Below are 144,179 nucleotides of genomic sequence, written 5' to 3'. Positions count from 1 at the left end.
TTCAAATTAAAAGTTCTGTTAACATTTGCCTGAGCTGGTTAACAAAGATGAATAAAAATGGTAACAAACGTACGGTGACGCATTGCTGCCACACACATATTTTTTCCACTCAATTATGTCGTAATAACGAGATCTTATGTCGTTAAAACGACATCTTTTCTCATTTTAACGACATCTTTTCTCGTAATAACGAGATGTTTTCTCGTTAAAACGACATCTTTTCTCGTAAAAACGAGATATGTCGTTAAAACGACATAATTATCTCGTTAAAACGACATCTTTTCTCGTAATAACGAGATGTTTTCTCGTTAAAACGACATCTTTTCTCGTTAAAACGACATCTTTTCTCGTAATAACGAGATGTTTTCTCGTAATAACGAGATGTTTTCTCGTTAAAACGACATCTTTTCTCGTAAAAACGAGATATGTCGTTAAAACGACATAATTATCTTGTTAAAACGACATCTTTTCTCATAATAACGAGATGTTTTCTCGTTAAAACGACATCTTTTCTCGTAATAACGAGATGTTTTCTCGTAAAAACGACATCTTTTCTCGTAATAACGAGATGTTTTCTCGTTAAAACGACATCTTTTCTCATAATAACGAGATGTTTTCTCATTAAAACGACATAATTATCTCGTTAAAATGAAATCTTTTCTCGTAATAACGAGATGTTTTCTCGTTAAAACGACATCTTTTCTCGTTAAAACAACATATTTCTTTCTCATAATAACGACATATGTCATAAATATTTTCCCGTTATAATAGATGGTAGCCTGCATTATGTGAGCAAGCTGATTGTCCGTGCTACTGTCCTGACATAATCTGCACGCTGCTGAAGTTATGAAATACACTGTTTTAAATGTATTTTAATGTAATGGTTTTAATTTGTAGCGGCATGTTTATTAGGATTAATCTCCAATCTGTCTACAATATAGTGCTATTAACTGCACTCAGACCCATGTCTAACGTGGCTGACGAGACGTGAGACGTGCGGATCCATGTGCAAGCTTTTATTTAAAGGCATGGTCATAAATACAGGCAGGGTCGAAACAATGGCAAACAGGTATGGCAGGGACAAGACAGAGTAATCCTAAGGCAAGCGAAGGTCGACGATCGGCAAACAGTATCCAGAGGGGCTAGGCAGAGAGATAATCCAGGTAAAACGGGCTAGAGTCCAGTAGGGGTGCAAACAATATCCAAACGGCAAGGCAAGGGTTAATCCAGGGAACACAGGCTAGAGACAAACACGGGCGAACAGGCAAGACTAAGACACTAACAAGGGCTCTGAAAGTTGCTACAGCTAGGGGAGCGGTAAACACAAACAATACTCCGCAGAGAGGCAGAGAAAGTCCAAGGCTTATAAAGAGTGTGTGATCAGTATGTGCGTGGGATCAGGTGTGCCTGTGATTAGTGCAATGAGTGATTGGTGACAGCTGTGATCAGTGTTGGATGATGGGAAATGGAGTCCATGTGGTGTGTGGTGAGAAAGTCCATGTGGTGAGCGAGTGACCTCTGGTGGTGAATGGACGGAAGTGCAGACCAGATTCGTGACACCATGACTCATTTAGGCTATATGATCAGATCAAAACAGCCATTTTTGAATATCCACTCTGGGCTTGGAATATTTCTTTATTTGAATGACTGAAGTTTGATTTAACAACAAATCGAAATACGAACAAAAAGAAATAAAGGCATTTTCTAATAGGCTAATAATAATAATAATAATAATAATAATTATTATTATTATTTCGTTCTGTTTGGCAAACGGGAAAACGAAAATGAACGGTCTTGATACTTTACTCTGATTATATATGTCTTAATTATATTATTAAATTATATCTTTAGCTGAATCAAGCCGCACATCGCATCGCGTTCCTCTTCTGGGTTAAATTCCATGCTTCGCTTTAGGCCGCGTGTGCACCAAAGCGTTTTTTTGCCAGCTGAAAACGCTCGGCTGTGAGCGCTTGACAGCGCAGCGTTTTTTTCCGTATACTATACCCAGACAGCAAAGAGTGTCGGCTCAGATCCGGCCCACAACTGGCCCGCATGGATTTCACACGGGCCAGAATGTTGCTGTCTGGGCAGACTGTACTTTTTGGTTGCTATGATACGGAATCCGCTGAAGTAATGGCAGACACATCGCGAATGAAATGTTTCTCCAAACATTATATTTCATAACAGATTAACTCTTCTGTGTGATGGGATAGACAAGACTGAGTTGAAAAGTGGCGTTTTAGGCTGGCCCATGCACAAATAGCCTATAGTTCTTTTTAACCCACGAACAAAAATACGAAAAGCTTTCCCGTTTGCCAAACAGAACGAATAATAATAATAATAATAATAATTATTATTATTATTATTATTATTAGCCTATTAGAAAATGCCTTTATTTCTTTTTGTTCAGATTTCGATTTGTTGTTAAATCAAACTTCAGTCATTAAAATAAAGAAATATTCCAAGCCCAAAGTGGATATTCAAAAATAGCTGTTTTGATCTGATCATATAGCCTAAATGAGTCATGGGTCTGAGTGCAGTTAATAGCACTATATTGTAGACAGATTGGAGATTAATCCTAATAAACATGCCGCTACAAATTAAAACCATTACATTAAAATACATTTAAAACAGTGTATTTCATAACTTCAGCAGCGTGCAGATTATATGTCAGGACAGTAGCACGGACAATCAGCTTGCTCACATAATGTAGGCTACCATCTATTATAACGGGAAAATATTTATGACATAATATGTCGTTATTATGAGAAAAAAAGATGTTGTTTTAACGAGAAAACATCTCGTTATTACGAGAAAAGATGTCGTTTTAACGAGATAATTATGTCGTTTTAAAGACATAACATCTCGTTTTTACGAGAAAAGATGTCGTTAAAACGAGAAAAGATGTCGTTAAAACGACATAAGATCTCGTTATTACGACATAATTGAGTGGAAAAAATAATATGTGTGCGGCAGCAATGCGTCACCGTACAAACTGCTAATGTTAGTTAATGCATTAACTAACGTTAACTAAAGGAAGTTCATTAAAAAGCATTACCTCAGTCTGAAACAACGGGGCTTCGCTGATGATTTCATAATCAAACGTCAGTTCAGGCACATCGAGGACCGCAGAAATGTGCGCAGCTGCAAATTATGCAGTTTGTTGTGGCGACCAGGATCTAGCACAATCTTTATGTGTTTCTTTCCACAAAAGACGCATCTGTTTAGTGGATCAAACACTGTACCTATGCTAATATGATGTTTAAAACACACTTGGTTCAGAGGTTTCCGATCGATAAATCCAGCACCCTCAGGTGGTCTGTCGGGTTTCATTTGTAGATGGTTCGGATTTATTGCTAAGACTTTTACTTTTTAAAAGGATCTGATTTATGTTTGCTTCACTAGGCTATTTTCAAATTAACTTCACAAACGTGCACATTTTACTATTATATCCGTACGTCGTAAACATAGGTCGTAAACATAACATTGTGGTTGGGACTAACAGGAACAGACGAATCATAATTTTGACAAGCATATCATGCACCTATAGGAAGAGGGAAAACGACCTAATTGACCATGAAACAAGCGTTTAATATTGTTCATAAATAAAGTTGCAGTGAAATAAGACGTTTATTAGTAACGTTTAATAAATTACATCCATTTGGAAAATTACAAACTTCTTATTGGGTGGGTCACAGATGAAAGTGCCCGGGCCCACCCCTAGCTACGCGACTGCCTTTCAGCTCACGAACGTTGCTCGACGTGACAACATGAGAGTGAGTTAACAGACACAGAATTAAAAGTTTTGGATGAGCTGACTTTATAGTCATTTTGTCACGCTTTGTGATTACTATGGTAACGTCAGCCTCGAGTCCATGACACGAGCACCACCTTGACTGTATGCATCCAAAATGAGAGAAAGCGATAGCCGCACTGTGTTTTCACCGCTTGCCGTGTTGTGTAAAAGGCCTTTAGAACTGGGATTGATTGCGTTGCTTATCTGAAGCGCGTGAGCGGCTGCGAGCTGGAGCGGCAAAGTAAAGTGCAAACATCATTTAAATCACCATGTCGCATTTATTTTTGAGTAGTATGAGGTTTCAAAGCATTTTAGATTGTTTGTTTGTTTGTTTGTTTGTTTCTTCTTATTGTGTACGTTCATAGAGGGAGACGGGACATACAGTAGTGTGCACGGTGGCTCGTATGTGCAAAAAATCCAACAAATCAATGCATTGAAAACACAGATGGACAAAAATAAAGTTTACAGAGTTTCAATGACGATTGCAAAGAACATGCCTGCGTCCCAATGTGCACACTGTCCATGCTAAATTCTATGTGATATTAGTCATTTTCAATAGGCTACTATTTATGGCAGATAGGGTGGATAGTATGCACATTGGGACTCAGGCATGTTTCCTCAAATCCAGCACTGGAGGGCCATTGTCATGCAGAATTTAGCTCCAACCCTGATACAAACTCAACTGTGATGCTGTCTAGTAACTCTGAAAACCTTGATTAGCTTGTTGTTCATAAACTATTGCCATATTTTAACAAGATTACATCTTTAATATGAATGAATATGATCATGAACATGAACATGAATGAATAAATTGTATACATATAAGTTGCATATTTTTGGTTTTTGTTGAATTGTAAATAATTATTTTATTTTCATTATTAAGAGGTTTGCACAAGAGTTTGTAAACTGCAAACATTCAACTTTGCTAAACTTAAATGTCTTGGTTTGGTCTACACGGTTCCATTAACTCTGTTAAACTATAATAATTATATAATAAAAAATATATAAAAACTAAATAGAAATGTGTTCACAAAATAAAAACTAAACTAAAACTAACAAAACCATTAATGAAACTAACTAAAACTAAACTGAAATTATAGGAAATTTGAAAACGATATTAAAATAAAAACTAATTTAAAAATTCAAAACTATAATATCCTTGCCGCCCAGACCCGGAACTTAAATATATCACTCTTTCCAAACCTCTTTCCAGAGACTGTTGGCATTTGTGTGTATTTTGTGTCCAACTCAGTCATTTGCATTTATTAATCTTTTGCACTTTATCCATTCATTGTATCCATTTAGTAGTTGCTAGTTACTCTTGTCTTACTCTTGTAAAACCCCTTTTATTACACTTGTGTCTTCCTTGTGTTGATAATACATTAAGAAAGCTCTACAAGTTAACAATATCTCACAAATCCTTCAGATTGGTCAGACTACAAGTAAGAGATAATGCATGGCTAGCTGTGCATTAACAATTTTAATGCACGATGTGGAGGCCAAGAACATAATTTAATGCACAATGCACAGTTAGCCATGCACTTATACCATGGTCATTTGCCAGCATTGGCAAGTTAAAGCTGTTAATGATATTTGCAGCACAATATTTGACTGGAAGGGTGAAAATGATGGTTATATTCGTCAGTTACGGCTCGTTAGTGAGTGAGTGTTAGTGAGTGTCAAATCAGACACAGATCTGAAATAGTGCGGTAAGATCACATTTATTTGAAAGAATTATAGCATTTATTTATCAATCTATCAAGAGAGAGAGCTTATCTTTTGATATCTCAAAATCTCAAAATATTCTTAAATCAAGATATTTTTACTAGATAAGCAAAATGACAAGATATTTAGTCTTGTTTCCAGGGGGAAAAAACTAAATTAAGTGCATTTTGCTTAAAACAAGTACAATTATCTGCCAGTGGGATAAGTAAAATATTCTTAAAACAAAAGTATTTTAACTCACCACACTGGCAGATTTTTTTCACGTGAATAAAAGTCACGGGGAAGCGTTGACAACATGTTTGTGTGCGAATGCGATCTCTGACCCCTCTCTCTCTCTCTCTCTCTCTCTCTCAATGCAATTCAGTTCAATTCAATTCAATTCAATTCAATGCAATATGTGCTTTATTGGCATGACAATTGTTACAATGTATTGCCAAAGCATAGTGTTTACATTGAATCTAGAACAGATATACACTATATTGTCCTTTCTAATGAACAGGTTTGACTACTTTAGTAATTTCCATGAGTACAAATCTTAATGTTTAAGCATATAATGATAGTCTAGGGAATTGTGTGCTTCTAATTTTAAAGCAACAGTTTGGACAGGATTCTTTTCTATTCTAACATGACAATGCCTCTGTGTAAGGAAACCCAAGTGGAAAATACATAGTATTAAATGTATTAAAAATATACTTGAAATTCAAGTAGTATGTTTATAGTACATTTGTATTCCCAACATGCTTATTTATAATCTATAAATACTAAATACTAATTATAATCATCGATTGCTTCAGTCTGTTCCTGTCTGTTGTGCTGCTGAGAGGTTTGCGATTGCGTGTAGCTTCGCTTTTTATTGAGTCTCTACTTTTCACTCCCTGTTGTTTAAAGTGATAATATATAACTTAATTCCCACCATATTTCTGGTGTTATCTTTAAGACTAATCGAACTAATTTGATCGTTCCGCGAGTGCAGCGCGTTAGCATTCGTTAGCCAGTTAGTTTGTCACTCGCGGTTCCATTCGCGTTTCTATTCGCGCCTATTATTGTTTTCTTTTCTTTTTCTCTCGCTCCATTTTCATTTCTCTCTCGCTCCGACAGTGGTAAGTGGTAAGTTAAGTTGGTATCATTCATCAACCACGGTGAGTAATGGCTTCTTCTCCTGCTATTGTTGTTTGCCACATGTACAGTTTATCTGTTTCTGTCAGCAGCGAGGAATTCACATGTGATAAATGCAGGGAAATAGTTAGGCTGACAGAGAAGGTTTTAGAACTAGTGACACGCATCCAAACTTTAGTTGAGGACAGTAAGAATGTGAGGGCTGTAGATACTGCTTTGGATGCGACTAGCTCAGGGAGTTTTGTATATTGTTTGGTTCCGGTTGAGCCCCTGCAGCAGGGCAACTGGGTGACTTTGAGGCGGCCTAGTTACGGTTCAAAACACCACTCTTCCATTCCGATCAAAACATCAAACAGGTTCTCCCCACTTGGTGACGCACCCACTGAGAAACCTGATGAAAGTGCTCTAGTTATTGGCGATTCTATTGTACGGAACGTGAAAATAGAGACACCAGCCACCATAGTCCATTGTTTACCGGGAGCCAGAGCGCCTGACATCTTGGCAAATTTAAAAGTGCTGGCTAATGCTAAATGTAAATTCAGTAAAATTGTTATCCACGTCGGCGCTAATGATGTTCTACTTCGCCAGTCGGAGATCACTGAACTTGCAAGTACGATGTCAGACACGGTAAGCAGGGAGTGGACCAGAGCATATTACAGTGGCGATGAGATTCATAGTAGACTGTCGTCACTCAATGGCTGGATGTCTAAGTAGTGCCCACAAAATAACATAGGCTTTATAGACAATTGGAACAATTTTTGGGGCAGACCTGACCTGTTGAAAAGAGATGGTGTTCATCCCTCCTGGGGTGGTGCCGCTCTTCTCTCTAGAAATATGGCACATAGTCTTAGAGTTCATATTTGACTAACTGGGGCCCAGGTCAGGAAGCAGACAGATATCACACTATAGAGACAGTGTCTGTTCCCCAAACTAGAAAATACAGTAAACATCCAAACCAAAGTAATAGTAACAATTGAATTGATGTTCAACAAATAAAAAACAGATATAATACAGATAGACACATGATAAAGTTTGGCTTATTGAATATTAGATCCCTTTCTACAAAATCACTTTTTGTAAATGATATGATCACTGACCATAAACTAGATGTGCTTTGTTTGACAGAAACCTGGCTAAAACCAGATGATTACATTACTTTAAACAAGTCTACACCCCAAGATTACTGTTACGAACATGAACTGCGTCCAAAAGGTAAAGGGGGAGGTGTTGCTACAATTTATAACAATATTTTCAGTATTTCTCAGAGATCGAGTTTCAAATATAATTCGTTAGTAGTAATGGTGCTTCATATAATGTTATCCAAAGAAACACTGGCTACTGTATACAGGCCACCAGGGCACCATACAGACTTTATTAAAAATTTGCTGAATTTCTATCGGAGTTAGTGCTGGCTAATCAGCATTTATAGACATTCTTAACTCTATTGGTGTTAAACAACACGTGTCAGGACCTACTCATTGTCGAAATCATACTCTAGATTTAATACCGTCACATGGAATTGATGTCAGTGGCGTTGAAATTTTGCAGCAGAGCGATGATATCTCAGATCACTATCTAGTCTCCTGTATATTCCATATAGCTAAAGCTGTAAAGCCAACTCTGTCACGGCGCAGTAAGGGAACACACCGTGGAAACAGGGATCTGGGTCCAAATGCAGGTCTTTATTAACTAAAAGGCAGACAAAGTAGAAATCAAAAACGGAAACAAACACAGATATCAGAATCTGAAAACAGGCTCAAAACAGAAATATGCCACAAATACGGCAACGTAGTGCTTGCATCCGTCCACATATAAACAACTAATAATCCAGCCCAGAGAGGCGTGGGGAAGGAGTATAAATAGTCATCAGGATGGGCAACAGCTGTGTATGTGTGAGTAGGAGAACAGGTGTGTGGAGTTAAGGTAAAGGAGTCCGGGAGGATGGGAGATGGCGACCTCTGGTGGTGAGAAGGAGAAAGAAACACATTGCCCGGACCCTTGACAGGACCCCTCCTCTAAGGAACGGCTTCCAGACGTTCCCGAGCGCCCAACCAGGGGGACGGCAGAGCGGGGGCGGAGTAGGGGGAGGGATGGGAGGCCCACGTCCATGTGCTAGAGGGGACCTGAGGCAGCGCCGGCGGGATGGGGACCCAGGGCAGAACCAGCGGCCACAACAGCGGTGTGTGTGGGGCTGCCACCTGGGACCGGGCAACGGCAGGCTCCACCGTTTCGGGAGACTTTTGAGCAGACACCTCTGCCTCGGGAGAACCGCGAGGGGAACCTGCCGCCTCGGGCGATTCGTGAGCAGACGCTGCCGCCTCGAGAACCTTGTGAGCGGCCGACGCCGCTTCAGGAGGATCTTGAGCGGACGTCGCCGTCTCGGGCAATTCGTGAGCGGGTAATGCCGCCTCGGGAGCTCTGTGAGCGGGAACTGCCACCTCGGGAGCTCCGTGAGCGGGAACTGCCGCCTCGGGAGCTCCGTGAGCGGGAACTGCCGCCTCGGGAGCTCCGAGAGCGGATCCCGCCGCCTCGGGAGCTCTGTGAGCGGATCCCGCCGCCTCGGGAGCTCTGTGAGCGGGAACTGCCGCCTCGGGAGCTCTGTGAGCGGACCCCGCCACCTTGGAAGCTTTGTGAGCGGGAACTGCCGCCTCGGGAGCCTTGTGAGCGGCCACCGCCGCTTCAGGAGGATCGTGAGCGGACACCGCCGCTTCGGGAACCTTGTGAGCGGCCGGCGCCGCTTCAGGAGCTCTGTGAGCGGGAAATGCTGCCTCGGGAGCTCGGAGAGCGGGAACTGCCGCCTTGGGAGCGGCCACTGCCGCTTCGGGAGCTTTGTGAGCGGCCACTGCCGCTTCGGGAGGATTGTGAGCGGCCACCGCCGCCTCAGGAGGGTCGTGAGCGGCACCGCCGCTTCGAGAACCTCGTGAACGGCCACCGCCGCCTCGGGAGGGTCGTGAGCGGACACCGCCGCCTCGGAAGAAGTCTCAGCGGACGCCGCCAACTCAGGAGCTTTGTGAGCGGACATCGCCGCCTTGGGAGGACCACGAGCAGACCACGCCGCTCACAATGACATCAGCGGGGCTTCATGCACGCTGCGTATCAGCCCGGGATGGCCCAGGAATGGGCATGATGTTCTGGGAACGGCTGATGAGACCTGTGAAGTCTCCTTGATCGCCGCTCCGAGAGAACGGTGAACGGGCTCCACAGCAAACTCCACCCTGGAGGATGAGCCTCTCAAGTACAGAGCCCGATTGATATATTCCTCCAGTGACTCCTCAGGGTGCCAATAAGGCATAAGGGACTCGAAGGGCTCGGCTAGGCCTCCCCAGAAGAAGATCATGAGGCAGGTTTTCTCTGTTGCCGACTGGCGAGCCACTCCCACAAAGTCCCTGGCGTAATCCTCAATGCTGCGGTCTCCCTGGCGGACGTTGAGGAACTTCCCTGCTGGACCCATGTTTAGGCTGGATTATTTTGTCACGGCGCAGTAAGGGAACACACCGTGGAAACAGGGATCTGGGTCCAAATGCAGGTCTTTATTAACTTAAAGGCAGACAAAGTAGAAATCAAAAACGGAAACAAACACAGATATCAGAATCTGAAAACAGGCTCAAAACAGAAATATGCCTCAAATACGGCAACGTAGTGCTTGCATCCTTCCACATATAAACAACTAATAATCCAGCCCAGAGAGGCGTGGGGAAGGAGTATAAATAGTCATCAGGATGGGCAACAGCTGTGTATGTGTGAGTAGGAGAACAGGTGTGTGGAGTTAAGGTAAAGGAGTCCGGGAGGATGGGAGATGGCGACCTCTGGTGGTGAGAAGGAGAAAGAAACACATTGCCCGGACCCCTGACAAACTCCTTGTTACAAATATGGTAGAACCATCACTTCTACCACAAAAGACTGCTTTATAAATAATCTTCCAGACTTATCTCAGTTCCTCAGCATATCCAATAGCTCAGAACAACTTTATGATGTAACTGAAACTGAGGACTTTCTCTTCTCTAGCACTTTAGATACGGTTGCTCCTTTACGCTTAAGGAAGATCAAGGATAAGAGTCCAACACTGTGGTATAATGAGCACACTTGCGCCCTGAAGAGAGCAGCCCGGAAAATGGAGCGCAGCTGGAGGAAAACAAAACTAGAGGTATTTCGTAAAGCTTCGCAGGAAAGTACCTTATCCTACAGAAAAGCATTAAAAACTGCTAGATCTCATTAACATAACATAACATAACATAACATAACATAACTGTATTGTATTTATACAATAAAATTTATGAAAAATGTATGAAAATGACTAAATTAATGAAAAATAAAGCATCAACAGGTGTTGGCATTTCCCAACAGCACAGCAGTAATGACTTTATGAACTACTTTACTTCCAAGAGCGATACTATCAGAGATAAAATTGGAACCATGCAGCCGTCAGCTACAGTATCGCATCAGATCCCCTGAGGAACTATTCCACTCATTCTCTACTGTAGGAGAGGAAGAATTGTATAAACTTGTTAAATCATCTAAACCAATATGTATGTTAGACCCTATTCCATCTAAACTACTAAAAGAGCTGCTTCCAGAAGTCATAGATCCTCTTTTGGCTATTATTAATTCATCATTGTCATTAGGATATGTCCCCAAAACCTTCAAATTGGCTGTTATTAAGCCTCTCATTAAAAAAAACACAACTTGACCCCAAAGATCTAATTAATTACAGACCGATCTCGAATCTCCCTTTTCTGTCAAAGATACTAGAAAAGGTAGTATCCTCACAATTATATTTCTTCTAAGATAAAAATGGTATCTGTGAGGAATTCCAGTCAGGATTTAGACCGTATCATAGTACTGAGACTGATCTCATTAGAGTTACAAATTACCTGCTTCTATCATCTGATCGTAATTTTATCTCTTTATTAGTTCTACTGGATCTTAGCGCTGCGTTCGACACTATCGACCACAACATTCTTTTGAATAGACTAGAAAACTTTGTTGGCATTAGTGGAAGTGCATTAGCATGGTTCAAATCATACTTATCTGACCGCCATCAGTTCGTAGCAGTGAATGAAGAGGTATCATATCGATCACAAGTGCAGTATGGAGTACCTCAAGGCCCAGTACTAGGGCCGTTACTTTTCACGCTTTACATGTTACCCTTGGGAGATATTATCAGGAGACATGGTGTTAGCTTTCACTGTTATGCTGATGATCCTCAGCTCTATATTTCTTTGCGGCCCGGTGAAACACACCAAATTGAGAAACTAACGGAAGTAATTTCTTACTGCTAAATTCTGAAAAAACAGAGGTGTTAATTATCAGACCTAAAAACCCCACATGTAATAACCTAGAACATTATCTAACACTTAATGGCTGCTCTGTCAATTCTTCTTCATCAGTTAGGAACCTAGGTGTGCTGTTTGATAGCAATCTTTAATTTGAAAGCCATGTTTCTAGCATCTGTAAAACTGCTTTTTTCCATCTCAAAAACATATCTAAATTGCGACCTATGCTCTCAACGTCAAATGCAGAAATACTAATTCATGCGTTTATATGCATATGCGTTTATATGCGCTTGGTCAACAAACTACAGTTGGCCCAAAATGCAGCAGCTAGAGTCCTTACTAGAACCAGGAAGTATGACCATATTAGCCCGGTTCTGTCAACACTGCACTGGCTCCCTATCAAACATCGGATAGATTTTAAATTCTTGTTAATTACTTATAAAGCCCTGAACGGCTTAGTTCCTCAGTACTTGAGCGAATTCTTATCACATTATAGTCGTCCATGTCCGCTGCGTTCTCAAAATTCTGGCCGTTCGATAATACCTAGAATATCAAAATTGACTGCGGTCAGCAGATCCTTTTCCTATTTAGCACCCAAACTCTGGAACAATCTACCTAACACTGTTCGGGAGGCAGACACACTCTGTCAGTTTAAATCTAGATTAAAGACACATCTCTTTATCCTGGCGTACACATTACACTAATACGCTTCTATTATTCAAATCCGTTAAAGGATTGTTAGGCTGCATTAATTAGATCAACCGGAACCGGGAACACTCCCCATAACACACGATGTACTCGTTACATCGTAAGAAGAATGGCATCTACGCTAATATTTGTCTGTTTCTTTCTTACTCTGTTTCTCAGTCCGTATCCGATCAGATGGTGGATCAGCACCAAGAGATGATGTCTGCAGCCCTGATCGTCAGTGGAGAGCCCATGAGACATAAACTTAAATTATAATAAACAAACAAATATATATTATAAAAATACACCGAGAAACAATAAATGCATTAAACTATACATTACAATTATAGCAAATGAATAAATCATATAAATGAAAAACTTTAAATAATGAATAAAACACAAATATAACAAATACATTAAATTATAAATTAAAATGCTCCATCAGGACAAGACGACGGGAATCAGTTAAGCCCTTTACACAATCTGACTTGGCTGCGTTTGGAATTGAACTGCGGGTTTCATCTGGTCAGAGGAGAACTGGCCCCCCGACTGAGCCTGGTTTCTCCCAAGGTTTTTTTTTCTCTATTCTGTCACAGAGGGAGTTTTGGTTCCTTGCCGCTGTCGCCTCTGGCTTGCTCAGTTGGGGACACTTAATTTCTAGCGATTATCGTCGATTTGGTTGCGCAGATACTATTTAAACTAAACTGAGCTAGACAATGACATCTCTGAATTCAATAATGAAATGCCTTTAACTGAAAACTGAGAAAATTGAGTGTTTAATCTTATCATTATTCATTACTGACACTCTATCCTCCAATTTGATACTGTTAAGTTCTTTGACACAATCTGTATTGTTAAAAGCGCTATATAAATAAAGATGACTTGACTTGACTATTTGAAGTGCATTAAAATATACTGAATTGCATTTTAATATATTTTTAAAAAGTATACTAGAAGTACTTTTGTATTAAATATATGCTTAGTTATACTTAGTTATACTAAGAAATATGCTAAACACAATCATACTTTTAATATATTCCTAAAAAGTATAGTAGAAACACTATGTTAATAAATATATCCTTAGTTTCACTTTTAAGGAATACACTAAACTTAAGCATACTTTTAGTGACATTTTGTGTATTTACAGAAAACACACTTATGTTACTCTTACTTAAAGTATATTTTATGTCTACTTTAAGAATCTAAAATGATTACAATTTTAGTGGGTTTTTAATGTACTTTATAACCATGTGTAGGCCTACTGCAATATATTTTAATTATTTATGTATTTATAATTTTAATATTTGGAAAAGTACGATATTTACAAAAAAAAACTGTTTTAACATTTACAATGTACATTATGTACAACTATTATTAAGCATCGCAATACTTAAAATATGTTGTTTAATATGTTGTTCAGTTTTACTTAAAACGTTATACTTTGGTTGATTAGGCTGTTGTCCATTACATGATACATTAATTGTAATAAGCTACTACTGAAATTCCCACAAGGATTTCAACATCATATCTGAAATGCTTTAAAAAACAAAAACAAAAAAAAAAAAACTTGTGTTTAAATTCAAACAACACACTGACTAAACCTGATTGGTTCCAGAGCCATTGAACGGCTCTGATTGGTTCCTATGATAATGAGTTTGCACAGGCAAGCTTCGTAAATGAAATATGTGCGTGCAAATGTCGCTTGAATGTGAATATGTCTAAATTTAAACAGTTATATTATATAGAGCGATCGTGTATCTTTAGAGCACTTGAAGGAAACCACGCAATTCATATGGATTACTTTGGCAATGTTTATTTTTTTAATTTTTTTTGCGATGAACTTTTTGAAACGTGAACATCTAGTGAATCGTCTTTCATCAGAACTTCCGATTGTAGTCAGATTCGGAAGGACATGCATCTCTCAGATTTCATTAAAATATCTCCACTTTTCTGGTGGTTTGGAGCATCTTAAGGGTGAGTGATGACAGAATTCAAATTGTTTTGGGGGAACTATGAAATTAATTAGAAAATATAGCTGCAAGCAGCGATTACCGGGGTTCGAGCCTTAAGGCGGTACAATTGCAGGGTCTAGGTCAACCTGGACGCATAGCCGACAGTTAAACACATTGAAAATGGACAATAGGCTCACAGACACAGACATACACACACACACACACACACACACACACATAGAAATTAAACTGTTAAACTATCATATGAATAATAAATAAGCATTCTTACACACACTCACACACACAAGGACATACATGCACACACATTTTGTTGCAGACATAGATATTTGCAATATATGATAGCTGACAAAACACATTGCAAGTCTTCTCTTTTTAAGAGTTTGTCATTTTCAGGTTTCATTATAATCATAATCTAAAACATTTTGTTGCAGATATAGATATTTAAAATAAATGATAGGTCTATGTTTGATGATAGGTATATATTGGTTTATAAATGAAGAGTCTATATTTCACACATACAAAGACATGCATGCACACACATTTTGTTGCAGATATAGATATCTGAAATAAATGATAGATGACAACAGTTTGTGCAAGTCTTCTTTTTTAAGAGTCTATATTTCTCTGATCATAATATGGCAAAATTGTAAAAACTGACATGACAAAATGGTAAACTTGAATTAAATTTGATTTTAAATGTTATAACAGTGATTTTATGATAACTCCGTGAGAAAAGCTTTAAACAGTTCTGTTTGAGAGCTTAATAAGCCCATTAGTGGTCTTCCGCTGCCATCTAGTGGTTATAAATAGCAATTTCTCATACAACACTGTGTTTTCGGGTATTCTGGGTATATTTGACTACACCCTTTTATTAATGACCCCGTTACAGCTAACCAAATGACAAAATTCAATTTTTTCGATAATTATTGATCTAGAGACTCCAGAGAACATTACTATAGTGGTTTGATCGAGATCGAGCGAGAAACCAGGGACTAGTTCACAAAAGTAGGTTTCTAACATAATTGTGAATAATTAATGAACGATTTAATTTACAGCATTAGTCCAAGAGGCAAAGTTGTTCAGAATGAGGAGATCTATCATATTATATGAATATCTAGTGTTTCTGTGAAAATATGAAATATGTTCTACAGTTTGAGTTCATTTTCCATAGAAATATTGTGTTTTTGAGGCCTTTTTAACTGTTATAGCGCTACCTATGGTCCAATCTCCATGAAACTTTGCATGGTTGTTAAGAGTCATGTGCCACATGTTTTCAACAAGTTTCGTAAAGTTTTGAGTTTTCGTTTAGGTTTTATAGGCTTTGGGGTATAGTTGGCCAGGCCCCTTTACTAAATGTCCTCGTTAAAGCTAACCGAAGGACAAAATTCAACATTTTTTCGATAATTATTGATCTAGAGAGTCCAGAGAATATTACAGCAGTGGTTTGGTTCCGATCGGGCGAAAAACCAGGGACTAGTTCGCAAAAGTAGGTTTTTAACATATTTCTGAATAATTAATGAACAATTTGATTGACAGCAATGGTTCTTGAGGCAAAGTTGCTCATCATGAGGAGATCTATCAAATGATATGCATATTGTGTGGATATATTAAACGCCACGTGATTACAGAGCCAAAAAACTCGTTAGCGCCAACTAGTGGCCAATTTCTTTCAAAATTCTTACAGACCTTTAGGGCCTTGAGTCGAACATGCCCAATGAGTTTTCTTCCGATCGACCTCCGTTAACCTTGTCAAATAGGTGCTTAAATTTGTTTGGCCAATGGCGGCCATGTTTTTTTAGATACGCGAATGACCTCATATGCACGCGTGCCCCTTCGGACCAAGAGGCTGCATACCAAATTTCAAGTCGATCGGACTAACGGTCGCTTAGTTATAACTGTTTTTATGTTTTTTCAGTCTTACAGCGCCACCAAGTGGCAGAGCTTCGCAATTTTTTTAATTTAACCAAAGATTGAGCTCATAAACATGTGTACCGAGTTTGGTGCAGATATCTCATTCCGTTCCAGAGTTATGCTTCAAATAACATTTGGCTAACGTTAGCATAGACACTAATCGACGTACTGTTTCGCAAGAAAATCAAAATTTCAACTTTTTTTTGATAACTTTTGATATTCAGTGTCCCTAGAATATTTCTGCAGTGGTTTGGTTCCGATCGGGTGAAAAACCTAGGACTAGTTCGCAAAAGTAGGTTTGGGATGTCACTCAAGTTTGCGGAAAAACGGTGCGTCGTAGAGAAAATCCGTCGCAATCCAGATTTTTCCGGGCAAAGCCAAGGATCGCAACGAAGTTAAAATTTTTAGTTTACGACAAACTATGTACGAGCTAGTACCAGAAATGTGTCAAAATTTTGGATTTTGCGCTGCGGCGCCACCTATGGGCCGATTGGGCTGCGAATTTGATACGTTCTTCACAGACTGAGCTCTACAATCTGACCAAGTTTCAAGTTTCTACGACTTACGGTTTGGGCTGCACGATTCGTTTTAGGGCAGAATAATAATAATAATAAAAATTCTAACAATTACAATAGGGTTTCTAGCACTTCGTGCTCGAACCCCTAAATATAGCGGTATGTTATTATTTTTACCAGCTTCTGCAAGCTTGTATGGCGTCTGGCTTTGGAACCTCACTGTGACTGACTTCAGGTAAGTTTTGTATTTAATTAACGTTATTTGTCTGTGCCAGTCGTGTTTTTGACGCATTGGCAAAAAAAAAGGAAAAAAAGAAAAGAAACAAGAATTAGTCTTTATATCATGTACAACATTAACATTCTTTTATTTGCAAAACGAAGTTGTGTACTTATTTCTGATTTCCTGAACAATTTGGTTTCATTGTAATGAGGTTAATGATCTTTGAAAAACCATGATTATGAACATATGATTACTTTGTCTTGAGCTGATCAGCCAATTGTCGTAGTGTTCGTTGATGTTTATATTTGTTCAAGCTTGACAACCTTATCGCCTTAATTTCTAATATATATTTCTCATTACAGATAAGAACAAAGATCAAATTGTAAGAAGGGTTGCTTATAAGAGAGCATATACAGTACATCTGAAACCTCTGAGGCTGGGAAGGTTTTTGACTATATTACCGACCAGGTACATTGTTCTCAGCTTACTGTCATTCTTAAAAAGAAAACAAAATCATCATTCATCATTTGCTTTTGTGTGTGTGTGTGTGTGGAATATTAACATTTGTTGTTTTTCAGAACAGCTGCTATAGAAGACAAACTGAAATCTGAGTGCAGAGACAAGCAAAGGAATAGTAGGTATATTTTAATATCGTATCACTTCTGTTATAGAGATATTTGAATCAGGCCTAATTTGGAGGGTGATTCGGTCAATCTTGGAAGAAAAACCTTAGCAATGTGTACATTGCAGGTGGCTAATTTGTGCTTCCTTTCAGTCATTCATGTAAAAATCGGTTATTTAATTTTGTTGTTGTTTGTTTTTTGGACAACTAGGACAACTTGTGTATATATATATATATATATTTGTATTTTTTTTTTTAACCATTGCAACAGAGGTGAAGAGAGTGTATGTTAGCATTACCACAACAGACATATTCATGCAAAATACCCTAGGTTACAATAAACCACAATTATCAACATACCCTGTAATACTCACAGGTTGCTTTATTGAAATAATTTATCATAGAAGAAATGAGTTCAAGTACAAACTCACTGATATTATGTGTGTTCAATGTAGTGCTGTACAGTGACGACAGACAAGAGGATAAGAATAGACACTCATATGTCAAGCTTGATGAGAATATTGTCAAAAGGTAAACTGAGATGTCAACAAAATTCTAATGAACATAAATGCAAATTATAATACATATTCAATAATGGATGCAAAACTTTTATTGGCTAATTTTATATCAATTACTTTTCCCTTTCACAGATCCTGTGATAAAGCAGTCTTCAAATACTACAGTGTCTGAATTGCAAGCCCTTAGTTGCAGAAAATGGGAGTCGTACTCAAAGAATTGACCTCGTCCCACTGGTTCCCCCTTGGTCAGTCGTCACTCTACTTCTGCAGGCTGTCTGCTGAGCTCCAACCCTCCACCTCTTTGGCTGTAGGGGGTTTTTCCCATCGGGTACACCGTGGTCCTCGGTCACACTGGCGTCACTCCAGTCCTCGGGTGCTCTGGCTTCACCAACGATGCTCGTCGCTGTGGCTGTGCACAGGTCTCCGGAACCTGCGATGACACTCAGCTCTATTGGCCCTCCGTCTGTGCCTTCAGGTCCACCAGCCCTGTCTCCATCGGTCAGCCCCCAGATGTCGGCAGCCACACCATCTACATCTTGGCTCCTCGCTCCCTCGACTGCCGTGTTGTCAGCACTGGGATGCTTTGGGTCTGTGCCATGTGCTAAACACCATCTAAGCCGCCAGGGCATCATCGTCATCATCGTCATCCTCTCATCACCATCCCTTCGCCACATCCTGTCATCATCCCGCACTTTTGCCTCTCACCATCACTACGGCATCTCCTCGTCCACCTCCAAAAACCCCTCCATCCCTCCCTATTTTGTTGCTTGAATTTTATCATCTTCATCTTCAGTCTTTGCACACACACAGCTATGCACTTCTGTACTTTGTTTTTCAGTAAAAAATTTTTTCATTTTTTCTTCTGAAAATTGCATTGTAATTTTTATTTGTTCATTAATGTAAAATTCTGTACTTTTCAGTAATACACGTATAACTGAAATGTTCTACAAATTGATAAGATAGCTCTGCCATAGCATTTCAGTCTTCATGTATTATGTTTTTTGTGTAATGTATTAAAATGTACTTGAGTATGATTGTAGTAATACAAATATACTATAAACATACTTGTATTTCAAGTGCATTTTTAATACATTTAATAGTATGTTTTTTGTTTTTCACCAAGGTATGTATGCTGCTGTACTTTTTTAAATGTACTTTATGAATATTTGTAATGTAAACAACAATATATAATACATTAAAGTTTTCTAGATATCAAAGTGTCTGTGTATTTACTGAAAAAGCAGCTTTATAATATACTAGTATAATGCTAATGCATTTCTAATGAGCTGAAATACAATTGAAATGTGCTTGAAGTACATTAAAATAATGTTTCAAATAAACTAACTGTAGTTCATGAAGTATTGAAAGTACATTTTAAATGTATTTTAAGAAATACACTTAAATTGCACTAAATATACTTAAAGTGGTTCCATTTGAACACAATTTCAATATATTAAACACATTGCAAATAGAACTTAAACATATCTTGAAATATAAAGTAGTTTCAAAATAATACATTTAATATGCAATTAGTATAGTTTAAATATATTAAGTGTGTATGTAAAAGCACAATTTAAATATATTTATTTTTCACCTGGGAAGGTTCAAAAAGAAATGATTGATTTAGTCAGTGTGGAACAACTTGACTGGTCTGCAAAAAGCCGAGTCCTAATCCAAACTGAACACCTCTGGTGTGACTTTAAATGCAGATCTTGAGCCAAAAACTCTTTACCAAACACCAATGACTTGTACGGAGCTGTTTGGCGCAATACCGTTTTTGTCCACAAGGAGGAGTAAAAGAACACGTTTCACTGCTGAGAGGAACAAAGTTCTGGTATACTCACAACCGGCGCAACGTCATAGAATGTCTCTGAACAGGTTCACGCCCACTTTTGGGGGAAAACAAACCGCCATACAGCATCGGATCGAGGAAGTGGACTAACCTTACAACATGCCAAAGAGTTGTTGTGTGGTTGGGTGCACCAATAATGTTTGTAAAAACCCAAATTTAGCCCAGGCTACCTGCCATCATCATCCATATCTTGCTGTTATGGAAATATCATGAATTACGGATGATGCTATCGAAAGCTAAGCCAGGCTAACGTTAGTTGTATGGCTGGACAGAAAAGTGCACTCAGTACTCTAAATATAAGGACATAATATATACATTTAAAGATGTTTACTTTCAAATACGAAGTAAAATCATTCACTGGCTTACCTGGTGATTAGATTAGGTACGAGTAAATGTCCGGTAAGACACCTCTGGCCACTGGGTGGGGTTGTTACACCAATTTGACGCTGGGATAATGAGTTTTTAAATTGACCAAATTAAGTTTGTGGATGTATCTTTCACGCTCTATGGCAGGCAGGGTGGACATATAATTACTTGACATGTTTAATCTGAGTGATTTCTTAAGTTATTCACGCCTGCCGGCTGTGTACGGACGTTGCTTTTTGCCGCTATTTTGTATTGAAGTCTATGGGAAGTCTAGTTTATTTTCCCCCAAAAAGGGGCGGTGACGAAATTGACAGTTACGTTCCCGGATGTGCCGGTAGTACGTATAGTGGTATCCATTTGAAAGCAACATTGGCTTATTTAACAATAATAGCCGTTTAACTTTGAAGGATTTTTTTTGTGTGAACTGAACTAAGAAAGAAAAAAAGAGGAGAAGTTTTTTTTTTTTTTGAGTAAACAATAAACATTGAGTTTATTGAAAAGTATTATTGGAGAGACTGAAAATAAGCAACTTAATTTTTTTTCTGGACTTTGAACACGGAAATGAGTATATATTTTGAGAATTAATTATTTTTTTCTTTTCTGAAAGTGCTTTTCTGAAGTTTTGATACAACAGTTACATATTTCAAGGTTTATTATTTTATTATTTTATTTTTTTGCTTATTCCTACTGTCAATATAAGACATGGATCCAGACAACAGCTTTGGAAGAGGTAGAGGTCTATTCATGTTTTCTCCTGTGCCATCAGTTGGTAGAGGCAGATGTGATTATACTCCTGTCACTTCTACTCCAATGTCTGTCTTAGGGGCTGTACAAGAGATACATGATAATTCCAGTCCTCCACCACCACAGTTCGGTGAAAGTGGACTGAAACAACCCAGTTTGAGAGGGGATGAGTCGATGGAATTAATAGTGGGGATGGTAGAACGAATGGGACGCTCTATTGGGGAGAGCATTGCTTCCTGTTTAGAGTCTAAAGTGTGCAGTTCAAGTAGTGCAGAATCATCCGTTTTGAGCAGAGTTCTAAAATCTGAAATCAAGGAACCTGTTTGTTTCAGGGGTGATCGGGCTGAGCCATACACTATACATGAGTGGAAAGCCATAGTGCTGTCATATCTGCGCAAAATAGGGACGCCAATCAAAGAACAAGCTGATGAAGTCATAAGCAGGCTTTTGGGGCGGGCTTGAGAAGTTGTGAGGGTGGGCTTGCGAAGTAACCCTTCCATTGATTTGTGCAAAGGCCCGACCCCTATTTTTGATTTGTTGAAACAACATTTCAGTGACACAGCTTTTTCTAGCATGCCATTAGCAGATTTTTATGGTACACTTCCGCGTGCTGGTGAAGATCCCTTTGACTATTGGCTGAGGCTGAATAGGGCCATGGATATGGCTGAGGATTGTCTAAAGAGACAGGACAAGAAGATTGACAATCTATCCCATGAGCTCACTGTAATGTTTATCAGACATTGTCCTGACCCTGAGCTTTGCCTTATATTTAAATGCAGGCCTGTGGAGCAATGGACAGCAGCAGATGTTCATGCACGTTTGGAGGAGTATGGTAGAGAGAGACGATGTGGCTCTGTTTCTAGAGCGCTCCCAGCCATTACTCTTTTGCAACAAGAAGTTGCTGTTCAGCCTCCTGAAAAAAAGGTTAATAAAAATGTTAAACCTGAATCTGACTCATGTCAAACTCAGCCTAAAGAACCCGTTGAACCCATGGAACGAATATTGGCAATGTTGGAACGTGTCTTGGAGCATGGACAATCAAGTCGTCAGGCTGGTACAGAGCGGCATGCGTACAAGTCACAGAGAAACCGAGTGAGGCCTACCCTACCATGTGAGGTCTGTGGTGAGGTTGGCCACACAACCCATTTTCACTGCAGAGCAAATCATCTGTGTTTTCTTTGTTACAAAGCAGGTCATGCACGTACAGAGTGTCCTAAAGCCCAAGCCTGCACTGCTAATGTGATGCCTGAGACAGATGTTGTTCCACGTTCGGGAAACGACTAGGCCTGCATGTGGAGGGGGTGAGTGCATGGCCGAATGATGACCCCCCATCATTGTTAGATTACGATCTGGAATCTGTATATAAAAGCGTATGTGCAGAGTATAGTTCTCAATGTACAGTTGTCTTGCAAAATACTCAGAAACTTCAGCCATATGATGATCTCTTCTACACCTCCGTGATTATTGGTGGAAAAGTAGAGGCAAGAGCAATGCTTGACACTGGGTCAATGGCTTGCACCATGAGCTCCAAGATCTTACCTAAATTGCTGAGTACTGGTGTGTTAGGTGTTAGGTTAGGGTTAGTGAAGTGAGTAGATGGCGCCGCAGATGGCAGCCATGGTTTGTCGGTGCTTGGTACTTGTTCTTTTTTTGTTTGTTTGTCCTGTCTTAAGCAACTTTTTCCCGATCAGCTTTACTAGAAACGAACTCCTGGACATCAGAAACGGCACACCAAATAACTTTCTGCCTACATTTGAGCATTCAGACCTTTTACTGGACATTTTAATCGGAGGAGCTGCGTTCCTATACAAGCGCTCCAGGCGAATCAGGCGAGGGAAGCGCGCCGGCGCGCTCGTGAAACTCCGACAGCGGGGGTTTAGGACTCCGCTGCCGAGCATTCATCTGGCGAATCTCCGCTCCTGGCAAATAAATCAGACGAACTACAACTCCTCACCCGCACAAACAAGGACTTTTTAAACTCCGCTGCGCTTTGCTTCACGGAAACCTGGCTGAACGGAGCCATCCCGGACAGCGCGCTTCATCTAACGGGCTTCCAGCTGTTCAGAGCAGACCGCGTCACGAGTCCTCGGGAAAACGAGGCGGTGGATTATGTTTTATATCAACGAAGGCTGGTGTACAGACGTGACAGTTTTAAAGAAGATGTGCTGCCCAAATTTGGAAGCTCTCTTTATTAACTGCAAGCCTTTTATTCACCGCGGGAGTTTTCCTCGTTTATTCTGGTGAGTGTGTACATTGCTCCTGACGCGCGCGTGAGCGCTGCGCTAGAACTGCTGGTCGATCAAATCACACACACAGAGCAGCGTTATCCGGACTCTTTCATTATCATTCTCGGTGATTTTAATAAAGCTAATCTCACCCGTGAACTGCCTAAATATAGACAGCACATCACATGCCCCACCAGAGACAGAAATATACTGGACCACTGCTACACTGTCTTAAAGGATGCATATCACTCTGTTCCCCGTGCAGCGCTGGGACTCTCTGATCACTGTTTGGTTCATCTCCTACCAGCCTACAGGCAGAAACTCAAATCTGCTAAGCCTGTAGTAAAAACTGTAAAGAGATGGACTTCTGAAGCAGAGCAGGTTTTACAGGCCTGCTTCGAACTTACTGATTGGAGTGTTTTTGAGGCTGCAGCTACTGATCTGGACGAGCTTACTGACACCTTGACGTCCTACATCAGTTTCTGTGAGGACATGTGTGTACCCACCAGGACTTATTTAACATTTAACAATGACAAACCTTGGTTCAGTGCAAAACTCAAACAGCTTCGCCAGGCCAAAGAGGACGCCTACAGGAGTGGGGACAAAGCCTTGTACAAACAGGCAAAATACACACTGAATAGGGAGATAAGAGTGGCAAAATTAAACTACTCTGGAAAGCTAAAAAAACAGCTTTCAAGCAATGACTCTACATCAGTGTGGAAAGGCCTGAAAGCCATCACCAGCTACAAGAGCCCATCCCCCAGCACTGAGGCCAATCAACAACTGGCTGAAGACCTGAATGAGTTTTACTGCAGGTTTGAAAAGACTGGTCTGACACCCCACACCCGCTCCGACCGTCTCACAGCACAGCCATTCACACCCTCACCCTCCCTCCCCCCTACTGTTTCTCAGCCTGTACTCAAGATCTGTGAAGATGATGTATGCAAAGTCTTCAGAAAGCAGAAGATAAGGAAAGCCAAAGGCCCAGACGGTGTCTCTCCAGCCTGCCTCAAAGCCTGTGCTGTCCAGCTATCATCCATCTTCACATTGATCTTCAACAGATCACTAGAGCTGTGTGAAGTCCCTCCTGCTTCAAATGTTCCACCATCATCCCTGTACCCAACAAACCAAAAATCACAGGACTTAATGACTACAGACCTGTTGCCTTAACGTCTGTGGTCATGAAGTCATTTGAGAGACTGGTGTTGGCCCACCTGAAGGACATTACTGGACCCTTGCTGGACCCCCTACAGTTTGCTTACCGAGCAAACAGATCTGTGGATGATGCAGTTAATATGGGACTGCACTACATCCTGCAACATCTGGACAAACCAGGGACTTATGCAAGGATCTTGTTTGTGGACTTCAGCTCCGCTTTCAACACCATCATCCCAGACACCCTTCAGAACAAACTGACTCAGCTCTCTGTACCCACCTCCATCTGTCAGTGGATTACCAGCTTCCTGACAGACAGGCAGCAGCTAGTGAGGCTGGGAAAACTCACATCCAGCACCCGCACCATCAGCACTGGAGCTCCTCAGGGCTGCGTTCTCTCCCCACTGCTCTTCTCCCTCTACACAAATGACTGCACCTCTAAAGACCCCTCTGTCAAACTCCTGAAGTTTGCAGACGACACCACAGTCATCGGCCTCATCCACGACGGCGACGAGTCTGCTTTCAGACAAGAGGTTGAGCAGCTGGCTGTCTGGTGCAGTCACAACAACCTGGAGCTGAACACGCTCAAAACTGTGGAGATGATAGTGGACTTCAGGAGAAACCCCCCTCCTCTCCCCCCACTCACCATCATGAACAGCACTGTGGCTGCAGTGGAGTCATTCAGGTTCCTGGGCACCACCATCTCTCAGGACCTGAAGTGGGACAATCACATTGACTCCATCGTGAAAAAGGCCCAGCAGAGGTTGTACTTCCTTCGTCAGCTGAAAAAGTTCAACCTGCCACAGGAGTTGCTGAAACAGTTTTATTCAGCTGTTTTTGAGTCGGTTCTGTGCTCCTCCATAACTGTCTGGTTTGGGTCAGCCAGCAAATCAGATTTAAGAAGACTTCAACGGACTGTTAGGACAGCAGAAAAGATCATTGTATTAACCCAGCCTTCAGGACTTGTACAATTCCAGAGTGAAGAAACGGGCAGGTAACATCATCAAAGACCCCTCTCACCCCGGACACAACTTGTTTGCACTTCTCCCTTCAGGCAGACGCTATAGATCTCTGTGCACTAGAACATCTAGGCATAAAAACAGTTTTTTCCCCCATGCCATCTCCAGCTTAAATAGCTAACACGTGTATCATTACCTGTGTTCTGTAATTCATTCTGTAATTCATTCTCCATCTTTAATTATTGCCTCTTTCTCAAGTATTATGTAAATACATATACATATGTTTTTCTATACAGCTGTATATAGAGTAAATAATGCACAAATCTGTACATAAATCTACTCTTCCAGATTCATACTTATTATTATTAGGATTATTATCCATTGTTAAGTCTTACTATTTAAATGTTTTTTTCTGTTCTCATGTCACATGTGTATTTATGTATGTATGTATGTATGTACCAGGATCACCTTAAAACCACAACAAATTGTTCAATGAGAAAAACAAGTTACTTGATCTACTAGCCAATGTTGAACAGTAAAGATCAAAAAGGCAGTGTCACTCGAACACATGACTGAAAACTTAGTTTGGGGCAAACTGCAAAGCACTCATGACCTCTCAGCTGGCAGCGCTGTCATTTTGGAGCCCAGTAGAGTAAAATCAAGGTCAAGGACAGTGCTGGTTGGAAAAACGGTAGCTTTGATTCGTGAAGATGGATGGGTTCCGCTTAAAGTGATAAATCCTTCAGAGAAAGCAGTGACTTTAAAAAGGAATTCTACGCTTGCTGATGCTTTTCCTTGCATGGCCTTGCAGGATTTTGACTGCTCTGAGTTTTCTGATGGTTCCTCATTTGATTTAGATCAAAACGTTCAGAGAACAGCTGATGTTTTAACTGACCGACAGGATGAGATGAGTGTAACAGATGTTCTGAGTTTACCAGTCAAATCTGGATCTAACAACTCCTGTTCTGCTGATGACACCGCAGTCTTACACGGCTTGGGCTTAGCTGACTTGGATGTGGAGTCTTGTGATGTGTCTGCAGAATGCAAAGCCAAACTGGTGCAGCTTGTCTCTCAGTATCATTCTATCTTTTCCAGACACAAGTTGGACTGTGGAAAGGCTACAGGCTTTGTTCATCGTATCCGCCTGAGTGACGACAAGCCCTTTCGGTTGCCGTATCGACGCCTTGCTCCGACTCAATATGACAAACTTCGGCAAGCTTTGAATGAGATGGAAGAACGTGAGATCATAAGAAAGTCTAGCAGCGAGTTTGCATCACCTCTTGTTCTAGTCTGGAAAAAGTCAGGAGATTTGAGAATATGCACAGACTTTCGTTGGATTAATGCTCGCACGATCAAAGACGCACATCCACTTCCCCATCAAGCAGACGCTCTTGCTGCGTTGGGTGGAAATGCCTATTTTTCAACCATGGACCTCACATCTGGCTACTATAATGTGGAAGTTCATGAAGATAACCGGAAATACACAGCATTTACATCACCTTTTGGGTTATACGAATATAATCGTTTACCGCAGGGCCTGTGTAACAGTCCGGCCACTTTCATGCGGATGATGTTGACTATATTCGGGGATCAGAATTTCAACAGCCTATTATGTTATCTGGATGATGTCCTGGTATTTGCACCCACCGAAGAGCTGGCGTTAGAGCGCCTGGAAATGGTGTTTAAGCGTTTGAAGACTCACAATCTCAAGCTTGCTCCAAAGAAATGTCACCTCTTGCGGAGTTCAGTAAAATTTTTAGGCCACATCATCAGTGCGGACGGTATTGCTACCGATCCAGAAAAAGTCACCGCCATTGCTTCTGTCACTGAGGATGATCTCATGGTTGAAGGTACCAATGTTCCCTGCCAGCAGAAAATAAGGTCTTTTCTGGGTATGGTAGTATTTTACCAGCAGTTTATCGAAGACTGTTTGGCCATAGCCAAACCATTGTTCAGTCTAACAGCTGGAAGAAAGGCTCCTCGTGGAAAAGGGAAGCGTCGAATGTGTCAGAGAGAGTTGTCTGCTTCGGATTGGACTGAGGAATGCAGTCAAGCGTTTCACAAATTAAGGCAGGCTTTGCTTGATCAAGTCTTGTTGGCTCATCCAAATTTCAATGAGCCCTTTCTAGTCTCAGTGGATGCTTCTTGTAATGGGCTTGGAGCTGTATTGTCACAGGTTCCTAGCAATGGGACGACGGCCAGGCCAATTGCCTTTGCGAGCAAGTCGCTTACCTATGCACAGTCGAGATATCCTGCCCATAGGTTAGAATTTTATGCCATGAAATGGGCCATTTGTGACAAATTCCATCACTGGCTCAGGGGTCAGAAATTTACTGTTTGGACAGACAACAACCCATTAACGTATATTCTGTCCAAAGCAAAATTGGATGCTTGTGAACACAGATGGGTTGCTAAATTAGCACCATACCAGTTTGATATTAAGTACATTCCTGGTCCAAAAAACATAGTTGCTGACGCCCTGAGCCGAGAGCCCTTTGTGCACCCAAGTGTACTTCATCGTCTGACGAGAGTTCCTTATGATAAATTGCTGGCAGAAGCTGCAGCTGTGCGCACAGGCTGTGTCCAGGATGTCTTTCGTTGGACTACTCACCCCCTTGACAGTCCTACCGGTACTGGAGGAGTGGCTGTTGCCTGTCATACAGCTAAAGTTTCCTTACCTGGTACAATGTCAAAGCAAGAAGTGGAAGCTGTTCTGCACTCATGTAGGCATAGTAATACCTCCAAGTCACACGCCTTGTTGCTGCCTCACCTTCCACAAGCAATAATGCCATCAGAATCACAAGACGTTGATGTGCTGTCCCATGAATATCTAATGAAGAGACAACAGGAGGATAATGTTGTAAAAAGGGTGATTTACTTTGTCGAGAGAGGACAGAGGCCAAATAGGAGGGAACGAATGAACGAACCAACACCTGTCTTGAAACTCATGAAACACTGGGGAAAACTGATGATGAAGAATGGTCTGTTGTACAGGGTGTCAAAGAATAGTGTCACCAAGAGAAAAACCTACCTGTATGTCATACCGGATGCAGTGAAAACCATGGTGTTGAAAGGCATTCAGGATCATTGCTCGACAAAGGTTCTTTTGGCTTGGCCTAGAGAAGGATGTGAGGGAGTATGTGAAGTGCTGTCGTCGATGTGTGATCAGCAAGACACCAGAACCAGAGGGTCGTGCACCGTTAGAGAACATCATTACGACAGAGCCCCTTGAACTCGTCTGCATAGACTTTTGGTCAGCGGAGGATTCTGCCAACCGGTCGCTGGATGTTCTTGTTGTAACAGATCACTTCACCAAAATGGCCAATGCCTTTTTGTGTCCAAATCAGTCTGCCAAAGCAGTGGCGCATCAACTGTGGCATAACTACTTCTGTGTTTATGGCTTCCCAGGCCGTATCCACTCTGATAGAGGAGCCAACTTTGAGAGTGCTCTGATCGCTGAGCTGTTGAATATCTCTGGAGTCCAAAAATCGAGGACAACTCCATATCATCCAATGGGGAATGGAGCTTGTGAGAGGATGAACAGGACACTGGGCAATATGATACGTGCTCTGCCGGCAAAGACCAAGCACAAATGGCCGCAAGTACTCAAATCTCTGACTTTTGCGTATAATTGCACCATCCAAGAAACCACGGGGTATGCTCCTTTTCTGTTGATGTTTGGGAGGATTCCACGACTGCCCATTGACCTGGTCTTTGGAACTGTTCTAGACGATCCTGATGTTGTGAACTATGACAATTATGTCCAGGCTCTTCGGAGAGATATGAAGGAGGCAATGTGCGTCGCACAAGCATCTGCCAAGAAACAGCTTAAGAGACATGCTGACTTGTACAATAGGAGAGTCAAGGGAGGACCAATTGATGTTGGTGATAGAGTTTTGCTTGCCAACAAGGGAGCACGTGGAAAACAAAAGCTTGCTGACCTTTGGGAGGATACAGTGTACACTGTCGTCAGACTTAACACAGACAGTCATACCTACAGAATTCAGCACAGTGGTACTGGTGTTGTGAAGACTGTACATCGTAACCTTATAATGCCAGTTAACTTTCTTCCACTTCCTGATGATTACTTGGAGGGAGAGCTACCCGAAAACCACCTGAGTGGCTCAGAGAGTGTTGATTCTGTGGCTGCTGCTGTGTCTGTGGATGCTACCAATTACAGGACACGAGAGTGGGTGTCACAGCTACCTTCTGATGATGCAGACTTGGACGATGTGGAGGAAGCTATGGATGTTCTTGAACCAACACAGGCTGTGGATGCGACTCAGGCTAATGAATCAGACCATAATGTGATTGACAGCTCTAACACTACCCAGCTGGGACCAGAGGATTGTGAGGATGTTAAGAGTATGGACAGGAGTGTACCTGAATCCGCTGAAGAGCAAATTGATGAATCTGCTCCTGTTTCTCTGAGTGTCTCAACGCCTATTGGTGGTCGTTTTGAGGAAAACAATTCAGTGTCAAATATCAGTGTTCATAACTTCCCTGCTGGAAGTTCACTAAGTCGTGTGAGATCCAGGGCTGGTAGATTGTTTAAACCAGTGACGAGATTCATTGAGATAATGAACCAGCAAAGAGTTCTGGGGTAAACATGAGTATGTTGCTTGAGTTTTGTACAGTATGTTAACTCATCTTTTTCTTTTCTTCTCTTCTTTCTGGTATACATTTTGCGGTATTAGTTAATGCAAATGTTACTGTGATGTTTATATTGATGTATTTTGGTTATTTTAAGACATTGTGATCTATTAATTTGAGACTGGAGTGACGTCTCGCTACTGAGCAACTTGTGTGTCCAAATGTCTGAATTGTCATTGTTTATCAAACATGTAACAGGCATGTTTGTCTAAGAGTGTCTAGGGGATTGGCCACCCCTCTTTTCACTTTAATTCCTGTGGGGAATAGTGTCTACACTGAATTGAACTGACAATGTCATGAAATTTTGAACACTTGCTACACCTTTTTTATTTTTTTTTCTCTCTCTCTTAATGTATATGGTTCTTGAGGTTATGTACCTGATGAAAATTTGGTCATTATTTTGGTGCTATTTTGTGCAGAAGCAAGTGGAATTCAGCAGGGGGGAGTGTAACGGGACAAATATGTGCTTCCACTTGCTACATTTATTTTCATGTATGGCCCCTTTAATTGCACTCTCCGCCCAGATCTGGTAGTGTGATGAACTGGTTCCGGTAGGGTCATTTAGACTCGCGCCAGTCAAGAGTGAGAATGGCCGCGAATATGCACGAGGGTGATTCCTGAATCTGATCACCGCTGTTCTATATTGTCAACAGAATAAACATCTTGAGTGCGATTTGGTGTCCATCTGATTACAACACAACACAACGCAGAGACAACACTGTTACACCTGCATGCATTGTTTGGTGTGTTCCTCTGTACTCCTGCATTAATATGGAACGGTGATTAAACTGACTTGGAACTACCTGTGCATTAAACGGTTTTACTGCATACCTACCAGCCAATCAGAATCCAGTATTCAGACAGACCATGGTATAACTTCCTATAATTGATGTAATTCTGATTTATTTAAAGGGGCGGTTTACTGTTTTTTTTTTTAGGCTTGATTGTGTTTATGAGGTGCAGTCTAACATGTGTTCATGCTTCGTTTTATTTTAAAAACGCATTATTTTTCATATAATTTACCTTTATTCCACACCGCTCTGTCCCTTCTCTGACAAAGGCCTCGATTATTTCCTGTTTTTATGAAGCCCCTCCCTCAGAAATACGTGATGGGCTCTGATTGGTTAGCTGGCTCGGTGTGTTGTGATTCACTAAACCGCCGAGCGTGTTTTGAAGATGAACTTCGTAAAAAAAAGATGTTACGGGTTTGGAATGACATGAGGGTGCGTAATTAATCACATAATTTTCATTTTGGGTGGAATATCCCTTTAATTTTATTATTATATTGTTATTTATAATTTATTATCCCTTTTCATTATAATTTAATGTTTTATTACCTTAAAGGTAGGGTAGGTGATTTCTGAAAGACTAGCGATAGCAAGATAGCTTTGAGACAAGATCCCCACCCTCCCTGTAAACACTGTAAAAAATGCTTTTCTTACTTAGATTTTTGTCTTGTTTCCAGCCAAAATGTCAAAAAATTCTTAAATCGAGAAAGAATTTCTAAACAAGTAAAAATGACTGTCTTGTTTTCAGAAAAAAAAACAAGTCAAAATTAAGTGAGTTTTGACTTGAAATAAGTAAAATAATCTGCCAATGGGGTAAGAAAAATGATCTTGTATTCAATTTGAAATAAGATAATTTTGCTTACCCCATTGGCAGATTATTTTGCTTGTTCTAAGCAAAAACTCACTTAATTTTGACTATTTTTTTTTCTGAAAACAAGACAATCATTTTTACTTGTTTAGAAATTCTTTCTCGATTTAAGAATTTTTTGATATTTTGGCTGGAAACAAGACAAAAAAATCTAAGTAAGAAAAGCATTTATTTGCAGCGTAATCACTCTGCAAATCCATGCCTCCCTCAAAATAAACACACACACTCAGGCAGACCAGAGACTAGCCTACAACGTAATGAGAGACACCGTTGTTAGAGGATTGAATTCAACGCTGTCAGATTATCTCATTGTCTCATTATCTCATGAGAAAACATCCCAGGTGAAAAAGTACACATAAATGTATTAAAAATGTACTTGAAATTCAGATAGTATATTTATAGTACAGTTGTACTCTTAACTTGCTTACTTGAAGTGCATTACAAATGTATTGAATTGCATTTTAATATATTTTTTAAAAAGTATACTAACAGTACTTTGGTGATAAGTATATGCTTAGTTGCACTTTTAAGAAATATGCTAAAACACAAGCATATTTTTGTGACATTTTAGTGTATTTACAGAAATCATACTTATTTTACTCTTACTTAAAGTATATTTTATGTTTACTTTGTGTAAGAACATACTAAAATTATACAGCTTTTAGTGGGTTTAAAGTCTTATTTTATAAACCATATGTAGACCTACTGCAATATATTTTAAATATATATGTAATGAATATGTGCATCAGTCTGCTTTTGAAAAGGAAGATGTCTTAAAACATTTTTCAACATGAAAATCATTTGAATTTTGTGTCAGTACATCATAAATAGAATGCAGCATCAGTTTACTGTCAGATATTTATCGTGTCGCGCCATGCCACATCCAGTATAGACAGCATCACTGATAATAATAAGTTCTATTGCTGTGCCGCACTGCTCGCGTCCAGTGTAGACATGGTGTTAGGCAATCCAGTTATTTGGGCACTTTGAGAATAGAGAATAATTGCCATGTCTCGGGCATTCCAGCCTGCGTCTCCTTCAGACAAAGAAGTGGACTCCACAGGTGCTCTTTTTTATACCCGCAGTCGCTCCATTATTTACGTCATAGGCTGCCGCCTCCCAATGTCAAGTTCATTGTCGCTTTTTCATTCATGCTTCAGACACCGGTCATGCTGGAGGCATTCCCTATAGTGCCCTCTAGGGGATGCAGTGTCTCGTTCCCAATTCTCAGGGAACCATGGTTACATGCGTAACCTGAGACGTTCCATAGGAACTACCAGTGACGTAAGTGTACGCTGATTGGCCAAACACATACGAAACCCCAGCTACCCGACATTTTTAAAAAGCCATGTAAAAAATATTTACTCCATGAACATGGAAAACAGCAATAACGGCATTTACCTGTTGTCTGCAGCGTTTTAGTCAGATTTTCATGCTCTTTCAATCACGTAAATTATGCGTTTACATAACATCTCCGCTATCAACAAACCCACGACAAAAACAGCTCCAATCACAGTGTTCTCCATACACAGGTTGTTGATATTTGTAAATGCTGTGAATAAAGGCTGTCGGCCGCTTCAGAGTTCCTGCTGCTGGTGCGAACGCAACCCGGAAAACGGCCTGAGGGAGAAATTGGTTCTCTTGGAACGTCCCTGCTGGCTAGTTCCTAGAACTAAGTTCCTAGAACTACGCAGTGCAAATGTGCCTTTTGAGGAACCTGTGCTAGAGTAGGAGAATCCTTCCTAATATATCTTAGACCAATTTCAATGTCTCTGATAGGTTTTGTGGCAGTTGCCCTCCTCCTTTACACAATAATACAATTGTTACATTTTTCCAAACCAAGCACAATCATTTTTGATATACCAAGCTTGAATGTTACTCACCATTTTTTTCTGGATTCTTTTTTATAGATTGTTATTTCTTTTCTTGAACTCACAAATACATTTTCATACTTTTTCATAACTTCTACTGTGCGCCTGACAGCAAGCTTTCCTGAACTGATTTGTTATTTTTCTTTTTCTTTATCTCCTGTCAGGCTTTTGTGCAAATAAGTGACTGATGAATTATATCGACTTTGGAGAGTAGTTTGGTTTATGTTTTTCTTTTATTATTATTTTGTTTTCTGTGATGCTGGTATTCTCCATAACTGAAATACCCTGTATATTATTACAACTGTGGTTGTAGCATAGGTTAAGTTTGTGGCTTGTTATGTTCTGTGTATTGTGAGATGTAGTAACTATAGCAACCATGAGGCCCATTGCCACATGTTGCCAGAAGCTACCATGAAACGCTTATGCCGAGTTCACACTGCACGATTTTCAAACTCGTCGGATCGCTGTTGTTTTCACACTGTGTGACTATCTGGGGAAGCATTCAGTCGCTGCTGTGTTCACATTGCACGATGGATCGGCGACAGGGGCTTTCACATTGCACGATTTCACAATAGAAAGAATCGCCGACAACTCTGTCTGATCCGCAAACTACGTTTCACAACAAAACACACGCGAGAAGTGATAAGGAAATAACGCGAGAACCTGCCCCCAGCCCGTTGTTCTCCAGCGAGACTGGAAGTATTAAAAAAATATAGCCCGCAAATGGTCTGTGCGCTGATTTCCAGCTACAAAAACAAAAACAGATTATGCAGGAGGGAGATGCAGGGAACAGGGATTGTGTTCTGCAAAGAGTGGTAAATAATAATTTTGCAGTAACTGTTATGCTGATGTTGCGGCTGGTCAAGCGTTTGTGCTTGTTTCTGTATGATATAATTGTACATATTAAAATACTGATATGGTCTATAACTCCTCACCGAACTTCCCTCTGCCCTCTATCTTTGTCTCTCATTGGCTGAAGGTCATCGTGATGTAGTTTTCAGTCAGAAATCATTGCACACAGCGTGATTGTGAATCGCCGACAGCTCCAGATATTTAGCATGCCAAATATTTCACAGGCGTCGGCGACGTGTCGGCGATTCTCTCTGATCGCCTCTTTGGTAATTCACACTGCGCGATTGTCACTCGCGTGAACGAGCTCCGATTTGCCTCCGATGTCGGGCATTTGTCGGCGATTTATCAAAACCTGTCGGCGAGTGAAAAATCGGGCTAAAATCGTGCAGTGTGAACTCGGCATTAGTTTAAACACTTAGTTAAGGGTGACAGTTAAGATGTTTGTTGCAGTGCTCTTAAAGATATCCCTTGCTTTTTTCCTCTCAGGGATACCCCCAAGTCAAATCACCTAAGGGCTTTCATGTAACTGGGCACAGGTGCATTTTCGCTTCAATGAGGCCACCGTGGGAGAATAAAACACTCCAAACATGGCATCAGAATAAAGGCAGAATAAAACTGAGCCTTGTGTAACAACATAGTGTCTCTTCAAGCAAGACATTTTTCTTTCTACTACTTAAATGACGTCACATCCCCACAAAGAATACTAGCACATTATTTAAAGGGGAAACCCCTTTTTATTAGTGGAGTTCCTCCCATGAAATTTGCTACACCATGAGATGTATGTTGTTTGATAAGCAAAACACATCTTGTCTTGCCCTTTAAGGAATTTAACTTTCAAATATCTGCTTTAAATATTTTTTTGGTAAATATTCTCATGTAAAAATTTTAAGTTCGTAATTACTTTTCCTTTATCTACCTAGTTTGTAAAAAAAAAAAAAAAATTATTATTTGTGGGAAGATCACATGACAGCGATGTCCTAGTAGTCCTTCGCTCTGCTCACTCTGTCAAATATTATATAATACTGTCAGTAAATTTCAAACCACTCTATATTTAACCCATCATGAATACTTCAACAGTCAAAGACAATTGGAAGAGAGAGATTGAGCAATCGTCAATAAAAAAAACATTCAAAGATTCCACCATCTCCAGAGAGGATCTCGACGGTGCTATCGCTAACGGTATCAAGCTAGCACTTAAAAAGCAGCAAAGTACTTTGGATTCGGTTGTGGCCTCGACAGTAAGATATGCGGTAGACTCTGTACTGACCCCAGCATTGCGTGACCTGCGTGCGAACATACAAGCGACCAACAATTCTGTTAGGGACATATGAGATACGGACTATTTTAGAATAAAGTTTTAAAGTTATAAAGAATAAAGTTGATCTCTTTCTTTTACACTGGCTATTTTTAGTGGAAAAAAGGCCTATATTTATTGCAGTGTAAATACAATTGTCTGACTCGGCGAGTCACTGACGTATTTTAAAAATGAAACGTGCAAATCTTACCGTTTGCTTCCAGTTGTATCCTTCAAATACAGTGGTATTTTTCATAATGTTGTGGAGATGTCTTCACACGATATTAACACCTCTGTGCAGCTGCAGTTGTACAGTAAGTTATTATCATTGGACCTATTCAAACCGGACAATGGACCGTTTGACCACCGAGTATCCAGCAGTGTCGAAGTAAGTGCGCATCATTGATCATTGATCTCGCTAAAAATATTTTCTCATAACATGAGATCTGCAGTTTAAAGATGAATTATTGTGCACCTATAGCACTCCTCGCTGTCATTAAAACATAGCATGCCTCAGGAAAAGTGATCAAGTGCATCCATTATGTCTAAATTCATATAGCCTAATTTTTTTTTTACTTCTGCATAATGACTTTATGTAATTTCAGTACTTATTTACATTATGAGAGGGGAATATTTAATGCAAATGTGTATATCGACATGAAAACAGAGTTTAAAATCGTTGTTTACTTCATTAATTTTCTCACTCCTGGAAAAAGAGTCCATACGCATAGGTCAGAGTTTGCGTGCAGGTGCGCAAATTTTCCCGTCAAGTTTGTTTTTATAAATCCCACCTTTTGCGTAGAAAGTGGGGTACGCCTCTTTCAGGGCAGGTTTTGTGCGTACGCAACGATTATAAATGAGGCCCCTGTTCTGCAGCTGATATTAGCATCATGCTTCATAAGACAATTTATGAGATTAATAGTACACTTTTACTCAGAACTCACTTCAAACCACCATCGAGTGTTTGTAATAACTTCCTTTTGCGACAGCATGTGGAATTTGGTTGTTTACTGTTGTTAAAATATGCTATTTATAGCCTTTTATATCACTGCACAAATTAGCATTTCAGATGTACACATTCAGCTAAAAAAATCACATACAAATATCCTATCGTAATCGTGTGTTTATTATCTTATATAATCTATAGCGGCTGTTGTCATGTTTATTTCTGCTGCTCTGCTGAAACTCACGTTGTTTGTGATGTTACCCTTGTCAAAAAATCCTATTGGAATTTCAGTTTATCCTTTAGGATCTTATTGGATACTTAGAATCCTATTGGACATTTAATGGAATTTCACTTTGTCCTATAGGATCTTATTGGATTCTTAGAATCCTATTGGACATTTAATGGAATTTCACTTTGTCCTATAGGATCTTATTGGATTCTTAGAATCCTATTGGACATTCCTATTGATTTTAATGGAATATTAAAAATAAAAAACTTAAATGATTCCATTGCATAAGTACTCATACCCTTATCTGGGACAGTTGAAATATAGCTCAGGAGCATTCATATTGCTTGTAGATGTTACTAGACTTTGAGTGAAGGTAACCTGTGTCAAATTCAATTGAATGGGTATGATTTGGAAAGGCACACACGTATTAATAAAAGGTCCAACAGCTGATAATGCATATTAGAGCAAAAACCAAGCCCTGGGGTTAAAAGAGCAGTCTGTAGAGCTCAGAAACAGGTTTGTGCCAAGCCACACATCTGGGGAAGAGTTCAGAAAAAAACTCTGCTTCATTGAAGGTTCACAAAAGCATGTAGTCTCTGTTACCCTTAATGGAATAAGTTTGAAACAACCAGGATTCTTCCTAGAGCTGGCCTCCTGGCCAAACTGAGCAACTGATGGAGAAGGGCTTTGGTTAGAGTGGTGACGAAAAACCTGATGGTCACTCTATTTGAGCTCCATGATCATATGTGGAGACAGGAGAAATCTACAGAGGGACAAACATCACTGCAACACTCCACCGATCTGGGCTTTATGGCGGTGTGGCCAAACTCAGTCCTCTCCTCAGTGAAGACAAAAGAAAAAAAAAAGCACCTAAAGGACCCTCAGACTGTGAAAAATAATATTATCTGGTCTGATGAACCTCAATTCTAAGCATCATGTTTGAAGGAAACCATGCTCTGCTCATCACCTGCAGAGTACCGTCCCAAAAGTAAAGTGTGGTGGTAGCAGTCTCATGCTGTGGGTCTGTTTTTCAGCAGCAGGGACTGAGGGACTTGTCAGAATAGAAGAAAAGCTCAATGCACCAAAATATAGAGAAAACCCAGTCCAGAGCATTCAGAACCTCAGACGGGCAGAAGGTTCACCTTCCAACAGGACAGTGACCCTAAGCACACAGCAAGAGTCACTTATAGACAGCTCTGTGAATGTCCTTGAGTGGCCCAACATGGTGAAAATGTGCGTCTGCTCCCATCCAACCTGACAGAGCTTGAGACATGAAGAGGTGAGGAGACAAATGGCAGGGTAATTTAAAGCAGTTTAGCACAAGGCAGCAACATAAAAAAGGGGTATTAATACATTCTCAAGGCACTGTATTTGATTCTGTTAATTAATTACTTTTTAAAAATAACACTGCATGTGTGTACTTGTAACCCTCAATAAAAATGCAGCCTATCTGAATACACACAAATATAACTGAAATTCATAATATTACAGTAAGGCAAAGATAATAAGTATGACATTTCATAATGTCTGAATAAGATAAAATGCATTACATGTTAGTAGGAATTCATAGAAACACAAACATCTATATATGGTATTGTCCTGACGCTTCCCCTTTAAGAAATCTGAGTGTAGTGCGCGTGCAACTGTAGCTCGCATACTTTGAACAGTAACGGTTAAAGAGGAGAAGAAGCTGAGAAATCGAGTGATTAACGTTGTTTAACTTGTTAAAATGTATTTAAAGATGCTAAAAAGGAAGAAATAGTAATACTTATCTGATCTGCATCCTAAACGAACAGTTTTGGGTTAACAATATCTGTTGGTGAGTTGAGCTGGTTTTATTGAATGTGATTAGCAAGGAGTCCGCCCTTACATAGCAAAAGATATTGTTAAACAACTGATATTAATTAAATATTAATGTATGCTGTTTATAATAAAATGTCATTATATAAAACACTGGAGTAGTGAGTACAAAATGTATGTTCAGCCACCATTTTGAGCTGTTTTGAATAAAGTTGTGCTTTAAGGTTTTGTATAGCGCTATTTTAATTATTTGCATTGATGGATTAATAAGATGTTCTTATGGCCTGTTGTCCAGGTCAGGTTTTATGTTCCAGTTAAAAGTTTGACATTGGACAACGATTCTCCCGGGATATGTGTGCGTACATGGAGAAGACGTGCATGAGCTGTTGTCAGTGAGAGGACCTGCTGTGTTGCCTGGTAACCAATTGACCATATGCACAGAGCGCTCTTTTGAACTTCCGCATAGTTTTAGTTTAGTTTATTCTTGCACAAGAGTAAAATAGATACAAATATATATATATATATATATATATATATATATATATATATATATATATATATGTATATGTGTATATATATTATATGTGTATATATATATATATATATATATATATATATATATATATATATACACACACATATATATATATACACACAATCCATATACTGTGCAGGAGAGGCAGAAAACCCAAAGGGCTTATTTAGAGCCTCCACCTAAACAATGAAGAAACGAAACAAAAACAGACTTATAAAACTAAAAGAAAAACTTTGGTTACAGTAATTAATTTATGTTGTAATTAATTACAACATATGTCGAAAAAATAAATAATAAAACCCATAAATAATATACTCAAAAAAACAACCCATATGGTACATAAAATAAATTAAAAAAAGACAAGATAGATTATTGCATTTAAAATGATTCTTTATACATCTTTTATAACAAGCCAGCTCGTAAACTTCCGGTAAAGTGGATTTAATGTTGTGGTTTATATAGGTAGAGACTCTTGAGACCCTTATAAACCTCTCCTGTCTCGTGCTTGTCAGAAATCGAGAAAAAAATTATAATAATTGCAACATGGTAAATAATGATAGCATAACAACAATGATAGATGATGCCTTTAACTTTAGGTAGCCAGAGATGCAATCTCCCAAATGACATCATAATGGTATTATTGATAATCAATAACTTACCTTCATAGTCATGAACACATTTTAAAAACTTATAATATTTGCCTTCTCAACTCTGGCTGTGAAGTAAAATTCACTTTATAGATATACTTTTCATTCATGAAGATGACATGAAAGAAACGTGTCTCCTAGCGAAAAACAAACACTTTTAAGATGAAAATTTTATTAAATTATCATTATAACTAGTAGATGGCAGCAGAGGATCACTCATTAGCTCAGCTGCCATTTCAACTCCAAATTTGTGTGCTTTTATTGTACTGAAGTATAAAGTATAGCAAGTGCAGGAATCACAAAGTCTCATGTCATTTTATAAATAAATAAATATGCCTCGACACCAACAGCATATAAGGAGAATTATTTAAACTAGTTAACTACAAATGAAATAAGTTCATTATTAATGGTATAACAATTAAATAATGCATTAAATATTTTAAATATTTTTAGATTTAATTTAGTAACTACATTTATTAAGTTTTATCTTTAACTGTAAAAGCTGCTAAATATATTCAGTCAACACAGACTTGTTACTGTTGTGGTTTTGCTACTCTAAATTTAGTCTGAATCACTTAATGCACAGCGATATTTTGACATTGGCTTGTCTTCCATTATCAATGTCAATCATAGCAACGAGTCCCTGAACAATTTAGCAGATTTACCCGCGTAATATTTAACACCCGCGTTTGTCATTCCTGAAATGGTATACGTGGACGTTTGGTCCTCTTGGATAAACAAAATTTTCTTCAAATTGTGAATGGATTTTGTACAGAAACTAAGCAAAGGGTGCGCCTCTTAAAGCACAGTACAATTGACTGGAAATGACTGAGCTGGCTTATCTAAAACCAGGAAGTAATTGTGCATATGGTCAATTGACAGAGCATTAGTGATTGCTTTGAAATATATTGGATACAGTATTTTTCATACTTTCCCCGGTTTTCCCTTAACTGAATTGGTGTTTTTTTCTCTCTCTCTCTCTTTACATTAAACACAAACTGAACTTTATTACATTTATTGCATGAAATGAACAGTATTATACACCTCAAAGGGAAATTAAACTGATTTACGATATCAAATTCTACTTACTGTTTGATGTTTTATTGCTCTGTGTTGTGATGTGATTGTATTTGCTATTATTATTGTTATTGTTGTTGTTGTTACAGTAAAGTGTTATTTTTATATTCAACTTCTGGTCTCCTGGTATAAGCTTCATATCTTCCTCCCCAATTCTTTTAGAGTCTAGAACTGGTCTAGTGGCAATACTGTATGTGTGTGTGTGTGTGTGTCATCAATCAATTATCAGTGCCTTAGAATTTTTACATTACATTCTACATCAGGGTGAATTTAAGCAAACTGCAAGTACAGTGTAAGTACTACAAATACAGTGGAAAAGTGCACCTTTAGAATATTAAAAAAAAATCCTATAGGATTAAAATCCCATTAAAATCCTATAGGAACGGTTCCTACAGGATATTTATGTCTTGTCCTATAGGACTATTCCTATCGGAATCCTATAGGAATGGTTCCAAAATACGATAGAAATTCCTATTGGAATCCTATACAATTGTCCTATTGGAATCCTATAGGATTTTTTGACAAGGGTTACAACCGCCTCTCCATTCTCAAGTTGCCAGGGATACATTCCAAGTATAATACACATTAATAAAAGGATCTTTTTAATTTTTATTTGTCTATGTACACTTTGGGCGGCCGCAGTACATTAAAAAAGTAGCCCAAAACGGCTCTGTAATTTTTACTGCGACTGTATTTTCAAAATAGCCCGCTTGTGCCATTACCCTGGCAACACTGGTGCTGTACCCTCATCACACAATAATGATAGATAACCATCCGCGCTGCGATGACGGGAAGAAGTTGGGGTCAAACCTTATCAAGCGATTAATCTGCGTTAAAAAAATATTAACGCATTAAAATTTTTTGATTAATCGCATGCGTTAACGCGTTAACGTTGACAACCCTAATATATATATACTGTATATACACTATATTGCCAAAAGTATTGGGTCACCCCCTTCTAATGAACAGGTTTGACTACTTTAGTAATTTCCATGAGTACAAATCTTAATGTTTAAGATTTGTACTCATGGACTTATTGTACTTATTGGTGTTTGGTAAAGAGTTTTTGGCTCAAGATCTACATTTAAATTCACACCAGAGGTGTTCAGCTTTGATTAGGACTTGGCTTTCTGCAGACCAGTCAAGTTCTTCCACACTGATTAAATCAATCATTTCTTTTTGAACCTTGCCTTATACACAGAGGCATTGTCATGTTAGAATAGAAAAGGGTCCTGTCCAAACTGTTGCTTTAAAATTAGAAGCAGACAATTCCCTAGAATATCATTATATGCTTAAACATTAAGATTTGTACTCATGGACATTACTAAAGTAGTCAAACCTGTTCATTAGAAGTGGGTGACCCAATACTTTTGGCAATATAGTGTATATATATATACATATATACACACATATATATATATATATACATATATATATATATGTGTGTGTGTGTGTGTATGTATGTATGTATATATATATAAATTTTATCTATCTATCTATCTATATATATATATATATATGTGTGTGTGTGTGTGTGTATGTATATATGTATGTATGTATGTATATATAAATTTGATCTAAATATCTATATATCTAAATAAAAATAGACTATATTCAGTATATGATCCAAAGTAACTAACTACTTGAGTAGTTTTTTATCCGATACTTTTTTACTCTTACTCAAGTAACTATTCAGACTATTACTTTTACTTGAGTAAATATTTCTTCAAGTAGTTTTACTTTTACTTGAGTACAGTTTTTGGGTACTCTACCCACCTCTTAGACATGATAAAATCACTGTTATAACATTTGAAATCACATTTAGTCAAAGTTAAAATATCTATATCTGCAACAAAATGTGTGTGCATGTATGTCTGTGTATGTGTGTGTGTGTAAGCATTTTTATTGAGTATTAATATACTAGTTTAATCATTTCATTTCAGTGTGTGTCTTTGAGCCTATTCTCCATATTGGATGTGTTTTACTGTCAGCCTGATGCCGAGGTCACACCTCTACTCTTATGTACTCTACCTATGTATTCGAAATACATCCTGGGATTTTTAATGAGCACAGAGAGTCAGGACCTCGGTTTAACGTCTCAGCTGAAAGATGGTGCTTTTTGACAGTATAGTGTCCCCATTACTATACTGGGGCATTAGGACCCATGCAGACCACAGGGTGAGCACCCCCTGCTGGCCTCACTAACACCTCTTCCAGCAGCAACCTAGTTTTCCCAGGAGGTCTCCCCTCCAGGTACTGACCAGGCTCAACCCTGCTTGGCTTCAGTGGCGACCAGTCTTGGGCTGCAGGGTGATATGGCTAGCCTTACACAGAAGACAGGAGTTCCGCCTCCTCCTGGAGACTTTTCGGACAAGGATCTATACACAAAGCAATGGAGACAAGTTCAGGCTCTTGCAAACCAGTTCTGGACCCGCTGGAGCAGCGAATACTTATCTTGCTTGCAACACAGACAGAAGTGGACAGTACCTCACAGAAACCTTCAAGTGGGAGATCTAGTTCTGCTCAGGGACAAGCAGATAGCCCGCCACATTTGGCCCATGGCCAGAATCTGCCGTATTTCCTGGAAAGGATGGCCATGTAAGAAAGGTTGAAGTCACAACAACTGACCAAGGCAATATAAAAACCTTCCTAAGGCCAGTTGCAGAAGTTGTTCTACTTCTACCCAAAGACTGATCTATAGACTAAGGTTCATAGTGACCTCACATAGGTCAGGCAGAGAGTGTGTTACCCTTTAAGGAATTTAACTTTCAAATATCTGCTTTAAATATTTTTTGGGTAAATATTCTCATGTAAAAATGTGCAGTTCATAATTACTTTTCCTTTATGTACCTCGTTTGTAAAAAAATATATTATTTGTTTCATGTGATGAAGTCATTTCCTGTTTGGCACTCCCAGTTCTACATGAAAACAATGAGACAGACATGAGCTGCATCCCAATTCATAGGCTACGTCCTTCGAAGGACCCATTTGAAGGCCGACTGCATCACGGTGGAGAGACGAAGGCTCTCGTAAATTTAAAGACCGCAGCCTACGAAGGCCTCATTTGTAGGCCGATTGCGTTGCGGCGGCGCGGCGAAAACTGCCCCAATTCACGATGCATCCTCCAAAGGTCGATTGCATCACAGTGTCCAAGGTCCAAGGTCGATTGCATCACAGCGTCGTGACGAAGGCTGCCTTAATTCGAACGCGACTTCAAACGCACCCTCCGTTTCGCGAGCAAATGAAGGATACATCGGATGCATCCTTCGCAGCCTACCCTATCCCAGAATTCACATCGCGCCGGTGAAGACGGGACTTTTATTCAAAACAAAATAGTGGGTGATGGTTCTGTGGCGGCCGACAAATACACTTATAAATGTAACTATTGTGTAATTTACTGAAATAGCTAGCAAAACAAGCGTTAAGTGAGGGGTCTTAAAAAATGTGAAGTTAAATTAACAATACCACTTTAAGTACATTTTTAGTAAAGTACTTTCATTTACGGTGGCCGGGAAGTGCAAAACAACATTACAAAGTGTGAAACACTTTTACGAAGCTCGAGACAAATTTACATTTTGGAAAACATTTTTACATATCATAAAACACAATTACATGGGAAAAACACTTTTACCAAGGACGAAACAAATTTACATTTTAGAAAACAAATTAACAAGACGCAAAACACTTTTACCAGTCCCGAAACAAATTTACAATGACAGATTCTTCACGGAAAGGGAATGTACCACACACCGGAAGTGACGCGGTGAAAGGTGGTGTTGTTGGTGAGCGCGGTAAATTCGTGTTGTGGTTGTGGAGTAAATGCCGTAAATAAAAGTTTATGGTGACCGAACATGGACTGCGGCCGAGGGATGTTTTGCCCGTTTTGTGGCAAACACATGAGCAGCTTAAGGCGGTTTTGCTGTACGTGTGGTCGGTGTTTGGAGTTTCTAAAGGACGCAGACCAGACGGAAACACAGGGGACGTCTCGACAGCCGGACAGTGTTAAGCTGCTCATGTGTTTGCCACAGAACGGTAGTGATGTGACGTTCGACACCGAGGCTTCGAAGCCTGTATCAAAAAAAACTAAGCATCTGGCAGTGAAGCACTGTACCGGAGCTTGATTCATTTTGCCAAAACCACGTGATCTATGACGTCCGAAGCTTCGTTTTCGCACACAACCACGTGACTGCTTCGTATTCTGTTTCAAATAACGCGAACCACTTGCGCAGTTTGAAGTGTCACTCACTTCTTTGATAAGAATGAATCAATATACGAATAAATATATGCATGTGTAGTTTTGTGCATGTTCATTTTGTATTAATTCCCGCTTCACAATCACTTCAGCTGACCATTCTAATAATCTTCTTTTATTTTTATCATTTATGCATATCATATATTCTTGCCTATTTTTTCCACAAATTTATTCACTCATTTATTCATATATTGTGTAAAACAATGACTGACACGTAAAAGATTAATTTATATAGCGTTAATACTTTCTTTGTTTTATTTTCATAGCACAAACTGATTTATTATCTGAAACAATCCAAAAATGGCTCGGTCGTCTGGGACGCAAAGGCAGCTATTTCCACCTTTTGACCACAAGATGTCGTTAGTGTGCATCGTTTTGAAAAGCTTCGAGTAATGAACCTTTTTACGATACAGTTGAGGGGAAGCCTTGGTGCTTCGCAAAGCTTCATTTTTACATCACTACAAAACGGCCTACGAATTGGGACACAGCTAAGGTTTGCTCTCTCTGATAATCCATTGCATCCACTAAAAAGCATCAATAATGGCAATGCTGTAAGTTCATTTATATGACATTAGACATGTTAAAGATCACATATTAGTAATGATTTTGTTAAAAGATGATGTTTGATAAGTTGCTAAAAATGGTTGTTTACCATTGTGTATACAAGGTTTCAGTGATGCTAATAGCCATTGTAATCACTACTACAAAAACTATTGTTTTCCATGTTATAGTCATTTATAATGCAATGTTAGTCAAGACATGGACACTGAATATTGCTGTATTGTTTTATTACAGTTTTCACCGCAAATGTTAATGAGGAAGAGTGACAGTAAATGATCAACCTTACAATGACTCTGTCTTCATTGGCTATGGTTTAACTTGGTATTTAGTCAGAGTTAAATATTTTTAACAATACAGGCATCTGACAGGAGGACAAGCCACGTAGGTTAATGATTTAGTTTGAAGCGCTTAATATAAAACACGTCTCTTGCTCAAGACAACCTGACTTGGATCATGTACTTTTCCAGCAGTTGTTCATTCTGTGTCCGTTGATATTTTTCAGATGTGTTTTCAACATCAAAGTATATAGATATAAATATTATTCTCATGTCCTGGGGAGAAACTCAGAGTTTCAAATTATATTCCAAAAACCTAGAGGTTTTTAACATTCTAATATAGTTAGTACTATGTGTGCTTAGAGCCTGTAAATCAATGTTAGAGTGCCACGATCAAGCTGAATTTACAAGGATACTACACCTCTGTCAAAAATGCATGTGTTCAGCCTTTAGAATGTAAAACTTACAGGTGGTTAATCATAAGCCATTGCTATGACCCAACATCTGCCCCACCTAAATTTATGGTCAAGAGCCACTACTGGGCTCAACAATTAAAATATTTTTAAAAGAAGAAAATCAAACATACAAGTCATTGTCTGTGCAGGTCCAGTGGAATCCTCGTTTTTTTAAAACCTCTATAAGTCCAAGGATGGATCCCTGAGTGCAAGACTCCCTAGAGGGACAAAAAGAGAAGACAGCTGTAAGATTAGTGTGTCATATAAAACCATTACTATATAATGTCCATTATCCTGCTCTTGATATGTATTCATTGCACAGCAGTATTAAAGTGTGCCATTAACACAGCAATTGTATCATAAGAGGTCAGGTCGCAGTACTGTAGATCACTAATAAGTGTTCCTGGATGCCCAGACATTATTGATCTATTGATTCATACTTGAAGCAGAGCATATAAAACATCTAATCAAAAAGAGAGATGTATTGTTTGCCAAAAAAAAGACTCCATTACATTGGGCAAAAGATCTTTTTAAATTATTTTTTAAAATAATTTTTATTTTATATTATTATTATTTTGTTTGGGGGATGGAGGTTGGGGTTGTAATTTCTTGCAGTGTCAGTGCATTGCACTGAAAAAAAGATGAACAGGAAGAAATGTACTTACAAAAAGGGTCCCTCTAAGTTGTAGATGACTTTAATGTGTACATGAGTGACCATCCTTGGGTTTAGATTTTCCAGTTCCACACTGCCAAGCATGCTGAGGAATAAATACAACAGTTAGCAGAAAAAAAATACAAATTTCCCTGATTCACTGAGACCATCGATTACAGGTAATAATGATGTAAATAATGTTAATTTCTTCGCAGACTGATTGTTTTGCTTCAATATATTGTCAGGAGCAACAGATATCAATTTTGTGTTGCCTGTATATGCTTTTTGACTCTCAAAGTGACAGCAGCCATTGACTTACATTTTATTTTATGCATTTTATCCTTTTTTGTTCACGAGTATAACCATGGTTCCCTGAGAAGGGGAATTGATGCTATGGGGAGCACCCTCAGCCCTCAGCGTGTCTAAAGTATGTGTCTTAACCGAGACAATCTTATTGGTTGACGACAGTCCATGAAATCACTATGGTGTTGAGTAAAAGAGAGCATCTGCAGTACACGTTATCATCTTGTTTGGCTGTGTTCCACTTCACATTTAGACATGCACTCGCAAACTTCCCTAAGCATTTCCCCTGGGAGGAATCCCCACTGCAATTTTGAAGTGTATTCCACTTCGTGAATTGGATGAGGGAAGTTTATATGGACAGACCCTCGACCACCCTTTAGCCAAAAAAGTGTAACGGCTAATGCTAACGGAAAGGAAACCAGAGGCTGTTTTTTGTAATGGTTGTCAATGGTGGAGAGGCTTTACTACGCTGAATTAACAGCTTTTTTAGAGGAAACTGCTCATCATTTAATGAATCAACAGCCTATTGGCTATATGTTTTACACTAAAATAATTTTTTGGATTTAAGTATTTATTGAGTTTTTTACAAAAAAATGCCGTTTTATAAGAGAAGTCACTGACTTTTTGCGACAGATGGGATTCAGATTATGGCATTTCTCATTCATTCCTATGGTATCTGTAGATGGCGACTGAGTGTCGCACAACTCGGACTGAAATTCAATGACATCAAGGCTGTAATGTGATCGTTTATTAAGGCACACGTGATCCAAGTTGACTGTTATGCTTTCTCCAATTGTAAGTAATACAGACCCTCTCTTCTCCCTATAGTCAAGTCAAGTCACCTTTATTTATATAGCGCTTTTAACAATACAGATTGTGTCAAAGCACTGAACAGTATCAAATTGGAGGATAGAGTGTCAGTAATGTACAAGATTAAACACTCAATTTTCAGTTAAAGGCATTTCATTATTGAATTCAGAGATGTCATTGTCTAGCTCAGTTTAGTTTAAATAGTATATGTACAATCAAATCGACGATAATCGCTAGAAATTAAGTATCCCTAACTGAGCAAGCCAGAGGCGACAGCGGCAAGGAACCAAAACTCCCTCTGTGACAGAATAGAGAAAAAAACCTTGGGAGAAACCAGGCTCAGTCGGGGGGCCAGTTCTCCTCTGGCCAGACGAAACCCGCAGTTCAGTTCCAACCGCAGTCATGTCAGATTGTGTAAAGGGCTTATCTGATTCCCGTGGTCTTGTCCCAATAGAGCATTTTAATTTATAATTTAATGCATGTGTTATATTTGTGTTTTATTCATTATTTGAAGTTTTTCATTTACAGTATATGATTTATTCATTTGCTATAATTGCAACGTATAGTTTAATGCATTTATTGTTTCCCCGTCTATTTTTATAATATATATTTGTTTGTTTATTATAATTTAAATGTATAGTTTAATTCATTTAATATATTTCTGTTGTGTATATATACTGTATATCATATTTGTGTGTATTATTATGTTTTAATTAAAATTTTAAATGTATAAATGTATATTTCTATCTTTATATCGTTGTAATTTCTAACAATAATAGTATTATGTATTAAGAAAATTGAGTGTTTAATCTTATCATTATACATTACTGACACTCTATCCTCCAATTTGATACTGTTAAGTGCTTTGACACAATCTATATTGTTAAAAGTGCTATATAAATAAAATAAAGAAGAAAAGAAGAATTAAGACAATCCCTGTCATATGCACACTTCAAGCCACTCCACAGACCACAATGCAACACAAAGGAATCGGATACTTGTTGTAAAATTATAAAATTTGATTCCAGCTAATCAATTTCTGTGTGCACATCTTTTCTTTCCTTTTTTTTTTCCATCTGCGAGGACCCGACCTGGCCATTTGCCAGGACCGTCCTTGCTAATTTAAGCGATCCAATGTTTGACTACATTTGCGATCAGAAGTCAAAAGCTAAGTATAATTTTTGTCACAAGCCAACGTATTGCAAGAGAGTTGTTTCGCCACCAACATGACAGAGCACTTTAACAGATCGTTAAAGATTAGAACATGATTCAAACACCAATGTGACCTTATTCCCAAATGACAACGATTCAGCTGTTAAACCTTTGACGTGTGTGATCGCAACGTGTGATCAACTCTGTGTTTGTTAGAGGTCTGCACGGGCTTTAACCTTAAGTTTAAACTCACAACTAGCTAATGTGCGCGTGCCGTTTGCCGTTTTGTGACAGAGACCGCTAGAGCAGGCACAAGAGCAAAACAAGTTTAGTTTAAAATATAGCCTATACAACAAACATGTGATATGTAAGGGATAATCCACATCTAGCATATGCCTTAAAAGATTTTAATATAGGACTTGGAGGCAAACGATAAAAACAACGGTCATTTTTGTCAGTTAAGGCTTGTTAGCATTCAGCCTGCTTTACCTTAGACAGAAATTAGCATCAGAAATTAACTGATTTCCACTGGGGCATTTCTTATTTGAGGGCAATTTTATAACTACCATATTAAATGTATGTTCCCCTTCAGGAGCTCGAGCTGAGTCGGAAAACGCTAGGGGAACGCCTTCAGCGATACCATGCTCTGATTAGGCTTGTTTGAGATGAGCAAAATCTGCGCAGAACTGATCACCGCGAGTATGGCGAGTGGTATGTGACACATCGAAGACTCAGCTATGGCGTTCGGATAGGTTCTTTATTATTACGCTGTAACATACACTCGTCTCACTGAACGTCTCACTGACGTCTTAATTTTATTTTATTTTTTTCCTATTTAATCCATTGAATTTAAGACGCAGACGAGGCGTAGACGTCACGTAGATGTCACGTAAGTCACGTGTGGCAGTGAAGTGTCGAGCCAGACGTCACGCGTGATTCACGTGTGGCTGTGAAGTTATTTTTTATTTTTTTTCCCCTAACACATACCATAACACGCTGCTCACACGGCTCAGTGCAGTGTGTGAACGAATATGGCGTTCGTATGGCGTTCGGCCGGGTCCATTAATATTACGCTGTTACTTGCACTCGTCTCACTGAACGTGACGTCTGCGTCTGCCGAACGTGACGTCTGCGTCTGTCGAACGTGACGTCTGCGTGACGTTTACGTCTTCCACATCAAAGTTATTCTGCCTGAAAGTGATGTCTGCGTCTGCTGCAAGTGTTTCCAGCACTTTCCATACACTTATTCATGCTTTATTATTCATATTCATTCTCTTTTATTGTTTTACTCCTCCTCAATTTTGTATAGTTAGCTATTAAGTGCTATTTACCTTTCTTATGTATGCTATAGCTTATTCCAAATTGTAAATACTAATTTGTACAAATTATATTAACATTTCTGTATGCCATTGTACAAAAAGACATCAAATAAAGATACATTAAAATAATAAATATTTTGGAGTGGCAAAGAGTTTCAGACTTTCTGTTTATTTTTATTTTTAATTTTTTTTAAGTACTTAAAGCTCTGAAACAAAGGACGGCTTACATTGTTTTTTTGTTTTTTTTTTACCATTTGCATGTATGAATATGATATTTTATCCAAAAATAAAACAAAGTTGACAACGTTTAAAAAAGAGAATTTAAATCACATTAAAGAAAATATATCCTGCAAAACAAATGGAGGAATTGTTTACATTTTTACTGATAACCAACTATGAATATCAAACCAGAATTTAGAAGTAACATCTCAGTAAAAAAATAGATGATCAGTGTGATCAAGTGTTTCAGAAAAAGAATAATAATAAAAAAAAAAAAATGGGTCCACTTAAAATTTAAATATTTTCTGCATAAAATCACTAACAGGGTAAATCCTAAACATAATTCTGTAATGTGTCTCCTTAACCTTTGGAGCAACTGTAAGATAAAAGGTAAAAGATTTATCTCTTACTGAGGGTTCAACATCTCTCAGAAAATAGCACTGATAATCTCCTGTTTAAATTATTTATAAGTTAGTTTTTTAATACACACTTACTATAGAAGCGATCTATATTAGCCTCTATATTTCCCCTTCTCCCAAAACAGCTTATACAGCTGTTATTAAAACAGTTCAGTTTTGTAAGTAATGAAAAAATAATTATGTTTAGAAAAACGTTTTGAGAATTTGTTGTTCGTTAAAGGTAAGGTTTTTTATTCATTTATTTTTTACATTAACGACAAAGCGGCCAGCGGCAGACAGTAAGATGATAAAAGCCTATGTTTGATCAATTTAGCCTTCTCAAGTCATCACGACTAGCCTAAAATAAAATCTATGAAACAGTTCAAGCATATCACAATGGTACTTGTTTAAATGTTTAACCTATATAAATGTGCACTGTTCGACGCATATCAACAGTTTGTGCGGAGAGTGGAAGCTGAAGCGCGCTCTGCAGGACATGGAGGCGCCAGCAGGATCACTTTTTTTTTTAAAAACTGCTTAAAATATGCCATACATTTTGCTCATAAAGGTAAGAGTAATACATCATTCGGAACTGTCTACTTTTATTTGTGTCGTGTGCATTCAAATATAGTTTGATTATCGTTATGGATAAAATCCGAGGTATCATTTTTGTCTCGCACACCCCTATATTTAATTCTTCTTTGCTTGTTTGGTACACATAATTCACTGATCATCGTAAATTAAGCTTTTACCTTAGAAATTACGGTGGCCGAGAGAGCTCAACGCGCTGCAAATAGAAAAAACACCTGCAAATTAAGAAAACAACTTAATCAATTTGACAATATGCGCGCTGCAAATGCTCACAACACAACCAAATAAAGAAACGCACCGCAAATAGAAAAAAACGCCTGCAAATTAAGAAAACAACTTCATCAATTTGACAACACGCACGCTGCAAATTCTCACAACACAACCAAATAAAGAAACGCACTGCAAATACTCACAACACAACCAAACAAAGAAACGCGCTGCAAATAAAATTCTTTATTTAGTTGTGCTGTGAGAATTGGCAGCGCATTTCTTTATTTGTTTGCATTGTGAGCATTTGCACCACCTGCTGTCAAACTGAAGAAGATGTTTTCTTGATTTGCTGGTGCTTTTTCTATTTGCATGTGTTTTCTGAAGTTGCAGCGCGTGGAGCTCTCTCGGCCACCGTAAGAAATAGGTTTTCTCAACGACAATGAGGACACGACAAAAAAAAAAAAAAAAAAAAATAGGTGAATCATATTTATATAAGATTTTATTTATTTAGGCTATTTATTAATTGAAGGGGCGGGGTCTGGTTATTGTGAAATATTATTACCATTTAAAATAATGGTTTTCTATTTGAATATACTTATTTCTGTGATGCAAAGCATCATTACTCCAGTCTTCTGTGTCACATGATCCTTCAATGTATACTGTCAACGGAAACAATTGTGCTGTTTAAAGTTTTTCTGTGATATTTTTTACAGGATTGATTGACAAAATCCTGGCAGATTATTATTAAAAATATAGAAATTTTATCAATTTAACATTATTTCTAATGTTTCTTAAAAACGGAAAGAAAAAAAACGACATGAATATACCTATAAGCAACACAAACTTCACTAAAGGATTCCTTTCGGAGACTTATGTTATTTATATGTTATAGACGTTTTATGTTACCGTTATATTTATTTAAACTTTATTTCCAGACTCAAGGTCCATTAGCAAGAAACACACAATACAACCCAAAACAATACACATTACAAAAAACAGTTATACCAATATGTCCTCATAGAGGACTGATATCCCACATTGGTAAGCCTAGATGACAACAACATTATAATATTATTATGTGAGTCATCCAGCCTACAAATACATGTATACATCAAATTTCTCATTAATGCAGGGAATGATTGTACTGCACTTTATACTTTTACAAATAGTTTAATAAAAATAAATGTCTACAAATATGTCTAAATTATTATTATTATATTAATATATTTATATTTAATATGCACACGATTAATGTATATTGTACAAATTAGCCGGGGAAAAGACAGATGCACTAAAAACTGGAAAAAAATAAATAAATAAAAAGGTCAGACGCAGACGTCACGTTACAAGTCAGGCGCAGATGTCACGTTCATTGAGAGGAGTGAATGAAGAGCAAGTAAATTGTGCATTCGTTCACACACTGCACTGAGCCGTGTGAGCAGCGTGTTATGGTACGTGTTAGGGAAAAAAATAAAAAATAACTTCACAGCCACACGTGAATCACGCGTGACGTCTGGCTCGACACTTCACTGCCACACGTGACTTACGTGACATCTACGTGACGTCTACGCCTCGTCTGCGTCTTAAATTCAATGGATTAAATAGGGAGAAAAAATTAAGACGTCAGTGAGACGAGTGTATGTTACAGCGTAATAATAAAGAACCTATCCGAACGCCATACACGTGACTTACGTGACATCTAGACGTCTGCGCCTCGTCTGCGTCTTAAATTCAATGGATTAAATAGAAAAAAAAAAAAAAAAATGAAGACATCAGTGAGACGAGTGCATGTTACAGCGTAATAATAAAGAACCTATCCGAACGCCATATATGCCGGTTAGAAAAGTATCCGAGTTACGTCCGCCTTTCTCTGATGTCATGCTGACGTGTGCCAAAAAACTCTCGCGACGGCGAGGCGGCTATGTAGGATTGAGCAGTCGCGTGCAGTTGCTCTCCGCTGACTGCGCTGATCAAAAGCATGATGGGAAACGACTGACTGACAACACAGCTTAATGCTCATTGGTTCAGACAACCGTGACGCTGTGTTCTCTTCTAAAATGTTTTATTTTTTTAATCTGATTTCATGCTATTATGTATTTAAATTGTGCATGAATATTCCCAAACACTATGAGAGTGCGATCTCTTTGTGAGATATGTGATTGTTATCATATTTTCTATAAAAATCAGAACTGTCCGTCTTGACTGCGCTTATTTCACTCCTCCCCTCACTGCAGCCGCCTATACTCTCGCCTACATTTCAGGTGAGGCCAGGCACATCTCAAACAAGCCTAACGTTACTAAACACACACGCTGATGTTGACGTCGCGGCCACACTTTTAGCCAATCACTAGGGGTCTGCAGACAGTTGTGATGATTCATGGGTGACTGGTTTTTAGCGCGATGACGGATCTGATTTTGAATGTATAACTGTAAGTGATCATAATGCCTAAATATAAGTTTGATGGTAAAGAGTGGAGAGTGTTTTAACTCTCAAAACGTGAATTACACCTGTTGAGGGAGATGACATGAAGGCTATATCACTGCAACTCCGAAATCAGAGCACAGTTAAATATTTAATCAAAATATAATTACGCTGCTTCTTCTGATCACTTATATTGGGCACTTTTCTGCATTTAAAATGACTGTTGACATTGAAAATGATACATGTGTTTTTCGAGGGTATCGGTTAATATTCTGGGCTATTCTGCTTAGTAATATTAATAAGGTTATTAATATTAGCCTAATAATTTTATAAGCTTTTATTATTATCGAATTTGGTCCTCACTGTTTTAAAACATTAAGCCACATTAAGCGTTTTATTATGTCCCAAAACCTTGCCTTGAACTAAGCACTGACTTATTTATTTGAGTCCAAGTTCAAAATAAAACTCTATGAACCGCTCCATTGTGAACATACTAGCTGTAACCACTGCAAGCTGTAAAGTAAACAGGAAGAATTTGTCCGAACTCAAATGGTTTTGCGAGAGAACTTTTTTCCTCTCACCCTGAATTTTTTCCACTCACCCCGAATTTTTCCCACCACAATGTACTTTAAAGGGCTCCTTACGCTCCCGCCGGGCACACTCCGAGGAATGTGTCCATGCCTGTGATCTCGCGGTTCCGGTCCCGCTGTACGGCGGCGATTGAGATCGCGGGGATCGCACATGGATCTGGCGGACGGGTTGGAGACGGGCTCGCCCTATCTCTACCTGAATTCCCCAGATCTAGCGCTCTCTCGGGGTTCGGAAGCCTGCGCTGCGGTTCTTCCCCCTTTGAGTGAGAGCGCGCTGCTGCAGCTATCTCTCTGCAAAGAGATTGATATTGTTTTTTATCAGAGTGGCTCGCGTGTTGCGCATTACAGTCATTCTCAGTTCATTATATGAATCTTTTCACATCAGACCGTGTTTACTTGTCTGGTTGTTTGGCTGCATTTAATTTTGAGGAATTAAATTATGTATTTCATCTGACTATGATAAGAGTATATGTGTATATATATATATATATATATATATATATATATATATATATATATATATAAATATATAAAATTATTCCACATCATTTTTTTTTTTTGGTTTATTTGGGAACATTTTATTGATAAAACATTTTTTTGACCACCCCTCACCCCCCATCCCAAAATATTTTTTCGTTGCCTCAGGGCAACAAAGGTGCAAAATCACGAAGGAAATTCTCCATTTACATATCATAGGACAATGTTCAGAGAGCAATACAAAATCACAAATCTGTCAAAAAAATGTCAAGAAATCAATAAGTGAAAAGGGAAAAACACTTGAAACGCATTGATGTATTGCATTTGATACAGACGTAGGTTTGTGTCATGGTGCGAGGCTGGGAAACTCCGGTCCTAGAGGGCCACTGGCCTGCAGAGTTTAGCTCCAACCCTAATTAAACACACCTGCCTGTAGCTTTCTAGTGATCTTAAAATACATTAATTAGCTGGTTCTGATGTGTTTGATTAGGGTTGGTGCTAACTCTGCAGGACAGTGGCCCTCCAGGACCGAAGTTTCCCAGCCCTGATGTAGTGTGTCGTGTCATATCATGTACTTCATGGAATGAGATTTTACTCTGTGTTAAACTTGCATCTTCCCTTTTTGTCACACATTATTTGCCTGTATGCATTGTCAATGGGAAATCCTGCTTAGGGATGGGAGCTGTGGACCCCTGCTTCTTTACCCCTTACTGCATAACGTTGCCTCAAGAAAAACTGAATTTCTGAACATGCAAAATAAAAAATCATAAAACCTGACAAAAGTCTTCTCTACACCTTCATACACACACGCATATTTTTTATGTACATGTCATTTTAAATAAGATTACAAAAGCAAATAATCTTGCCTTTTTCTCACACCATGTGTGTCTGTGACCATGTGTCAGAACAGGATGTCCCGCCTTCAAGTGGTGCTTGATAGTGACTCCCACACCTTATTGGACTGTTCTTTGATACTTTTCAAATATTTTAATTGGTTGCAATCATTTAAAAAATCATGTACTGAACATGCGGCATAAGAAAAACTTTCCGTTGCCTAAGGGCAACACTATGCAGTAGAGGGATATATATATATATATATATATATATGCGGTCAGCAGGGGCTGCTGGGCGGGAGCATCCCAAATTGTGTTCCAGCTCCTCATTCAGGGAACGTCACTTCTTGTACTCCCCAGAATTTTGGAGTCAGAGTGGCGCTCTCGGGCCAAAGGCAGATCTGCAGACCATCATTCTCGCTGGATAGTCTTCGGCTAGAACATCCTGATGCCTATGGCCCAGGGCTTTTGAGGGCCGGCCCCCTCTGGGGAAGAGCGGTGTACACCGCATCACACGGTGCCCGTCTCTCCTTAGTGCCCTCAGGAGATCGGTCTGCCAACCCTGCCAGTGTTCCAGGGCACGGCGGTCTCCAGCGAGCACTTCTCTCAGTCTCTTCCGACCGGAAACGTACCAGAGCTGAGAGGCTCACCACCCCTTCAGGGGTCTCTAGAGCAGCTAGATCGGCCGTCTCCTGCCGGTCCTCCGCTTCAGAGCACTGAGCTAGCCGCTCCAACTACACCAGAGGCCAGTCTTGAGAGACTGGTTCCCTTAGTAGGTCACCTGGCGGTGTGGGAGCCCCTGCCAAGCATGTCTTATTAGGTTCTGCCTGAGCAGACTCTGGTTCTATTAGTCTAGTCTTATACAATACAATACAATACAAGTTTATTTGTATAGCACATTTAAAAAACAACTGGTGTTGACCAAAGTGCTTTACAATTCTAAAAGAGACAGGCAATAAAAACACAAAGCATTTAAGCATTAGAGAAACAATAAAATGTTGCGTTTGGACCATTTAGTCATTATATTTAATTAATAATCCAGGAAACCCTCTCATTCAACAAACAAACTGTGAGGGTGTATGGACCCTTCTCCTGAAAGAGCACCCTAAAGGGCTCAGTTACCAGGGAAACCATCTGATAAGAGATCTCTGATGTGAGATGTGAAGTGCAGTAAGAACAGACCCTTCTGAAACCCACACAATGCCCATAAAAACAGAACTTTCCTCCTTTTAATTTATAGACAAACCTTCATCTTCACTCAACCTTGGAATGCACCATCATGGAAATGCCCTCGCTGAGACATTAATCTCTTCCCGCTCCCAGCAGTCTCTGCATTTTCATCTCTGGATTGCGGCCTGCAGTTCCACGGTGGCCCACAGGGCCAGCAGGCCCCATTTTACACCCAGCCATGTGCTTACTTAGGAGAGAGGACTCTCTCAACCCCAACAGAGTCAAGAATAACCTCGGAGTTTCAAGAAATTGCAACTTCGGCCATCGATATGGAACCATCCAGACCCTCTTCAGAGGCTTCACGAGACTCTCGTTCCACAAATGCCTTTTGTCGTTAACAAAAGTCAAATGCAAGTATCATTCCATTCACCACACATAGGTTTGTTGTAAGCTATCGTATACTGTGCTTTGAATTAGAGACTGATGGTTCTTTCAGATGGTCAACTCAGCCTCATTTCCCATTTTTCTGTCCGGTTTCATTCATCGTCTCACTTACCCTTCCCATGTACTGTGTGATTTGTGTGCGTGTGTGTGTGTGTGTATATATGTCTGTGTATATATATATGTATATGTGTGTGTGTGTATATGTATATATGTGTGTGTATATGTATATATGTGTATATATGTGTATATGTATATATGTGTGTTTGTTTAGACTAGTTATTTGTTTCTGATTCCCTGCTTGCAACAAAGTCAAATTAACAATTTTGATCTTGCTACATGCTCTGAGTAGTACTGTACCTTAAAAAGGGTATTTCTCTTATTCTGGAAATTAAGATTTCTTTGAATTCATAAATAATCAATACTGAGCGATCGCTAGACGACCTGGTGAATTGATTGTACTGTAAATTCTGCTATATCAAACTAATTCTATTAACTTACCCAAATATTATAATTAATTATAAAGAGTTATGATTAATTATTGATATTCTCCCTTAGAGCTAATTTACTACAAAAAGTATGCTAAAAAATAAAAAGCCTAAAATAAAAAAAAAATAAATAAAATAAAATAGAGGAGAAAAGGCTAGAATCAAAGATATTAATGTCAATGAGAATCAGGGAATATTGAAAACCATGGAGAAAAGGTAAGTTTTCAAAAGCAGATTTAAAATTTGACAAAGTTTGGGTGGATCTAATGTAGGCCGGAAGGCTATTCCATAACTTAGGACCGACGACCGCAAATGCGCAGTCACCCCTGTTTTTAAGTCTAGTTCTAGGAACATATAGTAAATCAGAGTCCCTCGATCTAAGTAATCTAGACTGTGAAGGCGGATGCAGTAGTTCAGATAGGTACTGTGGTGCCTGGTTCCGCAAAGATTTAAATACAAATAACAAAACTTTGAAATCAATTCTGTATTTGACCGGTAACCAATGAAGTGAAATCAGATGTATTCACTGTGTGATGTATTCACTTTTACACTTCCCTTTTAAGAGCCGGGCTGCGGCATTTTGAACTAACTGTAAGCGTGTGACATGTCTGAGAGGCACCAATGTACAAAGAGTTACAATAGTCAAGTCGGGATGTTACAAATGCATGCATGACAGTTTCAAAGTTCTTACCAGACAAAAAAGGCTTAACCTTTGCTAAAAGACAAAGATGATAGAAACAAGACCTAACCACAGCACTTATCTGCTTATCAAATTTAATTAAAAAAGTTTAAGTGTTCAGCAGCATATAGATAACTTAAACATGAGTCCATGTCCTGATTAGCACATAGTTCCGAAAATGAAGCTGTAAAATCCTTGCTAGAGCAATCGGAAAAGATACGAGTCAGCCGTGCACAAGGTTGATGCTTATGTGTAGTTCCAGTAAAAGGTACAGAGAATAAGATAGGCAAATTATCTGACATGCCTGTGTCTAAGATGTTAATGTCCAATACAGGTAAACCACATGATAAAATGTAGTCTAAAGTATGTCCCTGAATATGAGTGGGGCCAGACTTCGAAACTCTTTTGAGAGTGGCTTAGAGTCACAGCATACATGGATATTAAAATCTCCCAGGATTAAGATTCTGTCATGGCTAGTAACAATATCCCTCAGAAACTCAGCAAACTCATACTTCAAACTCATATGCATACTTCCCATCTCCATCCTTCCCCATCACAGGAAGTTCCTGAAGTTTGCTGGGGGCGAAGCGTACCAATATCGGATTCTTCCCTTCGGCCTTGCACTCTCACCCTGCACCTTCATGAAGTGTGTGGATGCTGCGCTGGCTCCTCTGTGACTCAAGGGCATCCTCACATATTACATACATATGAACGGGCTTCCAGCTGTTCAGAGCAGACCGCATCACCGAGTCCTCGGGGAAAACGAGAGGCGGTGGATTATGCTTTTATATCAACAAAGGCTGGTGTACAGACGTGACAGTTTTAAAGAAGATGTGCTGCCCAAATTTGGAAGCTCTCTTTATTAACTGCAAGCCTTTTTATTCACCGCGGGAGTTTTCCTCGTTTATTCTGGTGAGTGTGTACATTGCTCCTGACGCGCGCGTGAGCGCTGCGCTAGAACTGCTGGCCGATCAAATCACACACACAGAGCAGCGTTATCCGGACTCTTTCATTATCATTCTCTGTGTTTTTAATAAAGCTAATCTCACCCGTGAACTGCCTAAATATAGACAGCACATCACATGCCCCACCAGAGACAGAAATATACTGGACCACTGCTACACTGTCTTAAAGGATGCATATCACTCTGTTCCCCGTGCAGCGCTGGGACTCTCTGATCACTGTTTGGTTCATCTCCTACCAGCCTACAGGCAGAAACTCAAATCTGCTAAGCCTGTAGTAAAAACTGTAAAGAGATGGACTTCTGAAGCAGAGCAGGTTTTACAGGCCTGCTTCGAACTTACTGATTGGAGTGTTTTTGAGGCTGCAGCTACTGATCTGGACGAGCTTACTGACACCGTGACGTCCTACATCAGTTTCTGTGAGGACATGTGTGTACCCACCAGGACTTATTTAACATTTAACAATGACAAACCTTGGTTCAGTGCAAAACTCAAACAGCTTCGCCAGGCCAAAGAGGACACCTACAGGAGTGGGGACAAAGCCTTGTACAAACAGGCCAAATACACACTGAATAGGGAGATAAGAGTGGCAAAATTAAACTACTCTGGAAAGCTAAATGCATTTCAAGCAATGACTCTACATCAGTGTGGAAAGGCCTGAAAGCCATCACCAGCTACAAGAGCCCATCCCCCAGCACTGAGGCCAATCAACAACTGGCTGAAGACCTGAACGAGTTTTACTGCAGGTTTGAAAAGACTGGTCTGACACCCCACACCCGCTCCGACCGTCTCACAGCACAGCCATCCACACCCTCACCCTCCCTCCCCCCTACTGTTTCTCAGCCTGTACTCAAGATCTGTGAAGATGATGTATGCAAAGTCTTCAGAAAGCAGAAGATAAGGAAAGCCAAAGGCCCAGACGGTGTCTCTCCAGCCTGCCTCAAAGCCTGTGCTGTCCAGCTATCATCCATCTTCACATTGATCTTCAACAGATCACTAGAGCTGTGTGAAGTCCCCTCCTGCTTCAAATGTTCCACCATCATCCCTGTACCCAAGAAACCAAAAATCACAGGACTTAATGACTACAGACCTGTTGCCTTAACGTCTGTGGTCATGAAGTCATTTGAGAGACTGGTGTTGGCCCACCTGAAGGACATTACTGGACCCTTGCTGGACCCCCTACAGTTTGCTTACCGAGCAAACAGATCTGTGGATGATGCAGTTAATATGGGACTGCACTACATCCTGCAACATCTGGACAAACCAGGGACTTATGCAAGGATCTTGTTTGTGGACTTCAGCTCCGCTTTCAACACCATCATCCCAGACACCCTTCAGAACAAACTGACTCAGCTCTCTGTACCCACCTCCATCTGTCAGTGGATCACCAGCTTCCTGACAGACAGGCAGCAGCTAGTGAGGCTGGGAAAACACACATCCAGCACCCGCACCATCAGCACTGGAGCTCCTCAGGGCTGCGTTCTCTCCCCACTGCTCTTCTCCCTCTACACAAATGACTGCACCTCTAAAGACCCCTCTGTCAAACTCCTGAAGTTTGCAGACGACACCACAGTCATCGGCCTCATCCACGACGGCGACGAGTCTGCTTACAGACAAGAGGTTGAGCAGCTGGCTGTCTGGTGCAGTCACAACAACCTGGAGCTGAACACGCTCAAAACTGTGGAGATGATAGTGGACTTCAGGAGAAACCCCCCTCCTCTCCCCCCACTCACCATCATGAACAGCACTGTGGCTGCAGTGGAGTCATTCAGGTTCCTGGGCACCACCATCTCTCAGGACCTGAAGTGGGACAATCACATTGACTCCATCGTGAAAAAGGCCCAGCAGAGGTTGTACTTCCTTTCGTCAGCTGAAAAAGTTCAACCTGCCACAGGAGCTGCTGAAACAGTTTTATTCAGCTGTTATTGAGTCGGTTCTGTGCTCCTCCATAACTGTCTGGTTTGGGTCAGCCAGCAAATTCGATTTAAGAAGACTTCAACGGACTGTTAGGACAGCAGAAAAGATCATTGGTGTGCACCTGCCCAGCCTTCAGGACTTGTACAACTCCAGAGTGAAGAAACGGGCAGGTAACATCATCAAAGACCCCTCTCACCCCGGACACAACTTGTTTGCACTTCTCCCTTCAGCCAGACGCTACAGATCTCTGTGCACTAGAACATCTAGGCATAAAAACAGTTTTTTCATGCCATCTCCAGCTAAAATTGCTAACACGTGGATCATTACCTGTGTTCTGTAATTCATTCTGTAATTCATTCTCCATCTTTAATTATTGCCTCCCTCTCAAGTATTATGTAAATACACATACATATGTTTATCTATACAGCTGTATATAGAGTAAATAATGCACAAATCTGTACATAAATCTACTGTTCCAGATTCATACTTATTATTATTAGGATTATTATCCATTGTTAAGTCTTACTATTTAAATGTTTTTTTCTGTTCTCATGTCACATGTGTATTTATGTATGTATGTATGTATGTATGTACCAGGAGCACCTTAAAACCACAACAAATTCCGTGTTTGCGCACACCTGGCGAATAAAGCTAATTCTGATTCTGATTCTGATTCTGATTACACATATTACACATTCACATATTACTACAGTCAACCCTGAACACAGAAAGCATTTTGTTACACAAAACATTAAAAAAACTATACAAATGTAACAAAAATGAAGAGGAATGCTTTATCAGAGCCTAATCCTTCAGGGTCTGATCTGATTTCAACCTCTTATTTCACTCAACTCATTTTGGCTATATGGTTATAGTGTGTGTGTGTGTGTGTGTGCGCGTGTGTATGAGTGGATGTGTTGATTTTGCACTCTAGATGTTTTTCTGCATTGTTGGGGATTTGTAGATTGTACACACAAAAATGTTCTGTATTTTTTAATTTTTTCCCGTTTCCCATTCATTTCCAATGGTCGGTCATTTTTGACCGAAGACCATGAGTGTGACAATTTTTTTTACGACCACTTAACTTTTTCGAATCATGCCCTCAATTTTTGTGTGTTCACATACCAAGTGCCATAAAAGTCACAGAGTTTTGTACCATTCTGGTGAAGCTACGATTTTTAAAAATTCAAAATGTAAAATTATCCGGTCAGAAATGACCGAAGACTGCATAAAGGTTAAGACTGCTAGAAAAAAGAAAAAAAACCCAGATTCCAAACACAGCTGGTACTGTATGGTAACAGAGTATCGAGACCAACATCATGAATGCTGTGATCATTTGAACCAAACAAAATAATTTGTCTTATTCTCATTAAGACTTAAGAAATTACTAGCAAGCCAAAATTTCAGTTCGTCTAAGCAGTCTAATATAGACTTAAATGCAAGCTTATCGTCACGCTTTATAGGCAGATAAATTTGTGTGTCATCAGCGTACAAATGAAAAGATACACCATATCTATATAAAATAGAACCCAAAGGTTACGCTTACTCAACCACATCGACATTTGGTTGATATTAGCTCAATCAGAGCAGATGGCGGTTCGGCATCGAGATGTTGTTCTCGCTCACACGAAAGAGCTGGGGTTAAGACTTAACGCCAGAAAATTGTGCTTTCTCCAGTACAGAGAACCACTTATCAGGGCGTGGTGTGGGATTCGGCCACGATGCAGGCACGTATGTCTCCTGCTCGGATCGAGTCGATCCTCACGGCAGTCAGAGTGAGAGAAGGCCGGTCACTCACTGTCAAGCAGTTCCAGAGACTTCTGGGTTTGATGGCAGCTGCGTCCAACGTGATATCTTTTGGCCTGCTGTACATGAAACTCCTACAGTGGTGGCTCAAGACCAAGGTGTTCTCCCTGAGAGGAAACCCACTCCGCAATACAAGGTCACGCGGCGATGCCTACGTACCTTTGACATGTGGAGGAAACCTTGGTTCTTTTCTTTGGGCCCGGTGCTGCGAGCTCCTTGTCGCTGCGTAACGCTAGCAACAGTCACATTCCTGCCCACGGTCTGTGGAGCGGTCACCATCTCACGTAGCGCATCAACTGCCTGGAGATGCTGGCTGTGTTTCGAGCACTGAAACACTTCCTCTCGTACCAAAGAGATCACCATGTGTTGGTGCACGCCGACAACACAGCGGTGGTCTCTTACATCAACCACCAGGGAGGTCTGTGTTCACGCCCCCTTTACAGGCTGGCGCACCAAATCCTTGTGTGGTCCCAGGGCAAACTCCTCTCGCTTAGAGCAGTTCACATTCCTGGGCATCTCAATATGGGAACAGACATCCTGTCGAGGCAGGGGCCGAGGACCGGGGAATGGATGCTTCACCCTGAGGTGGTGAAGCAGATATGGAGAGTTTTTGGCCAGGCTCAGGTGGACCTATTGTGACTCGAAAGACATCGCACTGCCTGCTCTGGTTCTCTCTGACTCATCCAGCTCCAGCTCAAGTTCTATGACCTAGATTTGCGAGCCGCTCCTGGCTCTTCTGTTCTCTTGCCATAGCTGTGCTCTTCCACACTAGATAGGGATTTGTAAGTCTGGCGGCGTGGACATCTTGTTCCCCTAGCGTTTTCCGACGCAGCTCGAGTTCCTGAAGGGGAACGTCCCAGGTTACGTATGTAACCATGGTTTCCCGAAGGAACAAGACGCTGCGTCGCAGGGCCATACTTTCGGCATCCCTACTAGAGCTTGCTTCATTCCTAGAAGCTAAGGCCAGTTGCAACTCACGTGCTTTTATGTTTCCTGGTCATTACATCACCCGCCCGTGACATCTCACCCATTGTTTGGACTGATTACACATATGATTCAGAGCATGGCATCGCTGAAGGCGTTCCCCTAGTGTTTTCCGACGCAGCGTCTCGTTCCCTTGGGGAACCATGGTTACATACATAACCTGGGACGTTTTTTTGTTTTTGTTTTGTTTTGGTATGTGTCAAATTTAGCCAGTTACTTCAATCAATTAAAAGACTATAGACTGTTACCAATCTCATTTTTTACATCAACAAAAGCCATCTTTACACTGCAAAGGTGTAAGTCAAGTCAAGTCATCTTTATTTATATAGCGCTTTTAACAATACAGATTGTGTCAAAGCACTTAACAGTATCAAATTGGAGGACAGAGTGTCAGTTATGTATAATAAGATTAAACACTCAATTTTCTCAATTTTCAGTTAAAGGCATTTCATTATAGAATTCAGAGATTTCATTGTCTAGCTCAGTTTAGTTTAAATAGTATCTGTGCAACCAAATCGACGATAATCGCTAGAAATTAAGTGTCCCCAACTGAGCAAGCCAGAGGCGACAGCGGCAAGGAACCAAAACTCCTTCTGTGACAGAATGGAGAAAAAAACCTTGGGAGAAACCAGGCTCAGTCGGGGGGCCAGTTCTCCTCTGGCCAGACGAAACCCGCAGTTCAATTCCAACCGCAGCCATGTCAGATTGTGTAAAGGGCTTATCTGATTCCCGTTGTATTGTCCCGATGGAGCATTTTAATATATAATTTTATGTATTTGTTATATTTGTGTTTTATTCATTATTAAGTTTTTTCTTTATATGATTTATTCATTTGCTATGATTGTAATGTATAGTTTAATGCATTCATTGTTTCTCGGTGTATTTTTATAATATATATTTGTTTGTTTATTATCATTTAAATTTATGTCTCAGGGGCTCTCCGCTGACGATCAGGGCTGCAGACATCATCTCTTGGTGCTGATCCACCATCTGCACTGGTGTCAAAAGTATTCACATTCATTACTTAAGTAGAAGTATAGATACTAGGGTTTAAAAAGACTTCTGTAGAAGTTGAAGTATCAACTCAAGCTTTTTACTCAAGTAAAAATGTAAAAGTACTGGTTTCAAAACTACTTAAAGTATAAAAGTTAAAGTAATGTAAGGAAAAAAATGCCATTAAGGACAAAAGCTTAGACCGTGCCACAGGGGCCTATTGTGCACTACCCCACCTCCTCAAAAAAAAAACATTTTTCTAAAGGCCATAATGACTATAATGTTATATATTAATGTTGAAAAATTTGGAATGCACTAGGCTACCTGTTTCAGCCACATATATGCCCATTAAAAATGAACGCATTTTAGTACAATGCAAATACATTAAAGAACCATATATGTGTACTACTGAGCATTAACGTGTTTCATGGAGCGGAAGATATGATGACTAGTTGCCTATAAGTATTGTAATGGTGCAAAAAGTCAAACTTCAGAGGCATGTCATCAATAACCTTTATTGGAATGTAAATGTACACCCAAGCTTAGCTGCAGGAATCTGTGAGGGCAACGGACAAGAAAATTGCTGTACCCAGGGCAGGCTTAGTAACAATTACCCTTCTATGGTTGTCTATATACAATAAACATTAGTGCTGTCAAAATTAATGATTAATCCAAGTGATTAATCAAAAAAATAAAATAAAATAAAATAACTCAATCCTGATACCTTCCTGGTTTGTACTATGCTCAATTCTATAGCTAATGGCAACAATGTCACATTTAACTAGAAGATGTAACAAACACTTTGGACTCAATCCTGTATGTACAACAACAGGGTAATCTACATCAGTTACATTTCGCTTGAGTTCTCTTCTTGAGTCTCTGCCACGGACATCTTCGTACTTGGCTACATACGTCTGCTATGTCCAGTGTTGGGGGTAACGAGTTACAAAGTTAGTATAGCCTACTTATCACAACATTGTCAATCGCAAACGCTAATTTATTCAAACGTCTCTCTACCAAACTACCTACTGTAGCTTAATTTGCGGAGGACGAAGATAAAGCACCCGTTTGATAAATGAGCCAGTAGTGGAGAAATAATAACTTTTAAGAAATAATCTTTTTTGAGTAACGACCCCAACACTGGCTATGTCCTTGCTGGAGTGTGACGTGATTTGTGTCATGTGCAGGTGCGATGGATTGCGTACAAACCAATAGGGTGTCGGAATGGTATATGTTTATACTTCTCATCCAACCACAATCAAATTCACTCTATCCGGATGGCGCGATTTATCTGGATAGGTTTTTTTTTTTTTTTTTTTTAACGTTGACAAGCCGGAATGAAATCAAGCTGAAGTGAAATAGGAGTAACGAGGCTATTTTTAAAATGTAAGGAGTAGAAAGTACAGATAATTGTGTGAAAATGTAAGGAGTAGAAGTAAAAAGTCGGCTGAAAAATAATTACTCCAGTAAAGTATAGATACCCAAAATTTCAACTTAAGTAAGATAACGAAGTATTTGTACTTCGTTACTGGACACCTCTGACCATCTGATAGGATACGGACTGAGAAACAGAATAAGAAAGAAACAGACAAATATTAGCGTAGATGCCATTCTTCTTACGATGTAACGAGTACATCGTGTGTTGTGGGGAGTGTTCCCGGTTCCGGTTGATCTAATTAATGCAGCCTAACAATCCTTTAACGGATTTGAATAATAGAAGCGTATTAGTGTGTTATGTGTACGCCAGGATAAAGAGATGTGTCTTTAATCTAGATTTAAACTGACAGAGTGTGTCTGCCTCCCGAACAGTGTTAGGTAGATTGTTCCAGAGTTTGGGTGCTAAATAGGAAAAGGATCTGCCGCCCGCAGTCGATTTTGATATTCTAGGTATTATCAAATGGCCAGAGTTTTGAGAACGCAGCGGATGTGGAGGACTATAATGTGATAAGAGCTTGCTCAAGTACTGAGGAGCTAAGCCATTCAGGGCTTTATAAGTAATTAACAAGATTTTAAAATCTATCCGATGTTTGATAGGGAGCCAGTGCAGTGTTGACAGAACTGGGCTAATATGGTTATACTTCCTGGTTCTAGTAAGGACTCTAGCTGCTGCATTTTGGACCAACTGTAGTTTGTTGACCAGGCGTGCAGAACAACCACCCAATAAAGCATTACAATAGTCTAACCTTGAGGTCATGAACGCATGAATTAATATTTCTGCATTTGACGTTGAGAGCATAGGACGCAATTTAGATATGTTTTTGAGATGGAAAAACGCAGTTTTACAGATGCTAGAAACATGGCTTTCAAATGAAAGATTGCTAATCAAACAGCACAGCTAGGTTTCTAACTGATGAAAAAGAATTGACAGAGCAGCCGTCAAGTGTTAGATAGTGTTCTAGGTTATTACATGTGGGGTTTTTAGGTCCGATAATTAACTCCTCTGTTTTTTCAGAATTTAGCAGTAAGAAATTACTCATCATCCAGTTTTTTATATCGACTATACATTCCATTAGTTTCTCAATTTGGTGTCTTTCACCGGGCCGTGAAGAAATATAGAGCTGAGTATCATCAGCATAACAGTGAAAGCTAACACCATGTCTCCTGATAATATCTCCCAAGCGTAACATGTAAAGCGTGAAAAGTAACGGCCCCTGTACTGAGCCTTGAGGTACTCCATACTGCACTTGTGATCGATATGATACCTCGCATGCGGCCCGTCACGAATTCAAATGCGGCCCACCATGCTGAATCAGGGCCGGCGCCAAGGTGGGGCCGTGCCGAACGTGATCGATTTCGTAAACGAAAGTGAAACCAGTAAAACAGCGCACATAAGAAAGCGATTAGCAACTGCACGCGATTACGGATTGCAAAAAGAAACAACCATACGCTACTACGCAGCAATCATCCGTAATTACAGAAATGTGGCAAAACATCTCTCGAGAGAACCTCAGAATATTAAATTCGAAAGTGCTTTCCATATTTGGATCAAGGCTACATTTCTGCAATGTCGCATGTCAAGTCACGATTCCGTGCGCGTCTTACAGACTGCAACTTACAATCGCAACTTCATTGTGCTGTTACTCCTTTCGAGCAGAATTTCACAAAATTGGTCAGCTCCTGACAGCATCAGGTGTTTTATCAATGGTGAGTAGAATTATTTATTTATTTATTTCAATAAATGTAATCGTTTAGATACCATAATATTTAGGCTATAAATAATATTATAAATCTGGTTTGTTTGTATTGATGACGTAATATGTAAATGACATGCGTGCGGCCCGTGAGACTTGCACTTGGATCATAGTGCGGCCCGGTGGAAAAAAAGGTTGAGAACCACTGGTTTAGATGATTTAACAAGTTTATACAATTATTCCTCTCCTACAGTAGAGAATGAGTGGAATTGTTCCTCAGGGGATCTATAGTGCACTATCTGATGCAATACTGTAGCTGACGGCTGCATGGTTACAATTTTATCTCTTATAGTATCGATCTTGGAAATAAAGTAGTTTATAAAGTCATTACTGCTGTGCTGTTGGGAAATGCCAACACCTGTTGATGCTTTATTTTTCGTTAATTTAGTCACTGTATTGAATAAATACCGGGGGTTATGTTTGTTTTCTTCTAGAAGAGACGAAAAGTAATCAGATCTAGCAGTTTTTAATGCTTTTCTGTAGGATAGGGTACTTTCCTGCCAAGCTATATGAAATACCTCTAGTTTTTTTTTCCTCCAGCTGCGCTCCATTTTCTGGGCTGCTCTCTTTAGGGCGCAAGTGTGCTCATTATACAACGGTTTTGGACTCTTATCCTTAATCTTCCTTAAGCGTAAAGGAGCAACCATATCTAAAGTGCTAGAGAAGAGAGAGTCCACAGTTTCAGTTACATCGTCAAGTTGTTCTGAGCTATTGGATATGCTGAGGAACTGAGATAAGTCAGAAAGATTATTTATAAAGCAGTCTTTTGTGGTAGAAGTGATGGTTCTACCATATTTGTAACAAGGAGTTGGCTTTACAGCTTTAGCTATATGGAATACAGGTGCTGGTCATATAATTAGAATATCATCAAAAAGTTGATTTGTTTCATGAATTCCATTCAAAAAGTGAAACTTGTATATTATATTCATTCATTACACAGACTGATATATTTCAAATGTTTATTTCTTTTAATTTTGATGATTAGAGCTTACAGTTCATGAAAGTCAAAAATCATTATCTCAAAATATTAGAATATTTACATTAATTACATAAATACATACATTTTAGAGCACTTCATGCTTCCTTCTGTTGACAAGCTTTATGGAGATGGTGATTTCATTTTCCAGCAGGACTTGGCACCTGCCCACACTGCCAAAGGTACCAAAAGCTGGTTCAGTGACCATAGTGTTACTGTGCTTGATTGGCCAGCAAACTCGCCTGACCTGAACCCCATAGAGAATCTATGGGGTATTGTCAAGAGGAAGATGAGAGACACCAGACCCAACAATGCAGAAGAGCTGAAGGCCACTATCAGAGCAACCTGGGCTCTCATAACACCTGAGCAGTGCCACAAACTGATCGACTCCATGCCACACCGCATTGCTGCAGTAATTCGGGCAAAAGGAGCCCCAACTAAGTATTGAGTGCTGTACATGCTCATACTTTTCATTTTCATACTTTTCAGTTGGCCAAGATTTCTAAAAATCCTTTCTTTGTATTGGTCTTAAGTAATATTCTAATATTTTGAGATACTGATTTTTGACTTTCATGAGCTGTAAGCTCTAATCATCAAAATTAAAAGAAATAAACATTTGAAATATATCAGTCTATGTGTAATGAATGAATATAATATACAAGTTTCACTTTTTGAATGGAATTAGTGAAATAAATAAACTTTTTGATGATATTCTAATTATATGACCAGCACCTGTATACAGGAGACTAGATAATGATCTGAGATATCATCACTCTGCTGCAAAATTTCAGCGCCACTGACATCAATTCCATGTGACAGTATTAAATCTAGAGTATGATTTCGACAATGAGTAGGTCCTGACACGTGTTGTTTAACACCAATAGAATTTAGAATGTCTATAAATGCTGATCGCAACAAATCTTTTTCATTATCAACATGGAAATTAAAATCAAAATACTGAAAATATTGTTATAAATTGTAGCAACACCTCCCCCTTTACCTTTTGGACGCAGGTCATGTTTGTAACAGTAATCTTGGGGTGTAGACTCGTTTAAAGTAATGTAATCATCTGGTTTTAGCCAGGTTTCTGTCAAAAAAGCACATCTAGTTTATTGTCAGTGATCATATCATTTACAAAAAGTGCTTTTGTAGAAAGGGATCTAATATTCAATAAGCCAAGCGTTATCATGTGTTTATCTGTATTATATCTGTTTTTTTATTTGTTGAACATCAATTAAATTGTTACAATTACTTTGGTTTGGATGTTTTCTGTATTTTCTAGTTCAGGGAACAGACACAGTCTCTATAGTGTGATATCTAGGTGAAAGAGTCTATATGTGCTGAGAATTAACTGACTTCTGTAACGGTTTAGCCAGTCTGTCTGCTTCCTGACCAGGGTCCTGTTTCATAAAACAAGTTTACCAAATAAGCCAGGCTTATTTCAGTTAGTCTGACTTATTGTCAGTTGATTTGTTTAAAAATAAGTCAGACTAACTGAAATAAGTCTGGTTTATTTGGTAAACCTGCTTTATGAAACAGGCCCCTGGCCTCCAGTTAGTCAAATACGAACTCTAAGACTATGTGCAATATTTCTAGAGAGAAGAGCGGCACCACCCCAGGAGGGATAAACACCATCTCTTTTCGACGGGTCAGGTCTGCCCCAAAAAAATGGAACCCATTAAAGGGTGAAGCTTCAATATCACGAAAAAAAAATCATTATTTCTGAATATTGCTTTTGATATTGTAATAATGATCATTAATGTCGATTAGGCCTAATAAAGGAGGAAAGCATGAACCATTTTTGAACTGCTTTTTACAGATTAGACAAAGACTTCACATAGGTTATTTCACTAGCATGAAAAACAAAACTTTTCAGTTTTCAAAAGTCATAATATGATATTCTTCAAATAACTGTGTGAAAATTACACTTTATTAATCGAAACTGTTAATTTGTGTGAAAAGGAATAAAAGGCATCTGAGTTTTACTGCCTCTAGTGTTCATTTCTTTTGGAAACTGCAGTGATATGTACTTATTGGTACGTATTTTGCGTCTTGCTAAAAAGTGCCCCCAGGTACGTTTATGCCATGAGACCAGGTAGGTTAATGAAAGCAGTGAAACAATTTAGGCTAATAGTGTCACAAAACACGGTACACACAACTGGTGAGTGAAAACAAACAGGTTTATTGAAGGGATTCGGGATCGGGAGTGATCAAAAGCAGGTGAGTGAGCAAGTTAGTGTGAAGTTCTGATTGCTTAGCTGTGGTTGAAGTTGTGTCTTTGTTTGCAGGTTCGGAAGGGATCCAACTGGTAAGCATTGGGGTAAGTCGTGATCGTAGAGTGAGTCCAGAGCTGTCCATCTAGTGAACGGTAGACCGGACAATGTGGGGAATGGCAGTGTGTGTGTATATAGTGGTGATCATTGGTGTCAGCATGTGCGTGCAATTAGAAGTCAGGTGACTGTGATCGGGTGATTGTGCTGGGTGGTGACTGTTGTGATGGTGACTGATTCCTGACAAATAGCAATATAAATTTAGTAGCAAAGAAACATTTAATACTATCTTATCCGAGAAAAAAAGAAAGTTGAATTAACTTTATACATAATGTTCCCTTTTAATTTAAAATTTAACTGAAATGCATTGTTAAAACTCTGTGAATGTCCTGACCGCTGACATGATCAGGGATTGGCAGCTCTTCCTCACCCTCTTCCCTGTTCACTTCATCTAACAATTTTTCCTGTAGGTCAGACTCTAGCATCTCACTGCTGCACAGAAAGCTGAGGTCTGAGTTCTTATGAAGTTGTGGTGTGAACAAGAAAGGTTCTGAGATCAATTCAGTGCTGAACAGGATCAAGAAAATAACTGGCTTCTCTTTTGAGTCCACTACACTGTGAACACTAAAAGGACACTTTTGGCTGGTTCCCTTCTGGTTCACTTTGATAGCCCCTTTCCACCAGCAGGAACCAGGTGCTAGTTCAGAGCCAGTGCTATTGCCAGTTCTTAGTTGGTTCGACTGGCGAGCCTTTTAAGAACCGGTTGCTATCCACAGGCTAGAGAGCCAATACAGAGCCAGGTCTTACGTCACTGAATACGTTTCATGTTTCGTTTCACTAGCGCGGCCGCGGAAGACACAACAGACTTGATCGAGGTGCATCGGCGCCACACAGATCTGTCTGAACCACCGCGTACTCTCATCTTCCGTGTACTAAGATGGCATGACAGATCGGCAATCCTGAAAGGTACTCTGCAGGCATATCCGGTGAAGTATACGCAGGACAATGTCATGATACTATTTTTTCCTGACTTCGGTCCAGCCATAACCACCAAGAGAAAGAGCTTTAATCCAGTCTTGAAGAAGATGACAGCACTTGGTCTCCAGCCCTTCCTCACCTATCCGGCGGTAATTAAACTACGGCACAAAGGTGAGCAGATGATGTTCGACTCTCCTCAAAACGATTTTGTTCCTTCATTGTCACTGAAGACGCATTCTGCAGCGCTACAAAGCAGCGGGAAGGCGTCGGCTACTGTCTCCATCCTCTCAGCTTAACAAGGGAAAACTAACGATGAGGTCTGTGGTGATCCTAACTGCCCTGAAGAGGACAATAACAAGGTGGCCATGGACACTTGTTAATTTATTTTCGGAATCTTGCTCCTGCTCTGTATGTTCGTCCGCTGATTGGTAAATAATCATTTATTTTCTTTATTTTTCTTTATTGTTATTATTATTATTATTATTATTCGGCCTGATGGAGAGCAGGTTCAATCACTACGCTTTTGGCTCATTGGGCCTTTGGTGACATGTCTTGCGTTTAAGTAGACTGGTCACGCATCCACATTTGTTTCTGTTGTTTATGCAGACCTACACTCTCGGTAATGTGCAGTCTGATTTGGTTTTTATACACAGTTGTTTCTTGTTCCTTGTTTTTGCTTTTTTTCTATGCCCTTCAACAAACATCAATACTTTTATTTATTCTGCTTTTCTTTCAAAAGAACTATGCATCTAGGTGGACTGGTATCCAGGATACATACTAATGTTTAAATGTCACTGGCAGTATGACATTGCTTTTGTTTCTCTTCACTTAGACAGAATCTTGGCATTGCAAGCACACAATGCATGTTCTGAATATCTTATCATTGAATGTGAATGGCCTAAATTCTCCTATTAAGCGTACCCGGATATTAGAATATTTGCCCTGATACAAGAGTCTCAGTTAAAACAATGCGATGTGGCACATTTTCAAAACAAGTATTACAAAATGGCAGCCTGACAGGGACTGACAGGCATCAGCGGAGATTGGGGCGAGGAACTAGCTGATTTGAGAGGAGGCGGGAGAGGGAGGCTGGGAGGGAACACAGGAGGACTTGTGCTGGACGGAACCAGTGGAGACACAGGAGATTCAGGGCTGGAAGGAACCAGCGGAGACGCAGGAGATTCAGGGCTGGACGGAACCAGCGGAGACGCAGGAGATTCAGGGCTGGACGGAACCAGCGGAGACGCAGGAGATTCGGGAGCACAGGTTTGTACTTCTCCAAGCCAGTCAATTAGGTCCATCTGGAAGATGTCCTTCAGTTCCTCTTCATAACTCCCAGAAACCAGTTGTAGCTCACCCTCAGTCGTAGAAGCCCTTCGAGCACCACCAAAAACTCCCTCGACGACGGACGATGTTGTCGACTCAAGCACTTGGTCAGAGGATGGTAGAGGCTCAGTCGCAGCGGGCTCAGGCTCTCCGTCTGCAGTGGGCTCAGGCAGTATCTCCGTAGATCGGGGCTGGAGATATCCTCCTCTGAGGGGCTGACGAAGAAAAACAGTCCATTATTCTCCAGCACCCACTCCACACAAGTGGCGAAATCCTCTTTGGGACCGTTCGCTGGCAGGCGTGCCTTACACTGCTCGCTCAGGCTGGTGATGTAAAAAACACAGAGCGAGGGGTCCGGGAAGTGGGTAAGGCACACCAGATCGTAAAAGTCCCTTGTATGGTCCTCCAGCGAACGGTCCATCTGCTCCAGGCACAGGAGTTGGACGGCGACTGGCAAGGCCATTCCGGGAGAGGAAAACAAACAAAAAATAAACTAAAATAAACAGAAAGAAGAACGCCGCTTGAAAATAATACTGTTTTGGGTCTGCTATTCTGTTACGTGTGTTGGCTAGTCAAACGCATGACGAGGGAGGATTCCAAACAATAGTCTTTTTAATAATAATCCACAGAAGAATTCCAGGAGCAAGGGGTAGCAAAACACATAATACAAACGTATAATAGCAGACAAGAATGAGGGGAGAACACAGGCTTTAAATAATCAACGTAATCAAGGGGGAACAGAAACAGGTATGGGGCTAATTAACCAATAAGGGAACTGAGGAAACTGGGTCAACATGTGACACCCTTATGGCACAACTTAAATTTTTTATGTTGAAATCGGCCATTTGTCCAGCCCTCTGGTCTACATTGGGCAGAGACACATGTGGTGACTTATATGATAACCAGGGACTTTGCTTACTGCAAGAACTAAGATTTGTTTACCAGCATCATCATATTTTGTCTTTTTTCAGTTACGTTCTGCTCTCAAGGCCCATGGAGTTCTCTGGGCATCCCCTATTTCCTCTTATCCTATATGGGATTGGATCGCATCACCCTCTGGTCAGCCATCTGTTTCTTTAATATATAGTAAACTTAATGATCACACTGCAAAGTCTCTTTCTAGTAAACCTATCTGGAATTGTGAATTAACAGATTTTTATTTAACTGGGAGAGGGTGTGTGTGGTCTAATCTAATCTTAACTTCTAAAAACTTGGCTCATCGGTTTATCCATTTCAAAGTCATCCATTGAGCATACATAACTCCTTACAAGAGGTTTAAAATGAAACTGCAATCGACCTATAACTGTCATATCTGTAACACTGTATCAGCAGGTACTTTTCTCCACATGTTTTGGGAATGTTAAATTGTTGTCGGTCTGTGGATTCTGTTTTGTCCTATTTGCTGCAAATTTAAATTGTTATGGTGTGTCTGTTGGTTCCCCCCTCCCTGTTGTTTGTTTGCGTGGATGTTGTTTTGTTGATTTAAAAAAATAAATAAGTAAAAAGTTGATCACAAAAAAATTGATCGTGCGCACGGTGCTTTACTGCCCAAGCCATCTGCGTGTCAAAGACCTCGCACTATCATTGCAAAGATCCATCACGACAGGGATAAAGATTTAATTCTTCGCCTGAGCAGGGAAAAATTCCTGTTGGAATACAAGGGCAAATGGATCCATATTTTCACTTTTGGTCCGATCATGAGTGCCCTATGGGCAGCTGGTGTGAAAGCTGGAAAGCGGTAATGCTCTCTAATTGTTCTTTGTTGCACCAACTGTTGATTGTATTAAAATGTTTTGGTTTAATTAAGCCAGGTGGGTTTTCCAAAAATGTCTGTTTGATTGTCATATTAACGATTGTTAAAAAAATTAGGGAATGAATATTAATTTTGTCAGTTGGAATGTACGAGGAATGGGGCACCTGAAAAAAAGTGGCAAAGTGTTTGCACATTTTAAATCCTTATCAACTGATATCATTTTTCTTCAGGAGACCCATATTAGATCTAATGAACAACTACGACTTTGGTCAAATTGGATTTCTCAAGTATTTAAAGCCACTTTTTCATCTAAAGCAAGAGGTGTGGCTATTCTTTTAAAAAAATCGATTTCATTCCATTCCCATTCAGTGATAATGGATCCAGCTGGTAGATATATTATCGTGTTGGGATATATTAACAATTTTCCTATTATGCGTGTCAATGTGTATGGGCCCAACATGGATGATCCAGATTTGTTCAGGAGACCAGTACTACCAACGTAATAATCGCAGGGGATTTTAATTGCTACTTAGATTCTTTTCTCGACCTTTCTTCATATCCTCCTACTATTCAATCCGTTGGGGTTTTAAACAGTCTAATTAAATCCATGAATTTCTCTCGTATCAACTACATTGACTCCAAACTTATTCAGGGGGTTGTCCACTCAAAATATCATAACATTTTAATTTCGGATCATAGCCCGGTTTCGTTTAAGTTTATCCTTACCAAAGGTCCAATATTGCTGGCATTTTAATCCTCACTTGCTAACGAATAAACAGTTTTCCTAATTTTTGACTGATCGGTTGAGTCAGTTTTTAGAGACCAATGATAATGGGGAAGTGTCCGACTCTTGTCTGTGGGAAACTTGGAAAGTGGTTCTGAGAGGACATATTATTGCTTTCGAATCTTCCCGTAAGAAGGAAAGTCGTAAGCGGTTATCCGAGACCGAATCTATACTTCCGGTTACATTTCGATAGTCCACTTTAGACATTCTACTAACTATAAGTAACTTTGTAACTACATGTCAACTAAATGTCAACTAATTCTCATTAATTTGCAATCACATGTCTACTGACTCTCAGTAGGGTAGGTTTAGGGTTAGTAGAATAAGTTGACATGTACTTGCAAAGTTTCTCAGTCAGTATGTTGTATGTTGTGGACCTATCAAAATAATGTGTTAGAAGATATTAAACAGACAGTCTACTAATCTAATGACTGCTAGTTGACATGTAGTTGCAAAGTTACTTACTGTTAGTAGAATGTCTAATGTGGACTATCGAAATAAAGTGTTACCACACTTCCTTCCTTGGAACAAGTTTTTCGACAGTCCAAAGCGCAATCTGACCTCACTGCAATTTTAAAATTGAAATATGAATACAATTAGATTGAGTGATCTGGGCCTGTATGTATAAAACTTCTCAGAAATGCTCTTCAGAATAGTCTTCAGTTTTGACTTAAGTGTCAAAAAGTGTCTTTTAATCCCGGGTAAAGAAACGTTTCACACCTGTAATTTGAGTGTTAACCTCGCATTGCAGTGCTAAGTTTGTTCAGTGTGAAACCGAGCGGTGTTTGCTTGTTGCTGCTGGACACTTGGCAACAGACAGCCAATCAGAAATTGACCAGCGAGACTCATGTCACATCAGTAACAGGAAACGCACGTTGTGTAAACAGCAGTCGGTGAGAAGTAAGAAATGTCAAAAGACGGAAAGCGTGTGAACTGGAGTGATGAGGAGACTATTATTATTCACTGAAATATTCACATACTTTGTTCCTTGTTTTATTTCTTTTGTACTTTTGTCTTTGTTTTCTTGCCTTTGTGCATGAGGCTTAAAACGGCTAAAGACCTATGTGGCGACTTTTTTTTTTAATAACTGGAATTCATGTTCACATCATTGTTCCTACTGTAAACGAGGAGACATACCAATAGAAAACAAAGCATCAGTTATAATTTGTGATTAAAAAATACATTTAAATATTAAAATATTTCAGTGTCTTAATTAAATAATTTTTTTTGTAGATACTTTAAATGATTGGTATTGTGCTGCTGTGACTTTACATGCGTCACGAATCCGGTCTATGAACTTCCATTCACTCACCACCAGAGGTCACTTGCTCACCACATTGACTCTCACAGCACACATCACACTGGACTAAATTTTCCATCATCCATTGCACTGATTGCACACACAGCTGATTGCACTGATCACACACCCTACTTAAACCATGGACTTTCTCCCCCTCACTGCCGAGTATTGTATGCACTTATCCCTCTCCTAGCGATAGCTACTACGGAGCCCACTTAGTTGTCTTAGTCTTGCCTGTTTGCCCATGTTTGTTTCTAGCCCATGTTCCCTGGATTAACCCTTGCCTTGCAGTTTGGACACTGTTTGCACCTCTCATGGATTCTAGCTCGTGTACCTGGATTATCTCTCTGCCTTGCCCCATTGGCTACTGTTCGCCGATCGTCGACCCACGCTTGTCCTAGGATTACTCTTTGTCTTGTCCCTGCCATACCTGTTTGCCATTGTTTCGACCCTGCCTGTATTTATGACCATGCCTTTAAATAAAAGCTTGAACATGGATTTGCATGTCTCACGTCTCGTCAGCCCAGTTACAACATGAGCGTACTCACTATTGGCTGATTTAGAGTTTGAGGTCAGCCATTTTGGGTTGACATCATTGTAGTCCTTAGTTCACAACACTTAAGTGTCACCTCAGTCAACACTTAAGAATCAGTCTTAGACTTTACTGAAAGTTGCTTTTAGCTTCTTTATAAAAGTCTCCTACTCTTAGAAAAGTCCTACTTATTACTAAGAATTTTTTGAAACTTAAGTCAAAGCTTAAGACTATTCTTAAGAGCATTTCTGAGAAGTTTTATACATACGGGCCCAGGTCTCTAATTTATTACTGAAGCTTAAACAGAAACAGCTTGAACTCAGAGATAAAGCGTCTTATCTTCTTGCTCGTTAGCTGAAGTGGGCGCAGGCTAGCTGCGCCATTCATCAAATAAGAGTATGTAATGGGGATTTGGTAACATCCTAAAGAGATTAATAACTGTTTTGCAGAATTTTACAGGCAGCTCTATTCTTCTAATTGCTCAGAGATGAGTGAGGTGGGGCATAGCTTTCTCAATAAAGTGAATTTTCCAAAGCTCAGCGATAGTGCTAAAAAGGAATTAGAGGAACCATTTAATCTTTGTGAACTTTTGGAAGCGATTAACTCCCTTGCTATGGGATAAGCTACAGATCCAGATGGGTATGGCGTGGAATTCTATAAAGCAAAGGCATCTGTATTGGCCCCTCTGCTGCTTCTTATGTTAAATCACTCAATCGAGTTGGAAAAGTTCCCTGATTCTTTATATGAAGCATACGTGTCTCTTTTGAGGAAAAAGGATAGAGACGATACTGTGCCCGCTAATTATAGACCAATAAGTCTTCTTAACTGTGATCAGAAGGTGATTGCTAAGATTTTGGCTATTTGTTTAAACAAACATATGGACTCACTAAAAAAATTCCGACCAAATGGGTTTCATTCCAGGAAGATTCTCCTTCTGTAATTCACGGTGCCTATTAAATATTTTATATAATAATCAGTCCAAAAAAAAAACTAAGGAAGCAATCCTCTCCCTGCATACGGAGAAAGCCTTTGACCGAATTGAATAGAGCTATATGTTCTCTGTGTTAGAGCGATTCGGTTTTGGAGAAAATGTTATGTGGCTGATTAAAAATGTTATATTTGGCCCCTAAATCGGCAATTCTTACAAATTCAGATCGCTCCGCTTTTTTTTAGTTACAGCGGGGAACGTGACAGGGCTGCTGTCTAAGCCCATTGCTGTTTGACCTAGCCTTAGAACCCCTGGCTATTTATTGATATACCCATTCTGAGATCCGAGGTATGATTTTTTGCAAAGCTGAGGTTAAGTTGTCCTTGTATGCAAATGATTTTGTATTATTTTTAAGAGACTAATGGAAATACTTAATGTTTTTGGCTCCTTCTCTGGCTACTCAGTCAATTGGGAGAGGAGTGTGTTTATGCCTTTGGGAGGTGGTTTAGATGTTCGATTTTTGAGTTCTCTGCCCTTTCAAATTGTAGATAACCATTTTATGTATCTGGGGATCTAATTATCCCCCCCAAAAAAATCAAGGATATGTACAGTATAGGCTTAATTCTTTGGAGGCTATCAATAAATTGAAACTGTCCATTGAAATTTGGAGGATTCTTCCATTGTCGTTAATAGATCGAATTAATGCCATACAGATGGTTATTTTGCCTCGTTTCCTTTATCTTTTTCAGAATTTACACAATTTTGCTGAAACCTTTTTTTTAAACTGCTAGATTATGTGATCCTCCCTTTCATTTGGGGATATAGAATGCACATCATTTCAAAAGCACACTTGCAGAAACCCAAGGAAGTGGGAGGGCTAGCAATGCCCACCTTCTGTCAATACTATTGGGCAGCTAATCTGAGGGCGATGATGTTTTGGTGTGAGTGTGATCGAATGGCCGCTGACCAGTTAGACATATATCCCTAATGGTTATATATAGAGACTCGTTCAGTTGGTAACAGCTCGTTAGTTGCAATCATGTAATCAAAATCTATATCGTGGCAGAAGATTCAATGCAAGAATGTTATTGTTCTTAATTCTATTCATTTTAAATCAAATAAATATGGTGTTAAAGATCGAACAGTGTTTACATCTTGGAAGGACAAAGGACTTAGTTCAGTTAAAGATTTCTATGTAGAAGGCGAACTGGCCCCCTTTGAATATCTATATAAAGCTTTTGATCTCTCGCAGTCACAAACACACTTTCCTCAGCTTCAGAAATTACCTCTAGATCATGACATACACAGGCTTTTGAGACAGTCGCCATTGGAGAAACATTTGGTGACTGTTATGTTGTTGACACTAGGTGTCGCTGCGGGGTAGTAGGGGAAAGAAGAAGAAGTGTGAGAAGAAGTGTATGGTTGGTTGTGCTGTTGCATGTGATATTAAAAAGAGAACCATCTGAGTTACATCGTACTGCCTTGTGTGAATTTCGTCAGTTGAAGACATAACAAATTGGCGACGAGGATGCTGAACGGCTGCGCACAGAATTGATGAAAGATGTCTACAGTAAACGCTCCATTTCCAAGTCCCTACCTCCCATGCCCGGGGGAGCCAGCCATACCATTTACAACATGGGAGAAAATGTTCCGCAACTACCTACTAGTGATTAATGCAGCCGGTGATGACTGGCCCGAGGCAAGGACAAGAGCTCTTCTGCTTCACTGCCTTGGAACTGAGGGGCAACGAATTTTCTACACTCTTCCTGACACAGGTGACACACTGGACTCAACGTAAAATCAACGTTGTAGCGGAGAGACATGCATTTCGCAAACGTACTCAAGCACCCAATGAATCAGTTCTACATTATGTTGCAGCTTTAAGAGACTTGGTTTCCAAATGCGAGTTTGGCGCTAATACAGATGATATGATCAGGGATCAGTTAATCGAACACATTGCAAGTCACCGCATACTGGAGAGACTGTTGCTTGAAACTGATTTGACCTTGTCAAAAGCAATTACAATCGCTACTCAGAGGCTGCGAGTGCACACGCAAAGAGTATCGCAGGGGACCAGGCTGCATCTGTACAAGCTGTACAGTTCTGGTCATGTGATGCTGCAGGTCGGAGGCGGCATCACGCAAACCCTCTAAGCCTTCATCCTCTGGCCATCTACTGTCAACGTCGTCTTCCCGCACATGCTACCGCTGTGGGTCGGATAAACATTTGGCCAATGCACAAAACTGCCCTGCTATCCATGCGAAATGTAAAAACTGCCAGAAAACGGGACATTTTGCTCGTGTGTGTCGATCAACCGACACATGTTCAGTGCACGAGATTCATCTGCCAGAGTATACCGTTCTTTACATGCATGACCAAGCAACCACGACCAAGATTGTGTGCCCCGTTTCCATAACAGCTTCTGATACTACTGTAGAAGTTGACTTGGTACTTGGTACTTGATACCGGCTCATCCGTCTCCATCCTGCCAAAGGCAATATATGAGGCCAGCTTTAATTCTGTGCCTCTTCAAACACCTTCTGCTCGTCTGGTCACATACTCACGTGCACCGATCCCTGTGTTGGGTTGCTTACCCGCCACTGTGTCCAGAGATACTGTTACATGCTCCGCCAAACTCTTCATAGTTGACTCAGGCACTGCATTACTCGGCATGGATCTTGTAAAAGGACTACGTCTGCGCTTCGAGGGTCAATGTTTGCTTCCATCCCTCCCTACCACTGAATCAGAGACTTCCTCTGCTGCTGTAATGTGCCTTTCAGAACCAGCCACGCCTTCAAACGCACTGGGATGTGCAAAAGGGTTCATTCACAAAGTTAAGCTCTTTGAAATGTTGCTCCGGTCCGTCAAAAACTGCGACGCTTACCTCTGTCTGTGCGCTCTGCTGTTTCCAAAGAGTTGGATCACCTTCTCAAAGAAGGGGTTATTGAAAAAACTGACGCGTCTCCCTGGGTTTCCCCGATCGTTGTCACGCAAAAGAAAACGGGCGGTATCCGTTTGTGTGTCGAGCTATCGTGATTGACAGCTACCTATTTCCACACATGGACGAGTTGTTCTCACTACTTAATGGGGCTACATTATTCTCGAACATTGATCTTCAAAGCGCATATCATCAGGTCATGTTACCCTGATAGTAGAGATTTAACTGCTTTCATTATGCACGACGGGTTGTTCCGTTTTTGTCGAGTCCCGTACGGATTGGCCTCGGCTCCATCGGCGTTCCAGAAAATGATGCACCTGATATTGCAAGACCTATCGAACGTGGCAAACTATTTGGATGATATTATAATCTGGGGACGCACTGCTGAGGAGCATGAACGCTCTCTGAAAGCCGTTCTGCAATGTTTGCAGGATTCTGGACTAAAAATTAATGCACCAAAATGTAATTTCAGCCAGACCAGCTTACAGTTCCTAGACCACACAGTTACAGCGCAGGGTGTCAAGCCGGACAAGCAACACCTGTCTGCAATTTTACAGGCTCCGGCTCCTACAGATGCCGTGAAGCTGCGCTCGTTCCTTGGCCTGCTGTCTTGGTACAGTAAATTCATTCAGAACTTTGCCTCTGTGGTTGAGCCGTTATGTGCCTGTCTGCGAAAGGACGCGGAGTTCTCCTGGTCAGAAGAAGCACAGAACAGCTTCGCTTCGGTCAAAGAGTTACTTGTTAATAGTCCTGCTTTGGCCCTTTACAACCCGGATCTTCCTACAATCATCTCGACTGACGCATCTGATTATGGCCTCGGAGCAGTCTTCTCACAGATACATCCTGATAATTCTGAACGCACCGTGGTCTTTGCGTCAAGAACACTTACCCCAGCCGAACGCAAATATTCGACCGTGGAAAAGGAGGCTCTCGCTTGCGTTTGGGCGGTCGAGAAATGGAGGACATACTTGTGGGGTCGAACATTCACATTGCGTACAGATCATCAGGCTTTAACCACTTTACTCACTACTAAAGGGGGGGACCGCGCAGAAATGCGTATCGCACGCTGGGTATCGCACGCTGCGCTTGCTGTGTTTCAGTTACGAAGTGATCTTCCGACCAGGCTGTCATAACTTCACTGCCGATTGTCTCTCCCGTCTCCCTCTACCTTAAAATGTGCATAAGAATTTAGTTTGGAAATCGGGTTACATATTTACGGGTTCAGTTATGAATTTCTAAAGGATTTTCTAAAGGAAAAAGTGTTCTTGAGTACAAGGGGAATATGTTATGTTGTTGACACTAGGTGTCGCTGCGGGGTAGTAGGGGAAAGAAGAAGAAGTATGAGAAGAAGTGTATGGTTGGTTGTGCTGTTGCATGTGATATTAAAAAGAGAACCATCTGAGTTACATCGTACTGCCTTGTGTGAATTTCGTCAGTTGAAGACATAACGGTGACCAAATTTATATCTCTGTTTGTCTCTCATTCTTCAATCTCTACAGTGCATCTTAAAAATGCTTGGGAGAGGGAATTAGGAAAAGATATCTCGGCCTCTACTTGGGAGGAGGGGTTGAGACGAATTCACTCTTGCTCTATTAATGTGCGACTACAATTTATACAATTTAAAGTGATGCACAGATTACATTATACCAAAGCTAAACTTAATAGGTTGTACCCTTCTATCTCTCCTTTTTGTGATAGATGTAAAAGTGTTGACGGGACATACGGTCACATATTCTAGTCCTGTCCGGAGGTATACAAATTTTGGAAGTATTTTTAGGCTTTATTCTCACACTTTTGAAAATGAGATTAATATTGATGCCGATTTAGCAATATTTGGATGTTCAGACCAGGCTCTAACTTGACCTCAATCTCAATAACTCTCCCTCATGTTTGGCAAGGTGCTCGCCACCAGAGTCCCTCGTATATGAGGAGCTCGTGGAGGTTGTCACTCGTGCTGTAGCCAAGTTAAACATCGACTGGCCAGCCAAGAAGCGGGACGCTTGTCCCAAGAGCAAACTGGACGAGTGCTTCCTGCAGAAAAACTCCTCTCACTCAGAGCAGTTTACATCCCTTGGCACCTCAATCCCCCGATTGACAGTTTTTAAAGACGCTCACCTCTGTCGTTTTTTATCAACTGGGACTTGCAGTAATTTTATAGTTCAGTTGTTCCTACTCTCTTTGGACAACCCGGTGTTTTTTGCTATTATATATCGACCACCTCATATAAACAAAGATTTCCTCCAGTGAATTCGCTGAATTCATGGGCGAAATCGTCACCAATCATGATAGAATCCTGATCTTGGGGGATTTTAAGCCACTTTCAAAAGACTTTCTTAGTCTACTTGACACTTTTGATTTTCTGCAGTGGGTGTCTAGACCCATCATGTTCAGGGCCACACTCTGGACTCAGTAATATATGTATGTTTACATGCTCATGCACTACAAATCATCCTGCACTGTTCCCCAGCCAGCTGCTGACTCACTATGTTTCTCTTCGCACATGTATAGTATTTATCTGAAGCACTCGTATAGTTTGTATAGTTTGTATTTTTTAGTTTCTGTATAGGTAAAAAAATAAAAATTATATATAGTATATTTATAGTCAAAATCTATCAGTAGGATAGTTGTGTATAGGTTTATATTGTTTTACTTAATTGCTGTATGCCTGTATTTATGTAGCACCGTGGTCCTGTGAGGCATGACATTTCGTTCCACTGTATGCCCCTGCATGTAGCGGAATGACAATAAAGCTCAACTTGACTTGACTTGACTTGAACTTGACTTGGACTTGATTTTATCCAGTGGTTTATCAGTGTTGGACATTAATATCGATGATGCAAGCTTGTCTGATCATATGCCTATATTGTTTTCTATGTCATTGGATGGGAATACTCATAGACAATCTCCACTTCCACACTGGACTTGTATCACTGACCGTTCAAGTGAAGAATTTTCCTCCATGTATGTACATCTATGTGCTAATCAGGATATGAATTCCTCTACATATCACTTGGATGCAGATGAACATCTAAGTCTGTTCAGTGCTACCTGTTCTAATATTTTAAACTCTGTTGCACCACTAAAGGTGAAAAAACAAACAATTCAGTACCTTGGAAAAATTACTTTACTCTTTCTCTCAGACAGACCTGTAGGAGGGCTGAACATAATGGGAAAAAAAGATAAACAAGTGTCATATGAAATTTTAAGTGACTCTCTTTCTGCCTATCAGCGAATTGCTAAGGCTGCAAAGTGTAGTTATCTCTTTTATTTTAAGAAATAGCCATAAGCCAAATATAATTTTTTCCACGGTTGAATCTGTTCTTCATCCAAATGTTAATCTGTTTCCTGAGACATCTGTCTCTCTTTGTGAGGACTTTGCAAGACATTTTAATGATAAGATTTCCCAAATTACATTTTTGATGCCTCTGTCGGCATACAAGTTGCCATATATTCCAATCACCCCTTCCACCTGGTCTGTCTTTGAGCCTGTAAAGTTGAATACTCTGATTGAGATTATGTCTACTCTGAAACCTACTACATGTCCCCAGGATGTAATTCATATACGTTTCCTTGGACAAATTAATGAGACTGTTGGCCCTGACCTGTTGTCTGTTATTAACAAACGTCCCTATACTGGCTCTGTACCTGGCGACTTTTACCTTCTGGAATCTGAGGGTGTTTTGGGGCCCTGGGGAAGTTTTGACATGCCCTGACATTTGTGTTTTTTTCAGTATCGTATTTTCTGTATCCGTACACTGTATTCAGTACAAACTGGGCTACAATAATATGTGAGCAGCATGAAAGTACATGTTTGTGTTTTTGAGAAAACAATATTTATGCGTGGTTAGTGAAAAACAAATAGTTTTAAGTCACTGAAATAGGGCTATAAAACACACAGACTGACTGAGCCGAGGCAGATAAGAAAGAATGTGAGGAAAGTTAAATAATGTGGGGTTTTGATTATTATTTGTATTTTATTTGCAATTCAGTACAATAAAAATATAGCCTACACAGTGAAGGTCAAGGATAATGATTTGAACACTGAGACTTGAACAGTAACACACCTTTGCGCCAAACATTCATTCATAGTGTTAACACTCCTACTACTTTTATATCTTGTGGTTTTAAATGTTATGAAACATTAAACAAACATCCTGGCATTGTGAGACATTTAGACAATGAAATGACACATATTTCAAAATGTTTCACTTGATTTCACGTAGTCAGGAATTGTAGCATGAGAAAAGTCTAACTAGTCACCTTTATTTACTGTATATAGCGCTTTTAACAATACAGATTGTGTCAAAGCACTTAACAGTATCAAATTGAAAGATAGAGTGTCAGTAATGTATAATGGTAAGATTAAACACTCAATTTCAGTTAACTAGTAAAATGTGTACAAGTTATGGTCACAATAACAATGACACAATAACAACAGATGCAAGTAATCTTAGACTACTCAGAGTGATATCCTCCGCTGGATCCAGCTGCGCAACGCATCGCGTTGTGTTCTTCCTCTTCTGAGGTAAATTCAGGGTTATTCCTCTCAGTGCGTCTTCTTCCAGAAGCAAAAAGTAGCTGGGATGAACTTGTTTGTTTATGCAGAGGCGATGTGAGCATTTACATGCGCGTGCGTCTCACGTGGATGTTTAGAATCTGAATAGCGCGATAGACTCGCGGGCTTGACTGGATTATGAGTTGTGAAGACTGGAGCTTCCATTGGTTTCATACGGATTACTTTAACAGACAATATTTGTTTTGGGTGTGAAGTACTTCATTTCAAGCTTTCTATACTTGAGGCGAGTATTCGCGGAGATTCATGTCGTTTTATTTAGGTGTCTGTGAAGAGAGGTGACAGACCAAGCTAGCAGAGAACGCACCCTGTTTATTTATTTATTTTTTTTGTTATCAACATTTTTTATTTTTCATACATAACATCCAAAATAAAATTTAAAAAAATTATTAAAAAAACATAACAGACATACTCAATATCTCAAAGTCCAGTCAAAAGGAGGGAGAGGGAAGGACAAGAAAAACAAAAGTCACTCCTTTATACAGTCACGTATATCAAAGAGAAAGCACTGCCAAGCATCGATGGTAGAAGGCTTGGCCCCATTGATTCGTGCTGTTGTACATTCACAAGTCACTATTTGCAGGAGGCTACGAATCCAATATGTTTTTCCACACATGTGCGGTGTAAACCAGTTTTGTATTATTGTCTTCTTCGCAGCTGTAAAACCAGCAAACAACATTCTCTTTTGCATTGAACTTATACAGAGACCAGAATCATCATTAAGAAGACACAAACTTGGATTAACAGACCAATCAGTTTGCAGTAAGGATGATAAAACCAGGTTTACATGTGTCCATAGACTGATGACGACAGGACATTCCCAAAAGAAAAGTACCTGATGGTGTAGTATTACATATATGGCAGTTGAGATTCGGTTGTAGTTTCATTTTAAATCTTTTGTAAGGAGTTATGTATGCTCTATGAATGACTTTGAAGTGAATAAACCGATGAGCCAGATTTTTAGATGTTAAACTGAGATTAGACCACACTCTCTCCCAGTCGACAGAAAAATTAAGGTCAGATAATTCCCTATTCCAAATAGTTTTAATAGAAAGAGGTTTTGTAATGCAATCAATAATCTTATTATATATTAAAGAAACAGACGGCCGACCAACAGATGGTGCAATCCAGTCCTGCATACGATGAGAGGAGATGGGAGATGCCCAAGGAACTCCATACGCTTTGAGAGCAGAACGTAATTGAAGAAAGACAAAATATGCGGGTGCTGATAGATAAAATTTTGTTCTTAATGTCTGAAATGAACATAGGCCCTGGTTATCATATATATCACCGCACGTGTTTACACCTAAAGAGGACCAAGAGGGTTGGACAAATGGACGATTTCCGCATACAAAATTAAAATTGTGCCATAAAGGTGTACTGTTACAAAATTTGAAGGTTCCTCCTATCCGACGTTCCACCGTTTTCCAGATTTTAATAGAGTTGGCCACAACCGGACCAAATTTATAATTATCCCCTTTTTTTCCTGTGCCAGTAAATAACATATCTTGGAATCTATTTGGTTTAACCTTGTCAGCTTCAATCACTCTCCAAGAGACTGTAGATTGAGGATCAACCCAATTATGAAGAGCCTTAAGCTGAAACGACCAATAATACAGTTCAGAATTTGGTACAGCCAGTCCTCCTGCGCTATTAGGATGTTGTAATGTGGTAAGTTTAATTCTGGGGCATTTATCATTCTAGATAAATTTAGAAATTATGGAGTTGATCTCCTTAAAGTAACCTGGAGGGGGAGAAAGTGGTAGCATAGAGAAAAAAAAATTAAATTGAGGTAACAAATTCATCTTAACAGTGGAGATTCTTCCTTGAAGAGAGACTTTAAGATTCTTCCATCTATGAATGTCATTTTTGACCTTAACTAAAATTTTATTAAAATTGTCTCTGGCAATCTTATGAATGTTTTTATATATGGTAATGCCCAAATAGATGAAATATTCCTTAATAGGGATAAATGAGGGAATAGAAGAATCAACTTTAGCATTGTTAATTGGCATTAAAGCAGATTTGCTCCAATTTATTTTATATCCTGATAAGCTACTAAAATTATCAAATTCCTTAATTATACTAGAGACTGAAACATCAAAGTGTTCTAAATATAGAATAATATCATCAGCATATAACAAAATACTATGATTATGATCATGAATCTTAATCGATACTTCAGATTTCCTGATGGCTTGTGCTAAGGGTTCAAGAGATAGATAAAACAATAAGGGGGAAAGCGGACATCCCTGCCTTGTTCCCTGCTGCAAAGGGAACGGGGGGAAATAATATTACCAGTTATGACTGATGCTGCAGGTGAGTGGTATAATGTCTTGATCATAGAAATAAAGTGTGTTCACCGAAGCCGAAACATTGCAGAACTGCCCACATATAATTCCACTCTAGCCTGTCAAAGGCTTTTTCTGCATCAAGTGAAAAGACCGCACAAGGGGTCGGGTGGGAGTCTGCAAAGTCAAGAATATGAAGGAGTCGACGCATATTGTCAGATGCATTTCGCCCCTTGATAAAACCGGTTTGGTCCTCCTTGATCAGACTATGATTACCTTCTCCATACGAAAAGCAAAAACTTTAGCATAGATTTTTAGATCACATGGGATAAGCGAAATCGGTCTGTAGCTGGAACAATCTAATGGATCTTTCCCTTTTTTAAGAAGTAATGAAATCAGTGATGTTTTTTGATCTCTATGAAATACCCCATGTTCAATTGCAAAATTAAATAAATTAAGCATAAGTGTCCCTACCAAATCCCAAATTTCCAAATATAATTCAGGGGGGAGACCATCTAGACCCGGCGATTTGCCCTTTTGAAGGCTTTTTAGAGAGATGTGAAGCTCCTCCAAACTTAATGGGGCCTCCAAAGATTCTTTATCCACCTGTGAGATCCGAGGCAATTCCAATTTATCTAAATACTGCTTACAAATTGGTTCATCAAAATCTGTTTCGGCTTTATACAGATTCATGTAAAAACCTTTAAACATGTCATTAATTGCAACAGGTTTCGTGGTGACCTGATCATCCGATGATTTTATTGCACTAATATATGCCTTAGACTCACATTCTTTCAACCTAAGGGCCAATAAATGACTAGGTCTCTCTGATTCAAAATAATATTTTTGCCTAATATTTTTGCCTAGTTCTATGTAAAATAAATTCCGCCTTTGAGTGTGAAAGTAAATCATATTCTTCTTTTAAAGAGGACAGCTGTGTAGCCTGTTGCTCAGTAAAATGTTGTTTTTGTAGGTTTTGCAATGATTGGATTTTATTTTCTAATTGTGTAAACTGGTGAGTTTTCGCTTTGGCAAGAGTAGAAGAAAAAGATATACAGAATCCTCGTATAGCACACTTAGTCGATTCCCACATTATTTGAGGATCCACATCAGAGGGCATATTGATTTCAAGAAATTCCTTAATATATTCTTTTAGTGAAGTAATGAAAGTCTGATTACTTAATGATATGTTAAAGCGCCATCTAGGGGCTTTGGCTTTAATATCGGAAAGAGGAACACTGCACAACACAGCAGAATGATCAGATAATAAAATTGGTAATATAGAGATGGAGGAATTAGACGAAATTAAAGATGGGCTGAGAAATATGTAGTCTATCCTAGAGAAAGTCTTATGTCTATTAGAAAAAAATGTGATGTCCTTAGCTTTAGTATTCTAAATTCTCCAAAGATCGATTAAGTTGAGCTCCGTGATAAATTTATTCAGTAATTTAGAGGATGGATTGGCTGTTGTATCAGATTGAGATTTATCCAAAGCAGGATTTATGACAGCATTAAAATCACCACCCACCACTAATGGGCAATCAGTCTGCTCAAGTAATGTTTTGGAAATCTGTGTAAGGAACGCACTGTCCGTCTCATTCGGACCATAAATAGAGACCAATGCTAACCTATTATTATATATTTTGCATCGGAAAAACAAATCTACCCTTCTCATCACCAAGGTGTTCAATTGTTAAATTTAACTTTCGGTTAACAAGGATAAGCACCCCCTTAGTTTTATTTTGAGCGCAGGAAAAAGCCGCTAATTTATAATATTTATTCTGAAAACGTGCCACGTCAGATTGTTTTAAATGTGTCTCTTGAATTAGTGCACAGGAAATAGATTTACGGTGTAAATATTCTAATACACGGGTTCGTTTAACAGCAGAATTTAGACCATTCACATTCAGTGATAAAATATTTAGAGTATGCATTGAATATTCATAATCCCAAGATTGTATTCAATAAATGAAAAAAAAACAGAAGCACTTCCATTCTGCAAGTAGCATGTAAACGCTGATGTGCATTTTAGATACCAAACATCCTAGATGAAAAATCCCTTTAGAAATAAGGTAAAATAAATAAAAGTATAAATGTCTGTTGTAAAAAGTAAAAACAACATAAAAACATGAACAACCAACAACCATAAACAAGGAACAACTCAGACCGCACATTACCGAGAACATAGGTCTGACTGAGCAACAAAAATAATGATGGTTCGTGACCGATCCACTCCAACGCAAGACATGTCTCCCGAAAAGGTCCACACAGCCAAAAAATATATTTTTAATTAAACCTACTCTCAATTAGTCCCCTCCAAAAAAGAGAGAGAGAAAAAGTCAGTCTTACCAACAACGAGATCGTTGTACCGGATATATAGGGACAATATCTCAGTAGTAGAGAGGAGAGAAGAAAAAGCCAAAGATAGATTTAGCGAGCGTCCATGTCCATCCTACCCTCATCCCCTACTAGGGCAGCTAGAACCATGTCCATCCCGGCCATCAAGTTCCTCCCGCTGGATTGGAGAGACAGCGGCCGCTGTTCCCCCGTCGCCGCCCCGCAGAGCCGCGGCATATGTCTTCTGCTGAGACAGGGAGCTGATAAAATCCTCCGCTTTCTGAGGGGAATCGAAGCTTTTCTGTGCCCCTTTGTGCCGTAGTTTAAGTACCGCCGGATAGATGAAGAAGGGCTGGAGGCCAAGCGCTGTCATCTTCTTCAAAACCGGACCAAATGCCTTTCTCCTGATCGCTGTAGCTGGACTAAAGTCAGGAAAAAAATAGTAGTGTGACATTGTTCTGTGCGCATTTCACCGAATAGGCCTGCCGAGCACCCTTCAGGATATCGGATCTGTCATGCCATCTCAGTACACGAAAAATAAGAGTGCGCGGCCGATCGGAGCCTCTCCCTCTGTCATACACGCGGTGCGCCCGGTCAATCTCAATGTAACGGCCCCTCAAGGAAGGAATCCACTTGGGAAGATTAACTCTGAGGAAACCAGCCGCGTCGGATCCCTCAGCCCCCTCTGGCAGCCCCACCAGTCGTACGTTGTTCCTCCTGCACCTGTCCTCCATATCTATCATCTTCTCGTGAGTCGCTCCAGCTGATTTCTTATGTCCGTGACTGCCCTCCTATCCTCACGTGCATCTGCTTGAACAGAATCAACGCAGTCACGTGTCTGCTTCGCCGCGGTAGCTATGGCCTCAAACTCCTCTCTTAGCTCTTTAACAGACTTGTTGGTCGCTTGTATGTCCTCACGCAGTTCGCGCAATGCTGGAATCAGTACAGAGTCCATCGCATCTCTTACTGCCGAATTCACAACTGAATTCAAAGTGCTTTGATGCTCTTTAAATGCTAGTTCAATACGGCTAGCAATAGCATCGTCGAGATCCTCTCTGGAGATGGCGGAATCTCTGAATTTTTTCTTCATTGGCGATTGCTCAATCTCTCTTTTCCGATCCCCTTTGTCTGCCTTAGCACTCATGATGGGTCCAATGCAGAGTGGTTCAAATTTTACTGACAGGATCGTATAATATATGGCAAAGTGGGCAGAGCGAAAGACTAAGCTTGCATCGCCGTCGAAGGGTCTTGTGATCCCCTCGCACCTTGTTTATTTTCTCTATTTTATAAAAGCACATTATTTCGTTGTTATTATGAATATGCACAAATAAAAGTAGACGCTTTGCAGTTTCAAACGATACCTTATTCTTATCTGTATGATCAAATCTTACGGAGTATTTTTAGTTATTTTCACGGTCATAAAGAAAATACGAGACAGACCTCACCAGTGCGGGCTTCGACCCCAGGGGGTCAAACATGCCACAGTGTGGCCTCATTTAAAAAAAAAAAAACAAGTTTGGATTCCACATTACTGGCTAACTTTCGTCCTATTTCAAACTTGACTTTTCTCTTCAAAATTTTAGAGAAAGTGGTTGCGTACAAAAAGTATTCTCGAAGCTTCGTAACGTTACATTACGGTCACTGATGGCAGATGGACTAATCTGACGATGTTTTTTATACTTTTCTGTGCCTTGACAGTGTTAATTATTTGGCAGTCAATGGGACAGTCATTAATGTGATTAATGACAAAATTTTCATTTTCGGGTGGAGTAAACCTTTAAAGCCTATTTTAGATTGTCTGGATGAACTAAAACATTGGCTTACAAGTAATTTCCTAAGCCTCAATGAAAGTAAAACTGAATTCATTTAGTTTGGCTCAAATGACCACTGTGTACATGATTTTGAATCTGAACTTCTCACTCAATATAGCACTACATGTGCAAGAAACTTAGGTGTATGGTTTGATAATAATCTTAAATTTGATAAGCAGATAAGTGCTGTGATCAAGTCCTGTTTTTATCATCTTAGTCTTCTGACGAAGGTGAACCCATTTTTTTTTTTCAAGTTTGAAATGGTTATGTATGCCGTGCAGAAGCAGCACGGACTAATTGTGCTTTCACACAGAACGCGTTTGCAGTCTGCTCCTGATCCTGTGTACCACAGACACAACATTTATCCATTATTTTTATTTCAAATCCAAACGTTGTTAGCCTATACTGAAAGTGCTTTTTCAGCACTGTGGTGATCCTCTTTATCACAGTACAGTAACACAATCTTTCATAGACATTCACATTTAAATTCAATTAATATAAACAACATATTAAATGCATTTAGCTTCTAGATTTGTATATTAAGTTGCTCAAGCAAGTGGAAACACATTTAAACACAGCATATAGCCTACTTTTCACAAATATTTTAAATTAAAACTTACCACTGACAGAAACAGTTGGCTCTCGTGCCTTTTACATTTAAATCTTTATTACATTTATTTATTAATAACAGTCCCACGGGTCTTAAAGAACTTGTTTTTCTACCTCCACAAGACACAGTGCATATGTTGCCTTATTTATCTAAAAGTTGTTTTAAACCTAGCCAAAAAGCCTGTGAAACACAGTAGACTTTAATTATATCTATTTTTTGTGAAATTACTACATTTCCATGTCAATCCATGTTCATTTTTACCGTGAACAAAGCGCTGTCACTTTAATTCCGCGCGTGCAGCACAGCAAAAATGGACTCGGTGCGGAAAAGATCTCTGCACTGCTGCAGATGCACTTCTCCTGGAACGCACTGCCGGACCGAAACTGCGTGCAGTGTGAACGATTTAATCAGTTAACATGGGTGCGGAAAAAAATATGCACCGCAAACGGAGTGTGTGTGAAACAGGCATCAGTCATTTGTGTCTCGTCTGCAGTTGGTTCAGAATGTAGCGGCTCGGCTTCTTTATGGGAAGTGCAAATGTGAGTCTATCACGCCTGTTTTGATTTCATTGCATTGGCTGCCAGTTAAATATAGAATTGATTTTAAAATGTTACTGTTTGTCTATAAATCTCTCCATAATCAGGCTCCACAGCTACCTGATTTGTTACATCCATACACTCAGTCAAGAGCACTCAGATCCACTGATTCTGGTTTATTGCAAGTTCCCAGGGCACGTCTCAAAAACAGAGGTGATCATGCTTTTTCTGTTGATTGGCCCTAAGTTGTGGAATAGTCTCCCAATTCATATCAGAACTGCCTCAACTATTTATTTTTAAGTCTACTCTTAAAACTTATTTCTTCTTCTTGGTATTTAATAGTTTTTGACTTGCTGTACCCATAGTACTTTAGGCCTTCTGTCCTCCTCGCTTCCAGGAAGCAGGCCAGAATCAATCTGCTCTGTCCAGTGCATGCACTTGACGCTTACATTCACAGAGCTGCCCTGTGGTATAAGGCAGGTCAGCTATTAATTTGCTTCGGTCCGCCTAAGAAAGGGGTTCTGGCAACCAAGCAGACTATGAGCAGATGGGTGGTCGAGACCATCACACTTGCCTTCAAGTTCTTCTTAGTGGGTGTGGCCCTCCAGGACATTTGTGGTGGTTCAGGCTGGTCCTCTCCGCACACATTTGTCTGTTTTTACAATCTATACCTGACATCTACCTCAGGGTCCCAAGTTTCTTGTCTTGATGTGCTCATCAGACATGGACTTGTTCATATGACACAGTGGGTATTCTCATTCCCAAAGCATTTAGAAGCAGCTCAAGTTCCTGAAAGGGAACGTCTCGAGGTTGTAACAGCTCTTAGGGTCACATAAAGAATGAAGGGGATCCATACATCCAGAGCAGAGCTGAGTGTATTTGAACTGAGAGTCAATAACATACAAACAAGTGGAATGTAGACAGACAAAGATACAAGCTCAACAATATCAGCATAACATCCCATCAAGCTTTTCAGACCAGAAAACTCAAGCAATAGTAAAGTCAATTTATAATGAATCCAAGACAGTTCAAGAAAAAGGCTAGTAGCTTGCAGTGGTCCAACAGTTCAGCAATTGTATAATAGATCTCCAACATGAAACAACAAATATGCAAAACACAAATCGGAATACAAAAATTACAATGATAACAATATATATATTTCTGTCATGACAACTCTTAGAGGGACTGGCATGGTAATGTTCATGACAATGTTAATGGATTTGGTCTTGGTGGAATAGATCTGCTTCGCTGCTGCTGCTGCTGCGGCAGAGCAAGTACCGAGACTTGCTACTGCCAATACATCCACAACATGCTGCTGTGAGCATGTAAGAAAATACTGCTGCTGCAAATATAACATACATGAAATGACCCCCACAAAGCAGGAGACAATAGAAGGGAAAATAAAAGGCAAAAACAAGAACAAAACACCCCACAACAAGCAGATCTATCGCCAATTTATATGTACTGCTGCTGCTCCGAAGAGCCATGTGAACCGCATGTATTACTATCTATGTGTGCCTGGGCTACCACACTGACTGGCTTAACTCTAATTAGACGCACACTATGAGTAATGTTAATTAACAAAATTGATATATGTTGCAATCCGATAGATAAGACCCAAGCACCCACCTGAGCAAATATCATAATTTAGTAATTTCATAACTGTTGTAGCTTTCTCTACTTCATCAGTCCCAGCGGCAGCGTAACAACTTGTTAATTCATGTTCGTGCAATGATGAGATGGACAAAGTTAGCCGATGCATGCCATTTTACTCTCTCGTGCAGATAAAAGTTGTCAGAGTTACAGTGCACAAAACCCCTAGGTGGACTGACCTGAATGAACTGAAATAAAAGCAGAATATAAATATTCTTTCTCCATTTTCTGAACTACACAGCACAGCGAGCGCACACGTCACACGAACACATTTCTCCGACTACACTACCCATAATGCATTTCACTCGGGACTACAACAGCCGTAGATAGTGATCTTCAGAGATAACTCTTATTTCCCTTCTCCCGCAACACTGTCATTGATATGACTGCGATAAGCGCATGCTTCTGACACTGCGTGCAGCTGAAATCAACCACGCACTCATCACAATGAAAACATCGACCTTAGAAATAACGAACGTGAACATTGAGATAACACCGATGCATATGTTGAACCCACATTAAAATGCATACACAAGAATGCTTATTTCATTTAACCTGTTTCATGTCCGTTACTATTGGTGTGTCCTTAGAGCGATTAAATATGCTTTAAACTAGGTTTTGCTCCAGCTGTATAAACACAGATGCTAAATGCTGCTGCTAATATGCTTATTATTTTGCTCCTGCATAAAATGCAAATTGCTAACATGACACTTATTTTAAATTTGATTATGGTTGCTCATTTTTTAATTAAATTAGGCAGACCACGCAATACACTATCGATACAGGAGAGAACCAATCAGCTGTGCCATGTGATAATGGTGTCATTAGGTCAGATTGAGTTAGACCTATCAGACTGCTCCATTTAGAGTTTCATACCAGAACTCTGTATGTATGTGTGTGTGTGTGTGTGTATATATATATATATATATATATATATATATATATATATATATATATATATGAGTTATTTTTAGTTTTTTTTTTATTTATTTAGATGTCATTTGTTTTAATTGTGGATTGCTTTGTTGCGGCTAGGTAGGATCGTATATGGTGGATAGGGTGGTATAAAATGTAAAAATGCAATTGGCAACAACAAAAATTCTATGATTTAAAAAAAAAGAAAAAAGAAAGTGAAATCACAAACAACCACCCCTTTAAATTCCTTATATTCACAATTGATTGTCTCTGTGTGCTGCTCACAATTTGGATTTACTGAATGTTGATCTTGCTACATGCTAAGTTACTGCTAGTACTTTGTAAAGCAGGGAAGCTATTCTTCCTTGGCCAGGAAAATAATATTTCCTAGAATTGATAAATGATTATACTGCCAATGGATGAACAGATTAAATAATTGTAATATTAATTCTGCTACAGTTAATTATAAGATCTGATCTAAATATTCATAATTAATTATAACCAGTTATAATTACTTATAAATATATTTCCCTTTTGAGCTAATTTGCTACACTTAACTTTAGTCTGGGACTAGCCTTAAGCATTGTCTGTGAAACCAGGGGATAGCGTGTGGGCTGCTTTTGGTGCTTGAATTAGTTTTTCAGTAAAGAGATGAAAGATGTCTTCCCTCAGGTAGATTGCATGTTTTCTTACCTAGCTGGATGTTGTGCTTCAAACAATATTAACATTCTTTGCATTCGCCCAAACTGATTAGCCGAAATCAAAACACAGACGATGAAGGGAATTGCCGTTAACGCGAGTCCCACTCGCTGTGAAGCCAGAGCGACCAGCTGGCAGAGGATTCCACTTGGTCTTAAGGCCTTACTGGAGCGGCTATGTTCACAATTCAAACAATAATTTGGAAAAATAATGATTAATTTGTTATTTGTATGGTCTAGGTGGTCATAAGGCATATGCCTGCAAATATCATAGGGGAACATTAGCCAGGGGGGGTCTTTTGTCTCCTTATTTTGGCCTTATTTAAGCTATTAACCATGCATTTTTATTTTTTTTCTAGAAAATATACACATACTCGCTCACGTATTATCGTAGCAAAGTTTGTGCTGAATATAAAAAATTACATGTTGGCCAATGGTAGCTGAAATAAGCACAAATGTCAGGGCATGTCAAAATATCTCAAGGGCCCCAAAATCACCTTTTGTCTCACCAGTGTCTTTTGTCTCCCCTGGTGTGAATCATATACGTTTTATGGCCTTATTTAAGCTACTAACCATGCATATATATATATATATTTTTCTAAAAAAATATACATTCATCTCGCTCACGTATTATTGTAGCAAAGTTTGTGCTGAATATAAAAAAAATTACATGTTGGCCAATAGTATAAGTAGCTGAAATGAGCACAAATGTAAGTCAAGTCAAGTCAAGTCACCTTTATTTATATAGCGCTTTTACAATACAGATTGTGTCAAAGCACTTAACAGTATCAAATTGGAGGATAGAGTGTCAGTAATGTATAATGATAAGATTAAACACTCAATTTTCAGTTAAAGGCATTTCATTATTGAATTCAGAGATGTCATTGTCTAGCTCAGTTTAGTTTAAATAGTATCTGTGCAATCAAATCGGCGATAATCGCTAGAAATTAAGTGTCCCCAACTGAGCAAGCCAGAGGCGACAAAGGCATGTCAAAACATGTCAAAACATCTCAAGAGCCCAAAAATCACCTCGGACCCCAGTGGGTTAAAGGGGGACCACGTCCTGGTCTGGTTGGACAACATAACAACGGTAGCGTACATCAATCACCAGGCTGGCTTCAGGTCACGTTCCCTTTGCCAGATGGGCACAGAGCAAACTCCTCTCCTAGTGTGGTTCATGTGCCGTGCAGTCTCAACCTTAGAGCGGAAATGCTGTCCAGACTACATCCTCAGACAGTTCAAATGATTTGTTCTGTCTTCAGGAGCGTAGAGGTCGACCTCTTTGCCTCAGAAGACAACTCTCACTGCCCAACTTCTCAATGCAGCATGATTGGCCCAGCGCTAACCTATGTGCCTTCCCCCGAATGACTTAGTCGTTAGGTTTTTGTGGGGATCTCAGAGGTTGAACCCTCCTTGTCCTCATACTGTGCCAACCTGGGACATGTCCAAAGTCCTAGGGGCCCTACAAGGCCCTCTCTTCAAGCCACTCTATTCTGCCGAACTGCTTCCCATGTCACTTAAGACTGCCCTCCTATTGGCTTTAGTGTCGGTCAAGCGAGTGGCACTGCAGGTGACTTGCAGGAGTTTGGGCCTAAAGACTGTTAAATCATCCTCAAGCCAAGACATGGTTATGTACCTAAGGTGCTCTCAACTCCGTTCAAAGTTCAGGTTATCACTCTTCTAGCACTCTCCACTGCAGACAGTGAGCAGGGTCCCAATCCACTATGCCCAGTAAGGGCTCTTAGAGTGTGTGTCAAGCGCTCTTTGTTTGCTTCGAGACTGCTCTAAAGGGCTACCAGTCATGGAGCAGAGACTTTCTCGCTGGATCGTAGATGCCATAGCCTTGGCTTATACCTCAGTAGGCTCACAGTACCCCATAGGTTTGAGGGCCCACTCCAGTAGAGGAATGGCCGCCTCCTGGGCGTGGTCTAGCAGAATTTTTATCAGTGAGATATGTTCAGCCACTGACTGGTCGTTGCCTTCTTTGCCAGATTCTATAGCTTAGATGTCCCTGCCCTGCAGGCATGGATTTTGTCTGCTTAAATAACATATTTATCCCCAAGGATGGAAAAGGGTTATGTCTTGTGGTCCTAAGCCTATCGGCCTGGGTCTCAACTTTGCTCATGCTTTCTAGGATTCCTTAACTTGGGTGACCCAAGGCTGGGCTCAAAGAGCAGGCTTCGTTCTGCACTGCACGGCATGATTGGATGCTTCCCCAAATGTGTTCTATGCAACGGGAGACACCGTTCGAAAGGGAATGCTCCGGTTACTAACATAACCTTGGTTCCCTTAGATAAGGGAACGAGCATTGCATCACTTGCTGTGCTATAAGCTGCACGCTAATTAATGGCTGTCACTTCAGTCAAAAGATTCTGATAAAATGGCACTTGGAGCCGACTTATATAGAGGTCGGCTCTGCCCTTTCTGGCAGACTAGAGTGCCATTGGTTTGTGCAGCGACACAAACCTGAACAAATCAGGCTTCAGTAATAGAGTAAACAGGAGTTTCCCCAAATGTGTTCTATGCAACGCTCGTTCAATATTCTCAGGGAACCATGTTTTTTTTGTGCCCTCATTCCGAGACATTGAATATTGAGTGTCTTAGTCCTGATTGAGTACTTGTATATTCCTAGTGTTTGATGCACAATCCAAGTACATTAACCCTCTGTGGTCGAAGCCCGTGGTGGCGCGTTTTGTTAAATTTTTTTTAAAGCCCCTAAATGAATTTAAATTACTTCGTCAGTTTTGATCGTACAGATAAAAGCATATCTCAATCGAATCTGCAAAGGGTCTACTTTTATTTGTATACACACATAATAACAACAAAACTTTGTGCTTTTCTAAAATAAAGAAAACAAACACGGTGCGCTGTCTGCCGCCTCGTTCTCTGTGATCTCTTTTTAGAAACGCGTCACAAAAATAAACTGAAACTCAGTAAATTATCGACACAAAGACATGTGAGATATATAGAAAGCTTGACATGTCTACTTTTAAATGAAGCAGTTCTTATTGAAAAACAAATATTCTGTGATAAAGTAATCCTTATGAAACCAACACGATTTCCTATCTTACTTCTTTATCTCTAATTAGGTCATGCCCACGAGTTGCTTTTGCATTTGATATTACAATAGTCCACATGAGATGTGTAGCATGTAAATGCCCACATCACAGCAACAATGCAACGAGACTTTTCCTCAAGTTCATCTTGGCTACTTCGTTTCTGCAAGAAGATGCGCTGAGGATTAAGACAGAATTTACCTCAGAAAAAGACGCACTGAGAGGAATAAGCCTTGTATTTACCTCAGGAGAAGAAGAATGTGGCAGCTCGATCCAGCGGAGATCATTTACATGAGTTAAGGCCATTGCACACTGAGTCCGAAATTTTCGTCCGAAATTTTCGCACTTTAAAAAATAAATAGGACCTCACGTTGTGTCAATCACGTTTACACACTGCCTCCGAAACTTTCGTCCGTCATAAAACATTTCGTATTAGGTTAAATTTTCTGTGTTTTTGCATCCGTAGCATGTATTTTGATAGGAAAGGATGACGAATACGAAAAAACGGAAAAACGCATGTAAAAATTTTGGACTCAGTGTGCAATGGCCTTTTTTATTAACCTACTTGCACTTGCATTAGTTGTGACATTGTACACATTTTACTAGTTAGACTTTTTCCAAATTATAATTCCTGACTAAATGTATAATCAAGTGAAACATTATGAAGTTTCATTCACTGCATCTAAATGTCTCATGATGCCAGGATGTTTTTTTTTTTTTGTTTTGTTTTTTTCAAACAAAATACAACATCAAAATGTCTATAAAATAGACAGCGATACAATATAAAAGTAATATGAGTTATAATGTTAATAGCCTAATGTTAGAGTAAGAATGATTAGACAAAACTTTACTGTGATACACTCTGTTCGGGAATATATGTAGATGTTTATAACTATAGTTTCCCATATATAAAATGTTCTTGTATTGTATAATAGGCCTACACACAAAGCATGCTTGTGTTTATGACTATAGCTAAGCTTCTGTTCACGAATATCTGCTCTGGTGTAAATGTTTTGAATGTATTATACCTGGTCATTGGTGTTTGCTATCGTCTGAGGTGTAAATGTATCAAGTAAGCTGTAAATATCACTGATAAGTGACCCATCGATGACATACGCGCATCAATCAGTGATGCAATTTATTATCAACTATGCATCTTCTGGTAATTGCTATAACAACTGTTTCAATTTTTGTTTAGGATTGTGGCTGCATCACTGACATAATTGCACAAGAAAGGCATGCACGTGTCTTTCAGTTTTACTTTAATTTGATTTATTGCAACTAAAATTAATTCCCACTTTTCCTCCTTTATTATTTAAATTATTTAAATTATTGAAATGTTTCCTTTCTAATGAGATCTCACAACAAATTCACCCCCAATCCAGAACGCCCTCAACATAAATTAAAATTAATTTGATTTGATTTATTTGCTGTATGGTTGCAATCAACATCATGACACAAGTGCTGTTGACTGAGTGTAACTTGAGTGTAACTTGTACTACATCCTGAATATTTCTTTAAGTATTTTAAGTTTTCATGGTGGATGATAAGGCCTAAGTTTAAACAAGATGATGATCTGATTTAAAACATGTCATATAGGTCCCCCAAATGTTTGAGCGAAAGCTTTTAAGTGACTGAAGTATTAGGAGCAGCAACTAAGAATTCATACTATGTTACTGAAAAAGTGAAAGCATTTTATTTATTTATTTTTTGTTGGTAACCCTAGTGAAATATAAATATACTTAAATGTATTTGAAATGCATTTATTTCATACACAGCAAAATCTCCAGTGTTGAAATCCTAGTGTTAAGGACTTTTAGAGTGAAGTGTTAAAGTTGTGGTGTTGAACTTTAGGGGATTAACACTAGCTAGTGTAAACAGCGCTCTCTGGCCGGTGTCAATATGCAGAGAAACTCTTATAACACTCTGTTGAGTGTTATTAGCTACATCCGGGACATTTGCTCGTGTGCGCGCTTGACCCATCTGGAATATTTTTCACAGACGCCATTTTCTTACTGTGCGTTCACACCAGACGCGACTTGCCCGAATAAATCGCGCTATTCGCGCGTAGTTGGACGCTTGAACATTTTGAGTTTACTCGCTTCATTTGCACGTGAAATTCGCTTCATTCGCGCGTGACATTCACTTCACAACAGACGCGAATTCGCGTCATTGGAGGGGCTTCTGCCAGGCGAACGGCTCCTGTCTCGTTCCGAAATGGCTGACATGGATAAAATACGGCGAATAAGCTCAATTTAGCTAGCTTGTAGTCTCAATATGTGTGTATATATATATATATATATATATATATATATATATATATAGCTCAAATTGTATAAAGCGCGTTTTTTACAATTTACCAGATTGTCCGACCTCCTCACTCACTTGCTTCCAAACAAAATCCTTTTTATTCCTGTTTCTGTAAAAGTACGAAAATGTAGGCTATCATACAGCTCTGGGTGTCCACAAACAGCCATGATTATTTTGTCCTCCATTATTGTTTGGGATTCCCTCCGCTCGCTACGTCGTAATCACGTCACTACTAGAGCAAGCTCCTGATTGGTTAACGCGACGCGAATTTTCACCAAAGTTCAGATTTTTCAACTCGTGCGGTTCGCGCGAATCACGCGTTACGCGCGTCAAACGCCCGAAACGCTCAATTCGCGCCGCAGAATGTCTATTCGCGTCTTTGCATTGACTTGACATGTAAATCACTCGCGCTTAACGCTTCATTCGCGTCTGGTGTGAACGCACCTTTACTGTGCGTTCACACCAGACGCGACTTGCGCAAATAAATCGCGCTATTCGCGCGTAGTTGGACGCCTTATGGCGAAAAAAGTTCGCCATAAGGCAGATTCGAACCCCGGTCGATCGTGTCAAAAGGAGCTTGACGCACGGTTTACCATCTGCGCCACTGAATCTGATGGCTGATGGTCGTCGCCGCGCGGCGGCCGCGGATTCTTTAGCTAAACGGCCCTAAACCGTTTCCCATTCATTCTCGATGGTAGTGCTAAACCACTACGGATGCGATATACTTCGGCCGCTAGCGCTCTCGTGGCGCTCTTCCGCGTTTCGGCACCCGCGGGAAGTTTGAATTCGCAGAAGAAGACGACTGTTTAATTCAACGCATTCTCAGCGCATCTGTCAAAGGTAAGATACTTTGTGACATCAGTTTACGTTTTGTTACCGTTAATAACCAAACTTTACCCTGTCGGGTTTTGTTTACTATAGCTTATCGTAGGTTGATTGTTTGCACGCCGAAATTATGAATGAACATGGCTGTAATTTACGGTTCTGTGTATTGTTTGTCATCGTTAACACGTCACCTGTTGATTACAAGCTAAATTATGAATGGGCGTAACCATTATTCTCATTTTTGTAATGATATTACATGTATTCCACAGTTCAAAAATGTTTTCTGACCATGGTTTTACTATAGTAACCATAATTTAGCCATGGTATTTTAGCAGTAGAGTCACAAAAATAAATTTACCACTGTTGTTACTGTATTGGCCATTATATTTACAGTACAGCCATGAAATTGTAAATGAATATCAGTCTGACAAGAACAGCAGGAGTACTACAGTATTATTGTGTGTGTGTGTGTGTGTGTGTGTGTGTCTGTAATAGAATTATTGCTTTTTGTAATATTTCTATTGTGATGTTCTTGTAGAGACCACTGTTTCTACACTGCTGTCATCTTCTCCTGGTACCCATGCAGATCCTCAGTCAGATACAGGTAAATATTTGACACATCAACTACATCATGCACATAGGGTTTCTGCAGGTTGTTAAGTCTTAAAATGTCTTAATTTACCCGTACACAATCAGAGCAGAAAGTCTTAAATTCATAAAATGTTGGATGCAAAGCAAAGAGTGAATGAATCTTTTCCTCTGTGTTTTGTCTTGTCTTCCAATACAAATATCAAACATCTTTCAATCAAGATATGTTTATTTCAGATGCAAATATTAATGAAGTCTTGAAAAATATAATGAAATTAAATGAGTTTATTCTTAAAGCAATAACAAATATCAGTCTATGAGCTATCAAAACTTCCCTTTAAATTAAGGTTACTTTTTTGCCAAATGGCAGATATTAGTTCTTGTTTTAAATCACAAAATCACTTCAAACAAGACTTTGTATTTTATGTCATTTTGTATCTCCAGTAAATGTGTTTTATTTAAGAATCTTTAGGCATTTGCACTGGAAAACAAGACAAAAATACTGAGGAAGAGCATCACTTTTTTGCAGCATGATCTGAAGCTGCAGTAAAAGATATATCCACATTTTAGCGTCTGGAGCAGAGTATTTCAGTGTGTTTTTGTAAAATGAATTAAAAAATTATGAATATCTGCTGGAAATTGTATTTTCAAACTCTGAAGTTAATACAACTCATTATGTTTCTCTCCAGACATTTACGTTCTACAAAACATATTTTTGTTTTTTCTCATTTGTTCCTCAAATTTACTTTACTTGGTCTTAAAAATGTCTTAACTTAACCTTCATAAAACCTGCAGAAAATGTTTTCTTACACATTAAACTAAATATTTTCTTACACATTAAACTAAATATTTTCTTACACATTAAACTAAATATTCAACTTGTTGCAGACACCACTGGTACACTGCCTGTGCCCTCGCTGTTTTCCTATCATGCTTCCCATGTGGGGCCTCTATCAGAATTTTCAGAATGCAGAAATTAATTAATTTTCCCCCTCTGTGTAGGAAATACATATACGCCACCTCTGCCTCTGCTGGCCTCACTTGCGACCCCCTGGACCTGTGAAGACTGGTGGCAGGGTGTTTGTACTGGAGCACAAACACAGAGCCCATTGACAACTTGCTTAATAAACACCGTGGGAAGAAGGACATCCTCAGGAGCATGCAGCGATGGTCCACAATTCCTCTACTGATCCAAACAGCATGCTCCATTCGACCACAAAACTGCACATTTCACTGTATGTCAAGCACCTGGCCAAACTGCAGAACACCAGTTCTTCATTAAACAACTCCAGAGAAACGTCTTGAAAGCGGGCAGTAAAACAACCAGTGTGCCAGTGGTAACAATGAAGCCTGCGGATGTAAACCCACCAGCACCTGCTCTGACCACACTCCTAACTCATGAGACCATTGAGACAATTGTGTTATGGAGCGGCAGCAGCACCCTGAGCAGGAGAAGACTTGTCTTGCTTGTGGACAGCCAAAGATGGTTCCTCTAACCACTTTTTTCTTAATCAGCAAGGCGCTGTCAGGTACTTCTACTGTTCCACAAAGGTTTTTAATGCTTACAGTGATTAAGAACTAACACACCCCAGAGTTATTTAAGAGTGAACTTGAGGACACAAAGAAACGGGTGGAGGAGAAAGGACAGCAAAAACACAAAAGGCCTGAAACTGAACACGTTAGTCGCTTGTGCAGATTTTGTAAAATGGAGCTGAAGCAGGGTCCAAACAGTCTTCACATACACACAGGCTTTCCTGGCGTAGCAGGGAAATATGTTCATTGCCCTGCTAAAGTCTTTTCCATTTACCAACCTCAGGACATGCAGAAAGATGACTCGGAAAGAGTTTAATGAGTCGGAGATGGGTGGCAGAAAAAAAAAAAAAAGAAGACATTTCTTTTGCCCCTTAATAATATTTAACTCATGTATATACTGTATATTTTGATTTGTTTATTGTTCAGTGTGAGACTGTAATATGTATATTTTGTCAGAATTCTATTTTTCTTTATACTTTATTATTTTGGATCAGTATTTACTAATCTTAAAAAGTGCTTAAAGCTTTTAATAAAAACAACTGAAAATTACAAATTGCTTCATGAGTGCTGTGTTCTTTTTCATAGGACAAATATTTTACAGTTTCTATGGTTTTGGAAACACTTAATTGATTATTTAACTTAAGTGTGACTTAAATTATTCCATCACTTAATCAATTTTCATTTAGTACTTGAATATTACTTAGTTTGAGTCAAATTTAAATGCCTCTTATTTTCATTTCAAAAGCCATTCAATAGAGACCATTCATGTTTAATATAACCATTATTATATAATTCATGTTTTCATATAACCATGTAATGTATACTATTATTTTACTGTATTTCTTTTAATACTAATCATCTATTCATAATACACAAATTTAAAATACTTTGCTGCTGTAATGTTAAATTTTACAATTTTGTTTGATGAAAAGCACAAAGCTGTGTTTGTGTAATGGTTTAGACCTGCGTGAGTGGGATTCGAACCCCAGTCCAAATAAATGCATGAAAAAATCTGATTGGCTGTGACATCATTTCCGCTCTTTGGCTAGCTGTTGAAATGCTTCAATTTCATTGGCTGTCACTGCGTTCCAACTATCCGCGACTGGCCCCCGGGTCTACATCTTGGATAAAATTCCTAAAAGTTTCGCACCTACAGCACACATTACATACATTGATGCAGAAACGCTGATATGTTCTACATGTCTAAAGTATATAGAGAGATAAACTCCTTATAAGCTCCTTGATTTCGTGTAACAACGTAAAATATAGCCTAATCTGCACAAACTAGTACATTCATTTACATTTCTCTACATAAATCATTTTGCAGGGTATTTTTTCAAGACTTATTTTAGGCGTTTTTGCCTTTCTTATGATAGGACACTTTAGATCTGAAGTGGAAAGGGGGATCGGTCTTCGAACTCAAGACACCCGTAGCGCACAGCGCTGTATGTTGGCGCACGGCCCACGCAGATATCGGTGACGACAGGAACGTGAAGGTTTTAATAAAATTTTATTTATCAACGGATCAACGAACGGGTCAGCAAACGTCAGGTGTGCGTCTTGCGTCATCAGCCCGGAACTAAAATTTGATTCAGTTCAATTACTTATGAATGAACAGGCTTAAAGAACAATTCCTTCATGAATTGAACATCACTACAGTGATTTACATTTGTGTCTTTTGACCGTGGAATTGCCGTTTTGTTCTGGAGCAATGGTGAGTGGTTTCTTTATTTGATATTCACATTCGCTGATATGATATGATATTATAATGCCAATATGCACTGTGGCCTGACCCCAGGTTAGCAAATTAGCCAGGTACTCGTGTTAGCCAGGTACATGTGAACCAGCCATCTTGCCAGCTCAGCCAGGAACACACTACGACTATTAGACTGATTGTGAATGTAATTTGATAATTACAACTGATCACACCCAAACTCGTCAGAGCCAGTTGCGTTCAGTCAGTGTTTACAGTCAGCATTTAAAATCATAATTGTGTTCAGTTCAGTCTCTTTAGAATGTTTTAGCTAAGTGTTTTCGGTAAGTGTTTCCCTGGCTTTAGGTTGCATATCAGTATTTATGATTTGTTATACTTCCCATATCAGATAATTACTAGACTACATTACTAACTCAGTATCATATTTCAGTAACTATACAAGCATGTTTTGTGGAAGCATGGAGGCATGATTTGTTTCATATTTTAACTAATTATTTTTACCTGTTAGGTTGTTAGCATTGATTGCAATGACATATTGTGTTACTGTGTGTTTCAGGATGTGTGAAGTCTTTCCAAGGGGACAAAGAAATAGAAGTTAAGAATCGAAAAGGAGTCACCAAAACAACACCATAAGCAGAATGTATCTGTCAAATTGAAATGTTTGTGTCAAATTCCAACACCAAACTGAAAATAAATCAAAATAAACAACTGAAACTGAATTGTAGAAATTCTTTGAAGGAAATAAAAAATGAAATTCTACATGTTTGTGATATAACTGACCGATATTAGATAACTTTTAGATCACAGTTAACCCACACTAAACTAACAGATTGAATTTAACACAATGACATGAGCTCACATGTTGAGCTTACAATATGAACGCACAGTGAGTGTGCCGTGACCTCACGATAACCACAGTATGAGCGCAGAGTGAGTGTGCCATGACCACAGTATGAGCGCACAGTGAGTGTGCCGTGACCTCACGATAACCACAGTATGAGCACACAGTGAGTGTGCAGTGACCTCACAGTGACCACAGTATGAGCGCACAGTGAGTGTGCCGTGACCTCACGATAACCACAGTATGAGCACACAGTGAGTGTGCAGTGACCTCACAGTGACCACAGTATGAGCGCACAGTGACCACAGTATGAGTGCACAGTGAGTGTGCAGTGACCTCACAGTGACCACAGTATGAGCGCACAGTGAGTGTGCAGTGACCTCACATTGAGCACAGTATGAGCACACAGTGACCACAGTATGAGCGCACAGTGAGTGTGCAGTGACCTCAAATTGAGCACAGTATGAGCACACAGTGACCACAGTATGAGCGCACAGTGAGTGTGCAGTGACCTCACATTGAGCACAGTATGAGCACACAGTGACCACAGTATGAGCGCACAGTGAGTGTGCAGTGACCTCACATTGAGCACAGTATGAGCACACAGTGACCACAGTATGAGCGCACAGTGGGTGTGCAGTGACCTCACATTGAGCACAGTATGAGCACACAGTTACCACAGTATGAGCGCACAGTGAGTGTGCAGTGAGCTCACATTCAGCACAGTATGAGCACACAGTGACCACAGTATGAGCGCACAGTGAGTGTGCAGTGACCTCACATTGAGCACAGTATGAGCACAGTGACCACAGTATGAGCACACAGTGACCACAGTATGAGCACACAGTGACCACAGTATGAGCACACAGTGACCACAGTATGAGCGCACAGTGAGTGTGCAGTGAGCTCACATTGAGCACACAGTGACCACAGTATGAGCGCACAGTGAGTGTGCAGTGACCTCACATTGAGCACAGTATGAGCGCACAGTGAGTGTGCAGTGACCTCACATTGAGCACAGTATGAGCACACAGTGACCACAGTATGAGTGCACAGTGAGTGTGCAGTGACCTCACATTGAGCACAGTATGAGCGCACAGTGAGTGTGCAGTGACCTCACATTGAGCACAGTATGAGCACACAGTGACCACAGTATGAGCGCACAGTGAGTGTGCAGTGACCTCACATTGAGCACAGCACAATTCTGATGACCGAAATGGATATATTGTGCCTTCTTGTCACTTATTCTAAAAGTGAACTGTCATGTTGTGAAGTGTTGACGTTAATAAACAACTGCTTTGAGAGCTGCAGTGTAATTGTGATTATTATTTTTTTTTTTTAAATTAAAATCTGCTTACCTGTGACAAAATGTGCTTTTAAAAAAATTAATTTAAAAGGTTTAACTTTTTTTTTTTTTTTTCTAATCTTCTGGCAGCTTTTTTTTAAACTTTCAACACAGAGGAGAGTTTTGTAATGTTAACTCAATACACTGGAGTTAAAATCTATCTTAAAGGTGCTAAATTGTAACTCTTTACACTGGTGTTAAGGAAAAATCAACACTCTGTGGTGTGGACCAGAGTTGTTTTTTAACTCTATACCGTGTAAATATGACTCATTCATAGAGTTAAACAAGTAGCTCTATGAAGAGTGTTAATGTAACTCTGAAAAGAACAATATGTACACTTTTTTGGAGTTGATTTTAACTCTGTTAGAATTGAATTAACACTCATAATTTTGCTGTGTACTAAGTATACTAAAAATACATTTTCATATTTATGTACTTAATAAAATGCACTGCAATTGTACTTTTAGTATATTAAACTGGTATTCTTAAAGACTGCTAAATTGGAACTACTAATTTTGTACTTAATGCACTTTAATTGTATGGAAGTAGTGCCGAAGTACAATTAAAGATAACCTAAAATTTGATTCAGTTCAATTACTTATGAATGAACAGGCTTAAAGAACAATTCCTTCATGAATTGAACATCACTACAGTGATTTACATTTGTGTCTTTTGACCGTGGAATTGCCGTTTTGTTGAATCAACGTTGAAATGCCGGTTGGGAAGTGTTTTACCTCATTTAAAATTTGTGTTTTATTACATCACATATTGATTAATAGCGATATTTATGTGTTGTGCACTCTAAACCTTTCTCAGAGAGACATTTTCTTTCACTGGCGATGCAGAGCAGACGGGGAAGTTGGTCTTCAAGGAAAACACTGAGTGAGTTAAATTGTTCGTCATTCAAAGTGATTTTGTACCCTCACAAGGCTTGGAATATGGCACATGAGTCACATAAACTACTTTAGACACTTGATTATCTTTTTTTTTTTAAGCATGAACGTGTTTTGTGTTGAGCAAATGTGAAACGTATAGGTTTGGAATTACAATTTTAAGTTAACTGTTCCTTTAATATTGTTACAGATGGTTCATGCTGGCTTAACAGAAAAATCGAAAGGAGAAGATGTGCTTGAAGAGTATGAAGCCACCAATACATTAAGTGGGATGAGAAGAGCTTTGTAAGGACACATACCAGAGACATGGGTAAGCCACAATTGCATATTTTAAGATTATTGATTGTCATGCTTAATTTTTTGATTATTAAACAATAATAATAAAGAGTCTGATCTCCTTCTAAAAATGTTTCTTAAAAAATGCATCAAATGTAAGTTTTTGGTATGCTTGCATTATTTATTTTATGTGCTGTCCCATTTATGTGCATTCATTTTGGTAGGAGGAGTCCAACCATAAGTGAACAGTAAATGTTTACTTATACTCATGCCTTTCCACAGATGCCATGTATGACAGTTTCTTCTGTTGATTATTCAAAATATCAATTTTTTGTGTTCCTCAGTAGACAGAAGGTCCTACAGGTGTGGAACCACATGAGTATAAATAAATGATGACAGAATTTTCAGTTTTGGGTTAACTATTCTTATATTGTAAGTGATACTTGTCCCTGACATTTCACCTGATAAATGGATGTGAAATAATCCTTTTTGTTTTTTCTGCTATTTTACCGGAGCACTTTTGTGATGCTGCAAGTGGGAGTTGGGTATCTTGCCTGGCTGAAAACTGCAGAGAAACGCATCTCGTCTTGCTGAAAACTAAAACTAAAAATTGGTCCGCTTATTCACATCTGGTGTATAAGATTCAAGGCTAAACAATTTTTTTAAACAATCAATTAAAAATTTTAAAAACCGTAGAAAAATATTGGTTAAAATGCATCAATCGCACATGGCTTTGCATGTTAAATGATTTAAAAGGTGGTGATGTTTTAAGCAGATAACTCAACATATCAATTTATTCTGATGTTGACACAACCCCTTGGGTAAAAAGTTATGGTACAGAGTATCAAATTGATATGTATGTTTGCAGTAGTGTTGAATATGAAACTCCAGTGTTCAAAATTTTTTTTAATATTATTGTGAAAGATGAGAAGGTTTTTCTTTTGACAAGCAGTCTTCAAACTGTGCAAATGAACACTTTCATGCATTTATAATAGAAGATTAAATTGTTCATTTTTCAGTGTTTGCACTGCAGGACCTATTTTATTATCGACCATTTAATAAGCAGTATTCTTACAATTCTGATGACCGAAATGGATATATTGTGCCTTCTTGTCACTTATTCTAAAAGTGAACTGTCATGTTGTGAAGTGTTGACGTTAATAAACAACTGCTTTGAGAGCTGCAGTGTAATTGTGATTATTATTTTTTTTTTTTTAATTAAAATCTGCTTACCTGTGACAAAATGTGCTTTTAAAAAAATTAATTTAAAAGGTTTAACTTTTTTTTTTTTTTTTCTAATCTTCTGGCAGCTTTTTTTTAAACTTTCAACACAGAGGAGAGTTTTGTAATGTTAACTCAATACACTGGAGTTAAAATCTATCTTAAAGGTGCTAAATTGTAACTCTTTACACTGGTGTTAAGGAAAAATCAACACTCTGTGGTGTGGACCAGAGTTGTTTTTTAACTCTATACCGTGTAAATATGACTCATTCATAGAGTTAAACAAGTAGCTCTATGAAGAGTGTTAATGTAACTCTGAAAAGATTGGGACAATATGTACACTTTTTTGGAGTTGATTTTAACTCTGTTAGAATTGAATTAACACTCATAATTTTGCTGTGTACTAAGTATACTAAAAATACATTTTCATATTTATGTACTTAATAAAATGCACTGCAATTGTACTTTTAGTATATTAAACTGGTATTCTTAAAGACTGCTAAATTGGAACTACTAATTTTGTACTTAATGCACTTTAATTGTATGGAAGTAGTGCCGAAGTACAATTAAAGATAACCTTAACCCTCTGGGGTCTGAGGGTGTTTTGGGGCCCCGGAGAAGTTTTGACATGCCCTGACATTTGTGCTTTTTTCAGTTGCTTATAAACATTTTAATGGCTAAAGTCTAAAAACACTGTATTCAGCAAAAACTGGGCTACAATAATATGTGAGCAGCTTGTTTGTACGTGATTGTGTTTTTGAGAAAACAACGTTTATATATTATATTTGTTTGTGCTAAAGTGGAACTATTGCAAGTACACTTCAGGTACACTTTAAATATTTTGCATTTAAAGACTGATATTATTTAAAGATTATACAATTTCCATCAAAAGTGACATTAAAACACATTTTAGACTTAGATAAATGTGCATTGTGCACAAGTAGTACGCTAAATAAGTTTAATTATAATTTTATATCAGTAAGTCTCGAGTTATCTATCAGTAAATATGTTAATATATTTTAACTATACTTAGTATGAAATAAATGTATTTTAAATATATTACTTTTTGCAATTCTGAAGCAATTCAGTTAATGGCTATATCTCAGTTTTTACTAAGAACATCTTAAACTGTAAAATCAAATTAATTTAGATATTCAAAGTACCAAAACCATACTCATCATGTTTCAAATTATAGCTAGTAAGCATATACAAAGCAAGCATACACACCTTTTTTTGTTGAAAGCATGATGAATTGATCCATTTAGCAAGACTGTAATATTTCCACACGCAGCCATAGCAAACTGCAAAGACAGATTCAAACCAATGACATGCATTAATGCAGTTGAATTCCATTTTGATAAAAAAAATTTAAATAAAAAAAAAAGAATTATCATTTAGACAACACTGCTGGTCAGCTGAAAGCTAGTATACAGTTTTGTGACATATAGTTCACATATGTGTTGGTAACACTTTACAATAAGGTTCATTAGTTAACATTAGTTAACAACATTAGTTAACATGAACTAAGAATGAACAATACTTCTACAGCATTTCTTAATCTCAGTTAATGTTAATTTCAGCATTTACTAATGCATTATTAACCCTTGTGCGTTCTTCGGGGTCTTTTTGACCCGCAAATGAAGTTTGCTAAATTTAAAAAAAATGTTCTCTTTTTCCAAATGGCATGAGACTTTGTACGGTCGTCAACACTTTCCAGATCTACAAATAAAAAATAAAATTGGAATGATTTCTTGATTTTATGTTAGTGTGAAAAAAAAAATTGCACTTATGGTCTTAGGCAACAAAATGTAATTTTTAACAAAATATATATATTTTAAAACAAATGTAATTTTACTCTGTTTATTAATGTTTTACTCCACATTTGTGTAGTTTTGGAAGACATGATATATTTTAAATTTATATAAATAAATTAAAAGACATTTTATATAGGTTTTATACAAAAACAGCTTTTTATGTAAAATTCACTTCATAAAGACCCACATTTCTAACTTTCATTCATGGGGATAACATGGATCATTTCACATGGTTTAGTGTAAAATTTTTGCCCATATTTTGGAAATTACAGTTTCAAAAGTAAAAAATTATCATTTTTACCACTAGATGGCTGCAGAGCTCCACTATTTACTATTTGCTATTTGACCAACTGAAAGATATCTTTTCACAAGTTTTTTCAGTTGGATTCATATCTACATATTGTGAAATCACAATTATAACAATAAAAATGATTTTCAATAATGTTACATTATGATTTGAATCAAACCTCAACAAGATGTTACAAAGAGAAAGGTTGGAGTCTTTAGAGTTTATCATTTATTTCAATCATCTGTTTTTCATATAATTTTAAGTGTGTGTGTGTGTGTGCATGTGTGCGTGCGTTCGTGTGCATTGTTGATGTGTCAGTGTCACCAATTTATTTTTGTGGTGGTTCTGCATTTTGGATTATTTTATTTGACAAATTATAAGAAAGCAGTTTTTATGGTCTCACAAATTTATTTGTGTGTGTGTGTGTGTGTGTGCGCGCGCATTGTCGATGTGTCAGTGTCACCAATTTATTTTTGTGGTGGTTTTGCATTTTGGATTATTTTATTTGAAGAGACCCCGCATAGAAAATGGACAAAATTCATCCTCAAAATCAGAAACAACACAGAACACACATGGACAGAAATGAAGTGTCACACTTCCAATATTGCAAAATGATCATGCTGTGAACACACATACAGTCACACACACAAACACAGAGGAATAAATTTGTGAGACTAAAAAAAACTGCTCTTTTATAATTTGTCAAATAAAATAATCCGAAATGCAGAGCCACCACAAAAATAAATTGGTGACACTGACATCGACAATGCGCGCACACACACACACACACACACACACACACACACACACAAATAAATTTGTGAGACCATAAAACTGCTTTCTTATAATTTGTCAAATAAAATAATCCAAAATGCAGAACCACCACAAAAATAAATTGGTGACACTGACACATCGACAATGCGCGCGCACACACACACACACACACACACACACAAAAAAGATATCTTTCAGTTGGTCAAATAGCAAATAGCAAATAGTAAATAGTGGAGCTCTGCAGCCATCTAGTGGTAAAATGATAATTTTACTTTTGAAACTGCAATTTCAAAATATGGACAAAATTTTACACTAAACCATGTCAAATGATCCATGTTATCCCCATGAATGAAAGTTAGAAATGTGGGTCTTTTATTAAGTGAAATTTACATAAAAATTATTTATATAAATTTTAAAAAAATATCATAAATCCTCCAAAAACTACACAAATGTGGAGTAAAAACATTAATAAACAGAGTAAAATTACATTGGTTTAAAAAAAACAACAACTATCTTGCTACAAAATTACGTTTTGTTGCCTGGGGTCTCCAGAGACCCCAAAGACCATAAGTGCACAACCCAAAATGAAGACCGCACAAGGGTTAAAATCACAAGTTGTGTTTGTTAACATTAGTTAATGCACTGTGAGCTAACATGAACTAACAATGAACAACTCTATTTTTATTAACTAACGTTAACAAAGATGAATAAATAGTGTAATAAATGTATTGATCATTGTTTGTTCATGTTAGTTAATACATTAACAGGGGTGCAAACTCGTCAGGGGTGAAAAAGGTGACCCCCACACACACACACACACAGACACACACACGCACACACACACAGGTGTGTTAAAACTAAGGGCAAGTTAATTGACATAATTCACATAGCACATTTCACACACAATGGCAAGTCTAAGTGCTTTATAGGGAGAAAATGTTACACACTGCTAAAAATGCTTTTCTTACATTTTTCTGTCTTGTTTCCAGTCCAAATAATCTAATAATTCTAGTCTAATAATTAGTCTAATAATTCTTAAATCAAATAATTTTTTTTTTCCAGAAAAAAAATAAGTCAAAATAATCTTGTTTTCGGTTTGAAATAAGATTATTTTGCTTGTTTTAAGGAAAAACTCACTTAATTTAGACAAATTTTTTTCTGAAAACAAGACAATTTTTACTTGTCTGGAAAATGCTTTTTGATTTAAGAATTTTTAGATATTTGGACTAGAAACAAGACAAAAACATTCTCAAATCATTTTTTTTGCAGTGCACCATTCAAGGATAAACACCTTTATATGATTAAAAGACGTTTGAGCGACAACTCAACAAGGACTGTTGTTAAGATACATGAACTTAGTCAGGGCAAATAAACCACTGTAAATCTTTATTTCAGCACTCGAATTATTGAAGCAGCTGACGGGCTAAACGCGAGGTGTTTCTCCGTCTTGAAATAGGCTGTTACAGTCATGTCAGATACATGTACGAGTTGAACGCACATGAACGCCACCACAAAGTCGTTATTACGAGTGGGAAACTTGAAATTTTCTTTAAGCCCCGAGTTTCCGATTTGGCGGCGTGTCCGTGAAAAAACGTGTCTGATGCAATGGACGCAGCCAAAGACCATATGCAGTGTCGGTAAAGTTGTCGAAATGAATAAAATGAAAACTATATAAGTTACATAGCCTACACAGAATATTAGTATATAATTATAATAGAATATATAATTATTCAGTTTACATCACCTTCATAAATGAAATAAAACGGAAAAAAGAAAAAACACACTGATGCACATTCTTCATTCGGTCATAAGTTGCTTGCCGTTAGCTTGTTCCTACACGTTTTACGTAGCCTCTGGAAATATGGATAGCATGCCTGCAGCATCTAAAAGTTATCCTTCAGGAGTGAGATTGGTTGTTTTTTTTTTTTTTTTACAGATGTACACGATTCACGTGAATGACCTATTTCAAGGTGAAACCGGCGAATTTCGCCGAAAGGTGACAAGTTTGCACCCCTGATTAACTAATGTTAACAAATGACACCTTATTGTAAAGTGTTACCCATGTTTTTAATAATATGGAATGAACAAGACTTACATTTTGAGAAGCCTGTTTCCAAAGTGAATACACAGGATGGTTCAAACAGGTTGACCATTTTGGACAGGACTGATAGTCAAAACCTTAGGGCAGACAAAGAGAAAGAGGGATTTAGTAGCCAATAAAATTATTTATATCTATAAAATGTATTCAAACATTGCATGTTTTTTGTCCATTCATCATCAATAAAAGTAGTAATTGTACCATCTTTTGGTGGTACCTCTCTCTCTGTCCTGCTGTCCACACCAGATCAGATCATTGAACATGAATCCCAGCAGTGTGTCTTCTAACGTCCAGAAGGATCCTGTGACAGCTACATAGCTGTGCATGAGCTCTCTCGTCTTACTCCAGAACAGCAACTTTAAAATTATAAAAAAAATTTAAATGAAAGAAATCAAATCCAACAGATATCTAGTCAGTTCAACAGAATCACAACAATTTGTAACTATTTAGATTTTTTGCAATTTTTTATGAATTTGTACAACCTCTCCACTTACTCAAATGAAGGGTAGATTTAAGGTTAGGGTTAGGGATGGAACTTACTTTTTTCATACAAATCATACACTTTCATACAAACTACATTGTAAGAATTCACACAAAATTGCAAAGTAGTTACATTTTCTCAAGAGACTGGAGTCAGTTTAAAAAAATAAATAAAAATACAGCCACTACATCGGGTATAAAAAGTCTACACACCCTTGGTAAAATTGCAGCTTTTTGAGACGTCATGTCAGAATTTTTTCCATATTTAATGCAATATTGAAATCTACAAAATTCATGTAACAAACAAACAGAGACTTTGCTTTTAATACAACAGCCAGTCTTCAGTTTTTTGAAAAAAAGAGCTCCAGATTTATCACATTGCAGGGGATCTCCTGTGTACAGTTCTTTTCACCCGGCAGAGGATGAGACCTCTGGATGGCCAGCGGAGATGGAGACCTCCTCAGAGGAGCAGACAAAAGATATGACCATGGTGGAGCCAATGGAGGAAGGGACCATGGCAGAGCTGAAGACCAGAACAGAGGAGCCAACAGAGGAGATCACCATGGGCAGTCATTGGAGGAAGAGGTCACAGCAGAACCATCGAGGTGGAAGAACCTGTTGGAGCCAGAGTGATGACGATCCACAGCATTATCTGAGGAACTGTTGACCATGGTGGAATCAGTGGATCAGAAAACCACGTTAGAGCCAGAGGAAATAGAGGCCAGGCGGAAGCAGAGGCACCGAGGACCAAGGTGGACATGAACAGTCGGAGGACCAAGGCGGAACTGCATGGGGTCTTAGAAGACCGAGTCAGAGCCGGTGGATGTGAGGGATAGAATTGCCAAGGCGGAGTCAGGAACCTGGAGGGCCGTGATGGAGCTGGAGAGTCGTAAGTCTCAGGTTGTGGTCGAGAGTTCTTCGACCATAGTAGAACTGGCTGGACAGGAGATGGAGCCTGAGGACTATACACGGCTGGTATTTTTTAAGGCATTTATTTATTTAATTTATTTATTTGCTGTTTTCAATATTCCATTAAATGTGAAAAAAATAAATAAAAAAATCTGACATTATTTTACATGGAGGCATATTTTACATCTTAAAAATGACGGTCTTAAATTTTAACAGGGTTATCTAGACATTTTATATAGACGTTTGCTTTTATGTGATGCATTAAGAATATAAAATTGAATAATATAATTAATATTAAAAATATAATAAATTATTTTCAGAAAAAAAACAGGCAATTTTGTCTCTAAAACCCTTTCGCTGTAAACAGAATAAAAGAACAAAAAGAACAAAACATGCTCTGGAGCAGGTTGGCCATGGTCCTGAACACTGTTAAAAACCAGTCCACCTTCTAATGCCAGAGAGAAAGAAAAATGTTGCTCAAACTAAAACAAACAAACAATAAATAAATGCATGCATACATACATAATGCAAGAATAACAACAAATTACAATAGATAAATACAATAGTTAAAATACAAAGTTAATTCACACTCTGTTCTTGAGTCCAGTTTTATGTTTAGCTTTTAATGCTTAATATAAATATTTAATAAATCTTTCTAAAAACGTTCTGTACTGTTGTTGAGTTGTTTTGAAAACACTTGCATGGAATCACCTTGCCACATGGTAAAGTCTGAGTGATGACCTGGAACATTTTTTGGTAATCTTTAACTCTCACATCGCAGGGAGATCTCCTAACCACAGCCTTTTCAAACTCCTGCCATATCTTCTCACAATTGTATCTGTTAGACAGAAAATTAAAACATTTCTCCATTTTTCATTTTTAAGGACTCAATACAATATTAGCTAATGAAAGTGAAAGTAATGAGACAGTTTATGCAGTTTATGAAATCATGTGAGAGACTGACTACATAAAAATATATTATTACATTTTCCTATTAGTAATTTCAAATGTATTGCTTATAAGATACTGGGTTAAAATGAACAATATTAGCATTTAAAATGCTTATAGGCCTACATCTTACCTGAGGTTGAGATTAGCCAGGGCTACATATTCAAAACACCGTCCAGTGACAATCTGTTTAAGATTTGGTGTGGTCCCAAACTCTGCTGTTACATCCGTGAAAACAAACAGCAAGGCAAATCCTAAACCAATTATAAACATGTAAAACATATAACATAAGGGATAAGATAAAACTAGTCATTGCATCTAACAGATGCTTACCTAAAATCATCCTGAAAACTTTACTTTCCTCCTCTCTAGCAGTTAACATGCTTCACTAAATCTGTGAGGTAAAGAAAATTAGACGGTCTTGTGTGCAGAACACTACAGGGCAGCATCAGGGAGCAGGGAGGGACAACAACAACATAAGCCTGTGTCCTTAGAAATTACCAAACTAATTTAATCACTGCAAAAATGTCCTTCACCCTCACATTCTCAAGTGTATTCTTTATGCCTTATGCTGTTTAGCTGATCTTAAATAAAGAAAAATTATTTAAGAATTAAAAGATAGAACTCACATTCTGTAAAGATTATTAATACACTATATGATAATAGCAGCACTTGCAAATGTTTGCAAAATATGTAAAGAATAAAACTAGGCCACAGGAATAAGGTATCAGAATGCAGTAAAGGAAATTAAATTAGCAAAGCACATAATATATAGACTAATATTATTCATCATATCATGAAAGACTAAAATAGACACCACTTTGGTTTTGTCCCTCTGAATGAAGAAACCACAAATTCCAGACATAAACCCTTCAACACTCTACAAAAAACAGGTTCTCATGATTCTAATTATGATGTAAGTTGGGCATTTTCACATAGAGGGAGGAGGGAGTGACCATGTGCACACTTAAGTAGAACATTTGTATAAACTGCTGTAGTAGAGGAGAGTGTCTTTAATCACTATATCAAAAATATGAATGTTTTTTTCACGTTCACAATTGACCTTATAATTATAAATCACACAGATCGGTGACTATTTCTGTTTCAGCGTAACTTTAATTGTGGGTTAGCTGGAAGATTGCCATCATATATCCCTGCACTGCAAAGAACCAACGGTTCTAACTTTGATGTTGGCTTGGCGAAAACCAGCTTCAGCAGCTTTGGGGCAAAAGAGCCACAGTACTTGTGTGTCCAGCGTTCTTGAGCTGCCCCGCTGCATAAAACGTACAACAGTATTTTTCCACGGACCCTTGCTATTTTCTATTCTAATAAAACTCCTAGGCTATGAAATAGCTTCAACAAAGTTGGCTAGCTGGATGCGAAATAAGTCATGCCTTTTATTGTTTTCTCTGTTTGCTATTTCAAAGTCCTGTCACCGAAGCGTTGTGGGCAACAACACAGAAGGTAACTGAAACAATGCAGTTTAACTCAAGGCGATCATTAGGGTGCCAAGCACAATGGTTTGTGTAGATGATGCAGTTACACAATGGACGTGTCTCTTTTCAAGTATATTATGAGTCCTTATGTGAGTACTATTAAATGCACAATATGAAAATAGATAACTAATATAGTGTCCCTTCTTCACTTGGACCTACATTCAGTAATGTCAGACAACTTGAGAAATAGATTGTCAATACCATTAAATTAAGATAAAAAATGTAATGGTCTATCAGTATTTAGGAGATGACAGTTTTTGCAGACTTACTATATTGGGCTTTATTAAAGGTAATGAAAATATAATGAATTTATATGCATTTTCTTAATTTAGTTACTTCAATGAAACATTTTCAGTCTTTGAACTGAGATCTTGAAGGATTTGCTATCCTGTGTGTCACAAATCCGGTTTATGAACTTCCGTTCATTCACCACGAGAGGTCGCTCTTCCATCATATTGACTCTCACACTGCACAGACTGTTACACTTACACTGGACTTCAGTTCCCACAATCCGCTGCACTCATTACATGCACTCAGCTGCAGCCAATCACACACCTTACATAAGCCATGGACTTCCTCTCTCTCGCTGCAGAGTATTGGAAGTACATATCGCTCCCCTGGCTGATCGAGCCTGTCATAGTTGTCATAGTCTTCATAGTCATAGTCTTGCCTTGCCTGTTTCGGATTGTATTTGCCCCTGCCTGGATTATTGCTGTGTACCTGGATTATCTCTCTTTGCCTTGCCCTGTTGGATACTGTTTGCCGATCGAAGACCAACGCTTGTCCTAGGAATTCTCTTTGTTTTGCCTCATCTATGTCTGTTTGCTGTGTATATAGTCAGTTCCTCATTCACCGTGCATGTTGCGTGGAGGAGGAACGCGACATTGCGTCCATGCCGATAATGGCGGCCGTGGAGGTTTAGTCAGTCGCCGGCTATGGGACATTCGATTATACTGATCGCAACTCCGGTGATTAAACCCGCTTGTGAAATGGCGGCTGTACCTGAGCACACTCACATAATGGCGGCGACAGTGAAACCTGTTCACAAAATGGCAGCCACAACGACGCTCCGTCATGTCACAGCTGCCATTCATGAGTCAAGTAATGTCACCAATGATCTTCATGAGTCAAGTCAAGCCACGTTGATCGTCATGAGGCAAGCCAAGTCACAGCTGATTTTCCTGAGTCAAGTCAAGTCACAGTTGATCGTCATGAGGCAAGCCAAGTCACAGCTGATTTTCCTGAGTCAAGTCAAGCTACAGTTGATCTTCATGAGCTAAGTCAAGTCACAGTTGATCGCCATGAATCAAGTCAAATCACAGTTGATCTTCATGAGCTAAGTCATGTCACAGCTGATCATCCAGAGTCTCGTCACATCACAGCTGATCGTCCAGAATCTCGTCACGTCACAGTTGATCATCCAGAGTCTCTTCACGTCACAGCTGATCGTCCAGAGTCTCATCACGTCTCGTTTATTCATTCAGAGACTTTTCACTCCCTGTCTGTTGCACCCAGATTGTCAAAGTCAGTTCTTCAGTCTTCCAGACTGGCATCCAGCATGGAGGACCTACCGCTGGTGTCAGCACGTGCAGCTGGTATTCCTAAACCAGTGCTCTCAAACCTTCCTGTTCCTGAACTGATTCCCCTGTCTGTAGCGCTTCCCACAATGGGGATCGCTTTATGGTGTATTTGAGCTGCATATACCATCAATGAAACTTTTGAGATGACGGCGTCCACAGTGATGTCTCCAGAGGTGGTGGCTGACGCTGCAGAACCTCCTGGTGTAGTGGCGCACGCTGCTGTGGTCCCTGAGGCGATGGCGCCCACTGCAGTTTCTTCATAGGTGACGGCACATGCTGCAGAACCTCCCGAAGCGGCAGCACTCTCGTCAACTCCTTGTATGGTGGTGGCGCCCAACAATGCACTCTCAGCCTGTGATGTCGCGGTTGAAGAGAGCGTTACTGAACTCTCCATGTGTCCTGAAGTTACTACAGTAGAACCTCCAGAGGTGGCGGCTACTGCTGGTATCCATTTATCAGCTTTCGTCCTATCCTGTCAAGGCTATGGAGGCCGTCTGTGAACTCTCTGCCTGTCCTGTCACAGCTAAGGTGGCTGTCTGTGAACCTTCAGTCTGTCCTGGCATGGCTATGGAGGCTGTCTATGATCCATCTGCCTGTCCTGTCCTGGCCAAGAAGGCCGTATGTGAACTTCCTGTTTGTTCTGTCACGGCTATGGAGGTAACCTTTTTGGGCATGATATGGTGACTGGGGCATACAAGAAATTTGTTTGTGGTCTCTGGGGCCATGACAGGGTGAACAAGGTTTACAGAAAGTTCATTTACAGCTTCCATGGCTGTGACAGACAGGGATGAGGATTCACGAATGGCCCCTATAGGCGCAACGCAACTGTCAGGAAGTTCACCAGTAACCTCCTTGGTTGTGACTGACGGGACCAATAGTTCAAAGGCAGCCTCTTCGGCTGGGTCAGGACAGGACAATGCCTGTCTGTCAAAGTCCAAAGGTCTGCTATAGAACTTTTAATCCTGCCTGTCATGAACCCTGGCATGAAACGACCACTCAATGTCTGCCCAGTTAACCCAGTCACTGACAATATAACGGGAAAGTACCCTATCCTACAGAAAAGCATTAAAAACTGCTAGATCTGATTACTTTTCGTCTCTTCTAGAAGAAAACAAACATAACCCTCGGTATTTATTCAATACAGTGACTAAATTAACGACAAATAAAGCATCAACAGGTGTTGACATTTCCCAAGAGCATAGCAGTAATGACTTTATGAACTACTTTACTTCCAAGATCAATACTATCAGAGATAAAATTGTATCCATGCAGCCGTCAGCTACAGTATCGCATCAGATAGCGCATTGTAGATCCCCTGAGGAACAATTCCACTCATTCTCTACTGTAGGAGAGGAAGAATTGTATAAACTTGTAAAATCATCTAAACCAACAACATGTACCCTATCCCATCTAAACTACTAAAAGAGCTGCTTCCAGAAGTCATAGATCCTCTTTTGGCTACTATTAATTCATCATTGTCATTAGGATATGTCCCCAAAACCTTCAAATTGACTGTTATTAAGCCTCTCATTAAAAAACCACAACTTGACCCCAAAGATCTAGTTAATCACAGACCGATCTCAAATCTCCCTTTTCTGTCAAAGATACTAGAATAGGTAGTATCCTCACAATTATATTCCTTCTTAGAGAAAAATGGTATCTGTGAGGAATTCCCGTCAGGATTTAGACCGTATCATAGTACTGAGACTGCTCTCATTAGAGTTACAAATGACCTGCTTCTATCATCTGATTGTGGTTGTATCTCTTTGTTAGCTCTACTGGATCTTAGCGCTGCGTTCGACACTATTGACCACAACATTCTTTTGAATAGACTAGAAAACTGTTTGCATTAGTGGAAGTGCCTTAGCATGGTTCAAATCATACTTATCTTACCGCCATCAGTTCGTAGCAGTGCATTAAGAGGTATCATATCGATCACAAGTGCAGTATGGAGTACCTCAAGGCTCAGTACAGGGGCTGTTACTTTTCACGCTTTACATGTTACCCTTGGGAGATATTATCAGGAGACATGGTGTTAGCTTTCACTGTTATGCTGATGATACTCAGCTCTATATTTCTTCGCGGCCCGGTGAAACACCAAATTGAGAAACTAACGGAATGCATAGTCGATATAAAAAACTGGATGACGAGTAATTTTTTTACTGCTAAATTCTGAAAAAACAGAGGTGTTAAGTATCGGACCTAAAATCCCACATGTAATTCCTTTTCATCAGTTAGGAACCTAGGTGTGCTGTTTGATAGCAATCTTTCATTTGAAAGCCGCGTTTCTAGCATCTGTAAAACTGCGTTTTTCCATCTCAAAAACATATCTAAATTGCGACCTATGCTCTCAATGTCAAATGCAGAAATGTTAATTCATGCGTTTATGACCTCAAGGTTAGACTATTGCAATGCTTTATTGGGTGGTTGTTCTGCACGTTTGATCAACAAACTACAGTTGGTTCAAAATGCAGCAGCTAGAGTCCTTACTAGAACCAGGAAGTATGACCATATTAGCCTGGTTCTGTCAACACTGCACTGGCTCCCTATCAAACATGGGATAGATTTTAAAATCTTGTTAACTACTTATAAAGCCCTGAATGGCTTAGCTCCTCAGTACTTGCGCGAGCTTTTATCACATTATAGTCCTCCACGTCCACTGCGTCCTCAAAACTCTGGCCGTTTGATAATATCAAAATCGACTGCGGGCGGCAGATCCTTTTCCTATTTAGCACCCAAACTCTGGAACAATCTACCTAATACTGTTCGGGAGGCAGACACACTCTGTCAGTTTAAACCTAGATTAAAGACCCATCTCTTTAGCCTGGCTTACACATAACACACTAATACGCTTCTATTTTTCAAATCCGTTAAAGGATTGTTAGGCTGCATTAATTAGATCAACCGGAACTGGGAACACTCCCCATAACACACGATATACTCATTACATTGTAAGTAGAATGGCATCTACGCTAATATTTGTCTGTTTCTTTCCTACTCTGTTTCTCAGTCCGTATCCGATCAAATGGTGGATCAGCACCAAGAGATGATGTCTACAGCCCTGATTGTCAGCGAAGACCAGGACACCTAGATGAGCCCCAGAGACATATCCCCAGTAAAGACCTCGATTAAAATACAATAAAACTAAAAATATAACAAAATAACTAAAAATATAATAAAATACCTAACTACATAATACTATTATTGTTAGAAATTGCAACAAAATAAAAATAGATATCTAAACTTTTGAACTGCGGGTTTCGTCTGGCCAGAGGAGAACTGAACCCTGTTTCTCCCAAGGTTTTTTTCTCCATTCTGTCACAGAGGGAGTTTTGGTTCCTTGCCGCTGTCGCCTCTGGCTTGCTCAGTTGGGGACACTTAATTTCTAGCGATTATCGCCGATTTGATTGCACAGATACTATTTAAACTAAACTGAGCTAGACAATGACATCTCTGAATTCAATAATGAAATGCCTTTAACTGAAAATTGAGTGTTTAATCTTATCATCATTATACATTACTTACACTCTATCCTCCAATTTGATACTGTTAAGTGCTTTGACAATCTGTATTGTTAAAAGTGCTATATAAACAAAGGTGACTTGACTTGACTTGACTAAATCTCCGGATTGCTGCCCGTGTGGAGAGCCTGAGCCTGGGCGTGCCCGGTGGGCTCCAACATATCCCAGTCTGCAGTCTTTTCAGATACTGAGAAGATGAGGATGTAAGCTAGAACGCTTCTGGACCCTTAAGTTTTTGTGCCCGGCCTTGCAGCCTTGACTTTCCATTCAACCAAAGGTCCTCGGACCTCAGATGATCTCTTTCTTAGCTCTTTTCCACTTTCTACCATCGTTATAAACGGTGCTGATGGTTTTACCCAGGTGGTTAACTGACTCTTTCCATAACTGCATTCTCTGTTTCTCTAATGGCTTCATTCATACACTTTAGCTCCCCTTTGTATGTACGTGTGCATGTATGTATGTTTGTTTGTTTGTTTAGATTAGTTATGTGTGTTAGCGTTTAGTTAATAAAAGTTGTGTGTACAAATTACATGAGTTTCTGGTTCTGCCTTGCAAATTAATGTCCCTTTACGATTTTTGATCCTTACTACATGCTCTAATGCATTAATACTTAGGAAAGTATTTTCTGTGGCCACGAAAATATCCTTTCTTAGAGTTGATATGAACTTACACTGAATGTTCGCTGGATGAACAGATCAGTTGATGGCAATTTAACTCTGCTACAGTTATTACTGGCAGCCGATATAAATAATTGTAATTAATCATAATTATTTATATACATTTCCCTTTTGAGCTGATTTGCTACAGTCCTGTTTTAGTCATTGAGTCTATTGTTGTACCATCAACCTGTCCAGCTTCTATTAATAGGTTTAATTATGAATTGTCTGTCTTGCCAGTTTCTGTCGCTGAACTGTCTACTCCAGCCTCTGTCAATGCCCCTGATTTTGAATTATCTGCCAGTACTACTCCAATCAATGCATTTAATTATGAACTGTCTGTGTGTCCAGTTACAGTCGAAGGACCCAATTATGGACAGTCTGTCTATCCAGCTTCAATCACTGAGCTGTCTGCCAATCCAGTACCAGTCAATGCATCCAATTGTGAACTGTCTGTTGGTTTAAATTCTGCATTCAAATTGGATTTTGAATTATCGGTCTTTCCAGTCCCTACTAATAAGCCTGAGTGTGAATTGTCAGCATGTGTTCCTGATTATGAACTGCCTGCTTGTTCAGTGTCAATCAGTGTCTCTGTTTATGAACTGCCTGCCTGTTCAGTTGTCACCAGTGAAACTATAGATGAACTATTTATGTACCCTGCCTTGGCTCTTGGGGCCAAAAATACTCTGTCTGTCTCGTGTGTCTCAGTGTTCCCTAGGTCCCAGTCCCTGCCATGGGCTACAGTTCCTTCTGCTCTGGTCTGGTGGTCCTCTGCTCCGCCGTGGTGATCTTCTGCCACAGTCCCCAGTCTCTCCACTTCCACATGGACCTGGCCCTCCGTCCCTCCCCCTGTTCCGCCTCTGCTCCACCGCCCTCCTGGATAATATTGACATAGGAGCGTCTGGAAGCCACTCCTTGGGGTTGTGTCACAAATCCGGTTTATGGACTTCCATTCATTCACCACAAGAGGTCGCTCTTCCATCATATTGACTCTCACACTGCACAGACTGTTACACTTACACTGGACTTCAGTTCCCACAATCCATTGCACTCATTACAGGCACTCAGCTGCAGCCAATCACACACCTTACATAAGCCATGGACTTTCTCTCAGTGCCAGTATTGTAAGCACATATTGCTACTGTCTTTGTCCAAGATAAGTCTTTCTTATTGAGAGAATGAGGATGAATGCGGTTCGGAGCACGAGCGTCCAAGCGGCGAAGCCTTGCTCTGCAGTTAGGCAAAAAAATGTCACAAGCACTCATAAGCACTCATTTTAGTATGTTCTTCTATATGTACTGTGTCCTATCGAAAACAAACATTCTGTGATGAAGTAATCCGTATGAAACCAACACGATGTTCAATCTGTCCCGTCTGACTCATTAGGGACTTTAAGCAACAACAGCTGATGGAACGGCAACGGCAAATAAAGTGCCATTGCGCACGCGCGACTTTCAGTGCTACTTTGTGACGTGTACATTGTAACGGTCTACTACGGGAGTACAGCTAATTTGCCGTAGTCGCTACTACGTGACAGATTAGGTAAGTAAATGTTATGTTTTATGGATTGCTGCATATTAATTGTGTCTGCATATGATTCTACGATTAGCCTTTTAATGAAATACATACCTATATGTTTTTAACTTAATCTAAATTTAATGATTTTCCCGTTTGCACAAAGATATGTCTGCAGTTGGCATCAACACCTTAGGTAGCGATGATTATGTGAAACGAGCAATGTAAGTAGCCCAAACATCCTCAAAACATAGCCTATGTTAAATGTAAAAATGTATTTTCAGTATATCTAGTTATACTTACTGTTCAAAACGAGCTTGCTAGTTCATATGTCTTGTTGATTAGAGCCCGGTCGCCGTGATTTTGCCAAGTAAGACATGTTCCTGGATCAACATCTTTTGTTGATCCTGGATCAACATTATTGTCCAAAAATATAGACTTAACCCAATCTCTACCCCTAAACCTAACCCTACCCATAATTTATTCCTAAAATCAGTGAGAAATGATAGCTGATTAACAAGGGTGTCGAAGCACCTAACCCTGATCATAAGCCTAAAACTTATATTTCCTGAAAAGTTATCCCTCAATTCTGATTGGTTGATTGGAATGACGTTTCAGGATCAACAAAGATGTTGATCATTTTTTATAGTACAAAGTACATCCTTTTATTGTACAAAGCATGCTTGAGTCTGTGGCTACAGAATCATAGGCTACTATAAAATCATACATACTATATGACTACAAAATCATAATTGGGTTTTTCCCAAACTATAATTCCTGACTACAATGTTTGAAATCGTGTAAAACATTTTGAATATGAGGGGCAATTCACTGTATTTATTCTTACTGCGCGATGATGTTTTCATGCTCTATATAAAACAAAAGTAATATGATTGTACACTGTAACATGATGAATGCTACGAGTCTAAGTATGTTTAGTACATGTTTATTATTAATAGCCTACTCTGTTCAGAAATAGATTTTAATAACGTGCTAAAAACAATAATTAGTTTCTCAGATATAAGATTTCTTTCTCTTTTTATGATAGTGATATATATGATATTTATGATATATATACAGATGTTCCTGATATTAACATGCTCACAAATGTTTTTTTTTTGTTTGTATTTTATTGAATCAGATACCAGCACCAGATGTATCCTGATGTCTCTTCAAACTGTTTTCCTCTGTACCAACATCAGATGTTCAACTACACTGATATTCTATGTTAAAACAAGCTCCTTTTCTACTGATTATGTTTTTTTCTTCTTGAATCCATGGAAAGAAGTAGAAACACTTAAATAACACACGTAAATATCAGGTATGATTTACTTGTTGAACAGAATCTGTTGCAGGAATGACTCAAAGTCTGTTCACATCTCTGTGGTTAGATCAGTGTGCACAATAATGTGTCTTTGACCTTCATTATGTATGTTTTGATTATACGGTGTTGTAAATAAAATACAAATAATTTAAAAAACCCTTTTTTTCAATCTCCTCACATTCTCTCTTACCTGCCTCACAGTCACACTGATGGGCCATTAGGGGCCCATAGGGGAGGGCCCTTTGTCTCTCAGGTGAGACTCCCTTAATATTCATGGCCATTGCCACTCCCTCGCATATAGACCCTCGATGACAAAACATGTCTTGAAATTTTTAATCAATATATTGTTTTCTGTGAATGAATAAGCAGAATGATTTTCACATAATTTTGAAGTAAATATTCTAGCCTACAAGACTGATTACTCAAAAGTCTTGTTCAGGACTATTTAGTGTGGGTTTTATGGCCCTATTTCAGCTAAATCCCCCCCCCCCCCAAAACTTACAAACCACGCATAATATTTTTTTTCTAAAAAATGCAAACATGTACATCCATCTTGGTCACATATTATTGTAGCACAGTTTGTGCTGAATACAAAAAAATATTACATGTTGGTCAATAGTATGTTTTAAGTAGCTGAAATAAGCACAAATATCAGGGCATGTCAAAACATCTCAAGGGCCCCAAAATGACCTCAGACCCCAGAGGGTTAACACCCAAACTCCGGAACAATCTACCTAACACTGTTCGGGAGGCAGACACACTCTGTCAGTTTAAATCTAGATTAAGACTGGTTTTGTGGTCCAGGGTCAATATTTAGGCAAGGCAAGGCAAGTTTATTCATATAGCACATTTCATACACAGTGGTAATTCAAAGTGCTTTACATAAAAGGAAGTGAAATAGTCATTAAAAATAATAAGAAATTAAAAATAATAAATCACAACAATAAAAACAAAGTGATTTAAAAATTTATTTTAAAAGAATTTAAAACATTTAAGAATAGAAAGTGATTATACATAGTGCAGTCAGTTCGGACGTAGCACAGTGCTCATTCAACAAATGCACAGCTAAACAGATGAGTTTTGAGTCTGGATTTAAAAGTGGCTAATGTTTTAGCACATCTGATCTCCTCTGGAAGCTGGTTCCAACTGCGGGCAGCATAATAGCTAAAAGCAGACTCCCCTTGTTTTGTGTGAACCCTTGGTATTTCTAACTGACTCTATCCTAATGATCTGAGTGGTCTGTTAGGTTTATATTCAGTGAGCATATCTCCAATGTATTTAGGTCCTAGGCCATTTAGAGATTTATAAACGAGTAAAAGTACTTTAAAATCAATCCTAAATGTAACTGGAAGCCAGTGTAAGGACCTGAGGACTGGTGTAATATGCTCACATTTTCTGGTTCTAGTCAGAATCCTGGCAGCAGCGTTCTGGATGAGCTGCAGCTGTCTAATGGTCTTCTTTGGAAGGCCGGTGAGGAGACCATTACAATAATCCACCCTGCTGGTGATAAAGGAATGAACAAGTTTCTCCAAGTCTTGACTGGAAACAAAACTTCTAATTGTTGCAATGTTTTTGAGATGATAGTATGCTGATTTAGTTACTGCTTTGACATGACTACTAAAACTAAGGTCAGTCTCCAGAAACACCCCAAGATTTTTGACTTGGTTTTTAGTTGATTGACCCCTAGAGTCAAGGTATGCATTCACCTTGATAACTTCATCTTTGTTTCCAAATGCAATGACTTCAGTTTTTTCCTTATTTAACTGAAGAAAGTTCTGGGACATCCAACAGTTTATTTCATCAATGCATTGGCAGAGGGAGTCAATGGGGCTCTAGTCATTTGGAGATAAGGCTAGGTAAATCTGGGTATCATCAGCATAGCTGTGATAGGCAATTTGGTTCTTTCTCATTATTTGACTTAGTGGGAGCATATACAGGCTAAACAAGAGCGGTGCAAGAATTGAGCCTTGTGGGACTCCGCATGTCATGGACGTCCACTTAGACTTATGCTCTCCTATACTCACATAATAACCTCTCCCTTCTAAGTATGACCTGAACCATTTGAGTGCCATCCCAGAAAGCCCGATCCAGTTTTCCAGTCTCTCTAGAACAGTGGTTCTCAATTCCAGTCCTGGGGGCCCCCTGCTCTGCACATTTTGCATGTCTCCCTTACTTAACACACCTGATTGAGATCATCAGCTCGTTAGTTCAGTTCATGATCTCTCTCCTAACGAGCTGATGATCTCAATCAGGTGTGTTAAGTAAGGGAGACATGCAAAATGTGCAGAGCAGGGGGCCCCCAGGACTGGAATTGAGAACCACTGCTCTAGAAGTATGTTATGATCAACAGTGTCAAACGCAGCACTAAGATCTAGTAGTACCAGAACTGATATTTTGCCTGAATCAGAATTGAAGCGAATATCATTTATTATCTTAATGAGTGCTGTCTCTGTGCTATGATGTGCTCGGAAACCAGATTGAAAATGGTCCAGGTATCCATTTAAGTTCAAGTAGTTGTTCAGCTGATTAAAAACGACCTTTTCAATAATCTTACCTATGAACGGAAGATTTGATATTGGTCTATAGTTGTTCAACATGGTGTTATCAAGATTGCGCTTTTTCAGAAGGGGCTTAACAACTGCAGTTTTCAGGGAGTTTGGAAAAGTCCCAGAAAGAAGTGAAGCGTTCACCACTTCTAAGAGATCTGCTTCTAAACAGTGAAGCACACTTTTGAAAAAAAGATGTGGGAAGTGTGTCAAGATAGCAGGTTGATGATTTAAGGTGCTGTACTATTTCTTTCAAAATTTTGCAATCAATTGCTTCAAAAACAGACACAGTCACTTCTTTTTGAAATTCCGGTCGAATCTGTGTGACCGCTGCAAAAGTAGATATGCCAATCTCCTTTCTGATATTATGGATCTTCTCAGAAAAGGAGGAAGCAAACTCATTGCATTTACTGTCGGAGAGCATTTCACTGGGAATCTGACTTGGGGGGTTTGTCAGTCTCTCCACAGTAGCAAAAAGAGTGCGAGAGTTGTTTAAGTTATGGTTTATAAGGTTTGAGAAGAAGGTCTGTCTAGCTGTGGCTAGTTCCACACTGAAAGCATGAAGGCTGTCTTTATAGATGCTATAGTGAATTTCAAGTTTTGTCTTCCGCCACATCCGCTCAGCTTTTCTGCATTGTCTTTTCATACTCTGAACTGCTGTTGATTTTCTCCATGGTGATTTTTGTCTGCCATTCTTCTTGCAGACCCTTGTCGGAGCAATATCATCAATAACATTCTTAACTTTTGAGTTAAATGAATCCAGGAGAAGATCAACAGAGTCTGCAGAAATGCTTGGTGTTAAAGATATAGCCTTCATAAATAGCGCACTAGTGTTCTCGTTAATGCATCTCTTTCTGACAGAGACAGATCTAGATTCAGTGGTAACAGAGATCAATATATCAAAGAAAATACAAAAGTGATCAGATAGTGCTACATCCTTAATAACAATGGATGAAATGTTTAGACCTCTACTGATGAGTAAATCTAGAGTGTGTCCACAATTGTGTGTGGGTCCATGCACATGCTGGGTCAGATCAAAAGTGTTTAAAACAGTTATAATTTCTTTTGCAGTTTTGATTTCTGCATTATCTATGTGAATATTAAAATCCCTTGCAATAGTAAAACAGTTAAACTCTGAGGAAATCATTGATAACAGTTCTGTGAACTCTTCAACAAAGGCTGGAAAGTAATAATAATAATAATAATTTTTATTTATATAGCGCCTTTCCAGCACTCAAGGTCACTTTACAAATCAGGCTTATGGAACAGAGACAATAGACATCAATACACACAAAAAAAAAAAAAAAAAAAGTTAAGAGTAATATACAGGAACCACTTACAAGATTAGATTACAAACAGAAAGAATGAAGAGAAACATCCATAACAGGGTACAGTTCACAGTCAATGACTTGAAGAGTAATAGTCAGAAAAAAAATGGTTTTTTAAGAGGTTTTTAAAAGAGAGAAGGGAGGATGCCTGACGGATGGTTTGGGGAAGAGCATTCCACAATCTGGGAGCAACAACACTGAAGGCCCTAGCTCCTATTGTCACCAGACGAAATTTAGGGGTGACTAACAATCCCTCACTAGAAGATCTTAATGAACGGACAGGAACATATGGCAGAAGTAAATCAGATAAATAAGAAGGAGCAATGTTATGGTGGGCTTTATAAGTGAGAATTAGTATCTTGAAGTTTATACGCAAGGAAACCGGGAGCCAATGAAGATGATAAAGGATAGGGGTAATGTGATCGTTCTTTCTAGTGTGAGTAATCAAGCGAGCAGCAGAGTTTTGAACATACTGTAGTTGTTTGATATTATTAGCTTTATTATTGATATTATTAGCTGAGATGCCACAAAAAAGTGATAAAAAGTGATAACAAAAAATACAATAATCTAATTGGGATGTAACAAAGGCATGTATAACAGTTTCAACATCCTGCTGACTGAGAGAGGATCGAATACGCGAGATATTACGTAGATGGAAAAAAGCTGTCTTAACCACTTTACCAATATGATCGTTGAATGAAAGAGTAGAATCAATGAGAACACCAAGATTGCAAACTTTAGTGGAGGGCATAATCAGATCACCATCCAGATCCAGCAGTTGACTAGAATGCTTTGATACAACAGCTTTAGAGCCAATCAGAATTATCTCAGTTTTATCAGAGTTAAATCTAAGGTAATTTGCCTTTAGCCAAAGCTAGTTCCTTGATGCAATTTGTTAATGAAGGCGGAGGAAACACTGAAATGGAAGGTGTACTAAAATAAATCTGAATGTCATCTGCGTAGCAGTGGAAGTTAAACCCATATTGCTTAATTATTTGTCCAATAGGTAGCATATAAATGGTGAAGAGGAGAGGGCCCAAAACAGAACCCTGAGGTACACCAGAGCTGATGAATTTGGTAGATGATCTGTGATTCTGGTATATAACAAATTGTTGCCTCCCAGTCAAATAGGAGGAAAACCAATCAAGGGCTGTGCCAGTAATTCCAATTTCTGAAAGTCGTGAAAGGAGTATCTCATGAGAAACAGTGTCAAAAGCTGAGCTGAGGTCTAATAGAAGGAGAGTGCTAAAAGCACCAGAATCAGAAGCTAAAAGAAGATCATTGATAACCTTAACCAGGGCTGTTTCCGTACTGTGGTTGTGTTCAGTTAAGTAGGTCTGTAACTGGGAGGCAACAACTTTTTCTAATATCTTAGAGAGAAAGGATAAGTTAGAAATAGGCCTATAGCTACTTAGGGAAGATGGTTCGAGACCATGCTTTTTAAGAACTGGAATGACAGCAGCAATCTTAAGCTTGGAAGGTACAGTTCCGGATGACATTGACGTGTTAATGAAATGAGTGATGGGTATTGACAGGGCAGGCAAGCAATTCTTTAGTAAGAGGGTAGGTGCAGGATCAAGAAGACTAGTAGAGGAGTTAGACAGCCTGATCATCTCATCAACCACTGTGGGGGCGATAGAGTCAAAACTAGGGAGACTATGAGCGTGGCTTGAAGAGAGAAGTTCAGTAGTGGGAGCAGAGGTAGGGTGTAGACAGGTATAAGATGTTTTACTCTGAAAAAAGTTCAGGAAAGCGTCACACATTTGATCAGAGCTTTCTAGAGACCGTGAAGGAGGCTGAATTAACTTTTTAATTGAAGTAAATAATGTTCTAGGCCTGTTTTTGGACTTATTAATAAAAGTGGAGAAATAAGATGAACGGGCTGCATTAAGAGCATTCCTGTACTGCTTAATGTGTTCAGTATAAGCCAAGGAGTGAACAACAAGGCCAGTTTTCTTATAAAGCCTTTCTAGCCGGCGGCCTTTGGTTTTTATTGCCCTAAGCTCATTATTGAACCAAGGGGAGCAGCGCGAGGAAGGGACCTGTCTAAATTTTAAGGGTGCAAATTGATTCAAAATAGTAGAAATATTTTCATCATAGAGATTAACAATGTCTTCAGCACTGGAAAGACTATAGCAACCAGAAAGGGGGGAATCACTAAGAGCAGCAGAGAATGACAGAGGATCAACCAACTTCCAAGCACGATAAACAATCGGAGATTTAGCAACAGATTTTGGAGTATACAAATCACAAGAAAATTCAATCAGTTTATGATCAGAGATACCTATGTCAGAGCCTTTAGAGGCAATAATGTCATTTCCTGTAGAACAAACCAAATCCAGTGTGTGGCAATGTACATGAGTTGGAAAATCAATATGTTGCTGCAGATTAAAACAATCAAGGACAGACATGAATTCAAGGGCATGAACAGTATCAACATGAATATTGAAATCCCCTAGCAATAGCATAGCTGTAGATTGGGCAGAAGCAACTGTCAGCAATTCACACATTTCTGATAGAAATTGTATGTTCGTTTTAGGAGGACGATACACCAGTATTATGAGCAGTGAAGTGTGACCAGTGATTTTAAATGCCAAATATTCAAACGATGTCACCTCGTGGAAAGGAGACAGCTCAATATGAAGACTCTGGCGATAGACTACCGCCAAGCCCCCAACCCTTTCCTCCGATTCGGGGCTTAGTCAAAGTACCGAAACCAGGAGGAGAGAGCAGATTAAGTTCAACAAAGTCATTAGATTCTTGCCAGGTTTCTGTGAGCATCAGCATATCACAGTTATTGTCAGAGATGAAGTGCAGAAGAAATGTTCCTTTCCCAGTTAGAGACCGAGTGTTGAGTAGGGCAAAATTACCACAATGCTGCACATTCTTGTTAAGCACAGTGACATCTCTGGTCCTTTCTAGTTGCCTTAGTGACGATAAAGAAACTCCGCGATGTATATACTTAGTGGACGACTTCCATGTACTTAATCTATGAGACCAGATAGAGGGGATTGAAGCAGGAGAAGAGAAGTTCATGTTCAGGAGCCGTTTAGGAGAACGATGGATATAGCGGGGCCGACGAATAATTCCATTAGTTTTACACAGTTCATATGTGATGGGATCCAAAAGGGAAAAACAGTTCAAATGATGCAGCTGCGCCGATGTGTAACAAAGTTCCATTTGAATGGAAAACAGCAGTGATAACAGAAAAACACAAGAGGCCATCAGTCTCACGGCCAAACCGGATTTATTTGAGATAATTTTTTTTCCATACATGACTCGGAGCACCGCATTCACAACAACGATACACAGAACACACAACACTGGCCACGTTAGCCAGGCCAGACAGTGGCACGCAGGGCACAATGCGATGAGAAGGTAATAACCCACTCACCGGTAGTGCGCAGAACGAACCCACAAAGTTAGGATTCAGGCCGAGGGCTCGTGAAGCGCCGTGAAATGTGGCCGCGTAGCACCACGTTAGCCAAGCCTGAGACAAAAGTTAGACAATACCAGGCACGACGAATCAGTGAGAAAGTGGAGACTCACTCACCGACACTGTCAAGCAGTACAAACACACCATCAATCTGGGGAGAAGGCTCGCGGGAGTGTGAAGCTTGCAGCAAGTTAATATCCAAGAGAGGACAGTCCAAGAAAAAATAGTTCAAAAACTTTGATTATAAATCCAGTCAGAGGAGCGATAAGTTCACAAAAAAAAAGAAGAAAACATAGATGAACAAAAAGTAGACAAAAACAAGCGAAGAGAAGCGGCTGCCAAATTGCGTACTGCGTACTCTCAACGGAAACGGAAACGCAACGGAACATGATCAGTATTTTGGAGGCCTGTAAATAATGATAAACAGAATGCGTGGAGCACCTTTCAGCACAATACCTAGATATTCAAAAGACAAATACTGACCAAATGACACTTGCTTGCATTGATAAACATCTTTAAATAGAGCAGCTACACCTCCACCTCTCTTAACAGTCCTGCAGACACTTGTAAAGTTAAAGTTAGGAGGGGCTGTTTCATTGAGGACTGTTGCACTGCAGCTGTCTTCAAGCCATGTTTCATTTAGAAACATAAAATCCAGGTTGTTTGTGGTTATAAAATCATTGATCAGAAATGATTTATTTTTTAGTGAGCGAATGTTTAAAAATGCTAACTTGATGGAATTACATTTTGTCTCTACAGCAATCTCAGATTGACGCATTATATGCCGCAGATTAGATGGGTCAGCCGTACGGCTTGAGAAGGCCTTAGACTTTCTATCATGTGATAAAACAGAAATATAGAAGGCTATAGGCACACTGGGTTCCCGCTTGTTCTGTGAACATTTGTGAGTGTTGCTGCTAATATAGCGGGGACCCGACACATATCACTGAGAGCTGTTATCAGTTGTTTTTGGTTCACCTACAGCCGATGGAGGAGTGTTTGGGCCCTGGCGTTGTGGCAGCGGTCGGAGAGCTCTCACAGGAGGAGGAGAGAGAGCTGGGCCCGCTGTCTTTGGTGGTTGTGGGGCCCGCCGTTTTTTAGTTGATATCTGGGGGCTTGCAGCGAACGAGTGGGAGAGTTTGGTCCCAGCATACACCAGTTCCTCCATTTTCTGTGAGAAGCTTAGAAGTGGAGATTCTGGAGAGAGGGATAGTGTGTCTGGTGAGCGGGGCTCTGGCTCTGGTGTTTCTGGTGGCTGTGAAATGTTGTCCTGGCTTCCCTGGCTGTTTTCCAGATAGTTGTCCTTGGGTGCTGAGTCTTGGAGCTGTTGTAGTATGTCACAATATGTCTGTGAAGAGCTCGTTGGGCAGGGCTCAGCCGGGATAGTTTTCATGAGGAAATTATTTAGCCACATTGTAAGTAACCAAATTAATACTATACTCGCCACTGGTTTTACAACTGATAAAGGTGTTTGGATAGACACCTAAATGTCTTCTTGATAAGCTTTTTATAGTCCAGTGATTTTAATTAAAAGGCAAGGCAAGGCAAGGCAAGTTTATTTATATAGCACATTTCATACACAATGGTAATTCAAAGTGCTTTACATAAAAGGAAGTGAAATAGTCATTAAAAATAATAAGAAATTAAAAATAATAAAAATCACAACAATAAAAACAAAGTGATTTAAAAATTGATTTTAAAGAAATTTAAAACATTTAAGAATAGAAAGTGATTATACATAGTGCAATCAGTTCGGACGTAGCACAGTGCTCATTCAACAAATGCACAGCTAAACAGATGAGTTTTGAGTCTGGATTTAAAAGTGGCTAATGGTTTAGCACATCTGATCTCTTCTGGAAGCTGGTTCCAACTGCGGGCGGCATAATAGCTAAAAGCAGACTCCCCTTGTTTTGTGTGAACCCTTGGTATTTCTAACTGACTCGATCCTAATGATCTGAGTGGTCTGTTAGGTTTATATTCAGTGAGCATATCTCCAATGTATTTAGGTCCTAGGCCATTTAGAGATTTATAAACGAGTAAAAGTACTTTAAAATCAATCCTAAATGTAACTGGAAGCCAGTGTAAGGACCTGAGGACTGGTGTAATATGCTCATATTTTCTGGTTCTAGTCAGAATCCTGGCAGCAGCGTTCTGGATGAGCTGCAGCTGTCTAATGGTCTTCTTTGGAAGGCCGGTGAGGAGACCATTACAATAATCCACCCTGCTGGTGATAAAGGCATGAACCAGTTTCTCCAAGTCTTGACTGGAAACAAAACATCTAATTCTTGCAATGTTTTTGAGATGATAGTATGCTGATTTAGTTACTGCTTTGACATGACTACTAAAACTAAGGTCTGTCTCCAGAAACACCCCAAGATTTTTGACTTGGTTTTAGTTGATTGACCCTAGAGTCAAGGTATGCATTCACCTTGATAACTTCATCTTTGTTTCCAAATGCAATGACTTCAGTTTTCTCCTTATTTAACTGAAGAAAGTTCTGGGACATCCAACAGTTTATTTCATCAATGCATTGGTAGAGGGAGTCAATGGGGCTGTAGTCATTTGGAGATAAGGCTAAGTAAATCTGGGTATCATCAGCATAGCTGTGATAGGCAATTTGGTTCTTTCTCATTATTTGACTTAGTGGGAGCATATACAGGCTAAACAAGAGCGGTGCAAGAATTGAGCCTTGTGGGACTCCGCATGTCATGGACGTCCACTTAGACTTATGCTCTCCTATACTCACATAATAACCTCTCCCTTCTAAGTATGACCTTGTCACGGTTCATAGATCCAATGTCTCTCTCTAGTCTCGTGCTTTGTTGTTTACATGTGTGTGAGTGGGTGTGTCCGGATCGTTACCGTTGATCAGTATCCAGCTGCTATCACTCTTCATCACCAGCTGCCACTCATCTCACCTCCTATAAATACTTACCACCTTCTCATCTCCTTTGTCAGATCGTTTCATGAAGTCTATGTTGTCTGATCCTGTTTCCGTGCCTCGTGTCCCGTCTTCAGTTCCTGTGTTCCGGTTTCACGTCTTGTTGGATCGTCTATGTGTCTGGTTCCCATCATCCGTCATCAGAGCACGCTGCACTTCATCCATCACGCCACGTCTGACCATCAAAGTCCCTGTGCCACCGCCTGCTTCACCCGGATCTATTATCATCATCATCATCATCATCTGTTCTGACTTTAAATAAAGAGTTTACTTGCAATTGTATCCTCGTTTCTGACGTAACAGAACGATCTGACCAAGAATGGATACAGCAAGTACATCAGCGCCAACCATGGAGGACTGTTTGAGTAACAGTATGGCTCGTCTGGACATTCAAGAAAGAAATTTAAATGAGACTGGTCGCGCTGTGCAGGCGTTAGTGGCGCAGGTGTCCGAGCTCACCCAGCAGATCCAACAGCTACGGGTTCCCACTGCGCCGCCCACACCGGCCGCTCCCCCCACACCATCGGAGAGCCCATCCCAGTCGGAGCCACGCCTACCAACCCCAGAGCCCTATTCAGGTGATCCAAAATTTTGCAGAGCCTTTCTAACCCGGTGTTCCATGCATTTTCTCTCCAACCCAAGACTTTTCAGACCGGCGATCCAAAGTCGCCTTCAGACTTACCCTCCTGACTGGGAAAGCGGCGTTATGGGGAACGGCGGTGTGGGAAAATGAAGATCCGTGCTGCGTCTCGTTCCAGGAGCTCTCCGCTGAGATGAAAAGAGTTTTCGACCGGGCGGCCGGCGGAAGAGAAGCTGCTAGAATGCTGGCTGATTTACGTCAAGGAGAGAGATCAGTGTCAGACTTCTCAATCGAGTTCCGGACCCTAGCAGCGGAGAGCAAATGGAACGAGGAGGCGCAGTGGGACATGTTCCTGCATGGGCTGACTGACCGCGTCCAGAGAGAGATCTATGCTTTGGACCTGCCTCAATCTCTTAATGAACTCATCGCCTTAGCCCTCAGAGTTGATGCTCGACTAGCCCGAGTGGGAGGTCACGCCACGAGTAGACGCCCTCTGGCAGGTGCCGAGGTCCACGATTTGGAGGCGGGGACGCGGTCAGCCCCGTCGACGATCACGAGCCCATGCAGGTTGGTCGAGTTCGGCTTTCCCGGGAGGAGAGGGAAAGGCGGAGGTCCCAGGGCCTTTGCTTATACTGTGGAGGGGCCGGACACTATGCTTACAACTGTCCGGTAAAAGGCCAAGCCCGATAGTAAGTGTGAGGCTACTGTCGGGTGGGATCTCCGCTGAGAAGACCTCATCAACATCTACCCTTCTCCCGGTAAGACTGAGATGGTCAACACTCACTCACGACTGTCAAGCACTCTTGGAGTCCGGGGCAGAAGGTAATTTCATGGACCACTCATTCGCACGCCAATTCAAGATTCCCCTCAAACCTCTCACACATCAGATTGCTGTACACGCACTTAATGGACAAGAACTTCCCACCATCACTTTTGCCACAGAAGACATCACCCTCATCACATCAGGCAACCACACTGAGATCATCTCTTTCTTTATCCTGGACACTCCCCTTGCACCCATTGTCCTTGGTCACCCTTGGCTCACCCGTCACAACCCTAAAGTGGACTGGCAGCTCAAGTCTGTGTCTTCGTGGAGTAATCAGTGTCATAAGTCTTGTCTATTGTCTGCTTGTCCGTCTGTTTCTGTCCCTGTGTTGCAGGAGGAGGCAGTGGATCTGTCTAACGTGCCCGCGAAGTACCTGGACCTGAAGGAGGTGTTCAGTAAGTCTCGGGCTGGTTCTCTCCCTCCGCATCGTCCCTATGACTGTGCCATAGATTTATTACCAGGTACGGCTCCGCCCAAGGGCAAGTTATATTCACTCTCGACACCAGAGAGGGAGGCTATGGAGAAATATATTTCTGATTCTCTAGCAACAGGGTTCATTCGCCCTTCCTCTTCTCCAGCGGGGGCGGGGGGTTTTTTTGTGGGGAAAAAGGACGGATCTCTGCGACCTTGTATTGACTACCGAGGGTTGAACAACATCACGGTAAAGAATACTTATCCTTATCCTTTGCCAAGGAGCATCCATCTTCACAAAATTAGATTTACGTAATGCTTATCATTTGGTCCGCATCAGGGAGGGGGATGAGTGGAAGACCGCGTTTAACACCCCCAGAGGACATTTTGAATACTTGGTTATGCCTTTCGGGCTTTCCAATAGTCCAGCGGTCTTCCAGGCACTCGTCAATGACGTGCTGCGAGATATGAAAAATCAGTTCATTTATGTCTACCTGGACGATATACTGATTTTTTCTTCTTCTCTCCAGGAACACGTGCAGCACGTCCGACGAGTGCTTCAGAGGTTGCTAGAGAATGGGCTTTTTGTCAAGGCGGAGAAATGCGCTTTTCATGCACAGTCTGTTCCATTCCTAGGATACATCGTGTCGGTTGAGGGAATGCGCATGGATCCTGAGAAGATCAAGGCTGTGGTAGAGTGGCCAAGTCCAGAGTCTCGTAAGGCCCTACTGAGATTTCTGGGGTTCGCCAATTTCTACCGGCGTTTTATTCGCAACTTCAGCCAACTAGCCGCACCTCTGACCGTCTTGACCTCCCCCAGAACGACGTTCAGGTGGTCAGACGCAGCCGAGGCTGCGTTTGCCAAACTGAAGGGTTGCTTCGTTTCAGCCCCCATTCTGACAACCCCTGATTCATCACGTCAGTTCGTGGTGGAGGTCGATGCATCAGAGGTGGGGGTAGGAGCAGTGTTATCCCAGCGCTCTCTCTCAGACAACAAGATGCATCCTTGCGCGTTTTTGTCTCATCGTCTATCTCCTGCCGAACGCAATTATGACATTGGGAACAGAGAGTTGTTGGCAGTCAAGTTAGCATTGGAGGAGTGGCGGCACTGGTTAGAAGGGTCGGGGGTACCTTTTATCGTTTGGAACGATCACAAGAACTTAGAATACATTCGGACGGCTAAAAGATTGAACTCCAGGCAGGCTCGGTGGGCACTTTTTTTCGGTCGTTTCGATTTTACTCTCTCGTACCGCCCGGGTTCCAAAAACATCAAACCCGATTCTTTATCGCGCATTTTTGATCGTTCCGAACGCCCGTCTACTCCCGAGTGCATTTTACCGGAGACTCTATTCATCTCCACACTTGTATGGGAGGTCGAATCGAAGGTCAAGAAGGCCTTAGAAGGGTTGCCCTCCGGTCGGTTGCCCACCGAATCGTTTATTTGTGCCTGAGGGTCTGAGGTCCAGCGTCATTCAGTGGGGGCATTCTTCCAATGTGGCTTGTCATCCAGGAGTTACTCGCACTAGATT

General features: G+C 39.6%; 1 protein-coding gene and 1 long non-coding RNA gene across 2 annotated transcripts; one reads left to right on the top strand and one right to left on the bottom strand.

Moving 5' to 3' along the window:
* Window positions 1–46,250: 46,250 nt before the first annotated feature.
* Window positions 46,251–120,902, bottom strand: LOC131533699 (ADP-ribosyl cyclase/cyclic ADP-ribose hydrolase 1). The gene is made up of 8 exons (XM_058766106.1): window positions 120,824–120,902; window positions 120,624–120,744; window positions 120,254–120,380; window positions 118,371–118,509; window positions 118,151–118,233; window positions 114,406–114,479; window positions 47,426–47,518; window positions 46,251–46,978 (listed from the first exon to the last, which is right to left on the bottom strand). Exons 1-8 carry the CDS (start codon window positions 120,870–120,872, stop codon window positions 46,882–46,884), a joined length of 783 nt encoding a protein of 260 aa, XP_058622089.1. The 5' UTR covers window positions 120,873–120,902; the 3' UTR covers window positions 46,251–46,881.
* On the top strand, window positions 103,980–107,314 carry LOC131533700 (uncharacterized). The gene is made up of 3 exons (XR_009269197.1): window positions 103,980–104,782; window positions 105,306–105,371; window positions 106,358–107,314. It is a non-coding gene; the product is annotated as an uncharacterized LOC131533700 (long non-coding RNA).
* Window positions 120,903–144,179: the final 23,277 nt, after the last annotated feature.

This window comes from Onychostoma macrolepis, chromosome 24 (assembly GCF_012432095.1).
Source record: "Onychostoma macrolepis isolate SWU-2019 chromosome 24, ASM1243209v1, whole genome shotgun sequence".
NCBI classification, from domain to species: Eukaryota; Metazoa; Chordata; class Actinopteri; order Cypriniformes; family Cyprinidae; genus Onychostoma; species Onychostoma macrolepis.
The sequence above is the reverse complement of the archived record's forward strand: the minus strand, read 5'-3'. Positions and strand labels throughout refer to the sequence as shown.

Bases quoted from the DNA above. Each gene is read 5' to 3' on its own strand.
- LOC131533699 (XM_058766106.1), bottom strand. From the start codon at position 120,872: ATGTTAACTGCTAGAGAGGAGGAAAGTAAAGTTTTCAGGATGATTTTA. The intron at 118,510-120,253 runs GTGATTCCATGC...ATAATTTTAAAG, and splicing joins AGACTTTACCATGTGGCAAG to TTGCTGTTCTGGAGTAAGAC. The intron at 114,480-118,150 runs GTAAGTCTTGTT...CTGTCTTTGCAG, and splicing joins GGAAACAGGCTTCTCAAAAT to TTTGCTATGGCTGCGTGTGG.